Source organism: Dicentrarchus labrax, unplaced genomic scaffold (genome assembly GCF_905237075.1).
Source record: "Dicentrarchus labrax unplaced genomic scaffold, dlabrax2021, whole genome shotgun sequence".
NCBI lineage: Eukaryota > Metazoa > Chordata > Actinopteri > Moronidae > Dicentrarchus > Dicentrarchus labrax.
In genome coordinates, this window is record NW_026136714.1 from 26,384,413 (window position 1) to 26,528,591 (window position 144,179).

The 144,179-nt window shown below is 39.5% G+C and overlaps 6 protein-coding genes and 2 long non-coding RNA genes across 14 annotated transcripts; 4 read left to right on the top strand and 4 right to left on the bottom strand.

The window, feature by feature from the left end:
- Positions 1 to 676: 676 nt before the first annotated feature.
- Positions 677 to 17,009, bottom strand: LOC127375847 (uncharacterized). 2 transcript variants are annotated; one of them, XR_007887460.1, is made up of 4 exons: positions 16,923 to 17,009; positions 16,585 to 16,649; positions 9,244 to 9,357; positions 677 to 934 (listed from the first exon to the last, which is right to left on the bottom strand). It is a non-coding gene; the product is annotated as an uncharacterized LOC127375847 (long non-coding RNA). The 2 variants fall into 2 exon arrangements; XR_007887459.1 differs by lacking the exon at positions 677 to 934 and adding an exon at positions 7,896 to 9,017.
- Positions 1,998 to 18,016, top strand: LOC127375835 (ankyrin repeat domain-containing protein 31-like). The gene is made up of 12 exons (XM_051422161.1): positions 1,998 to 2,093; positions 5,094 to 5,371; positions 7,477 to 7,638; positions 7,780 to 7,922; positions 8,952 to 9,126; positions 10,550 to 10,719; positions 10,938 to 11,028; positions 12,747 to 12,843; positions 14,251 to 14,845; positions 15,513 to 15,653; positions 16,951 to 17,083; positions 17,365 to 18,016. Exons 1-12 carry the CDS (start codon positions 2,005 to 2,007, stop codon positions 17,517 to 17,519), a joined length of 2,229 nt encoding a protein of 742 aa, XP_051278121.1. The 5' UTR covers positions 1,998 to 2,004; the 3' UTR covers positions 17,520 to 18,016.
- A 162-nt stretch (positions 18,017 to 18,178) lies between these two features.
- On the top strand, positions 18,179 to 21,823 carry gcnt4a (glucosaminyl (N-acetyl) transferase 4a). The gene is made up of 3 exons (XM_051422172.1): positions 18,179 to 18,425; positions 18,686 to 18,756; positions 19,739 to 21,823. Exon 3 carries the CDS (start codon positions 19,740 to 19,742, stop codon positions 21,021 to 21,023), a length of 1,284 nt encoding a protein of 427 aa, XP_051278132.1. The 5' UTR covers positions 18,179 to 18,425; positions 18,686 to 18,756; position 19,739; the 3' UTR covers positions 21,024 to 21,823.
- Positions 21,824 to 43,293: 21,470 nt separating this feature from the next.
- Positions 43,294 to 51,102, top strand: LOC127375845 (C-X-C motif chemokine 9-like). Of its 3 annotated transcripts, none has more exons than XM_051422181.1 (4): positions 43,294 to 43,462; positions 50,171 to 50,300; positions 50,386 to 50,466; positions 50,574 to 51,102. In XM_051422181.1, the coding sequence occupies exons 1-4, from the start codon at positions 43,408 to 43,410 to the stop codon at positions 50,647 to 50,649; spliced, it is 342 nt and encodes a 113-aa protein (XP_051278141.1). In that variant the 5' UTR covers positions 43,294 to 43,407; the 3' UTR covers positions 50,650 to 51,102. The 3 variants fall into 3 exon arrangements, with proteins under 3 accessions (XP_051278141.1, XP_051278142.1, XP_051278140.1); XM_051422182.1 differs by lacking the exons at positions 50,171 to 50,300; positions 50,386 to 50,466; positions 50,574 to 51,102 and adding exons at positions 43,712 to 43,841; positions 43,927 to 44,007; positions 44,115 to 44,674 and having other exon boundaries at positions 43,295 to 43,462; XM_051422180.1 differs by lacking the exon at positions 43,294 to 43,462 and adding an exon at positions 49,430 to 49,598.
- On the bottom strand, positions 50,821 to 69,156 carry LOC127375846 (uncharacterized). The gene is made up of 2 exons (XR_007887458.1): positions 69,076 to 69,156; positions 50,821 to 50,960 (listed from the first exon to the last, which is right to left on the bottom strand). It is a non-coding gene; the product is annotated as an uncharacterized LOC127375846 (long non-coding RNA).
- LOC127375844 (C-X-C motif chemokine 9-like) lies at positions 67,525 to 75,907 on the top strand. Of its 3 annotated transcripts, none has more exons than XM_051422177.1 (4): positions 67,525 to 67,686; positions 75,221 to 75,350; positions 75,436 to 75,516; positions 75,624 to 75,907. In XM_051422177.1, exons 1-4 carry the CDS (start codon positions 67,632 to 67,634, stop codon positions 75,697 to 75,699), a joined length of 342 nt encoding a protein of 113 aa, XP_051278137.1. In that variant the 5' UTR covers positions 67,525 to 67,631; the 3' UTR covers positions 75,700 to 75,907. The 3 variants fall into 3 exon arrangements, with proteins under 3 accessions (XP_051278137.1, XP_051278138.1, XP_051278136.1); XM_051422178.1 differs by lacking the exons at positions 75,221 to 75,350; positions 75,436 to 75,516; positions 75,624 to 75,907 and adding exons at positions 68,258 to 68,387; positions 68,473 to 68,553; positions 68,661 to 69,053 and having other exon boundaries at positions 67,547 to 67,686; XM_051422176.1 differs by lacking the exon at positions 67,525 to 67,686 and adding an exon at positions 74,482 to 74,650.
- Positions 75,908 to 78,029: 2,122 nt separating this feature from the next.
- On the bottom strand, positions 78,030 to 90,207 carry ppm1f (protein phosphatase, Mg2+/Mn2+ dependent, 1F). Of its 2 annotated transcripts, none has more exons than XM_051422169.1 (8): positions 90,058 to 90,207; positions 88,351 to 88,563; positions 84,516 to 84,646; positions 83,941 to 84,143; positions 83,626 to 83,814; positions 83,289 to 83,432; positions 82,826 to 82,919; positions 78,030 to 80,621 (listed from the first exon to the last, which is right to left on the bottom strand). In XM_051422169.1, the coding sequence occupies exons 2-8, from the start codon at positions 88,518 to 88,520 to the stop codon at positions 80,230 to 80,232; spliced, it is 1,323 nt and encodes a 440-aa protein (XP_051278129.1). In that variant the 5' UTR covers positions 88,521 to 88,563; positions 90,058 to 90,207; the 3' UTR covers positions 78,030 to 80,229. The 2 variants fall into 2 exon arrangements, with proteins under 2 accessions (XP_051278129.1, XP_051278130.1); XM_051422170.1 differs by lacking the exon at positions 90,058 to 90,207 and adding an exon at positions 89,917 to 90,051.
- A 1,072-nt stretch (positions 90,208 to 91,279) lies between these two features.
- top3b (DNA topoisomerase III beta) lies at positions 91,280 to 112,542 on the bottom strand. The gene is made up of 18 exons (XM_051422160.1): positions 112,273 to 112,542; positions 104,690 to 104,821; positions 103,679 to 103,785; positions 103,483 to 103,557; positions 102,246 to 102,442; positions 101,976 to 102,132; positions 101,771 to 101,884; positions 101,021 to 101,111; positions 100,131 to 100,285; positions 99,856 to 99,961; positions 98,916 to 99,062; positions 97,721 to 97,894; positions 96,725 to 96,853; positions 95,747 to 95,896; positions 95,155 to 95,255; positions 93,375 to 93,576; positions 92,659 to 92,846; positions 91,280 to 91,683 (listed from the first exon to the last, which is right to left on the bottom strand). Exons 1-18 carry the CDS (start codon positions 112,340 to 112,342, stop codon positions 91,408 to 91,410), a joined length of 2,571 nt encoding a protein of 856 aa, XP_051278120.1. The 5' UTR covers positions 112,343 to 112,542; the 3' UTR covers positions 91,280 to 91,407.
- Between the last annotated feature and the right edge of the window lie 31,637 nt (positions 112,543 to 144,179).

Below are 144,179 nucleotides of genomic sequence, written 5' to 3' on the forward strand. Positions count from 1 at the left end.
ATTTTGTATTTTGTAATATTTTTATTTGTGATATTCTTTGTTCTGTTTTGCACTACTTTGCCCTATTGCTGCTGTGTCAACCTGAATTTCTCCTAAGGGGGATAAATAAAGGAATATCTTATCTTAATTATATTAAGTTATTATTGTTATGTTGTGCTTTTTGGAGAATTGAAGTATGTTTTCTCAAAAACAAAACCTTTCATTACTATTTATTATGATAATATCTGTTGGGCACTATTACAGTAAAATTACAGTAGAATATACTACATGTGTTTCAATTATTTGTTTTTTCTGATCATTGTCCCACACAAGATGCTGAACTCCCCAGAAGAACATGACGTGCTCATTGTCTCTGTCACTTCATGTCTGTCAGTTTTATGAGCCAACATATGTTTCAGTTTGTGCTGCCATCTAGTGAGTGGTATTGAAGTAGACCATTTGGTTCAAGCATTTTAAGTAGGACTCCGGTATGGCTGGAATCAAATAACCACTGAAAGTTCATCTCACCCTGATGCTGTAAGGAAAGCATGAGTTGTACTGGAGATAAACCCAGGCCCGGCCCTAACCAATTTGGCGCCCTAGGCAAGATTTTAGGTGGCGCCCCCCTTGCATCGCAGTAAATTCCACTGCCAGTTATACACATACATATACTCACGAAAGAAACTGAAGAGCTTTGTCTTTGACATTTTATTTTATTTTTAGAGAAACAAGTTGCTCAATCAAAACAGTTAACAAGAAAATAATAAATTAGAAATAAATAATACAAGAAATGTAAAATAAATAGCCTACACAAAGTATAAAATTTAACTACCTACAAAATAAAAACTGTAAACAAGTGATATATAAGGGGGATCACTTGATGCTGTTGAAGCAGTGATGACATTAGATGGCCCAGGATTTGCAGGAAGTGGATTTAGATATTTCAACAGCGCATCTGAAGAGAGAAGAGGAGTAAGAGACACAGTTGGGTGTTACAGTCTAATAATAAAAGAAATAATTCCAAGAATAAAATTAAATAATAAAAATGAACAACCTAAGAGATGCATTACTTTCACTGTACTGTACATGAATGATATACAGTGCAATTTATTCTGATATGCAAATTAGATTAGATTTAATCTTATTGTCATTACAGTGCAATGCTGATTAGCAGAATGTAAAGAAGCAGTAAATTGTAGTATAATATAACATATGGGAATGTATTAACATTAATGATGTGCACTTTAACATGGATGTAAAGTTTAACACTATAAACACACTTTAGACAATACTGAACTGTAACACAACAAACAACAAGGCTTCCAACTCTGATATATAAAGGTGTGTGACTGTTACAAGCAGAGCAAACGTTACCTAACAATAATAAATACAAATAAAAATGTAGACAAATGTTAACAGCTGCTGAATAGATGTAATCTTTACAAATGTCCCTGAGAAATAGAAGGTGGGAGTATTATATATATTATTGGCCCCTCCATAACATGGACTGACGTTAACTGTTAGGCTAAGGTTACTATCGTTCTGCAACAGATAAATCATTTCATCACATTATCTTCACTCTACCTCTGTCTTTGTCCCGTTTTTCCTCCTCTTCTTTTCTTTTTTTCCTTCCCTGGGCACCGGACAGTTTTGGTGGTTTTGCCATTGTTAATGGTTTCTGGGGTGACGTCAGAAAACTCCACCATCTCTCAGAGAGCAGGTAGAGTCTAATGAGTCAGAGGAGGGGGGGGGTGGGGGGCTTCATAAAGTCTTATTATTGTTTAATAGGCTTTGCTGTGCAGTTAAATTAATGTGGGTTTATTTTTTCATACTAAGAAATAATAGCGCCAACTAGCTTTAGTATAAAAATATTGAAAGTTGCACTTTTTTTTTTTTTCTTCCCCCATTGTGGCCCCCCAGATGGACGGCGCCCTTAGCATTGGCCTGTACTGCCTATGCCACAGGCCGGCACTAGATAAACCAGTTTATTCTCAGCAGCACCCCTGCGCCCTCAAAACCATCATCATGAGCTCACTGACATCAAGTGCCTGTCAAGCATTAGCGGATCATTCATATGTCAAATATCTGAGTAGGAATGGGACGTCTGAATTGAGGTAAGGGCTTGTAAAAAGCTGTCTGGATGAAAACAATCAATCAGAGCAGAGAAAGAGGGGGTCCCAAAGTGTCTGTATTTGACGCCCTGGGAATGAGACTCAGCAGTCACCTAACGTATCACTGTTGTTTTCATCCGGGCCCGGTAGATTCTTGTAAACACCATTATGAGCACTAGGAGGAGCCAGAGGAACCTGATCATTTCACACATTATCTGTCTCATGTGCTACTGTCAGGATTTAGGGAAAGTTTCAGCAAACATACAACACGTTTGTTTTAAATAAAAATGACACCTATTACTACTGCAGCTTTAAAATGACCATATCTACCATATCTTCTCAGAAGAGATGTCGGAGAGAATCAGAAGATGTGTGCACATGTTCGGTAAATCTCATATTTCAATATGAGGGAGCAAAATGATTCTCCCTGTTTAAGGTAGTTAATGTCCTCAAAGCACTACAGACTCAAGGGCATATGTTAACGGTACGTTTTTCTACGTTACTGTTGTTTTATGTACAGGAGAGATATGTTTTTCTACTGGTGTGTTGTTTAAACATTCACTGAATAACTCAGTCGATGTGTAAACTCAATTAGCTGTCAGTAAAGAGCTAGCTACTGACTTCGCGCCGCTCCTCGCGCTCCTCTTTCACTAGTGATTCAGATCATTTGGCTAAAAGCTAAAAGAGCTCTTTTGAGTCCCAAACATCTCTTCATTTAATACCACTCATGGTTTTTAGGTTTTTATAATTGCATTGTTCTGACCTATGATTGTATGTGTGCTCATATATCACAAGAACCCCCTGAAACACCGGCCATGTTGTGGCCAGCTAGCTAACTAACGAATGTTCTCTGAAGTTGAAGATTGATTGACAGGTGAATGGAGTAATGTTATTGGTTGAAATCGGTTAGTTGCTGCTTATGTAAGTTTACAGGAAGACAAAATGATGGATTGGATTTTGATGTAAAATACAAAGAAATTAAGTTTTTGTGAATGTTTTGGCATACATTGTTAAATAGGATTATAATATAACCAAGGATGCAATATTAAAGGGTTAAAATGACATGTTTCATTTCACCTGGACTTTAAATTATTCAATGTAATTATACTAAACCTTAATGAACAAACAGTGTTGAACATTACATTGGTTTTGAATTAGGTTCTGTATGTTGTCGCTATATACAAGCCCACAATGCTTGGCTCTTAATATTATTAATTAATAATAGCTAATTTCTTGCTTATTTATAAGTTAGGCTAATGTAAGACAGAAAATCATCCAGAAAGTCATAGAGCTGACTTATTCCTGAATAGCACATCATTATACCCACTCAGATAAGAGCTGTGAATTATCCTCTAAATCCTTCCCGATACTATTCGCCCAGTTTAAGGCTAGAGATAGTGCACATTGCTCAGACCTTTCAGTTTTTATGTTTTAGCAATTTATTAATTTCCTAGTGGGGGTAGTTTTAGTTGGCATTAGAGCGGGGGTCTCAAACTCAAATTGTCTTGGGGCCACTGCTGGTATTGTCATCTCATAGGAGGGCAACTTCAGTGTTCAGGTACTACAAAAAAGCGCAATATGAGTGGGAGTAAGGGCCGTAAAAGCTGGCTGGCAGTTTGAGAACCCTGCATTAGAGCATTGATCACTGATCCACTCAGTGAAAATACTTTTTCTGCCATGACTCATTGTTATTTGTAATTTTTGGGTTCAACACAAACAAGGCACTTTCTACTGCGAGTGCATTGGAGAGAAATGCATTTCCTTCATCCCTACAATGGTATAAAAAGATCATAAATTAAGTTAATTCACTTTAGCTGGAGACAATAATTAAACAGTAAATGAAAGCTTTTTTAATATCTCCACACCCAAACTCATGGGAAATCACAGTACAAACACAAAGCCCAGTTACTCAGAAATCTCCATGGCAGTGAGCAGCTCTAAAAGAGCTGTGCTAACCACGCCTAGTCTCAGTGAGACAGCACTCACAGCACAGACAGAGTCAGTGCTGCAAAACCCAAAAAGGGAACAGGGTTAGGGCGAGAAGGTTGGGATAAGTGTGATTTTGTCACAGGAAACTGCTCTTCCCTTTCTATGAACAGTCAACCACCATCTTTTACTATCCAAGTAGGTTTTGTGCCAGAGAAATCATGTGCAGGGTTGCCAAGGGTCTGCAAAGTACTTGAAAGTGCTTGGATATACTGAGCAATAAAGAGGTGCTTAAAAGTGCTAGGATTTAGCCTACCAGAATCTCTGAGTTTGAGTTGTGTGTTCTCTGTCATTCTCATATGATGATTTTTATACACCTGGAGTGTTGGGCCAAGCCTGATAAACTGTCTTACTGTCTGTTTCTCTCTGCATAGGCCACAAGCACACAGCGATTTGTTGATCACTGTGCTGTGTCATTGGCTGTTATGCTTTCTGTAGGTGATTTTTAGCAAAAATAGGGTTAGGTTTATGGTCGTCTCGGTAGCCTGCATTATTTAGAAGTGTGAAAACACAAAGGAGTAGCCAGGGCCGGGATAACTAGAGAATGGTAAGAAAATGGTGGTTTAACTAATTGGGCTGGGTTCTGTTGGTTCGTCTCTCGATTGTGTATTGTATTTAGTGTTTTTGGGTCTCTCTTCATTGGTGCTAGGCCCTCCCTTCCTATGGCTAAAACATTATAATACAAAAAGTCTTGTATCTGGGTCAATATTAAACTGGCCAAGTTGCAGTGAGTTTCTACTGCCATTCTACTACCATTCAAGTCTTTGCATTTCACTGTACTGGTTAGACTGGTATATGTAAACATCTGCATGAATTATTGGCTCTTAATTTTGGAATGAAATGTATCCTTATAAAAGCGGCAACCCTGCATATGAATCCTTTTTGTCAACAATGTCAGAAACAGAAAAGACTCGTATTGGAAGACTTTTTTTTTTTTTTATCGAGCAGCAAATACAGTATTTTTGATATTTTTTCATTTGAGCCTTCTGTCTCTGTATCTGTGTCTTTTTCTTCCAGAGACATCCTGGAGATGACTGACGACTATACTCGGGAACATGAGCGGAATGGAGATGAATCACTGTCCGATGATGACTCTGTAAGCTTGTTATGTGATCTTAATGCCTGCCGAAGCAGAGGGGCAGCTGAGGACATGGAAATAAGTGATTTAGATTCACAAGTTGGCAACAAAGAGTCGAAAAAGAAAAGGAAGATAAATGGACTCGAACCACCCGGGCCATATACATCCAGCTGTATCCGGTCTGCAGCAGGCCATGCTAATTCTACATCTCAATCAGGTTTTGATTTTAGAATCTCCTGAAACATCATGTTGCAGCAGAATATTGTTGTTTGTGCACTTTCCTGATTTTTGGCTTTTTCATGTTATGACAAGATGTTTTTATGGCATATTTTCTTGTTATTACTAGTTACCAAATCATTGTATTCACAAGAAGCGTTTCTTGTAATAACACCACATCACTTTACCTTACATTGTATTACTAAACTTTCTGGTTATTTCACAAAATCATCATTCAAACTTTTCTCATTAGAACATGATCAGTGTTTTAGCTATTTGTTACACCACTAGTTACTGGGGGGAAGTAATATTATTACTGTAATATTATTATTAATAATGCCTTACTGCCCAACACTGAACATGATAAACTGTTATGTTTTTATAAGATATATATTTGCTTTTAAAACAAGAAAAAGGTCCATTACTGCCTGATGAGACACTGCAGCCTGGAGCAACCATATAATATGATTGATAACTATATAACAAAAGAGGAGACTGCTGGGTTCTCATAGAACCCATTTTCATTCAGATATCTTGTCAGAGGTCAAGGGACCCCGTTGAAAACGGCTATGCAAGTTTTTCCATTGCCAAAATGTAGTCTAACTTTGGAGCGTTATTTAGCCCCCTTGCTAGCATGACAAGGTTGACACCAATGGATGTGTTAGGTCATCAGTTCATTCATAGTTTCATATGATACCAGTAGCTTCACTCTAGCTTTAAAATGGAGCCCACTACAGCCTCTAAAATACTGGAAGAGGGAAGGATAATGGGGTTGCACTAGTTGTGGCAAATCAGATTTCAGGTTTGGCCCCCCCACTGGACACGCCCCTGAAGATGGGCTAATGAGTCCCATAGAAAACATGCTTTGTTTAATTTGTGTTCAAATTGGCATGTTCTACCTGCCAACACTAAAGGGCTACAGACGATAACAAAGAGATGATTGGCTAACAATAGTTCCTTTTTTTAGGTTTGGGGAACTACAAAAAAAATCTACAGCCTCTGTTTTACTGTGTATGTTGTAAAGTAGTGCCTACTTAAGGTATGGAGTCCTGAGGTGGTACAGGCTTATGTGGATTGACACTATTGTTACACAGGAGGGCGCTGTTCATTGTGAGTACAATAAGTAGACACACCTCTTATGATAAGGTTTCTGCAGTAAATACAGTTGAACTGAAAACGAGTGTCCATCTAACAACTATGCAGGTATAGAAGATGAGAATATAGAACACTGACACAACAATGGTTCCCTTGTACCTGCATGTATGGGTCTGTACGCAGCGGTGGGGATTGCATGTATTAGTTTAACTACATTTTGCAGTAACTTGCTGGTAGTTCAACTACACTCATATTTGCATAGTGATTTAAGAAATTAAATTACTTTTTTGCCATTTTATGTGTAGTTAACTTCTGAAACTATTTCAACTTTTTTAAACTAGTATTTTGTTTTGGGCCATAGAATTTTACCATTGTTTTTCTACTGTAATCGAAGCCCATTTGATTAATCCCGTACCCTTTTTCTGTGAAGACGATGCATTCGTCAGGCACCCCCCACCACACACTTAACCTTTGTGCAGCACGTGCAAAAGGGTGGGTGTTGCTCAGTGTTCACACAGAATCATTATAAACCATCACTGGTTTATGGGTGTTTAACCAAGGATGGTTTATGTGTGACCTGTGAACAAGTGAGCTCGTTTTTGCGGTAAACTCAGTTGAGTGGCATTTTTCATTCTCACATATATTATATGTTATTATAATTTAGTATCATGTGTACATTGTCAATTTGATCGTTTTTCCATTTACACTGGAGGAAGTTGAACTTCTTCTGATCTAAAAGATAAAAGTTTAATTTGGTATCTAGTAATGACAAGGAAATACCTCATAGTAACTTGAAAAATATCTTGTTATAATGTGAAAAGAATCTTGTAAAAACAAGAACAATTTCTTCTTATGAGGAGAATCTGCACAAATATTTTTCTGTAATTTTGGCAACTGTATCACCGTAACTGAAAGTACTTTTCCCTCTGATTTGTGAGAGTGTTTGTTTGGGCATGTTTTATCTTTATTTACTTCTACTCCTACTACTAATTTTATTCATCTTCAAAACAGCAAATGCCTTGCAATGTGTGAAAATCCACACCAAGAGACAACTTAACAAGAGAAATGAAAAGGGAGAGACTCAGCTGCACAAAGCGTGCCAGAGAGAAGATCTGGCACAAGTCAAAGCACTCATTCAAGCTGGGATCAGTGTCAACATAGAGGACTACGCAGGTTGGTCACAGCTTAGTTTATTTGCACTTGATCGCTTGTATATTCTGAGATATTTTACCTCCATCTGTCACACCTGAAACAGTTATTAATTGTCAAACACAAAACCATCTTTTATGAGTAATTGTTGGCTTGAATTGTCAGGCTGGACAGCCCTCCATGAAGCTTCTGCTGTGGGTGATGAGGCAGTGGTTGAGGAGCTGTTGAGGGCTGGAGCTAATGTTAACGCTAGAAACTGTGATGGCGTCACACCCCTACATGATGCCGTTACCACTGGACACTATCAGGTGATGGAGAGACACTTTCTACATGTCCATAGAGAGTGTGATGTTTTCAGAGTTTGAAATGAAGACTAACAACAAATTTAATGATTTATTCAGACCATCAGGGAAAAGGTGAGAAATGTATTCAAATATATATACCGTCATTTATTCCCATGTATACTGCACAGCTCTTACAGCTCTTCTTTCACTTTCTTTCACTTTTTCTCACTGGATTACAGTGTTCCTCTACCTTATATTTAAATAGATTTTAGTTTGATCTTGTAAATATTAAAATTGTTTGTCCTTCCTTTTAAAAAGAAGGCCTTTTACTTGAAATATATATGATGTACTAAATAATAATAATGTATTATTCTGCTGTTGGTGATGAGACAGTGGTTTATAAATTGCCATATACAGATCAGAAACAGGTTTAATTTGCCTGTTATGATAACTACTTTGTTGGACAATATATTGTCCCAAAAATAACTGCGATTAACAATATTATTATCATTTTAAGACCATTTTATGCCACTGCTATAATGCCAATGCACCCTTTCAAAGAGTTATAATAGTTTAATAATAGTAATTTTCCTGTTCATTCATGAGGCTGGTTATTCTAGCACTGAAACAAACATGCATGTAAACACAAGGGGTATTAGCTAGGTCAGCATTCAATAATGTAATTATTGTAACAGGCCTCACTATACATACTTTGTTGACCTCACTTCCTTCCAGAGGAAAACCTGCTATTTTTTGGTTCCAGCTGAGAACCAGCTTTTCAGGTTCTGAACCAGATTATTTTTGGTTGAAATGTTCTAAACACTGGTGTGCGAACCAGACCGGAGCCCGTTCCATGTTAGTGGAAAAGGCATACTAGGGGATTTTGTAATAAACTGAATAAATCGTTCATCAGCTTTGTTGGATGCTGATGGAACAAGAGTGCCTCCAGTGAACACAGGAGCATTGACATTGTAATGTTTGGATTTCATTGTTATTTTTGTACAGTATCAAAATCTACAGGCTAACAAGAGGTGATATGTGTGTGCTGTGTAGGTAGTGAAGCTTCTTCTCCAGTATGGGTCAAATGCCAGTGACAGGAATGTCGGTGGCCTCAGCGCACTAGACATGGCAGAGGAGGACAATATCAAAGAGCTACTCTTAACTTTCCAAGCATCTTCTGTTATTCATCAGCACCTTTGTGAGGCACCTGCACAGTACAGACAGGCAGGTGAGCCACCTTCCACATTCCATACTGGACTTCAGAAATCAGTCTGTTTTCTTTCAGTACATGTGTTTTGTCATTAGGTTTTACTCTGATGAAATGCTTTGAGTATCATACACTCACCTCCTGTAGTTTTAGACGCTGGATCTGAAACTTGTTGCTTCTTCTTGAGCACAGCAGCTGCAGTTAGTTGGTTTCACTGCAGTTACCGTGGATTCCACAGCTGACCTGGTTTCACTGCAAAAACACAACAAGGTTTGCTTAAATTGGTTGCAAACAACAAATACTTACAGCCAACTGAGCTAGTGACTAAAGGAAGCTGTGTATTTAGCCATATTCTGGAACATGTGAGCGTTTTGAGAATACGGATGCACAGCAGAGAATGGACAATGCTCTAGTAGTTAGAGAAGTTAGAAAAGTTGCTTCGATCCCTGTTTTTCTAAATACATTGCAACCTTTCAAGCCTTAAAGAATTAGTTCAGATTTATTGAAGCAGGGTTGTATGAGGTACTTATCAATAGTCGGTGAATCACCATAAGTATAATATTTTACTGACTTACCTCTCTCCAAGGAACCAGACTCATTTGACATAAGTAGTAATTATACCTTGCAGTTGTTGGTACACTGTTGCCTCAATCTGTAGCAACTAATGTTTGTTGCTAAAACACCAAAGTCACACAATAACACAAACAAATTAACCAACTGAGGCAGCAGTGTACCAGCAACTACCGTGTGAGGGGAAATAATTGTTTTTGTCAATGGAGTATGGTGGATTCTCTTATGTGGCTAGAATACCTTTTGCTGAAGCTCCTGTTCACAATGCAGTGCATTGCTTAGCTTCCATGCGCTGATGGCGGTCTACTATGGAGAAGTACCTCATACAACCCTACTTCAAAAAACTATGATAAGTAGGTGAGTATTTGATACTGAAAACCTAGCTGAGCATTCGTCTAACCCTAGTGCAGACTACCCAACTTTTGCCTGTCCCAGATAAATGTTTCGGATTTGAAACAAAAAGACTTCGGCATAGAACCCACGCTGAGGCCTGTCATGTTGTTTACAAGATGTGTCCTGACCTCGACATGAGTTTTCCCAGATCCTACAACAATCAGATAAAAACAAAATGAACTTCAATGGAGACTAGTTTGAGACAGTATCCAATAAGAGGGCAACAGAAAACGGGAGGAGGCAGGCAGCACACAAAAAACATATATCAGCAACATATCATTTGTTTTCATTTAATATTGCAGTTAGTCACTCCAGTCACTCCCCCACATAAACAGTCTGGGATTAGATTAGTCAGTGTTGTGTGTTCACTGAACACATCGTGTTGGACCTATTGCTTTTATCTCAAGTTTGGGAAACCTAAAGACTTTGGATTTCTCAGAGTGGTGATTGCAACTGAGATCTGAGTGTGGCATTCTTTCAGGTGACACATCCTCAGAGGCTCGCTGCCACATGCAGCTCTCCTGCCAGAGCAGCTTCAGTCCCAGCCACAATGACACAGCAAATGCACAATCCAGAGAATCAGATGACAGAGACGGAGCCAGAGAGCCCGGTGACATTCAGCTGAGAAAGAAAGACACCACCGCTGATAGTGTGAGAGCTCTTTACACTTTGAATTCCTTCAGACTCAAGTGTGCATTAATGTCAGCTGAGACTGGATTAAATGTACATAGACAAAAAAGGTCTTTTAACCATTTATGGCACAGGTCCAGTCTGATGTCGTCCCTCTCTTTAGGAGACATGCAGCATCACTTATTAAAGCTTCACTGTTTTTACAGCTTTGAGGTGTCACTAATTATCTTTTCTTATAGCTGAGTCATTCGGTGGCCGTGGTTTTGGAGGATGTGAAGAGGAAACAAACCGAAATCTCAAATTGGCCTCTGGCAGGTGTTGGGGATACAGGTAGAGCAGCAGCAAACAGTCCAGCCTGTCGAGTCAAGGCAGTTTTATTTAATAGACAATTATCACAAATACCAAATTCATAATCTATACAGTATACAACACCCTCTATCATTAGACCCTCGCTTTGTATAAGGAAAAACTCCTTTAATGAGGGAAAACATGGAAGAAACCTTGGGAAGAGCAACAGTGGATCCCTTATCCATGACAGACAGACATCAACAGATCAGTGGTTTTCTATCATCGAGTAAACTGACAACCCCGACTAAGTGCCGTATTTTATGGATATTTCATATTATAGTCAATGTATAACAATAACAGTAGAGAAGAACTGTTAAACTGTACAGTGAACCCAAACAGTGAACACAATAACTGCAGGAAGTCTGTGTGAATTTGGATACATTTTTGGGGCTTTTATTGCCTTTATTATATAGTGACAGCTGAAGACAGACAGGAAAGGGGGGCAGAGAGAGGGGGGATGACATGCAGCAAAGGGCCGCAGGTCGGATTCGAACCCTGGGCTGCTGCAGCAAGGACTCAGTACATGAGATGGGTTTTACTGATATTTTTAGTAACTTTTATACAATTTTAAATTTCATACATACCTAATAGGCTTCTTGTTTTGTTTGGTTGTTTTACCTGCATACTTCAGGATGAGGCTATTAATCAGAGAGTGAAGGCTCAGTGACTATAGCTTGTGTTCAGGTTTAAGAATAACAATTTCATTTAGTTCTCTTCACAGAAATGAACAAAATGTTTTTGCGACATAGGTCATAACATTTTTTTATATACCTCTTAAAGGGGAACTTGGCAACTATTTCAACTTAATAAACCCGTTTAGAAATCATTTGGATGGTTAAATGGCCTGTTCCGGTGTTAATGGTGACTTTCCCCGCTCCCCCTAGCGTCCCCAGGCGGAAAACCAACCTTGCAACTTTGGGACTACCGTCCCGTTAAGTTGGACATAGGAAGTATCGTGAGAAGCGAGAACGAGCGAGAAACACGAACTGCTTTACGGCAATTCCACATAAACGCACGCACCCCCCTCAATACTGGTTAGCCACGCCGGCTATAAGAACAAGCGATGATGAATGAATTACCCACCTCGGTAGACATTGCTCCACACGAAAAAAGTTGCCTGTCAACAAATGCGCATCATGGGTAGAAAGGGGGAGGAGGGTGCCGCAAGTGAGTTTTTTTTACGACAGTGTTTTGAAATATACGTCCCAGAGCTGTAGGGGGAGCGCGTTGAGAAAACATGCAACGACAAAAGTGAAACCAGCGAAGAAATGGCTAGAGTTGCCAAGTTCCCCTTTAAAATCAAGAAGGCCTTGTGACCCCCCCATGAAATTTGGCGACCCCCAGGGTGGGAACCACTGCAATAGCTGCCCTGTCTGTGAAATAGACCAACACTGTAAAATTACAGTATGGACAATCAGGATGACAAAATTATAGATAGATTGTAAACAAGACTGGATCCAGGGGGACGTCAAGCAACTGACCTGAGCCACACAAACTCCTCTCTACCAATAATATTGCTGCCGCTTCACTGGCAGCTGCAGTAATATACCATTTACATTTTAATGTTTTTTAGTACACGCAGCAATTATACACCATAATACAATAGTAATGCAAAGGAGATTATATGCCACCTTGGTTTCAAATAACAACCAGACACATACTGAATGTGAATAATTTACTGGAGCTGTGCTGTTTTTCAGGAAGATTTCTCTCTGCTCTGACACATATCCAGAATGTGCTGATTGAGGTGCTCGGCAAACAGCAGTCGGAGAAGGATAATCTTGCCAAAAAATGCCGGTCAGTTCAGCAACTTCTCTCATCCTTGACTTAAGTGAAGCTTTGTGAGCCAGCAGCAAAGCTATTGTGTTACACAATGCTGTCATTTTCAGAACATGGCAACATCAAGTGAAAGCTAACTACTTACTCACACTGCATAGTATATGCATGCAGTAAGTTGAGTAAGTCTTTATTGACATATTTACATAAATAATAAAAACTAGTACACAGTTATAATACAGCCTGACAATACATTTCTAACATTAGATCCTCCTAAATGTTACACTATTATATATTATATTAAGACAAGAGTGAGTAGGGCAGACAGGATCAAAGAAATTACACTTGAAAATTCTTGACATTATAGATTAAATTTAGATTTTTTATTAGTGAGATTTTCTAACTCAATAAAGTGCAATTAATTTTTTGAGACATTACTTTTTGACGTCACTGATTTAGATTAATTTTCACGCACATTGCTGAGATTGATTTGATTTGAGGACATGGTGACTCTGCGAGACATCTGGGAGGTTCCAAACAAGCCCACAATTCAACTAATCTAAACCACTGATGTGGAGATGAAAATGAGGCAAAGCTAAAGGCAAATTAAACTTATTTCTTAAATCGACAGTTGTGAATGTCCTTTATATCTTCCTGATTGGCCATCTGTAGTTACCTTAGCTGTGCACAGCTTTAACATGCAGTGGATAATTACTGTAAATGTTTTTGATACAATCACACTCATAGATCATTTCAAAGATAATTTCCAGGAGCGGCCAAATGGTTGTGGAGAATGAAATAAAATAGCATTTTGTGGCAAGTGATGTAGGATAAGAGACAGGAAGCAGCTGTCAGCAATGTCATCCCTTTAATGAACAGGGGACAAGAACAAACACAGTATACCATAGGCTGTATTTTTATCAGTTCAGTAATCTGCGAATGTATTTCTATTTATTATTTTGCTATTAGGCCTTGTGTTAAACTGGGTTATTAAAAGTTGCTTCATAACCAGACCTCTGCAAATGGTGATAATGTAATAAGAGCTACGATTGATAGCCAAAATAAAAATTTAAACCAGGTTTAAATAGAAAAAAACAATAAAACCATAAAGTCTTCAGTTGTTTCACTGTTTTGTTGTTGCTTTAATTCTTTCTGCTGAAACAATAAAGGTCTGAACCCAACTGAACTGTGCCACTCCTCTCTCTTTCTCAGTCTGACCTGTCTCTTTTCACTGTCACCTGTTTAGTAGAAATGAAATTCAATGCAGTTTGTTTCTTGCTTTAAAAAAATATTGTGGTTTCTATTAATTGCTAAGGTCAGTCTTTCTTTATACAGTTCTTCTGAAAGAAACAACTAAAGGTTGCTATTATCATTGTGCCAGCACACTGCTTATAAATAAACCGCAGTATTGTTTGATTCTCTGCGCAGGAGTGTGTCCGACTTCCTTCGGCAACGTGTGTTGAGAGGTCAACTCGTCTCCATCGCTTCACATCAGAGGACTTTGGTGGAGATTCTCCAGAAGCAACTGCATTTGGTAGAAGTGTATGTAACCACAAAGGCCAAACTTTCCCCTCCAAACCATATGAGCAGTACCGTAGCCAGACAGCAGCAAGATCAGTTCTGCACTCAAGCTTCCACACCCACCTTTCCTAAAGCTAGTGACTCACACAGCTGTAATCAAGAGAGTCAAAGAAAGGAAGGCCATAGAACAGCAACACAGCCCCAACTGTTAAGATCAGTTCCTCCAAACAATGCCAGGAACCTTACAATGTCCAGACCTTCTGCTTCATTACTAACGCAGGGGAAGAAGATGCTGACACACACTGATGTGCTGAATAAGAAAGCCAGCAGCTGTCAGAGCAACACCCTGCAACCGCAAAATACTTCACAACACATCAACTTTCAGAAAAGAGGAAATAATGCCCTGATACAGACAAGAGCTGAAGACAACAGCAGACATCTCTCGAAGCTAATACAGAGTGGAGTCATGCAAACTGGAAGTACTCTACAGTTGTTGTTGAAGGTCAGGCAAAGCTCTTGTCATAAAAGCTATTTAATCCTTGTGCAGAAGCTTTTTATAGTTGTCACCACTGACACCACTTGTTTACCAGCAGATTATAACCCTTCCTAACTTGCTAAATTATTGTGCTCCAATAAGAGTTGAGCAGGCCTTGGTCAGCACCTCTGCCAACTTTTTCCTTTCCTGTATTTAGATATTCTATGTGCTAGGCTCATCGGTCTTGAAAAGACAACCAAATTATGAAGATGGTTAAATGATTAGTCACATTTATATAGTCACATCTTAAAGTTCTAGTGTGTAATATTTAGGATTAGAGGAAAAAACGACGGGCCTTAGGAAGTGTCAATTAAACCTAAAGTCTTGACAAGAAGGGTAATAATTTGCTCGGCTCATCCTTAACATAGATAGAGACAGCACTTCTTAGTTAAAGAAAATGTCTTCAAAGTCCATGAAAATGATTCCTCTACAGGCACATACATAATGTGTTTATGTATGTTAAACCTTTCCTCTGCACTTTGTTCCAAAAAGACAATGAATCATTGACGGCTGAAACTATTGTCATTCATTAACGCTGACAGACATACAGTATGTGCTACTGCAGTACTGGTGACATAGGCTATTTGCTGCCAGTACTGCTATGATTCAAAGGCTGTTTATCTTGCCCCTGCAGGGTCACTGGCACTTTGCTCATGTGCTTTGTGATAGCTCGATTAAAGACAGTAAAGGCAAGTTGCATGTGGCTCCAGAACGCTGGCTGGAGTCTATCCTTGGTAACAACATCCCTGTCAGCTCAGCATACGCTTGGAACAAGGTTAGACAGCAGGCTGCCTTAATCCCTTTCACAACACTCAAAACATAAGAATGGCTCCAGAAACAGAAAATACTCTATCTGTCGGCTTTTCATTGTAACTCACATAAACAGCCTAAGGCCATGTTCAGACAGACAATATCACTGCATGAAACAGAAGTCTCTTTTTCACTCCCATGAGACCTCTATAGTGGGGTTCTTGATGCAGAAAAAACTTAAACCTGTTCAGAAGGACAAAATGATTTCCAGTCTCATTCCAGTTTTGTCCCATATAAACCACTGTGCAGTATCTGATAAGCCTTCAAACTCATGGATGTATTACTCTGACTGGCATTGCTGGACTGTATTTCATTGTTTCACCATCCGTACCTGAAACAACCACATATCAACAGGTTTTTGAATATGCTCAAATGTTGCAACGCCAACCTTTTCAAGAAGTTGATTTAACAAATGAAAGAGTGAGGCTGTGTTCACACGGTCAAAGTCCACCACCGATGGAAAACTTTGGGAAAAAATCTTGGCAAAATGGCTCAAGCAGCTTCTCATGACTGAAGTCGGAAAAGGAGGGAAATTCCTCTGTAGGACCTAGAGTAGTCATAACAGTTATGTTCATCAGACTATTCACAGCTGCATGTAAACAGGAATATTAGACTATTCAGGTAACTAAAATGCTTTTTTACACCTAGTTTTAGTTAAAACTATATAACTATAACTATAATAACCTTGGACCACTCCCTTGGAAATTAGACTTTGAATTAAATGAGACACTGGTGGATAATAAACATTGTGTGTAACCCCCCCATCTCTACATATATACATAGATACATGTATATATATGAAAGGTGCTATATATTGAGCGCTGCTTGCAGCTTTAATTTCTGTTATCTTTTTAAGCCAATTTAGTTGACTGTGAAGAATTCCACAGATTCGTTACCTTTCTCAGCTGTTGATGTGGAACAAGGTTCACCTTTCTGCTGTTTCCTGCCTGCCAGTAAGGGTCTGTGGAGACGGGGCAAGACACAGCATTAGGCTGTAAATTATTGAGTGTTCACAGTAGGACTGTGCACCAGCACACACACTCCTCCTGCTCCATATCTTCCATCTCATTGAGAAAATTGTAAAAGTGTAGTGCTACAGAGGCCTGTTGTTTCAGAGTAATGCTGAAAGACATTTGATAGGCCCTCGGGTTTCACATATCCCACCATATCACTGACACTCATTAATAAGTCATTATTCATAAACAGACATGTCAGTGGTGTTAAAAGCTATTACCGATGGACTCTTTCCACTGTTTCCCCAGGTGACGTTCAGAGACAAACCTTTGTCTCATTACTTATTGAACATGGAGACTGAAGGAAACACTCCAGAGACATATCCTGAGGACGATGTTCAGCACTGGAAGGCCGGATCTTCTCGGGAGATGCTGACCACAGGTCTGTAGTTCCTGTCTGCTGACATGCCTAACCCCTGCCTCAGCGCAACATACATCCTGCCTTTGACATTTCCTTCAGAGCAACTCAAACAAATAAAGCGAAGCGGCAGCCAGCCACTGAAGCGTGGCTTTTTCTCTGTCAATAATTAATCACCTACCTCACATGTCTCTCACCTGGAGCCTCTCCGACCACTGTCGCAAACAGCCTCATTAAAATGAATCGTACGTTTATAAATAGAAAAGACATTGCATGTTTTTCAATTCCTTTTCTGTTTTTCGCAGAGGCATCCTGCTTGAGCCGTCTCATGAAAATCAAAATAATCCATTTGGTGGATGATGACGAACTGCTGCCAAACGCTAGGCTGAACATCTACTGGGAGAAGCTCTTGAAGAAAGAATATTCAGAGTCTGAAGACTGGGGGAGTGAATTATTATAATTATCTCTCCCCACATTTTGTCCATAACTGTTTGAGAGTTTAAAGGACCAGTGTGTAGGATTTAGTGGCGAAGTGGTGAAGTTGCAGATTGTAATCATTTAAATACAGCTCAGCCCTCCAGGTGTGTAGGAAGAAACTATCAAAAGCCCCTGTTTAGAGCCAGTGTTGTGTTTTTCCGTTCTGGGCTACTGTAGAAACATGGCGGTTCAACATGGTGGACCTGCTTGATAAACTGACCACTCATGATTGGGGGGTACAGGGGGGTACAATGTGACTTCCACTGAGTGAATATGGTTGAAAAGTATTATATGAGTTTGTTGTTATTTGTACTTCCGGTTTCATGTTGTAATTGTTTATGTCAGACAGCTTCAGCTCTATTTGGCCGTGTGGAAGTAGGATGTAGTTTCACACTATATCTGTAAAGTGTTTACTACAGGTTTATCTGCAGTATCTATAGTATTTGCAATGTTAACCGTTTCACTGTTAAACAATAAAGATAGCTGATTATGAAAGTGTTTGGTTTGGTGTGGTTGTTGGAGCTGCAGGTTGGAACTGTCACTTCTGGCCTCAGGCAGTATAAAGTCATGGCTGAGCTCCAGGCTGGCATACTGTAGATGGTGTGCACACAGATAAGACTGTACAGGGACACTGACGGGTGCTTGTGTGTGCTCGCTTGTGCTGAAGACAGTTAATCATTAGTGAAAGGGTGGTGAATGTATCGGGTGGTGGTGATGTGCTGGATGTGGGCAGGCGGTGAACTGCTGCCGGGGACTCCCCCCTCCACTCTCCCCTCCCCTCCTGCCACTCCTCTCAGTAGTCGCTCCAGTCCGCGATGGAGCCCCGGACATAGCAGAGGGGACTCAAGACGGCTCGGCTCTACCGAAGCGCGCTTTCTTTACGCATGTGGTAAGTTTCGTGCTCCCTCGCCTTCTTATGTGCTTTTCCACTTCACCCAGTTGACGGCTGTGTGTTTGTATTGGAGCGCAGATCTTTCAGGCGCTGGTGCGTAATGCAGAGACGCATAGTTTGATTCCAGAGCGTAGAACTGCTCCTCATATATAAAGCAGGATGTTTCCCAGTTTGCCTCATTCGTCTTTTTCCTTTTCCGTCCTCCCTCCTTGGTTCTTACCATTTCACTCACTGCACAAATGTCTCGTTATATCAAGGTCCTCACGTGGAACTGTGGGAGAAGTTTGCATGGCACGAGAGCGGCTCAAAGACAACTTTAGAGAGCAAGGTAATTTACAGCATGGACATCATTCATTCTGTTTTACTGGCTTCAGAAACACTATTATCAGAGCAAAAAAACTAACTATAAGCATTTGAAATGTTCAGCTGGTGCGTTCATGAGGTAAATATGTGAGGCAGAGTTAGAGTTTTTATATTTTTCCATACACTTTTCGTTTTTCAATTCAGTTTAGTTTCAGTTAAATTTTCAGAGTGGGCTTGCTCGTTTATGGTTATTAGTTAGTTATTAGTTTCAGTATCAGTGTGCTAAATATACCATGGCTTTCCGAGGAGCTCCCTTTTTTTGGTATGTCATCCTCCGATAGCCTTTATAATAATCAGTTAATGGCATACATCAATACTAACCTAAAATTTATGCAGATGCATGATGATAAAGATACAAAAAAACAAGAAAGAAATGGGAATATTGCATATTATCAATATTTTAGGTGTGTTTTCATATATCGTATTTTTATATGTAGTTTGCACCCTGTTCAGTATAAGTTTTAGTATTAGTGTTAGTATTTGTCAGAATAGCTATTATAATACAAACACATTGACTCACAGTCATGGAGACTTCGCAGTCTCAATAAACATAAGCACCAATGCTTGTTGTGTCGCCACATTGGACCAAAAACTAAAACTAAAAAATATTGTATATTTATATTTTATTTTAGTTAATTTTGTAAGTATAAAATATTGTTTCAGTTAGTCTTTGTTTTTTGTAATGTCTAATGTCAAATTTTTTTTTTTATTCCACTATAGTTTTAGCTTTTTGTTTAGTTTTAGTTAACTAAACTGTAAGGATGACTAGAACTGTATTAAAGTAATGCAATAATGATAATTCACATCATGCTGTCACTTAGGCTACTTAAAATTCTTTAGATATTGAACCCACTTCATTGCTCTTCTTTAACAACCACCTACAGTAGGTAACGACATAATAAACCTGAATGCTCATTTTCATGTATTTTTTATTCCTTTGTTTATAGAATGAAAATAAGATGTGCCCACTACATACATAGAGTGAGACACAGGTGCTTCCTGTTTTCTCTGTCTCTGCTGGTGGTCTGTCTGCTCAAGCTGGTCTACATTAAAGTGACAGTGAGGGACGGCATCTACATCGAGCCCTATGGAATCACTGCCAGCTTATCAGGGATCCACAACCGCAAGTATGACGTCAACTGCACCGCCATCTACGAGCTCGACCCAGTGGAGATAGGAAAATCTCTGGAGATAAAGCGGAAAGCCATTGTTGACGTGGACGATGATAGCACTGTGAGCTTGACGGCAGACTGTCAAACGTTTATCAAAACCAGGGGTTACAATGAGGTACCGGTGTCGGATGCAGAGCGGAGCTTTCCGCTGGCTTACTCCCTGGTGGTGCATAAGAATGCGCCCATGGTGGAGCGGATTCTCCACGCCATCTATGCGCCTCATAACATCTATTGCATTCACTATGATCAAAAGTCCTCTCCAGCGTTTATAAAGGCAATTAAAAACCTGGCTCAGTGTACTCCAAATGTGTTTATTGCCTCAAAATTGGAGTCTGTGGAATATGCACACATCAGCAGGCTTAATGCTGACTTAAACTGCCTCTCTGACCTGCTGATGTCGGAGGTCAAGTGGAAGTACGTCATCAACCTTTGTGGCCAGGACTTTCCTCTTAAGTCAAACTATGAACTGGTAATGGAGCTGGAACAGTTGAATGGCAGTAACATGCTGGAGTCCAGCCGACCCAGTGAACTCAAGAAACAGCGCTTTGGCTTCCAGCACGAGCTGAAAAACGTGCCTTATGAGTACCACCGTATTCCTGTCAAAACTACAGTGGCCAAAGATGTTCCTCCTCACGGCATCGAGATGTTCATTGGCAGCGCATATTTTGTCCTATCATGGGATTTTGTGAATCACATTAGTGGCAGCCAGGTGGCAAAAGACTTTCTGACATGGTCTGCTGACACATACTCACCAGACGAACACTTCTGGGCCACCCTTGTCAGGCTCCCTGGGGTTCCCGGACACATTCCCAGATCAGAAGCGGATGTGACGGATCTGAGGAGTAAGACACGACTGGTTAAATGGAATTATTTAGAGGGTAAGCTTTACCCAGCCTGCACGGGTACACACATGCGGAGTGTTTGCATCTACGGAGCCGCTGAACTTCGCTGGCTCCTCAACTATGGACACTGGTTTGCTAATAAATTTGACCCCAAAGTGGACCCGATCCTGATTAAGTGTTTGGAGGAGAAGCTTATGGAAAAACGTGTGCAAATATGATACTCAAGGAAAGAGGAAGTAATTCCAGGGTAGGTGCAAAATTACAGAAAGGCAGTGTAACCAAGTGCATCTACTCAGTCACTGAGATCCAGGCCGGTCTACTTTGGAGGTTAAGATTTCCCAAAAAAACACATGATAAAGTCATGGAATGTGCATCGCTATAATTAAGACTACCTGACAATATATGGAGATACACTATTTGCACCAACTGCAACATGAAAACACTGCATTTATAATACATCAGTGATTTGACATAGTGGAAAGTTCCTTTACTTTAGAAGGTACATTTCACTAATGTTTCTAAATAATGTTTGCAGGATGTTTACTTTTAGTGAATTATTTTTACAATGTAGTATTGCTAAGGGATTTAAATTCTCTATCGATCATTTTTTCATACATTCTAATCATTGTCAGTGTGTCACTGACCACACACAGCATTTAATAAGTGACAGAAGGAAATGAATAAAGTGCCTATGTCTACAGGAATAATGTTATTTTAGGAAATGTCATCCTAAAACCAAATGCCACTCAATATCACGTCCATGCTGATCTCGAGTTTGATTTCAGACTACTCTTATTGAGAGTAGATATGCCAAAGACTCTGTGTTCTGTAAATATAGATAGGAATTGAGTTGAAAAAGTGTAGCTTATTATGAAAGTTTGTGATCTTGATGATTTATTTATTCCTGAATAAAAGTATGGTGGGTTGTTTGGACTGTGGTCTCAGGCTGTCAGCAATGATCTGTTGTAGTCAGTCACATCTCTGAACAAGCTCTGGCTTATTAAAGAATAACAAATGACTTTTCATAGCTTCCCCATTTATTCAATATACACTGTGGAGTATTTGATCACTAGTGGAGCAATGTCTTAATAAGCACATACCTGTAATATTTGTGTAACAGCGTGCGCACAAAGACACACGATTGCCGCGAAGCATGGGTGTCATGTGAGAACAGTGTTGCAAATGAAGGCATCAGTATGTGTGGTAAAAGTGTGTATATCTGTTCTGAAGGATAGATAGATTTGATAGCTAGATTATTTGTCTTCAGGGAGGAAATTCTTTTCCACAATCAGTGCAAAGGTTCAGCAGAGAAAGGGGCGAGGCGTGCTAAACACTGATAACAGCGCACACTTTCAAACAGCCTGTACTCGGAGGCATTCATGGTGTAGCACCCGGCTGTAGTGATGGATGTGAGGAATGAAAAAAGAGCTAGAGAGAGATGGTCACACTGCCTGCTTTCTCACTTCAACACATTTGACAGATTGCTATTTGCAGTTGCAATTACAAAAACGCAGCCTGCAAGATGCTGCCATTCGACAACAAGCACTTTTATTAAAAGCACACTGAGGTCTTTAATGAGCTACTTTATGGCAATGTTGAATTTACCTCAATTTTTGCATTAATTTAAATAAATTTTTCAGATATTAAATTTACTGGACAGTCTTGCTTAGTTATGTCACACACAGGTGTTTCTTTTATTTTGTCAAGTCTATTTATATCAGTGAGGGTAGACAACTGAAACACCTAACTGTGTAACACAATACGGTTCAACATGCACAACAGACTACACCCTCCAAAATGACCAGTTGAATCAACACCTCTATAAAACCCCGGTCATTTATACTTTTATTATCTTGTATTAGACTGCATTAGTTTTAGCTCTGTGTACCTAATAAACCAGACATTGAGTGTATATCACCATTGTCATATCAATTTACAGTTACTGTTATAGAGTTTTATTAATTTAAAAACGGTTTACTAAATGTTTTATTAGGTAGGAAATGGGTTCAACATGTGCAGTTGACTCGTTTACCGTAAAGACAGTGAAGAATTTAACTGAGTATTCTGATTTAATGGGCAGGGTTGGGAGGGTTACTGAAAAAAACACAATCCCACACTATTACTTATTTCGGTATTTCAGTCGTGTCACCACATTGAAGTAATGTAACTTGATAACTTCCTGTTATTTGGATTACTTCCACACTAAATATACAAATAATGACAAGACAAAATAAGTAACAAAAAGATGGCTTTTACAAATTCTATAAAACAACTGAATAATATAATCTTTACCAAGGTTTTTAGCATCAACGTGTCATCTGCTTCGTGTATTTTTTTAAGAAAAACTTGAAATAGTAGGGTAAACACAGGTGTTACCACTCATACTAATTAAGGTTCAGTTTCAGTTCAATTCAGTTTTATTTGTATAGCGGCAATTCATAACAGAAGTTATCTCAGGACACTTTCAAATAGAGCAGGTCTAGACTGAACTCCTTATAACATTATTTACAGAGACCCAACAGTTCCACCATGAGCAAGACCTTGCGACGGGGGCAAGGAAGAACTGCCTGTTAAGAGGCAGAAACCTCGGACAGACCCCGGCTCTAGGTGGGTGGTCGTCTGCCTCGACCAGTTCTGTTCTGTTCCATTTAGTGTAGCAGAGCCGTTACAGCGAGCCAACATGCACAATAGCAGCACCCTGACTCTGTTTGACCTGAATGAAGCAGAACCTGCTCAAAATGGCTGCTGTGAAAAAAGTTATTTTCATACAGTAGCTTATAGACCATTACAGGTAAAAGATGCACTGTACTGTGATGTTGTTACCCTTTTCTGCTTTAAAGACAAAATAATGGTGAAAGGTTCCATGTTTTGTTCACTAGAGGCCATGATAATGAAAGTGCAACTGTAAGATTAGCTGTGGTTTCACTCGAGACCAGAGTGTTGTTGTGAGACTCGTGAAAGTGTTACAATGTTTATGTACTGCACCGTGTGCATGAAAGTAATGTATTTTAAAATCCTGCTGACAAACCCCATTTTTACTCAATGTAAATGTAATCTGATTACACCTTTTTGTATTTCCAAGCCTGTTAATGGGACTAGTTTGGGGCTCTGCTTAGCTATGTAGATATAAGTCATGATGTTCTGTTCATATACAGATTCTTTGGTTCCAACTGCATTTAGTCTTAAGTGCATCTAACTGTAGAAAGTGGTGTTTTATAATTCTCTCTCTGGCTGGCTCCACACTTGGCTCTAAATACTGATGACTTAACAGGACTTATATGAAGTATATTAAATAAGTGTGAGGAGGTGGGAGCTTGCGAGCCACCATAACTCAGGGTGTTTAAGCATCGACTCCTGTTCCTCGGTCTGTCAGAATATACCAGAGAGGAACAACGCTGGCCTTGAAAAGCTCCTGCATCTCATCTGGCCAGACTGCTGTATTAACAAACCTGTGGAGGTTCGAAGAAATTCAAGCACAAAATGTGGAGAAGAGGGAGGACAGAGTGGCCTTTTGTTGCTCAATATAATTACAGAGATGGAGAACATGATTCTAGGGGCAGCTTTAGACATCTTGTGTTCAAATTCTCAGAATGGCTCCCTTGAGATTGTCTCCCAAATTCCTGTTATACCAATTTTTTAATATCTTTTGCAGCCCTTTTAAACTGCTGCATTCAAGTCACATTGTGTTGATGATCCAGTGCTCACACAGCCTGAAACGGGATCAGGTCGTTGTTTATACAAAGGTAATAGAACACAAGGATGAGGTGCTGCAGTACAGCAACAGCAGCAGGTGCTTGTTGCATAGCAGAAGCTCATGTTTCTGTCTGTTTCTGTCTGCTTGACTGGCTGGAAAACACTGGAAGTCTTTAATCTGTAGTTATCTTTCAGAGGAAGACTTCACGGGACAGAATGGAAGAGGTGTCAAGTGGCTTTCTGTCAGCTGACTTTATTATGATGGAAATTTGTGTGCACCTTAAAAAATCTTTGGACCCAGTTCTTCTTCCTTATCCCTTCCTCTCAAAGTCTTTGGCTATCAGGAACAGACCAGAGCCTGAGCGAGTACATTTCCTATTTAGGAACAAAATATCAGCGGATCTCAAAAGAACTCAAGCCACTTCAGCCAGATCTTGGTGCTAGCCTCAGACTTTGTGGCAGATTTTGGGGTTATAGTGTTTTAGGGGTGCTACATCAACACAAGGCAAATGTCTCTTGAACCATTGGTTATAGAATAACAACATCTCATTTTCTAAGTGTTTTTCAAGCATTTTTAGCACCAGATTTATATGATGTTAAAATAACGTCTGTCCCAAGTTTTTCTTCCCATCTGGAGCTACACACTATAGTGACTGTGCATCTCCCGAGGCTGAATGCGATACCCATCACAATCTGATACATTACACATACATATGAAGCAATTACCATTGCAATACGATTCACCCCTATTGTGATTCAATGTGATTTTTTTCAACACAGTGTGCAAAAGGATATGATGCTAAATGCAATTCAATATGGTACAGATAATTTGATTTTATTTCTTCAGTGCTTCTTAAGCAGCTTGAGGAACAGTATAGAGGATCTAAATATAAAACTTTTGGTAAAATTTCTAAATAATAAAGCCATAGGACCTTTACTAAAAATTATATAGAAATACATTTTATTATCATGTTTTATTATTATTTTACTGGTGCAAAGATGTTAGAAACATAACATCTCGGTTTTATCTGAAATTGTTTCCATGCATGCTGTTTTAATCGGGACAATTGCATCTTGAACTTTTATGTCGGTGCACTGAAGCATATCAGTGAATCTTACAATCCCTTACCACCAGGAGGACCATCAGCACCAATTCTGGACTCCAGGTGAGGATGGATGAAATCAGAAGGTCTCTCTGCAGACAGTGTCATATGTGGCACCCTCCAGGTGGGTCCTGTGCCCACTGACCCTGACATCGGCTTTCACCATTCGCAAACACTGTGCCTCCACATGAGTAACCTTACTCCTGCGCATACCACTTGCTCGTGGTGAGGCTAGGTATGCACTCCTACAACCGAACAATGCTTCCCCCCCCACCAGCATTCCGCAAAGACCTGCCCTACTCTGCCTCTGATTGACCAGTGTTCACTGTTTAGGCATGAGATGTGAGATGGTTAGGGTGAGAAAAAAACGTCAGGGTCAGAGCCAATCAGAGTCAGAGTGGGGGCGGATCTTTGTAGACTACAATTGGGAGAACTCCATAGCAGTGTCTATAGTAAACAAATAGCTTAACACTGAGAAAACAGCACTGTCCTCAAAATGGATTAAAGATGTCAGAAGTATTTGGGTTGGGATAAGGGTTCTGCTTTTGATCATCTCTTTTGATCTAATTCAGGAGCCAGTACTGATTCCTACCCTATGTCCCCTTCTAGAAAGGGCATGCTTTGTGGCATTGTGATGCTTAAGCTTTGATTTCCTATGTAAGGCAGATCTTATGTTGACCTGACTGTACCTAGTTTAGGTGAGCCTGCTCTAAACCTGCAGCCAAAGTGGTCAGTAGGCTTCAGATAAAGAGCTGTCAGGTTATAGGAAAGAAAGTAGGTGATGTTGGAAACTCCCTCAAGCACTCCACATCTGTCCCTTTTTGCATGTGCTATTTAGAAAAATGAGAGTGATGGGAAGTTGTAAAACCAAAACTAACGGTCTGAAAGAGAAGTGCCCTGAGGTGCAAAGTTGGTGATAATTCCCTATGGGTTCCTCACTACAAGTTACCTTTTACATTACACATTCAGTCATTTGACCCATTGTTCATATTAGTGCCTGGGTACATAAACTTAACATTTATGTAACCAAGCTGAAATATTAGGCAAACCACTGACTGGCGATGTGCCTTGATGTGCTGTGATTGCACAACGTTTTGTTCAACTTTCAGATCGTGCAGTATTCCCTCCAGGCTCCAGCCTTGGGTGGGAACAGTACAACAATGTTGGTTGAATTATGCTGCTGCCAGCTTGCGTTGGCAACATAATTTGAAGCCAGCAGCTTTATGACCTATACTGCAGTCAGCCACCAGGGGGCGATCAGGATGTTTTAGCTTCACTATCAGGGAGCTGTTACGTGGTCCATCTTTATATTTGTCGATGAGTAAAACCAGTTGAGCTCAACAAAGGTGACTTGGCTAAAACAGCAGCGTAAAAAGGTTACAGACTATATGTTTAAATGTTTAAGTAATTAAAATACCTACACGCAGTTAGAAGTAGATCGAATCAATCATTCATTGTATTTTTAAGAGCTTTAAAATCAGACAGAGAGACCAATTCTCTCAGTTTCAAGTCTTTGAAAGCTGTTAAGGGAGCAGAAAACATAAGAGCTTTCTTTCCCAGCACTTGGAACAGACATCTGAAAAAGTTGTTGATACTGTCTTGCCAGAGATAGATGTTAGATGTGTTATTGACCAGTTGTATTGTTTTGTTTTCCATAACAACTTGGCAAACTTGATCTGCTGAGTAAGACAGTGTGATATGAACAAAAGCTCCAGTACTACTAATGGATCTTATGCCGAGACTGTTCATCTAACGCTTTTCAGCTCACTGGTAATGGATTTTCTAATGTTGCCACTTCTTGTCAGTAATGAGAGTGTCAGCACAAAAAGCCCTGCAGGTCTACCACAGAGCTACTTGATGGACCTTCTTAAGGCCTCATTATCACCTCAGTGTCCGTGGTAGTACAGGGCTCATGGATGGATTTCACGTTAGGAATCATTCGAGTGGACAAGGAGTGGCTGTGGTCACCAGAGGCCTCACTGTCGGTCCTCCTCTCATATTGGCCTGCTCCTCACAATAAACTCGATTCATGGCTGCTCTGCAGTGCAGAGGGGTTGTAGAGGACAGGTGAAATTTGAATACGAAACCTCTGCCCCCTCCTACGTGTCTGTCTATCTGCAGGTATACAATGAACAATAAGCATCATTCTTTCTTTCTGGTCTGGTATTTTGAACAGGGTCCAAGCTCAGCTGGTTTTTTCTGTTCCTCTGGCTCATTAAAACCTCTTTCCCAAAAGAGGTGCTGTGTCATTCTTGAAGTCTGTGAATTTATAATTCAAGTTCTAATTTAATTTGAGATTTGTTTTGTAGCTTTAAAAATGCAAGGCATCAGGAGCAACCATCCCAACTTGAAGTAATTATATTATGGCTCACTGTTCCCGAGATTGTTTCTTAGGCTAAGAGGAGTTCATTGGAGCAACGCCCAGTGGACTGGGCCAGTTGGCCGGCGGATTGGTTTCCACAGTTTGCTTCGGTCAGACAGGATATTGTATCTGTTTCTTGACTGTCTGTCCAATCTGCAGTGCCGGCCTGTGGCATAGGCAGTACAGGCAAATGCTAAGGGCGCCGTCCATCTAGGGGGCGCCACAATGGGGGAAGAAAAACAAAAAGAGGTGCAACTTTCAATATTTTTATACTAAAACTAGTTGGTGCTATTATTTCTTAGTATGAAAAAAATAAACCCTCATTAATTGAACTGCATAGCAAAGCCTGTTAAACAATAATAAGACTTTATGAAGCCCCCCACCCCCCCTCCTCCTCTGACTCATTAGACTCTACCTGCTCTCTGAGAGATGGTGGAGTTTTCTGACGTCACCCCAGAAACCATTAACAATGGCAAAACCACCAAAACTGTCCGGTGCCCAGGGAAGGAAAAAAAGAAAAGAAGAGGAGGAAAAACGCGACAAAGACAGAGGTAGAGTGAAGATAATGTGATGAAATGATTTGTCTGTTGCAGAACGTTATCCATGTTATGGAGGGGCCAATAATATATATAATACTCCCACCTTCTATTTCTCAGGGACATTTGTAAAGATTACATCTATTCAGCAGCTGTTTCTATTTGTCTACATTTTTATTTGTATTTATTATTGTTAGCTAACGTTTGCTCTGCCTGTAACAGTCACACACCTTTATATATCAGAGTTGGAAGCCTTGTTGTTTGTTGTGTTACAGTTCAGTATTGTCTAAAGTGTGTTTATAGTGTTAAACTTTACATCCATGTTAAAGTGCACATCATTAATGTTAATACATTCCCATATGTTATAATATAAATCTAATCTAATTTGCATATCAGAAAAAAATGCACTGTATATCATTCATGTACAGTACAGTGAAAGTAATGCATCTCTTAGGTTGTTCATTTTTATTATTTAATTTTATTCTTGTAATTATTTGTTTTATTATTAGACTGTAACAACCAACGGTGTCTCTTACTCCTCTTCTCTCTTCAGATGCGCTGTTGAAATATCTAAATCCACCTCCTGCAAATCCTGGGCCATCTAATGTCATCGCCACTTCAATAGCATCAAGTGATCCCCCTTATATATCACTTGTTTACAGTTTTTATTTTGTAGGTAGTTAAATTTTATACTATTTATTTTACATTTCTTGTATTATTTATTTCTAATTTATTATTTTCTTGTTAACTGTTTTGATTGAGCAACTTGTTTCTCTAAAAATAAAATAAAAGCTATTCAGTCTCTTTCGTGAGTATATGTATGTATATAACTGGCAGTGGAGTGGCGCCCCCCTTGCAATGCAGGCACCTAAAATCTTGCCCTAGGGCACCAAATTGGTTAGGGCCGGGCCTGCCAATCTTTCCTTTACTTTGTCAGTAGTGACGAGTCTTAACTGTCAAAAAGTTTCAAGAACTAAATAAACTTCTCAAACGGAAATCTGTATCTCCAGGCTTATTGTGTTTCAAACATACAGTATTATTTCCCCAAAAAGTGACTGAATAAACAACGTTTTTTGAAACACTACATTTATGTAACATGGTGGAGCAAAGAGCAAGGAGCAAGAAAGTGGTTGGGTGGATGGCAGACGTACAAAGTCACTCCACAAAGTTGACCATGGTTCTGACCGAGGTTTTCCCAACTGTTACTGGAGCACAAAAAGGGGCGGGACTTAGGACTTTTACTGAATTTTTACTTGTGTAAGGACATCAAATATAATTATACTAAACCTAGTTTTCCATTTTTCAAAAGTGATTGAATCGGTTATATTTGTGGCGTTTACATAGCAAAAGAAAATGTGCATGTTACAACTGTAATACATTACATTTAAGGCAACTCTCCCTTCTAGCTTTGCACTATTAGATCTCAGGGGTTCAGAGTTTGTAGAAAAGCAAGCAAATTTGTCACTGTCCTGCTTAAAGGAAGTTACACTTTGTCACGCAGTGTTTAGATAGAAGCAGAGTAGGCGAGAAGCTTTAGTTGGCGTTAGACCAGAGTGTGAGGCTGTAGCTATTTCATGGGGAAACTCCAAAAAGGATTTTTTTGCTGCACCACACAAGGATTGACAGAGGAAGTGTACTAAACCAGAGTGCTTCTCTCAACAGGAGAGGTGTTTTCTAGTTTCTAAAGACATATTGATATTTTTCTGCAGTGAAAACCACTGTGAATGCAAGTTCTATTACTGTAAGACATTAACAGGGAAATGTCTGCAAGTCAACTTACCCCCCTGAATGAGTGAGAAATGCATCCACTTGATATAATACACATTTTATTTTCTACTCGTGTCCATCGGTGGATCTAGAAGTGCCACCCCTGTTTGGTGTCAAATGCTGTCAAATTTAACACCTTCCTTTATCTTGATTCTAAAAATAAATATAATAATTAAATAATAATAAAAATGTATCTTTGTGATCTGTTATGGCCACATTAGACTCAGTGATAGGCTTAACTTCAATTAAAAAAGAAATGTATTTGAAAAAATCTATACATTTTTAGAAATAAAACAATTTATTGATTTCTAATGCCACCTTTAGATATGTCTGTTCAATGCAACGTATTATCCACAATAATGACATTTTATTATTCATAAAATTCATTTCTTTTCCAAGCAAATATTGATATATATTTTAATTTAAACCAGCATATATTTCTGCCACCCTCTTGCCACCCCATGAATATTTCTCTAGCTCCACCACTGCTCATGTCAACATTTAAATTAATTTAAATCTCTGATAGCCTCACCATGGTGATTAAAATATAACCCATGGAAGAACAAAGAAGGAACTATAGCATAAACCTCTGAACAGGGAACAAGCAATGAAAAGGATGAAAGTTCAAACTGTCCCTGCAGAGTAACCCAGGACCTCACTGCAGGATTAAGAATCCATGGATGGGGGATGGGAAGGTGGTAAATAATCAAACTTTTGAATGTATCGTCAGAGGTTAGAGGTGTTTATTTTAGATAAGGCATGCCTCATAAACATGGAGGAGGGGAGGAAATGGCTAAATGTCTCATTGGCTTTATGTAAAAATAAAAGGAAACTGTCTGGAAATCTGGTGTGTGGCAGTCTTGGAAGCTATGTTCTGTTCTTCACTTTGGCTGCATTTCCTACAACAAAATACTTTCAGCATTATGCAAAGGAGAACAAAAATGCATCAATCCCGCTTGTTACCAGTAATTTGCTTCTCCTTTTATAGCTCTTTCTGCCTGGAGCTGCCTTAAACTTCTCTCCTTCACTCTCAGTTGCCACACCACTCTCACCTCAGTGCAAATACCTGCTTGAGCACACAACCTGAGCAAGCAAATAATCATACTTTTTTGTAGGATACAAGGCAAGTGTGGGTTTCTGAGAACTGTTCAGTTTCAAAAATAAACACAGACATTTACATCTGCCTCACTCATTTGAATCCATTTGGATGATAGAGCCTGCTACAGAAACGCTTGTGTGCTGACACTGAGAGAAAAAGAACACAAAATTTGCAGTGGTCTAACTTTTCCTTTCATTCACTGCAAGCCACTCACTTGTTGCTCAATCGTCCTGATAGACCTCATGTTTTCATTAGCATGAAAAGCCAGCTTTATAACTGATGGCCAATGAAAAAGCTGTCCATGCAGCGCAGTTCTCTAAGCATAATGGAGGCCTTGTCTGTGCAGACAGCCACTGGTTCCAACCAACACCTCACTACATGAGGTAATTGCCTGGACAGAGAGCACTGTATGCGATATCTTTTCTCACACACTCCTCACTGGGTGCTGAGCAGTAAGAGACTGATAGGAAACAAATGATGCTTCTATAAGAAAGATAAGTTGATTCGTGATGAGTTTAGATAACTTTTATAAAAAATTATAAAACAAGCAAATGTTTAAACCAAGCATTAAGAAATAACAAATTATGCCAAGCCTAAAGGTCCAGTGTGTAACATTTAGGAGGCTCTATTGGCAGAAATGGAATATAATATTCATAGTTCTCATTAATGTATAATCACCATCCATGGAGGCTGCCATGTTGTACCGCCATTTTTCTTTTTGCATTTTTTGCGTGTTTTGCAGACACCGTAGTCTCTCCTTCTCGTTTGGAAGTGGAAGGTGAAGCGAGGGAGTTGCAATCTGTAAGTACACTGAAAAAAAGAAATCTTAAGAAAGTAAAAAAAAAGCCTTGTTTCTGTGAAATGAGTCTTGTTTTTTATATTTAAGAATATTTGCCCATGTTATATAGAAACAACCTAATTTCCAACCACAATTAAGGGAGAGCAGATGGAATCTATCCCCTCCTGATATATTGACGTGTTTTAGGGTGTTTAGAAAAAGCGTTGACTAAAGTCAGCTACATAAGGTAACTGCAATTGCTGCCACTGTACTGTGACACATATAGGCCATTAGTACAACAGGATGTGTGATTTGGTTATAGATCTTTTTTAAGGTATTAATTTGTCGCATAGCATTTAGTTTGAAATCTTTAAATAGAGTTTCTCTTAGCACTCCCAACTCTGAATGACTTCCAGCGTCCCTGCACTGAACTAGATTCTTCGTCGTCCCCCCTTCAGCCAAGACATCAGCGGAGTGGTTGTTGGCACTTGCCTTTTTCAGAGTTGGTGTAAAACCCATGGTCAACAAGGGATGGGATCTTGGGGTAGTGTTCTTGAGCCCTTTTCCAAATACATACTTGTTACAGCTTCTGCCTGTGTTCTCCCTCTCTCCCGTGTTTCCTATCATTCCCTGTCTGTCTGTGTGTGTCTGTGTGGTGGGAGTGACATCGCTTTTTTTGTGGTTTGGATTTTCCACAAGCTGCACATGTGAAGCCAATCCACTAATCAACCCTGCAGCATATCAACTCTGGTTCCTCGCCCACCTGTCGCCAGATTGTCACCGTCATCGGTATTACGTCTCTTGCTTCCTGGAATTTCTGTGTACACCATGTGAAGAGGATTGTTTTTGGAAACTTGTGGATTTACTAACTCTGCTTTCCTGTTTGCCTATCTTCCCACGGCTCCACTATCCCCGGCGCCTTTTGGATCTCATCCACTACAAGCATTACTCCAAACAGCTGGTCGGACAATAATAAATTCAAAACATCCAAACTGAGTCTGTGTCCGCAGAGTCCTTCTTTGTTGTTCATAACGATACCTGCAAGTCCTTATATATGCTTCCAGTGGGCACTCTTTCATGGTGTAAAGGTTGTAAGATCAATGGAGAGACATGCTAGAAGCTTGAGGCTTGAGCTGCAAATGTTCTTGACTTTAATCTCTCTTGCCTCATCAATTTGCTCAAAGACCAAGGCCATAGAGGCAACAGGGGAAATCTTCAGTACCTCATCAAGCTTATCAAGGTCCCAAGAGTTCTCACTGCAGCAATGATGGGCTTGAGCTTTGAATCCTGGTTCAGAAACTTCTGTCTGTCACACATCATGCTGGCCTTGCATGCCTTTACAGGTGCAGTTCAGCATTTCAAGTAGGGCTAGGTGATATATTGAATGTATTCAGAAATTGGAATATCAATAAATGTGCCAAATGGCAGATACTGTCTTATATGAGGTTCATTGTTCAGTGTTTCTTCTGTTTGCGACCGCCACGGATAAAAAAAAAAAATCGTAGTTGAGTCTGACTCTTAGCTGCTAAACAGCATTTCACAGTCTGGACAAGCTCTGTGAGGAGTACAAGATGACACCACAGTAACGTTACATGAACAGACTTTTTATTTTATTTTCTGTGAGGCTGGTTTTAAACATCTCTCTAACATTTGTCGGTATGGAATTCCCCACCACTTTCACTAAGAGAGCTAAATGACTAAAGGCCATCTTCCTGAACTCTTCTCCTCTAAATCCTCTAAAAGGAGGGGGTGCAAGATTATGAATCATTTTAAACATCAGGCATGCAACAGAATAGAATGAGTTTCAGTTTTGTGACGATGCATTTTCCAGCTAATCCAGGAAGGTTTTCCAATCATTTATTTAGATTAAGGAGCAGGGGAATTTTCTTAACACATAAATGAACACTTAACCTGACCAAATACACCAGATCGGCAGTGCACCAGAACTGGGTTAAGGTTTGGGGACACCAGTGACACCACAAAGTAAAAATTCACTAACTCCCATAAAGTTTGGCCCACAGGTGAAGAAACATCTTTCAAAGATGTAATGAAGGCAACGGAAATGGAAAATCCTGCTTACTTTAACACCTCCTCACACCTGGCCAATCACTGCATGGAGTGGGTGTGCTTGAATTGTCAGTTTGGGAAAGTTACAAAAACTGTCAGATAGAACTGTCACAATAGCTGCTGTGAACACGTGGATACAGTAAGGACACTCTTGTTGTGAAAACATTTCCCAACACCACTTAGGGACTTGTATAACTTCATGAGTCACAAACCATGGCAACAACAAGCATTTCTGGCAGCGTACCAAGATAACTCTGATGACATCATTTTTCAGACTTTAGAAAGCTTGAGTTACAGAAACACATACAATTGTTTTCACAGGCTGAGGCAACATCCTTATGATACATTAACTGAACTTTAAGTGTAAAATCAGTGGAGTTTCCTTTTAAAAACAGAGGTAATGTATACAGTATGTGATACATGTTGCTATAGCATATATATTCTCATGCATTTTATTTTATTATTTTTTGCAGCGATGTCCAGGCTCTATACCCTTGTCCAATGCAAGCTGGATCAAGTGACGAGACAGACCTGGCACATCCAAACATGTAGTAAGTGTGAACTGAGAATATCTGGGGGAGGTCCCCGTCAACAAAATCTTGGGCTCCCACCTCCGGAAGAATTTCTCACGCATCTTGGGGGAGGCTGAGGACATGGAATCTGAGTGGGCCACGTTCAAAGCCTCCATTGTGGAGGTGGCTGCTTGGAGTTGTGGTCGTCTGTGCCTGTCGTGGCAGCAACCTAAGAGACTGCTAGTGGACTCTGGAGTTCAAGCTGAAGAAGGGTTTGGTTATCCCAGGTGTCTCCTGAGGCAGGAGGCCAGAAGGGATTACAGCTTCTCATCAAATGTGGATGAGAGTCGCCCTGAAATGCTGCAGGCTTTGTCTCCATGTTTGTTGCTTATTGATCAGGGCCAGCAGCACCTGGCTGTTGTTGGCAGTGCATGGGGATTTTAATTTGTGATTTCATATTCAATTTAACTATTATAACTACTGATATAGTTAAAATGAATATTCAAATGTTTGATGTGGTGGTGGCAGTATTCGGATCTGTTACTTTAATGTACTACAAAGAGTTTTAACTGGTTATGAAACAATTTAATACTGATGCCTGTATGCAACCTACATAAACAAACAAGACCCTCACCGGCTATTTCTATATAGTCGTTCTTAATGCCTTCCACCAGGTCAGATTCAGTCAGATTCCCCCAAAAACGAAGCAGTAGAAACACTACTGCTTTTGACCACAGGGGTTGCCAGAATCAACAAAACAGTATCAACACAACACACCATTACAAGTCCTGCATTGAAAAGGTTTCACAAGTAAAAAAATAAGTGTTATGAGCAAAGTGTGGACGCAGTAATTCAGAGATAGAGTCTGGAACATGGATATGAAGTGCTTTAAAAGTAATAAGAAAAGGATCAACAGCAGAACATCAGACGACACAGAGATACATAATCTATAAAAACTCCACAGCAGCTGCAGCCAAAAACAAAGCCTAGCAGAGGAGAAAGTGCACAGATTTAACATACTGTGTAGTGCACACACACAACGCGCTGCTGCTGGGCAACACAGTGGTTCTTCTGTTTGTCTTATGCACAGTGACGACCTCCATAATCTGCTAGATTCAACTTCTCTGCTTGTTCACTCTCAAAGAATAATATAACCAGTCCACTCAGCCTCTCTGTCCCACTATAACCAGTCCACTACGCTGCTCGAAGTTTTTAAAAAACTTGGAGTTCTGCAGTTCTGCATCTGCAGTGACAAAGATAAGGGTCTAGGCAGCCTTCAGGGATTGTTCCCAGAAGGTTCCATGTAGGTTATTTAAAAAAACACTATTGTGACTCAGAAAGCTCAGAAAGCTGTGTGAGGATTTTTTCCATTGGCCTGGGTCAGTCCGCGTTAACACACCGTGCCAATCCAAACTGTGATGGCATGAGTTTCCACTACAGCCTCACAGCAAGGGATAAGTAGCAGGGTTGACCCATGACAGTCTCCTCCCTGTCTGACAATGTAGTCTGACCATGTATGTGGCTGTGCCAGTGACTAGACACAAAGTTTCCAGTCTTGTGAGTGCTGTGCTCAGTACTTTGATACTGTTCCTGTGTGTACTTTCACCATCATATCAGCCTTATTTTACTGTTTAATGATCGCTTTCCTATCGCAGTGTGAAGGTACCGCTGATGCACACCAAATATTTCTTGCCTTCCACGCCTCCAACACGTCATCAAGGTAAACAACGTTACCTAGCTGTGCGGTGCAATGGAAAAACACTTGCACCATGTCAGTGTGGCTCGACTGCTTGCAGCTGTTCACAGCATGACTTTGTGCAACTAACCCCCCCCACTCATTGTTAAAGTGTTAAGCTGTCTAGGTTGGATCCTGTGATGCCGACTGGCTGTTCAGTTTGATATTTATTTGAGGGTGAAGACAAGGCTGATGTGTCCTGTGATGTGTGCTTTCTGTGATATTCATGTCTATTATGAGTGCAAACATAGTTTGCTGTTAACTGTTTGTTAGTACGCCACAGGGTGGTTGTGGGTAACTGTGACATCACTATTTTGGTGTCAGCGCCATCTTTGGGACAACTTCCACTACTTCAGTTCTTCCCTCAGTCAATGACCGAGAGAGAGGGAAAAATGATTTAAAAAAAACAAAACAACAACAACCCTTTATTTTGATAAATTATATATTTAGAGATTAGATATGTAAGGTACATCTTTACTGCACAATTCCAGCAATTCCAGAGAATCTTAAGCACTGATGTCAGAAAGGCTCAACTTGGAATTGGTTTGTAACCCTGTGGATCAAAAACCTAGGTGAGACACGGGTAACTGCTAAATTAAATTGAACAGAAATTCATTATAACCTCCTTTATAGAAGGTTATAGTAGCCTAACTGTTCTGTCTCCTTTTACTGCTGGCTTACAGCAACTGCTTTAGAGTATGGGTGTTATGGTGTGCAGTATGACATTAGAGTTGACACCAAAAAGGTGTTGTTATGATTGCTAAAAACCAAGGAGGGTCAGAAGCAAAGTTCTCCTTCATTCTTCATGGCATATCAAGCGTTAGTTGTGGTGAACAAAGTGACATATTTGTGTCTCATCAGGAATGACTGATGGTGACAAAGTGCAAACTGTATGCTTAAGACAACATGCTGACACACAAATCTAATCATGTACAGATGATGTTGAAACAGTCCTTTTTAGAGCCTACTGTACTGGGCTCTTTGCTGCCCACTTGTGGTTCAGTTTTAGTAAAACAAAAATTAAAAAGCTTCAGGTGGCATATTATGATGCATTTAGAATATTGCTCAAGCTTCCAAGATGGACAAGTCATATGTTTGTGACTAAAAATGTTACTTAACTTTTAAAATAAAAAAAGAAGAGATGGTTGCATTCAGGAATATGTCATTCATTAAACTTATTGCAGGAATACAAACCCTACCTAAAGGTGGCAGCCAGGTGAATGCAATCAGCTATCAGTGTGACCATGGGTGAGTACCATCACCAGTGACTGTGACTCCACCCAGAGTGGAAACCTCAAAGTACAATCATTCAAGCCCATCAATAAGTCACAACTTTTATTGGTATTTTTATGTTTTTTATTCTCTCTTAGTTTTGTGTGCATATATATATATGTATATGTATATAAAATATGATATATAAAAAATGTAACATGAATTTGAACAAGCATTAAATGTAGAGACTACCAGTAAGTTTTAGAATTGATTTCAAGATCCTTAGGAAAGGTCCTTTGGGTTGTTCCACAATCCAGAATCAAGACTAAATGAGATATTTTGGAACACTCTACCTGAGGAAATTAGGCTAGCCAAATATGTTTCATCTTTTAAATCCCTTCTAAAATCACACTTTTAAAATCAGACTGCTATATATTTAGTTTTTTTCTGTGTTATGGTTTAAAATTCTTTAATAGTATCTCTGATTGTTGGTGGGGTTTTGGTTGTATCTGTTTACCTCATATATATATATAACACTTTTAGTCTTATTCTTTATTGCTGCTATTTTCTATGTGTATATATTGCCTTCTGAGTATCTTGTTCATGCTTTGTCTGTCAAAGAACCTTGTAAACTACGTTTAAAGGTGCTATATAAATAAAGCTATTATTCAAATTATTATTATTATTTGGGATAACTGTGGACCATTCATAAAACAGATCAAAGCCATAGTTAGCAAAAATATATTCAGGAATAAGATGAGGGATCAACTTCCGTCATTTGTTATTCAAGCCACGTGTAATACCTACCATAATAAAGTTCAGAATCATTTCCTTGATTTCTTGCAAATATATTATTGCACATAACCTATTTTAGGAAAAGTTATTTTTGGTGGCAGGATTCTGGAAGTTACAACTAGGTTAAAGGAAAGGGATCAAACTATTTTCCTCATGTGTGGCAGCATGATGAAGTGTTCTTAGATGATGATGCTGAATCCAATAACACTCCAGCACTTGTAAAGAACTTTCTGGATTTTCCAGGCAGCAGGAGGCTGGATACTCCTGTTTTGCTTTAAGTAGCTCAGATTTCAAAATCTGGAGCAGTCAACATGACGCCTTCTGACAAAACGCACCATGGCATGAGCAGCATGGCTGCTTACATCATAAAACTAGATACAGCGGTGCTGCTCAGTATTGCAGTGAAACATTCCCCTGCAGTCCAAAAAACATTTCCCCCATACCCAACCATTATAAAACAAACTTGTGACAGGACACCTCGAGCTGCAAGCACGGGCAATTATGACATCTTCCTATTATAAAGTTTTGATCCATGGTTTTAGTCTTCCCTGGAGCCATGTAGACCCATACAAAGAAGCCATTATGCAGACTCAAATGATTTCTGAGCCAAAGCTTCTTCAGAAGTGTCTCTGTTTATGGGAAAGAGAAAGTGGGAGGACAAAGTGAAAGGCATAGTGGAAAGTGAAACCATTTTGGTTTTTCTATTTTTAAAACTTCCCTTGAGCCGAGAGAAGCAATTTAAACATCTGTGATGTAATCACAATGTAGTCCATGGGCCAAGCAGGAACTGGCAAGCAGGACCAGCAGGAGAAACATAGTGTGCATATTCACTGACAACAGAGATGTAAACCCAGAAGCTAAAATCTCCAGGAGCCTGTCTGAAAGGGCCCTTGATGTACCGTCTCTCAAAGCCAAAAAGGCAGCCGCAGAATTCCAGCAGATGATATTTTTAGGGCGTTTGACCTGCTTTATTCATCACATAGTAGATACAATTGCCAGTAGCAGACATACTATTAGATATGCTGATGCTCTGGTAGAGCTGAAGATTAGCCTCATACATCCAATACCCAGTTTTCCCAGACAGTTGGTCCTTAGATTTATAAGTAAAAGTCTGTAAATACTCTTGTAAAATGATAACAAGAAAGATTCTGATTAATAAATTTACCTCAGGATCAGGGAGAAACCAGGAACAAGAGACCAGATCTCCCCAAATCCTCCACAAGTTTTTGGTTTGTTTCTGTTTGCAGGGTGATCCCCCCCCAAGTAAAGCCAAGAAAGGCGTACTAAAAGCTCCACAGCAAAGTCTCAGGGCCTTTGCTAAGAATAGAATAAGCAACACAACACACTCATACTGAAGCAGATCCCATTATGGCTTAATAAATACTGAACAAGGTCTCTCTCTCTGCCCCCTAATTACTTCCAGCAAAGCAGAAGTCAAGGATCATGAATTTTCTTCCAGATATTTTCTTTCAGTGGAAATCCTAAATCCCCACTTATGTGCCCACTGAACAACCTGATCCGGGGCCTTTTAAATTTCACAGAACACATGTCCAATGTTTTTCTCTCTCCTCTAGATGGCGTCATCATCTGCAAATAAAACTTCCCAAAACCTTACAGTTACACACTTTTTAAAAATATAAGAGTACCCCCACACTTCCTTATTGATAATAGCTTTTCTAATATCCTACATTCAATATTTTACATTTGTAGGGTCTAAAGCAGTTGTTCCCAATCTCTTTCCCTAAGGGACCCTTTTTCTATCACTGAGTAAACTGACAACTCCTGACTCAGAGATATAATTTATGGGTATTTCATATTGTATTTGATGCATAACAATAACAGTACAGAACAACTAATGAACTGTACATTTAAGCCAAAAGTGAATACAATAACTGTATGAAGTTTGTGTAAAATTAGCAATTTGGATGAATTCAGTGTTTTCTTCTCATTGTTGGCTCTCTATTAGCTCTTTGGTTGTTTCTAATGCAGGATAAGGCTGTTCATCAGAGAGGGACGGCTCTGTGAATATAACTTGTGTTCAGGTCTTTAAAGTTTATACCTTAAATAATAATCTAAACAATGAAACTATCTATTTAATTTTGTTCTCTTCACATAAATGAATGAAATGCTGAGATATAGGCCTACTGTTTATATACACTATTTATACCTCCTAAAATTAAGAAGACCTTGCGACCCTTCATGAAGCTTTGGCAGGTTAGGAACCACTGGTCTAAAGACAACATCATGCCACAGAGAAAAAGCTATGATGACTTCATATGATGGTCTGAAGACTTGAGGACTTGATGTCTGAGGGTCATCATATGAATGTTGACCTGAAAGTTCTCATAGCTTTATTCTCTGTTTCCTGGTGTTGTCTTCACTCAGTGATCATGTAAGTGGTTTAGGTATGATGGACAGTCAGACATTATCAGGTCACAGCATTCTCATCTACTTCACCTGTAATTTTATTATTGGGGGTCTGGTGTGAGGTAAACATTTTTCTATCAGCAGCAGTAGTGTAGTGGTTCCTGAATAAGTCGGTATACTCTTAACTTATGCCCCCAATCTTTGTGGCCCATCCAAAGGATAAACACCCTGCATACCCTAAACTGGGCCAGCAGTATTTGCATTGTATTTGCTGCTTGACTTTAGAGAGTAAGGAACATTATGAAATTAAAATAAACCACAGAAGAGGAGTAGGTTTTTGCAATCAGTACCCTACATAATTATGCATTTTGAGTCAAGTATTCCTTATTCTTTGCCTCCGCCATCCTAAGAAAAAACATTCAGCTCACAGAGCTCTGACCTGAATTTACCCTACTGAATGATGCAGAGAGGAATAGGAAGTGAATATACTCCATACACCTGCATATATCCTGCACTGTTCAGCCGCCACAGAGCTGCAGCATTAATAACCAATTTTCTATCTATCTATCTATCTATCTATCTATCTATCTATCTATCTATCTATCTATCTATCTATCTATCTATCTATCTATCTATCTATCTATCTATCTATCTATCAATCTATATACAGCTGCTTTTTATTCATTGTCTTTATTTTCACAATTTGTACGTTTTTACATATTGGGGGGAGAGTATTGCAGTTTTTGTGTCCAATTAAAATATACAGCTTGGAAGGCCCTTCCTTTTTTATGAAATTACATGGAAATTCAACCCCTCTCCTCACCAATAAGTCTCTCCTGATTGAAATTTGTGGTTGTGATGCCAAAAATTAAAGAAGTTGATAAAGTTCTTTCAGAGAACAAAAACTTTGAGTTACTGCGGTTTAGGAATATTGTCTCTATTTTTACGCTTTTATCTGTAATTTGTGACTGCAGAAAGATTTGTTTCTTTGGAATTAAAACTGAAATCCCTTCCTTTTTCATTTCCTGTTTTTGTTTCTATTTTTTTTCCCTTTTACTTCCTTCTTAGCTTGGTTTTGATGCCTCATCATTATCTGAAATATAATTCTATCAGTGTATGCATTTATCAAACAATATGATTTCTTCCTTGGATGCACAAGGTACCTATCTCATAAAGCGGTGTCATGTATACCACTCTGCAATATTCATTCGCTTTTTGCTTGAAGTAAATGGCTAAATACAGTTATGCTTATCTTTTAAGAAGTTGAACTTTTTTAGTCACGTGAGTGGTGTGACCCATTAATTAATGGAGGGAGATACATTTTTAAACAGCCATTCATGTAGGTGGGATTGTATGATCAGGTGAACAGGTCAGTGGGAGGCGCTTAGGTCAGAAAAGGCTAAGCCTTAAGTGTGGTAGGTCTCCTTGTCTTCCTTATCTTTGAGGCACACACTGAGGTTTGGAATAAGAGACATGCAGTGATTTTAAAGTGTCAGATCTTTGTACTTATCTTAGGAAAGCAGCAGCCCTCTCAACTCAAACATGTGGTAATTTAAAGTATCTTATTGTTGTTTCCTGTCCTCTGCATTCCTGTGCAGAGGAGGGCAGGAAGTGATCTTTCACATTGGAAGAACTATCACAACATGTCAAAGTGCCTGTTTTATGTTGTTTACGGTAGCTCAAACCTAAACCACGAGGAGCTTTACTTATGTAATGCTTCATAAGAGGGGAAAAATGCAAGAAATTGAAAGAAAAACGCTTTGTGAGAACTTCAGTGGATTAAGTTGCCATACAAAACAGCCAATTTTAAAAAGTCAGTTTAAGTTTATGCTGTTAAGTCAGATTTCCTATGAGAAGTATGGAGATATACATTTTATATCTGACTTCACATACGCCACTTTAAAATCACAAACCTCTATGCCCCCTCAAGATGATTTTAATCACTTTGGTTCATCTAGCCATCAGTTGGTTAATTTATCCAATATTTACTTGTGACCTAACGACATTCCCATCATCATCAGCTCTACTTTGTGTTTAGTGCTAAGCTCAGCATGCTAACATGCTAAACAAAGCTGTGCTCTAGTCTGTTTTTTTTGTGAATTAGTGAATCAATTTCGTTTTCAGGTGTGGTCACAGTCAGTAGACATAGAAGAGCAATGACACAAGTTAACATCTCTTCAATTAAGTGGAAGTGGTGTTGTCTGGGATCACAAGACTGTTTGGTTGTATAATGTATGAATTAGTATAATTTTTACTAAATTTATTCTCCTATGTACTGTATTCAGTATTATAAAGAAGCCATTCTGCAGAGTACATTGATTGTCTGGCCCAAAACTTCTGGAGAAGTGCTTCTGTTTCTGGGAAACAGCGTCATTGAAAAAAATAGGAAGGGTCAGAAAAGTAAAAGGCTAACTGAAAGTGAAACTATTGTGTCACATTGCACAGCAGCCCTGTGTCAGTGTGTGGGCTCAGAGTATAAAAGAGAGAGTGATCCCTTGTTGCTGTACACCATCAGGAGTCCAGCCTGAAGAAAGACACAGAGGAGAGTGAGCCAGAACCTGTCTACAGCCACAACCATGAATCCAGCTGCCATTGCCTTTCTCACCTGCCTGTTTGTCTTCAGTGCACAAGGTACTGTCAACAGTTTAGTGTTCTGTGATTATGTTGTTGTTGTTATCTTCAATCTCAATATGCTCACCTTTCCTCTCACTGTATGTTCATATGGACTGTTTTGCAATAAATGCTTCATCTGACATTGGTTTGAATTTTAAGAACAATATACCGTCTTGTTTTGGGTTGGGGATGGTTGCCTGCAATAACAATTCTGTTTAATTGGAATATAACTTTAAAGTTAATAAGGTTGTGTCTTTCTTCCCACAGGGCTACCAGCCAACAGATCTAATACGTGCAAGTGTTTAAATGGTTACCTCAAGCATATCACGCCACAGTCCATCAAGGCGGTACAGGCTGTACACCTCCCAAATATCTTCTGTCCACATACAGAGATTATGTGAGTATATGAGCTGGATTAAGTCACATTTACTGACATGTCATTGTCCAGCCTCTCTCTAACAAAGCTCTTTCTTCTCTCCCAGTATTACAACAACAGCAAATAAGGACAAATGTGTGGATCCAAAGTCTAAACTTGGAAAACTCATTCTGAATAACATGAACAAGTAAGATCAGCTGAACTGCACCAACTACAGACAACATAACACAGTGAATACTGTCACTGATTCAGATCTGCAGTGCTTTTTACTAATAGTGTCATATGTTGATTCAGGCAGAAGAAGAATGGAGCCGTGAGCACAACGACGGCTTCAAGCTCAACAAGACTCTACACAACATCCAGGCTGTAAGTCTCTGCACTGAAGAGGAAGTCAAATACTGCTGTTGTCATAGAAGGAGTTGTTCATCACCGTTGGACTCCGTCCATATCATCTACCGAGAGAGATCCCGCACGTCATCATCGGTGTCGTACATCCCTCCCTCTGCAAACCCAACATCCTGCTATATGCCTCTGGTGAAGAGGAAGCCTGCGACCACTTTACACTTGCCATTTTTGCACATTAGAAAGTGGGACTTTAAATTAAACTATATATATATTATTAATATATGTATGTCTATTTCATATGGAGTATGTAACAAAAGTAATTTCCCCCTGGGATTATTAAAGTATGTCTGATTCTGATTCTGATTACCTTTATCATGTAAATACAATAAGTGATCAAAATGTTGTCGATGGCCAGTCTTCTGTTTGTGTTCTCTTAACTTAAACTGTCTTCACGTGTACATATGGAGTAAATAATCTGTATATACTTTTTAATAAAACACCTGATGGGACTTTCTGTGCTCTGTGTTTTACATGTTAACATAACCCACACTGAACCTATGCTCACATTCAACCGTTAGTATATTCTAAACTGTACATGGCCAAAAGCATGTGCACATGCAATCATCCCACTGATGTTCTAGTAGTTAAAGATGTCACCATGGGCATTAATGTGCCCAGTAATCAGCCTATGTAGGAAGCTGGCTGTTGGGATTTGCTCTCATTCAGCCTCAAGAGCATCAGAGAGGTCCAACACTGATGTTGGGTGATGTTGGGTGACAAGGTCTAGCTCACAATCAGCATTTCCAGTTGATCCCGAAGGTGGGTTAAGGTCAGGGCTGTGCAGGTCAGACAAATTCTTCCACACCAATGTGGGGAAACCATTTCTGCACTAGTTCAAAATTAAAACTTGAGTTGTAGTGCTGCCTAGAAGACCATCCTCTATCACAACAATCAAACATTAAAGCTGCAGTCGGTCACTTTAATACAACTATTAAGGTTTTTTGACATATTTGCTGAAACTTTATCCTGACAGTAGTACATGAGACAGATAATCTGGGGGAACAGTATAGTATTTTGGAAATTAAAAGGTTTAGTATAATTATAATGAATAATCTAAGTGATGTATGAGAATGTGTGCATACCAAACATATGTTAAAACATTTTGGTTTGGGAGCTGAAAGAGCTGGTTCTTATTGCTGATTGAAGCCAAATGATGAATGATGAAAGAGCTGGAATTCCCATCACTAAAGTACAGGCCTTTGAGAACTTCTCACTGCCATGGTAATCTCTGAGTAACTGGGCTTTGTGCTTGATGTGTGCTGTGGTTTCCCACGAGTTTGTCCTTTCAGAAAAGGACAAAGGGTGGGCAGATATTACAAGAGTCAAAGCTTTCATTTAGTGTTTAATTCTAGTCTCCAGCTAAAGTTAAATAACGTGTATATCTTGTTATATCACCATGGGGACGGAGTAAATAAGGACTGCATGCCTCTGCATTCACAATAGAAAGAACCTTGTTTCTTTTTGTACAGTCATTGTTTGTAGTTGAAAGATGTTCATGTTCACAACCCTTTCACGATCTACGAAAAGCAGCTACGGTTGTGCTGTTGAGTTGATCAAAAGGATCTGAAACGCCCTTACAATCCCTGAAGTACAATTTCTTAAGCTTTTAAAGAGCAGGGAATCCTTTTGAATACAGCTGACGTTATAGCAGGAAAGTGACCCAAAAAAGTGGAGCAGGGATTTTCATATGACAGCAGCAAAATACTGACCGCACTGTTCCTGGCCACAAGCCTGGGCTGTGTGTGTGCCAGTTCCCACACTGTAGGCAGTTCCATTTGTAGCACTCTGGTGAGGTTGACAACTGGACTGCAGCTGTTCTTTGTCTCTCTTCTCTTCCTGTTTGCAGTAGCACATTCATCCTGACCTCCCTCTATCTCTGTCTCTCTCTTCCTCCGGATGTCCCAGGCTAACCAGCTCTAGATTATTATAATATGATTTGTGACAAAGTGTTGAGTCACTTATTTGAAACACAGACAAGATGAAAAGACAGTTAAAGTATCTTCAGCTTAAGTTTTGTAAGGCAGAGTAGACCATGAAAGGTAAACCATTCCAATAAATAAACATGATAAAAAAGATGAGAAATGTAAAAAAGTAAAAAATGGTGAGACTAAACTGAATGAAACATAAAATGAATTCCACACAACACCGGATGCATGTTTGTAGCTGCAACAGGGTAGGCCAAGGGTATAATGAAGCCATGTTGGTATACATACAAGTTACATAAAACTAAGTGTTGACCATAAGTTTATAGACTCACACTGTATATATAAAATGTTGTCGCCTTGCCTTGCACAATATGACAAATACATATTTCAGGGTTGCAAAACTTAACATTAAATTTCACAATTTACTTAGTTTTTGTCATATTTACTGAAAATGTCTCTATATCCTGACAGTAGTACACAAGACCGAGAATGTATGACAAAATCAGGTTCTGCTGGGTCCTCCTAGTGCTCCTAATGGCATTTGCAAGAATCCACTGGCCTGGATGAAAACCAACAATCAGAGCCGAGAAAAATATAAAGACTTAAGCTGGAGGCTTGAAGATAGTTGATTGTTGAGTCTCATGTCCAGGGTCCCAAAGCATCTGTATTGCACACCCTGGGAATGAGACTCAGCAATCAACTGTCTTTCTTGGCTCTGATTGGTTGCTTTCATTGGACCAGAGCCAGAGATTTTTTTCACAGATTATCTTTCTAATGTTCTATTGTCAGTTATAGTGAAAGTTTCAGCAACAAAAGAATATTTTCACAAAAATTACCTACTAACAGCTTTAATAGAATTATTTGATACTTTGAGAAATATTTGCTTTTGTATCTATCTAATATTCAAAGTCATTCACTGTCTCGATCTGTCTTGTCTCTATCCTGCATGATCCCCTGCCTGCTCTTTGGACTTCTGCCTCTGTGCCAAACCCCTTTTTGGGGAAGTTTGCCTGTTTCGATCTGGTTTTGACTTTCACTTGTTTTTGCCAATGAGTTCACATGATTATCTACATAACCTGTACTGCAAGGTGTCATTGCAGAGGGGTTAGGGTGCACATTGAGGGAGGGACTTTCCCTCAAACTATTAGTTTCACATCAAGTTTCTCAGGAAATCTTAAGGGCAATGCTAAAGAAATTAAAAAGGGAACACATGCTGGCACTGCATTACATAAGTAAAGTTAATTCAGAACATGCCTCCAGAAGTAAAACTGGACTATACTATAATAAGCAATACAATGCACCCTTACACACACACACACTGTATAACTGATGAAAGTCATCATTTATAACATGATCACTGCAAAGCCTTGGAAACTCAGTGGGCTCCAAGTTTAACCATTCCGCAATGGTTTGGTGCATCTTCTGTTCATGCTGTGTTTTTACACAGCACAAACAAAAGCGTAGTGCAAATTTACTATAAGACTACCTCACATGAGACTAGCTACACCAGCAGTCAGTTTTAAAGCATTTACACTGAGAACAGCATGTTTTCTGAACACCAGTATGGTGGCTGTTAGAGGCTGTGACATCATCCGGGCTGTTGCATCACAAATGGGACTCACACTCATCCACACACGTGTCTATGTTTACAACGTCCTGTTGAGCAAGTCATGTCTGATTTGGGGGATTTCCTTCAAATCACACACAAACACAGAAGAGGAAATATCAAGGGAAGACATTCAAAACTGAAACTGAAATAACTGCATTCATTAAGCCCATTCAGCACAAATTGGATTATTTTCCACTGACTTGGTTAAATGGAGAAATAATTCACCTTCACTTGGTTTGAAGCCAACTTCAGCAATATCTGATTACTATATCGAGCTGTATTTATGTTAATATATGATATAATACAGTTCTAGCTGTGTCACAATATGATCCCTGTATTTATGATCTTGGGCTGTTTTTCTTTATCTTAAAAGGATTGCAACCTTTGTGTCCTGATCTGAGGGTTGTGAGGTGATTAACAGGAGAGGGAGGCAGAAAAACATATTTCTGCTACACAGAGTTGTGCTGATCTTTTAATCCTTCCCTGTAATTTCTTTCCTGTAAAGGCTATTTTATTTGTCTGGAAATGATTAATGTGCCCACCAAATTTAGTACATCTAAGTTGAGATACTAAAGTTGAAATTTTATAGGGGGTGCTATCGAGCCATTTTGCCAAATCTTTGCCCAAGACCAATATCATGATCCCCTGCCTGCTCTTTGGACTTCCCCCTCCCCCCCAACCCCTTTTAGGGGGGGTTTTTTTTTTTTAAATAGGAATTCTTGCCACTCTTGATGTTTATACCAGATTACGTAAGTCTCAGTGCATCAAACATGTATTTAAAGGTTAACAGTCTAGGGGGCGCTATGGAGCCGACGTGCCATTCCTCAAACCCAACTGCAATATCTGCAAAATATAAATATTTACCAGTTCAAACATGAGTGCAAGTTTACCATGAGGTTTTGAAAATCCTGAAGGCCTCAAACGTGTTTCGAAAATTAAAATTCATGCACAAAATCCAAAATGGATGACTTCCTTTCTGGCAAACTCTCGTAAGAAAAATGTAAATAAGTTCCTAATAATAGATGTATTTCAATCCCATTTGATCCCACCAACATTTTGTGAATATCAAAGCAACTTTATCCCAACACTACGTTTGGGGTTGCCATAGAGACCAATTTTCACTAGTTCTGATGTCTGTGCCCATTTTCATGAATTTTCAAAAATCAGAAATGTGTTGCAAAATGGGAAAAATAATAATCTCTGCAAATACAATGAAATTGCATCCTCTGCCCTCATGTAGGCCAATACAATATAACACAGAAGCCATTCTGTAGAATAAATGATTCTTTGAGCCAAAGCTTTTGCAGGAGAAGTGTCTCTGTTTCTACAATTTCCCTGCAGCCCATAAAGCATTTCCCCCATAGACCACCATTATAAAACAGACTGTCTGTAAAGCAGTTGACACTTCAAACTGCAAACAAGGTCAATTATGACTCTACTATGACTATTTGATCCATGAAGGTTTTACATTTGGAAATCTTCCTTTGAGCCATGCATGCCAATATATACAATATCACAACTGACTGTCTTATCCAAAGCTTCTGCAGAAGAAGAACTTGTGTTTCCAAGAAACCGGCTTGTCGGAAGAAAAAGGAAGGGACGAATAGTGTGAAAGTTTACTGGAAAGTGAAACTATTGTGTCACATTGCACAGCAGCCCTGTGTCAGTGTGTGGTCTCAGAGTATAAAAGAGAGAGTGATCTCTTGTTGTTGTACACCATCAGGAGTCCAGCCTGAAGAAAGACACAGAGGAGAGTGAGCCAGAACCTGTCTACAGCCACAACCATGAATCCAGCTGCCATTGCCTTTCTCACCTGCCTGTTTGTCTTCAGTGCACAAGGTACTGTCAACAGTTTAGTGTTCTGTGATTATGTTGTTGTTGTTATCTTCAATCTCAATATGCTCACCTTTCCTCTCACTGTATGTTCATATGGACTGTTTTGCTGAGTTTGAATAAATAAAAATGAAGGTAAATAGTCCATGACATTGATTTAAACAGTGATAGAGACAAAAAGAAGAGACAGCTGGGGGACTGTTGATTTAAACAAATGAATATTCAATAGTCAATATTATTGACTTTAAAATGTATGATATTTGGCTAATAATATCATTAAAGTTTGTCTTTAGATCTGAGGAAATTACAGAAACCAAATAGCACACTATTGTAATACCAAGAAAATTATTACATATACTCCAGAATACCTTTTTTCAGTTATAAGCAAGAGGCTTTGTTACAAAATTACGTCTAACCTTTTATCTCTGTCCACTGAAGTTGAATTCAACCAGTGACAATAGTTCTGCCTCCAGAGCAGCCTGCCTCTCATAAAACACTGATACATGTTCATTCTGAAGTCCGCGCACTGATTTGAAAGATGACCAACAGTTAATAAGGTTGTGTCTTTCTTCCCACAGGGCTACCAGCCAACAGATCTAATAAGTGCAAGTGTTTAGACGGTTACATCGAACACATCAGGCCACAGTCCATCAAGGCAGTACGGGCTGTACACCTCCCAGATATCTTCTGTCTACATACAGAGATTATGTGAGTATATGAGCTGGATTAAGTCACATTTACTGACATGTCATTGTCCAGCTTCTCTCTAACAAAGCTCTTTCTTCTCTCCCAGTATTACAACAACAGCAAATAAGGACAAATGTGTGGATCCAAAGTCTAAACTTGGAAAACTCATTCTGAATAACATGAACAAGTAAGATCAGCTGAACTGCACCAACTACAGACAACATAACACAGTGAATACTGTCACTGATTCAGATCTGCAGTGCTTTTTACTAATAGTGTCATATGTTGATTCAGGCAGAAGAAGAATGGAGCCGTGAGCACAACGACGGCTTCAAGCTCAACAAGACTCTACACAACATCCAGGCTGTAAGTCTGTGCACTGAAGAGGAAGTCAAATACTGCTGTTGTCATAGAAGGAGTTGTTCATCACCGTTGGACTCCGTCCATATCATCTACCGAGAGAGATCCTGCACGTCATCATCGGTGTCGTACATCCCTCCCTCTGCAAACCCAACATCCTGCTATGTGCCTCTGGTGAAGAGGAAGCCTGCGACCACTTTACACTTGCCATTTTTGCACATTAGAAAGTGGGACTTTAAATTAAACTATATATATATTATTAATATATGTATGTCTATTTCATATGGAGTATGTAACAAAAGTAATTCTGATTCTGATTACCTTTATCATGTAAATACAATAAGTGATCAAAATGTTGTCAGTGGCCAGTCTTCTGTTTGTGTTCTCTTAACTTAAACTGTCTTCACGTGTACATATGGAGTAAATAATCTGTATATACTTTTTAATAAAACACCTGATGGGACTTTCTGTGCTCTGTGTTTTACATGTTAACATAACCCACACTGAACCTATGCTCACATTCAACAGTCAGTATAATGTAGTCTGCAGTCTATATGTATGACCAAAAGTATGTGGACACCCAAACATCCCACCCACATTCTAATAGTTAAGCCTGTCATTAAAAACACATTAATGTGCCCAGAAATCAGCCAAGATGATGGTACCTGGTTGCAGAGATTTGCTTCTATCCAGACACAAGAGCATCAGGGAGGTCAAACACTGATGCTGGCTGACTGACCTTCTGTATTTGTCGACCTGAGAATCAGACTCAACAATCAACAACAAATCTTTCTCAGCTCTGATGGGTTGTGTTTATTAAGGCCCGGTGGATTCTTGCAGATGCCATTAGCAGCAGCAGGAGGAGCCAGAGGAACCTAAGTTTCCCACAGATCATCTGTCTCATGTACTACTGTCAGGATATAGTGAGTTTCAGGAAATGTGTGAAAAAAGTTATTTTCATAAACATCCCCTACTGCAGTTTTAACTGGTACAGTCCACTTATGTCACAGGCTATCTCAGTAACTTCACTGACATGATGTGAAGATGAGCCATAGCCTTCATTTTAACATTCGTTAGTTCACCCTCTCTGTGTGTTTGATCAAACGGTCTGGATATCATATATTATCCTGCTGCTTTGAACTTGTTAATTTATTATAATATTGCAGCTCTATTTGCTCCTAAAGTCACATTACAAAGAAAATATTTGTTAATGTTTTTCCAGCAAGAAACACTACGACAGCCAGCTATAGTATAGTTTAAGGAAAAAACTTCCTTTTAAGAGGCAGAAACCTCGGACAGACCCCTCGACTCTAGGTGGGTGGTGGTCTGCCTCGACCAGTTGGGGTGAGAGAGAGAGACAGAGAGAGTGCAGTATTGTAACATGTCATCGTCACATAGGCCAGTGGAGGGGGAACTTCAAAGGGGCTCATGTTCACACTGGATCTTTTTCTCATTCTTATGTGCATTAGAACAATCGGCAGGGCCTTTGTCCATGGCAGCCACGTTTCCTCACAGCATTTTGCTAGTTTTGATTTCAGAGTGCCATTTTCTCGTTCGACCGCACCTCCACTGGCAGGGTGATATGCACAATGTCGTCTGAGGTCAATGGCAAGAAAATCACTGATTTGGGTTATTGCAGAATTGAAAAAGTGTGTGCCATTATCGCTGCTCAGTTTAGTTGGTATTCCCCATCTGGGAATGATTTCTGTTAACAGAGCTTTTGCTACCACTTGGCTGCTTTGGTGTCTTGCTGGGAATGCTTCAACCCATTTTGACCACATGTCCACCATCACCAAGCAGTACTTCTTCCCTTCTGCTGGCGAAAGTTCTATGAAATCCATCATCAAATGTTCGAATGGTCTATCTGGTGGTGGGTGTGGGTCCGTGTATGTTTTGGTCATTGGATTTTCCTTTCAGAAACGGGTATTAAAAAACTGAAAACGAGTGATTATTTGATTTTCGTTTTAAAATACAAAAATTAAAATTGAAATACAAGGTGTTTTTCTTTTCCATGGTCAAAAAGGGATGAGCGAAATTAAAAAAATTATTCGATTTTCATTTTCTATTTCATATGACAAAAAATAAAATCACTAGAAAACAGAAACGGAAAAAAGGCCTGTTTTTTCATATTCTGAGACCGGATGTTGTCATTTACAGGACGGTGCTGTGTAGAAGAAACAGTAGGCTAGTAGACTGCGGTCAATCCAGCCGTGAGTCCGATCTCCGTAGTCAAATCAGCCGCACTTAAATTTAGTGTACAAGTATTCTCAGCATTATGGTAAATGCGGAGAAACAACGTATTTACTTCCGGTTTTCAAAATAAAGGTATTTAGAGCCGTAAGCTATAATTAAAATATGTTACATTAAAGTGTTTCATGCGCCCCTGATGAATAAAAAAACACTTTATATCAAGTATCTTTACTGCACCAGTGTGGAGAAATGCCAAAATAAAAGTCTCATATGTATGCCTCCAGAGATTGCATATTTGACCATATTTGAGGTACTGTAAAAACATATTGCTCAGTGTTTCCTGGCTACTGATGGTATATTTGACTTTTACACATATGAGACTACAAACATACTTGATATCAAGCATTTTTACTGTACAAATTTGGAGAAATTCAACAATAAAAGTCCCATATTTGTACCTCCATGTGGCATATTTTCATATATTTGAGGTACTGTAAAAACACTTTGCTCAATAATTCCTGGCTATGGATGGTATATCTGACTTCTACACATCTAAGACTACAAGTATACTTAATATCAAGCATTTTTACTGTACCAATTTGGAGAAATTGAAGAATAAAAGTCCCATATTTATACTTCCAGATTCAATTCAATTCAATTTCAATTCAATTTTATTTGTATAGCGCCAATTCATAACAGAAGTTATCTCAGGACACTTTTCAAATAGAGCAGGTCTAGACCGAACTCTTTAACATTAATTACAGAGACCCAACAGTACCACCATGAGCAAGCACTTGGCGACAAGGGCAAGGAAAAACTGCCTGTTAAAAGGCAGAAACCTAGGACAGATCCTCCGGCTCTAGGTGGGTGGTCGTCTGTCTCGACCAGTTGGGGTGAGAGAGAGAGAGAGAGAGAGAGAGAGAGAGAGAGAGAGAGAGAGAGAGAGAGAGAGGCAGAGAGAGAGAGAGAGCGAGAGAGAGAGGCAGAGAGAGAGAGAGCGAGAGACAGACAGACAGACAGGTGCACAGCAACAACAGTATTGGCAATGGCAGTCAAGCAGGACCATGGCAGGAGGCTCCACCAGGATCCATGAGAACCTGCGAGACGAGAAAGCACAAGAACTCCGGGGAAGAAGTGGAGTTAGTAACATGCATTAATGGGACATGAATGAGTGCAGAAAGAGAGAGGCAGAGAGGAGCTCAGTGCACCATGGGAAATCCCCCAATAGTCTAGGCCTATAGCAGCATAACTAAGGGATGGTTCAGGACTCACCTGATCCAGCCCTAACTATAAGCTTTATCAAAGAGGAATGTCTTAAGCCTACTCTTGAATGTGGTGAGGGTGTCTGCCTCCCGAACCACAACTGGAAGCTGGTTCCACAGGAGAGGAGCTTGGTAACTGAAGGCTCTGGCTCCTGTTCTACTTTTAGAGACTATAGGAACCACAAGTAGCCCAGCATTCAGAGAACGTAGTGTTCTAGTGGGGTAATAGGGTACTATGAGCTCTTTAAGATATGAAGGGGCCTGACCATGAAGAGCTTTATAGGTGAGGAGGAGGATTTTAAATTCAATTCTACATTTTACAGGGAGCCAATGCAGAGAAGCTAGTACAGGAGAGATGTGATCTCTTTTTCTAGTTCCTGTCAGTACTAGTGCTGCAGCGTTCTGAATTAATTGGAGCGTTTTAATGGACTTATTGGGGCAACCTGATAATAAAGAGTTGCATGGATTAGTTTTTCTGCATCTGTCTGTGATAGGATGTGTCTAATTTTTCTAATATTACGTAAATGAAAGAAGGCGGTCCTAGATTCCATATTTTCTTATATTTTTGAGCTACTGTAAAAACATATTGCTCAATATTTCCAGGCTATGGGTGAAGCATTTTCATTATACTTCAATAATGATGCAGTAATCGTGACAAAATTTCACACAAATGTTAAATAACATCTTGATAAGATAAACACTAAACACTAACACAAAATCCTACACAATTCTAATTTGTTTACTTTTCACACAAAATGCAATGCCAGTCCACATTCTTCTTATTTTGCTGCTCTGCTGTGTCCATTTGTAGGTAAAAGGGAAAAATAATTAGTTTTAACTTCAAAACACCATTGTACCTACTGTCTCTTCCTCACATATTATTTTTTATATTATTCAGTGTGACAGCTGTTGCAGGTGGTTCCACATACAGTTTACATTTTTACAGTAGCTCAAATATAAGAAAATATGGAATCTGGAAGTATAAATATGGGACTTTTATTCTTCAATTTCTCCACATTGATACAGTAAAAATGCTTGATATTAAGTATACTTGTAGTCTTAGATGTGTAGAAGTCAAATATATCATCCATAGCCAGGAATTATTGAGCAAAGTGTTTTTTCAGTAGCTTAAATATATGAAAATACCACTTGGAGGTACAAATATGGACCTTTATTGTTGAATTTCTCCAAATTGGTACAGTAAAAATGCTTGATATTAAGTATGTTTGTAGTCTCATATGTGTAAAAGTCAAATATACCATCAGTAGCCAGGAAACACTGAGCAATATGTTTTTACAGTACCTCAAATATGGTCAAATATGCAATCTCTGGAGGCATAAATATGAGACTTTTATTTTGGCATTTCTCCACACTGGTGCAGTAAAGATACTTGATATAAAGTGTTTTTTTATTCATCAGGGGCACAACACTTTAATGTAACATATTTTAATTATAGCTTACTGTTCTAAATACCTTTATTTTGAAAACCGGAAGTAAATACGCTGTTTCTCCGCATTTACCATAATGCTGAGAATACTTGTACACTCTAAATTTAAGTGCGGCTGATTTGACCACGGAGATCGGACTCACGGCTGGATTGACCGCAGTCTACTAGCCTACTGTTTCTTCTACACAGCACCATCCTGTAAATGACAACATCCGGTCTCAGAATATGAAAAAACAGGCCTTTTTTCCGTTTCTGTTTTCTAGTGATTTTATTTTTTGTTATATGAAATACAAAATGAAAATCGAATAATTTTTTTAATTTCGCTCATCCCTTTCTGACCATGAAAAAGAAAAACGCCTTGTATTTCAATTTAAATTTTTGTATTTTAAAACGAAAAACATTTAATTTAGATTAGATTAGATAAATTAGATGGATGACATAAATACTTTATTCATCCCCACCATCTCTTTGGTCTTGGTGGTGTTGAGGCGCAGTTGGTTGGAGTCACACCATGTGACAAAGTCCTGGATGAGTTTCCTGTACTCCTCCTCCTGGTCACTCCTGATACAGCCCACGATAGCCGTGTCGTCTGCAAACCTTTGCACGTGACAGGACTCCGAGTTGTATTTGAAGTCCGACGTGCACAGGATGAACAGTACCGGAGAGTGCTCAGTCCCTTGCGGCGCTCCCGTGCTACTGACCACAGTGTCAGACCTGTAGTCCCTCAGTCGCCGTTTTTTTGTAATAAAAATGTAGTTTTACCCTTTCTTCTGCCATTTGATGTATAATTTATGTATTTTCCAAAAAAACATGCTGCCTGAAATGATGTATATATTGTGTTTGTTTTGTTTACATGTTGTTATAATTAGAAGATGTCTCATTACAGTTTTGATGTTTGATATACATACATGCCATGTGAGATGGGCAAAAGTTTGGAAATACATTAGCTGGCTAACCCTCGCCCCTTTGGAAATTGTGCAGAGCAGTGTGAAGGTACATGGGGCGAAAGAATAACAATAGCATAACTTTGAAGCACTAATGGTGGCCCAAAGGTTTGAGAGTTGTGCTTATGACCAGGAGGTTTGTAGTTTGATTTCTGGACTGGCAGGATAAGTTTGGGTAGTCAAAATAAATTATTGTGTTGATTTAAAACAGAACTGACAGAGGAATTAGAATGCTGATGTTCTGTTCTCTGACATCATAATGGACTCACTTGCATAACTGCAGCTGAACAGAATTCTGGCCTCATTCCTAAATCAACCTTTGGAGAGGTAAGACCACTTTACATCTGTGATAAAAACACTTTTTACTTTAGTTTTTATGCTTAGTAGAATTGTATTGTGCTGGAGAAGAAGCACATTAATTTCCCTGCATTGTGCTGTCAGTTAAATTACTTTTTTCATTAGCTTCATTACAAATACCATTACAGTCAAATGTGCATCTTTTGCTGTAATGAGATGCAAATACATATTTTGTCTTGCATAACACAATTGTAATCTGTAATCTTTATTTTACTTGTTTGCATGTGTGCAAAATGGACCGGAATTGTAGTTTTTCTTAGCAGTATATAAAATAATTCACATTGACTAAAAGGTTTGCAGTCTTGATATCATGCCCAGACCTATAAAAAAGTCTCTTTGAGCACTACCCTAAACCGTAGTGGAAACAGAAAATGTCAGATTTCCTCCCTTAATCTGCTACACCTACTAGATTAATGAGATCCACCTCATATGTGGTCATCTTAGTCTTAAAACTTTGATGATGCTAAATAGTGAAACTTGTGATTTTTCATCAAATGCTGTTGCCATAACGACGCAATATTCACCATGAACAGGAAATTGTTGTACATGGGCAAATCTGCCCAAAACTTCACCTTGATGAGATTCCCGGCCTGAGCAGGGGCGTGTGTAGACTTTTTTGACTGTGGTTTTTGACCTCGGCCCTCCCACGATCTGGAAGGAGCACAGACGAAAGGGTGAGAGACTTTTGTCTAGTGAGGACATCAACCCTTTCATGATCTTGGAGGAGCACGAGCAAAGGGGTGAGAGACCTTTGACACGAGGCATTTTTTCATTTTGTTTTAAATAAGCAAATGTATCCATGTTAGTTACATGATTCACATAAACTTTTAAAAACTAAAATAATAATAAAATGTATGGAAAAACTTAATTTCTTGCCAAAAAACTAAATTTCTTGCCAAAAGTTAGACAGAATCAATACCACTCTCATATCTGTGCAATAAGCACAGGTTTACATTTTTCAGTGGTGGAATGTAACTGCATAAAGTTACTCAGTACCTATACTTAAGTGCAATTTTCAGGTATTTATATTTTGTGTTTTTTTATACTTCAACTCCATTTTAATTTGCAGGCAAATATTTTACATTTTCCTCCACTACATTAAGCTACCCAGCACTATATGAAGTAGTTAAAATTGCCACAACATTAATGTTTACACACGGATGAAATAATACTCCGATTATGCCATAGGCCGATATATTATTCTGAAATGGGTCTTCCTGCATGATGAGTACTTCTTGTAGACTATTTTTTAGTATATTTTGATGCTTATACTTGTATGTACTCCTGAAGTTAAAATTGTACTGGTGTCCATATCGGACCATATAACCGATAAGAAAGGGTCAGGTATGGAAGACTGATTCACCAATGACGGGTAAGATCCCCCTGTTAAACCTTGGGACAACCTAAGACAGGTACAGCCACGAGTACTTGACCCCAACGCCACTGTGAGCAGGCACAGTGACACTGTCTCATGACCGGTGTTTTTGTACAATGTGCAGGAATACAGGACATAGTTTGACAGGAGATGTACAGATGGATAAAAACATAAAAAAAACAACTGGCAAGTAGGGAAGACTGGTTTGCCTATGACGGGTAAGATCCCCTACAGAACCTGGGGACAACCTAAGGCAGGCACAGCCACAAGTACTTGGCCTATTTTTCCATGTTGGGCAACATGATGTATCATTTTTGCTGAAGAACATGAGACTTGATTCATCAAATAGTAGAAATTCTCCTTAAAACTGTACTGGTGTTGATGTGTTCCATATCGGACCATATAACACATAAGAAAGGGTCAAGTATGGAAGACTGATTCACCAATGACGGGTAAGATCCCCCTGTTAAACCTTGGGACAACCTAAGACAGGTACAGCCACGAGTACTTGACCCCAAAGCCACTGTGAGCAGGCACAGTGACACTGTCCCGTGACCGGTGTTTTTGTACAATGTGCAGGATACCAGGACATGGTTTGACAGGAGATGTATAGATGGAGAAAAACATAAAAAAAAAACTGGCAAGTAGGGAAGACTGGTTCGCCTATGACGGGTAAGATCCCCTACAGAACCTGGGGACAACCTAAGGCAGGCACAGCCACAAGTACTTGGCCTATTTTTCCATGTTGGGCAACATGATGTGTCATTTTTGCTGAAGAACATGAGACTTGATTCATCAAATAGTAGAAATTCTCCTTAAAACTGTACTGGTGTTGATGTGTTCCATATCGGACCATATAACACATAAGAAAGGGTCAAGTATGGAAGACTGATTCACCAATGACGGGTAAGATCCCCCTGTTAAACCTTGGGACAACCTAAGACAGGTACAGCCACGAGTACTTGACCCCAAAGCCACTGTGAGCAGGCACAGTGACACTGTCCCGTGACCGGTGTTTTTGTACAATGTGCAGGATACCAGGACATGGTTTGACAGGAGATGTATAGATGGAGAAAAACATAAAAAAAAAAACTGGCAAGTAGGGAAGACTGGTTCGCCTATGACGGGTAAGATCCCCTACAGAACCTGGGGACAACCTAAGGCAGGCACAGCCACAAGTACTTGGCCTATTTTTCCATGTTGGGCAACATGATGTGTCATTTTTGCTGAAGAACATGAGACTTGATTCATCAAATAGTAGAAATTCTCCTTAAAACTGTACTGGTGTTGATGTGTTCCATATCGGACCATATAACACATAAGAAAGGGTCAAGTATGGAAGACTGATTCACCAATGACGGGTAAGATCCCCCTGTTAAACCTTGGGACAACCTAAGACAGGTACAGCCACGAGTACTTGACCCCAAAGCCACTGTGAGCAGGCACAGTGACACTGTCCCGTGACCGGTGTTTTTGTACAATGTGCAGGATACCAGGACATGGTTTGACAGGAGATGTATAGATGGAGAAAAACAAACAAAAAAAAAACTGGCAAGTAGGGAAGACTGGTTCGCCTATGACGGGTAAGATCCCCTACAGAACCTGGGGACAACCTAAGGCAGGCACAGCCACAAGTACTTGGCCTATTTTTCCATGTTGGGCAACATGATGTGTCATTTTTGCTGAAGAACATGAGACTTGATTCATCAAATAGTAGAAATTCTCCTTAAAACTGTACTGGTGTTGATGTGTTCCATATCGGACCATATAACACATAAGAAAGGGTCAAGTATGGAAGACTGATTCACCAATGACGGGTAAGATCCCCCTGTTAAACCTTGGGACAACCTAAGACAGGTACAGCCACGAGTACTTGACCCCAAAGCCACTGTGAGCAGGCACAGTGACACTGTGCCGTGACTGGTGTTTTTGTACAATGTGCAGGATACCAGGACATGGTTTGACAGGAGATGTATAGATGGAGAAAAACATAAAAAAAAAAAAACTGGCAAGTAGGGAAGACTGGTTCGCCTATGACGGGTAAGATCCCCTACAGAACCTGGGGACAACCTAAGGCAGGCACAGCCACAAGTACTTGGCCTAGTAGAAATTCTCCTTAAAACTGTACTGGTGTTGACGTGTTCCATATCGGACCATATAGCACACAAGAAAGGGAACACAGGACATGGTTTGACAGGAGTTGTACAGATGGAGAAAAACATTAAAGAAAAATGCTTATTGATATCTGTGACTGGGAGGGACACCCTATCACTGATCTCTAACACACTTTCTTCAGGGTCTAATGCACACAAAAATATTGACAATAACTGGAGGTGAGATTGAAGAGTGCAAATAATAGTTACAAGAAAGTATGCTACTTATTCTTAGTATAACTAAATCTTATGTTATCTGTCATATGCAAGGCCTACATGCAAGAAAAGTTTTGCTGAAGATCTAAAGACTGTGTTGCAAATGCATGTACATCTACTTACTGCAGTGGCAGAAGATGAGTGGGTGCACTGTTATAATGTAACACTCCATTTGATATCATAACATGCAGTCACAAGTCAAAAGTACTGTTGAATAAATGTCTTCATCCACTGCAGGCACAGAAAACTAAGGTTAGGTCATTGTAAGTGTTTAAAGGCACTGACTGTTGTTAAGCAGCATGTTAGGGAGAGGTTAAGGTTAGGGATAAAAGAAGCCCATGCTGACTGTTGGTAGGAGATGAACTGCAACTACAATCACTATGGTGTCAAAGTCAGAAACTTTGTACAGCCAGCTACCAAGGGTTGTGATGACAACATCACACTATATGTTGATTGTTAGGGGAAAAAAAGGTTGTTTTAGGCATTTGAATGAATTACTTCGGTGATTCAGGTGAGGCCAGTCTTTGCTAACACTGTGGCCCCAGACTCACTGCATCCTGACTGCATAGTAGATTCATTTGTTTAACTGTGTAAAGCCAAATGTATCATATTTGATACATGAGTTGTTGAGACCTCTACATCATCGGTGTAATATTATATTTAATGGATTGATGTAATGTAAAATTAATTAATATTTCATAACTTAATTTATAGTAAAACCATGTTGAAAATGTGTGTATCAAATTTGATACAGCAGGTATTAAAGATAACTTATTTATGTTATGTTTGAGGAAAATTTTAAAAGGAAACTCAAAATTTCAGCATCTTGATCGTTCAAGTTTTCTCTCCACTGCCCGACTATGAGGTCAGGGACCGACAAACTCAGAAGGGGACCAAACCTTTCTGTAAAAACCTGATAATGAATCGTCCTATCCCTCCCTCCTGTCAGTACGTTTAAATCTGTCCTGTGAAACATCACAATCCTCTGCATCACTTTGTGAGTAACACTTGGAGGATCTAACTGTTGCTGCCCCTGTAAAGAGAAATCCTCACTGTTAGTCCACTGTCCTGCTATCAAGACACTGATAGTTTGACAATGTAGACATAACCTCTGACACAAAGATGGGCAAAGCTTCCCATGAACCTCCAAGGTCCGTGTATGTTTTGGTCATTGGATTTTCCTTTCAGAAACGGGTATTAAAAAACAGAAAACGAGTGGTTATTTGATTTTCGTTTTAAAATACAAAAATTTAAATTGAAATACAAGGCGTTTTTCTTTTTCATGGTCAAAAAGGGATGAGCGAAACTAAAAAAATTATTCGTTTTTCATTTTCTATTTCATATAACAAAAAATAAAATCACTAGAAAACAGAAACGGAAAAAAGGCCTGTTTTTTCATATTCTGAGACCGGATGTTGTCATTTACAGGACGGTGCTGTGTAGAAGAAACAGTAGGCTAGTAGACTGCGGTCAATCCAGCCGTGAGTCCGATCTCCGTGGTCAAAACAGCCGCACTTAAATTTCGAGTGTACAAGTATTCTCAGCAACCCCATCCAATCCCTTTTGACACATGGTCCAATCCATGTGTCAATTTTGCAAAGTGAGGAAAGAAATGTTTGGGCAGGCAGGGTTTGTTATTGGGTCCCCGCCACACTGTTTCTTTCTGTGTCTGGCATAGGCGAGTGAATGTGTAGCCTTGCCCATTGAAGTTGAAAGCAAACCAGAATTGACTTTTTGGATGAACTGGAACGCTGAAGAAAGCATTAGAAAGATCCACCACTGAAAAGAATTTTGCATTAGGTGGAACCTGAGACAAGATGGTATAAGGATTTGGAGCATTTGGTGCTCTGGGTTGGACTGCTGTGTTTACTGCTTGCAGATCCTGAACAAAACACCATTCCGTTGGTTGATCCTTATCTCTGATTTTCTTGACAGGAAACAAAGGTGTGCACACTGGAGAATCATCACAGGGAATAATTACTCCTGCTGCTTTAAGAGACTCAAAGACTGGTGTTATACCATCGATGGCTTCTTGTTTAAGTGGATATTGAGTCTTGCAAGGTCTAAAGTCTGGGATGTGGTGAATAAAAGAGTGTGAAAAATTTGGCTCCAGATCGGATAGTCTGTGAACTTTGACAGCTTCTGGGGTTGAGATCAGACAAAGGCCTAATTTGCACATCAAGTCCCTGCCCATCAGGTTAATGGGACAGACTTTTGAGAGCAAGAATGCATGTTTGAAGCTTATATCTGGCCCATCCGCACATTTGAGTGGGACAGTAATGTTCTCTCTAACTGTTTGACCTGATGAACCAACAGAGTACACATAATCTCCACTCATTTTTGGTTTTGTAGTGAGTTCTAAAGCTTTTATCACAGAATGTGTGGCTCCTGAGTCAACTAAGAATGCAACATTTTGTTCTGCAATGGTCAATGTATGTTGTGGAAACCTCTTGAAATGATCAGATGTGTACTGAACATATGTTAGAGCAATTGTATATCTGTTGTCTGAATTCTCTATAGATTGTGTATTAATCTGCTCAGTATGTGTGTGTGAGTGTGGTGCAGTACCTTCTCTCGATCTCACAAGTTGGTTTGGCTTGTCAGCAGGAGTCCATCCCTCTCCGACAACCCTTTCCCATTTTCAGTCCGACTTGTCCACCGGGGGTCGATGAGGTATTTTTGTGACACTCAGCGTTTCCAATGTCCATGTTGACCACACAGGAAACAAACATCCTTTGCAATTTTATCTTTCCAGTGCCTGTGTCGGTTATCTTTTCCTCTATGTGTATGATCTGGTTGTCCATGTTCTCGGATTGTGTTATACATGGTTATTGCTGCCATGTGAAGCTCTTTCTGTGTTGTTTCTTCTTTTTCTTTGAGATGGGCATGTATGGCGTGTCTGCGAAGTTCGGACAGGTGTGCATCATCCCATCCAATGCAGGAACTTTTAACAGCTGAGGCAATGTCTGGTTTTAGTCATTTTAAGAAACAGTTACAAAGAGGAATTTCCCACACATCTGGAATATTGTTTAATCCATCAGGTGGTTGAAGGCCACTGTAGGTGTTGAATACCTCTGTCAGGCAAGTGAGATATTCATCAGGGTTTTCATCATCCTTCTGCTTGCAGGCAGTGATTTTCTCCATGTTAACTTTTACAGGAAAAGCTTGAGTGAATGCATCACAGAGAAGGCGGACAACATCTCTATAATGGGCATTAGACTCATGTTCCCAGGTGATGTGCTTACAATGAATGTCAGCATGTGGGAATTTCCCAGCTATTTTTTGCCAATCTGTGGGTTTCATCTTGGTGATCAGGAGTCTTTTTAGTTCATTTATGGTGGGTTTGAATTCTTGGCAAAATGTGGAGAATTGCTCAGCAAACATTTTACCTGATGTTGTGGGGTTGGGCAGATGTTGTGAGGCTGCTGTGATGTCAGCAGAAGTCCATGGGCGGAAAACCAACGTTGCACCTTCTGGTCCAGATACTTTAACCATGGGCATGTTGAAGGCTGCATCTTGATTTGGATAACGCAGTCTATGTGCTATTGGAGAAGGGGGGTTGGTTGTAGGGTTCTGTGGTGGAACGGACACATCAGGGGCACAATGAGCTGCTCCTGAACTTGTTTTTTGTTGTAGCATGGCGGAGTCTGCTTCCCTTCTTTTGCTGGGTGTCACTGTGTTGTATGGTGGTGGAGCTGAAGGATGAATAGGTGGGTTGCCGTCAAGGTCTGGATCCAGCTTCAAAACCGCCAACTGTGGAAACAAAGAAGAAGTCTGCGAGTCTGGTGTTCTTTGTGTGTGTGAAATTTGCTTTTCATTGGTTTCAACTTTTTCACATGGAAAAGGGAGTTGTTTCAGCATTGTTTTCCTATCTCGTGTCTCTGCTTCCCCTTTCCACATCTGAAAACATTCTCTTTGACCTTCCATATTTTCTAATTTTCTTACAGAAACCTTATTTTTCCTTCTTATTTTTTGTTCTTTTCCCTTCAGTTTTTCTTCTAATATCGATATGTTTTTTAAACTGAGGGATCCCCCTATTGGGAATCCAAACTCAGCTGTCCAGACATTTAAATATTTTAAACTTTTATCCCCATATTTCCTTCTCATAACATCCACAATCGCCCCCTCCGGAGGTCCAACCTCGGCAGAGCTTTTACTCCCCATTCCAAATGGAGCTCGTGCACAACTATTACAGTAAAGACGTATCTGTAAAGGGTCACTTCGTTTAAGGATACAAGTGATAAAGACCTGGTTACTTCGTTTAAGGAACAAGCAACAAAGACCTGTTTAAGGCAACAAAGACCTGATCACTTTGTCTGTGCTACAAGTGAAAAAAAAAGCAAATCACTTTGTTTATGGTTACAAGTGATTTAAAAACCTGATTGCTTTTAAGGAACAAGCAACAAAGACCTGGTTACTTCGTTTAAGGCTATAAGTAACAAAAAGCAGATCGATTGTGGATATGTGAGAAACGGAAATATTTAGCCAATTTTAAACCCAAAATTTAAAGAAAAGAAATTGAAATGTCAATATTTCAGTGCTCACCAGATGAATTTAGTTGAATTGCGTTTGTGTAAATCCCAGCGGCGACGATCCGGGCGTTTGCGGTCAGTCCTCCCTTCTCAGAAGAGGATTTTGAGGTTGGAGGCTGAAACGTTTTTCCTCCAGGGTGGCCTGTCACTGTCCGCGTCCCGTCCCAGATGATCGCTCGAGGGATCCCACTTCTGACATCAAATTGTTGTGGCAATTTCTCTGCTGCTGGTGAAGAATGAAATAGAGAACTTCTGCCGGCCGACAAGTTTATTTTCTTTGCAAAGAAAAGGTCAATCAACATGCGAGTGGTCAAAGATGAAGAAAGACCCCGAACATGGGGATATCTACACATTTATACCTGAGGACCACCTCTTTCACACCCCTTTGTCTGCTGTAGGGGTCTGGCCCTCCAGGAAGTGCTTTCCCACCCCTCTGCCCACTGCAGACATCAGGGCCGACCCCCTGCTGGTGTGTTTTACATATGAGGTGTCCTGCAGGATCTTGCATTGAGGTTCAAAGCCAAGTCCAGACATCACAATCTACAAAACACAAAAGGACCTGGCATCTTGTGTTAGGAAGGGGGAGGTTGGGCATCTGCAGTGGCTGAAACAAAGAAACTGAATCTACCAGAAAAAGTGAAGTTAGTAACATGCATTAATAGGGCATGAATGTGTGCAGAAAGAGAGAAAGAGGAAGAGAGGAGCTCATTGCATCATGGGAAATTCCCTGATAGTCTAGGCCTATAGCAGAATAACTATGATCTGGATCTTTAAGATATGAAGGGGCCTGACCATAAAGAGCTTTGCAGGTGAGGAAGAGGATTTTAAATTTTATTCTGAATTTTACAGGGAGCCAGTGCAAAGAAGCTAGAACAGGAGAGATGTGATCTCTTTTCATAGTTCCTGTCAGTACTCGTGCTGCAGCATTCTGAATTAATTGGAGCGTCTTAATGGACTTATTGGGCAACCTGATAATAAGGAATTGCAGCAATCCAGCCTAGGCCTGTTGAGCAAGTCATGTCTGATTTGGGGGATTTCCTTTAAATCACACACAAACACAGAAGAGGAAATATCAAGGGAAGACATTCAAAACTGAAACTGAAATAACTGCATTCATTAAGCCCATTCAGCACAAATTGGATTATTTTCCACTGATTTGGTTAAACTGAGAAATAATTCACCTTCACTTGGTTTGAAGCCAACTTCAGCAATATCTGATTACTATATCGAGCTGTATTTATGTTAATATATGATATAATACAGTTCTAGCTGTGTCACAATATGATCCCTGTATTTATGATCTTGGGCTGTTTTTCTTTATCTTAAAAGGATTGCAACCTTTGTGTCCTGATCTGGAGAGGGAGGCAGAAAAACATATTTCTGCTACACAGAGTTGTGCTGATCTTTTAATCCTTCCCTGTAATTTATTTCCTGTAAAGGCTATTTTATTTGTCTGGAAATGATTAATGTGCCCACCAAATTTAGTACATCTACCGCGAGAGATACTAAGTTGAAATTGTATAGGGGGTGCTATCGAGCCATTTTGCCAAATCTTTGCCCAATGGGGAAGTTTGCCTGTTTCGATCTGGTTTTGACTTTCACTTGTTTTAGCCAATGAGTTCACATGATTATCTACATAACCTATACAATAGGAATTCTTGCCACTCTTGATGTTTATACCAGATTACGTGAGTCTCAGTGCGTCAAACGTGTATTTAAAGGTTAACAGTCTAGGGGGCGCTATGGAGCCGAAGTGCCATTCCTCAAACCCAACTGCAAAATCTGCAAAATATAAATATTCACCAGTTCAAACATGAGTGCAAGTTTCCCATGAGGTTTTGAAAATCCTGAAGGCCTCCAACGTGTTTCGAAAATTTAAATTCAATTTTCAAAAATCAGAAATGTGTTGCAAAATGTGAAAAATAATAATCTCTGCAAATACAATGAAATTGCATCCTCTGCCCTCATGTAGGCCAATACAATATAACACAGAAGCCATTCTGTAGAATAAATGATTCTTTGAGCCAAAGCTTTTGCAGGAGAAGTGTCTCTGTTTCTACAATTTCCCTGCAGCCCATAAAGCATTTCCCCCATAGACCACCATTATAAAACAGACTGTCTGTAAAGCAGTTGACACTTCAAACTGCAAACAAGGTCAATTATGACTCTACTATGAATATTTGATCCATGAAGGTTTTACATTTGGAAAACTTCCTTTGAGCCATGCATGCCAATATATACAATATCACAACTGACTGTCTTATCCAAAGCTTCTGCAGAAGAAGAACTTGTGTTTCCAAGAAACCGGCTTGTCGGAAGAAAAAGGAAGGGACGAATAGTGTGAAAGTTTACTGGAAAGTGAAACTATTGTGTCACATTGCACAGCAGCCCTGTGTCAGTGTGTGGGCTCAGAGTATAAAAGAGAGAGTGATCCCTTGTTGCTGTACACCATCAGGAGTCCAGCCTGAAGAAAGACACAGAGGAGAGTGAGCCAGAACCTCTCTACAGCCACAACCATGAATCCAGCTGCCATTGCCTTTCTCACCTGCCTGTTTGTCTTCAGTGCACAAGGTACTGTCAACAGTTTAGTGTTCTGTGATTATGTTGTTGTTGTTATCTTCAATCTCAATATGCTCACCTTTCCTCTCACTGTATGTTCATATGGACTGTTTTGCTGAGTTTGAATAAATAAAAATGAAGGTAAATAGTCCATGACATTGATTTAAACAGTGATAGAGACAAAAAGAAGAGACAGCTGGGGGACTGTTGATTTAAACAAATGAACATTCAATAGTCAATATTGTTGACTTTAAAATGTATGATATTTGGCTAATAAAATCATTAAAGTTTGTCTTTAGATCTGAGGAAATTACAGAAACCAAATAGCACACTATTGTAATACCAAGAAAATTATTACATATACTCCAGAATACCTTTTTTCAGTTATAAGCAAGAGGCTTTGTTACAAAATTACGTCTAACTTTTATCTCTGTCCACTGAAGTTGAATTCAACCAGTGATAATAGTTCTGCCTCCAGACCAGCCTGCCTCTCATAAAACACTGATACATGTTCATTCTGAAGTCTGCGCACTGATTTGAAAGATGACCAACAGATAATAAGGTTGTGTCTTTCTTCCCACAGGGCTACCAGCCAACAGATCTAATAAGTGCAAGTGTTTAGACGGTTACATCGAACACATCAGGCCACAGTCCATCAAGGCAGTACGGGCTGTACACCTCCCAAATATCTTCTGTCTACATACAGAGATTATGTGAGTATATGAGCTGGATTAAGTCACATTTACTGACATGTCATTGTCCAGCTTCTCTCTAACAAAGCTCTTTCTTCTCTCCCAGTATTACAACAACAGCAAATAAGGACAAATGTGTGGATCCAAAGTCTAAAATCGGAAAACTCATTCTGAATAACATGAACAAGTAAGATCAGCTGAACTGCACCAACTACAGACAAAATAACACAGTGAATACTGTCACTGATTCAGATCTGCAGTGCTTTTTACTAATAGTGTCATATGTTGATTCAGGCAGAAGAAGAATGGAGCCATGAGCACAACGACGGCTTCAAGCTCAACAAGACTCTACACAACATCCAGGCTGTAAGTCTCTGCACTGAAGAGGAAGTCAAATACTGCTGTTGTCATAGAAGGAGTTGTTCATCACCGTTGGACTCCGTCCATATCATCTACCGAGAGAGATCCCGCACGTCATCATCGGTGTCGTACATCCCTCCCTCTGCAAACCCAACATCCTGCTATGTGCCTCTGGTGAAGAGGAAGCCGGCGACCACTTTACACTTGCCATTTTTGCACATTAGAAAGTGGGACTTTAAATTAAACTATATATATATTATTAATATATGTATGTCTATTTCATATGGAGTATGTAACAAAAGTAATTTCCCCCTGGGATTATTAAAGTATGTGTTCTGATTCTGATTACCTTTATCATGTAAATACAATAAGTGATCAAAATGTTGTCAGTGGCCAGTCTTCTGTTTGCGTTCTCTTAACTTAAACTGTCTACACGTGTACATATGGAGTAAATAATCTGTATATACTTTTTAATAAAACACCTGATGGGACTTTCTGTGCTCTGTGTTTTACATGTTAACATAACCCACACTGAACCTATGCTCACATTCAACAGTCAGTATAATGTAGTCTGCAGTCTATATGTATGACCAAAAGTATGTGGACACCCAAACATCCCACCCACATTCTAATAGTTAAGCCTGTCATTAAAAACACATTAATGTGCCCAGAAATCAGCCAAGATGATGGTACCTGGTTGCAGAGATTTGCTTCTATCCAGACACAAGAGCATCAGGGAGGTCAAACACTGATGCTGGCTGACTGACCTTCTGTATTTGTCGACCTGAGAATCAGACTCAACAATCAACAACAAATCTTTCTCAGCTCTGATGGGTTGTGTTTATTAAGGCCCGGTGGATTCTTGCAGATGCCATTAGCAGCAGCAGGAGGAGCCAGAGGAACCAAAGTTTCTCACAGATCATCTGTCTCATGTACTACTGTCAGGATATAGTGAGTTTCAGGAAATGTGTCAAAAAAGTTATTTTCATAGACGTCCCCTACTGCAGTTTTAACTGGTACAGTCCACTTATGTCACAGGCTATCTCAGTAACTTCACTGACATGATGTGAAGATGAGCCATAGCCTTCATTTTAACATTCGTTAGTTCACCCTCTCTGTGTGTTTGACCAAACGGTCTGGATGTCATATATTATCCTGCTGCTTTGAACTTGTTAATTTATTATCATATTGCAGCTCTATTTGCTCCTAGAGTCACATTACAAAGAAAATATTTGTTAATGTTTTTCCAGCAAGAAACACTACGACAGCCAGCTATAGTATAGTTTAAGGAAAAACTTCCTTTTAAGAGGCAGAAACCTCGGACAGACCCCTCGGCTCTAGGTGGGTGGTAGTCTGCCTCGACCAGTTGGGGTGAGAGAGAGAGACAGAGAGAGACAGAACAGAGGTAACAACAGAAGGACAGAGACAAACGTGCACAGCAACAACAGTAGCAACGACTACACTAATAGTAGTGACTGATGATGATGAACATGAAGAAGATGATGACGACAACAACGACAACGATGGGGGACAATGAGCAGTGATTATAGTAATAATAGTAACTGTACTACTAACAATAGTGATAATAATAATATAACACTAATATCAGTGATATTAGCAATGGGAGGCAAGCAGGACCATGGCAGGAGGCTCCACCAGGATCCATGAGAACCTGCGAGATGAGAAAACACAAGAACTCCGGAGAAAAAGTGAAGTTAGTAACATGCATTAATAGGGAATGATTGTGTGCAAAAAGAGAGAAAGAGCAAGAGAGGAGCTCAGTGCATCAGGGGAAATTCCCCCGATAGTCTAGGCCTATAGCAGCATAACTAAGGGATGGTTCAGGACTCACCTGAGTCAGACCTAACTATAAGCTTTATCAAAGAGGAATGTCTTAAGCCTACTCTTAAATGTGGAGAGGGTGTCTGCCTCCCGAACCACAAATGGAAGCTGGTTCCACAGGAGAGGAGCTTGGTAACTGAAGGCTCTGGCTCCTGTTCTACTATTAGAGACTATAGGAACCACAAGTAGCCCTGCATTCAGAGAACACAGTGTTCTAGAGGGGTAATAGGGTACTATGAGCTCTTTAAGATATGAAGGGGCCTGACCATAAAGAGCTTTATAGGTGAGGAGGAGGATTTTAAATTCTATTCTGAATTTTACAGGGAGCCAGTGCAGAGAAGCTGGAACAGGAGAGATGTGATCTCTTTTCATAGTTCCTGTCAGTACTCGTGCTGCAGCATTCTGAATTAATTGGAGCGTCTTAATGGACTTATTGGGGCAACCTGATAATAAGGAATTGCAGTAATCCAGCCTAGAAGTAACAAATGCATGGATTACTTTTTTTGCATCCGCCTGTGATAGGATGTGTCCAATTTTTGTAATATTACGTAGATTAAAAAAGGCAGTCCTAGAGGTTTGCTTTATGTGGGAATTAAAGGAGAAGTCCTGATCAAAGATAACTCCAAGATTCCTGACAGTGGTGCTAGAGGCCAAGGTAATCTAGAGTAACTATATCTTAGTATTTATATCTACAAGAATTTAGTTTTTTTCTGAGTTTAGCATCAGAAAATTGCAGCTCATCCAGGTTTGTATGTCCTTAAGACATATTTGTAACTTAGATAACTGATTAATTTCATCGGGCTTGATCGACAGGTATAACTGGGTATCATCTGCATAAAAGTGAAAGTTAATGGAATGATTCCTAATAATATTGCCTAAGGGAAGCATATATAAAGTGAATAGAATTGGTCCAAATACAGAACCTTATTGAACTCCATGACTAACTTTAGTATTTATGGAGGATTCATCGTTAACGTGTGCAAACTGAGAACGATCTGATAAGTATGACTTACACCAGCTTAGTGTGGTTCCTTTGATGCCAATTTGATGCTGAAGTCTCTGTAAAAGAATATTATGGTCAATGGTGTCAAATGCAGCACTAAGATCTAATAATACAAGTACAGACACAAGTCCATTGTCGGAAGCAATCAGAAGGTCATTATTAACTTTATCCAGAGCTTTCTCTGTGCTGTGATGAACTCTAAATCCTGACTGAAAATCCTCAAATAAGCTATTGCTATGTAGAAAGTCACACAACTGTTTGGCGACTACTTTCTCCAGAATCTTAAAGAGGAAGGGTAGGTTAGAAATCGGTCTATAGTTGGCTAAAACCCTTGGGTCAAGAGTGGGCTTTTTAGGAAGGGGTTTAATTACAGCTACTTTAAAGGACTGTGGTTTACTCAGTTTGCATAATGCACTTGCGCAGGTTTCAGCTCATGCACTCTGCACATTGTTGACTTACTCAACTGTGAGAAGTCTGAGAGCATCCGTGCAACAGGAAGCTTCGTATGGACATGTAATATGGTGTAACACCATGAATGTGCCTGTTAAACCAGCAAGTGAGCAAGTGCTGTGATGTCCGGACATTGAGGCATTTGATTGTGCTCCTCTGTACAGTGGTATCAGCTCTTGTCTCTATCCTGCATGATCCCCTGCCTGCTCTTTGGACTTCTGCCTCTGTGCCAAACCCCTTTTTGGGGAAGTTTGCCTGTTTCGATCTGGTTTTGACTTTCACTTGTTTTTGCCAATGAGTTCACATGATTATCTACATAACCTGTACTGCAAGGTGTCATTGCAGAGGGGTTAGGGTGCACATTGAGGGAGGGACTTTCCCTCAAACTATTAGTTTCACATCAAGTTTCTCAGGAAATCTTAAGGGCAATGCTAAAGAAATTAAAAAGGGAACACATGCTGGCACTGCATTACATAAGTAAAGTTAATTCAGAACATGCCTCCAGAAGTAAAACTGGACTATACTATAATAAGCAATACAATGCACCCTTACACACACACACACTGTATAACTGATGAAAGTCATCATTTATAACATGATCACTGCAAAGCCTTGGAAACTCAGTGGGCTCCAAGTTTAACCATTCCGCAATGGTTTGGTGCATCTTGTGTTCATGCTGTGTTTTTACACAGCATGAACAAAAGCGTAGTGCAAATTTACTATAAGACTACCTCACATGAGACTAGCTACACCAGCAGTCAGTTTTAAAGCATTTACACTGAGAACAGCATGTTTTCTGAACACCAGTATGGTGGCTGTTAGAGGCTGTGACATCATCCGGGCTGTTGCATCACAAATGGGACTCACACTCATCCACACACGTGTCTATGTTTACAACGTCCTGTTGAGCAAGTCATGTCTGATTTGGGGGATTTCCTTCAAATCACACACAAACACAGAAGAGGAAATATCAAGGGAAGACATTCAAAACTGAAACTGAAATAACTGCATTCATTAAGCCCATTCAGCACAAATTGGATTATTTTCCACTGACTTGGTTAAACAGAGAAATAATTCACCTTCACTTGGTTTGAAGCCAACTTCAGCAATATCTGATTACTATATCAAGCTGTATTTATGTTAATATATGATATAATACAGTTCTAGCTGTGTCACAATATGATCCCTGTATTTATGATCTTGGGCTGTTTTTCTTTGTCTTAAAAGGATTGCAACCTTTGTGTCCTGATCTGAGGGTTGTGAGGTGATTAACAGGAGAGGGAGGCAGAAAAACATATTTCTGCTACACAGAGTTGTGCTAATCTTTTAATCCTTCCCTGTAATTTCTTTCCTGTAAAGGCTATTTTATTTGTCTGGAAATGATTAATGTGCCCACCAAATTTAGTACATCTACAGCTTGAGATACTAAATTGAAATTTTATAGGGGGTGCTATCGAGCCATTTTGCCAAATCTTTGCCCAAGACCAATATCAGATAGGAATTCTTGCCACTCTTGATGTTTATACCAGATTACGTGAGTCTCAGTGCGTCAAACGTGTATTTAAAGGTTAACAGTCTAGGGGGCGCTATGGAGCCGACGTGCCATTCCTCAAACCCAACTGCAATATCTGCAAAATATAAATATTCACCAGTTCAAACATGAGTGCAAGTTTCCCAATAGGTTTTGAAAATCCTGAAGGCCTCAAACATGTTTAGAAAATTAAAATTCATGCACAAAATCCAAAATGGATGACTTCCTTTCTGGCAAACTCTCGTAAGAAAAATGTAAATAAGTTCCTAATAATAGACGTATTTCAATCCCATTCGATCCCACCAACATTTTGTGAATATCAAAGCAACTTTATCCCAACACTGGCGTGTGTTTGGGGTTGCCATAGAGACCAATTTTCACTAGTTCTGATGTCTGTGCCCATTTTCATGAATTTTCAAAAATCAGAAATGTGTTGCAAAATGGGAAAAATAATAATCTCTGCAAATACAATGAAATTGCATCCTCTGCCCTCATGTAGGCCAATACAATATAACACAGAAGCCATTCTGTAGAATAAATGATTCTTTGAGCCAAAGCTTTTGTAGGAGAAGTGTCTCTGTTTCTACAATTTCCCTGCAGCCCATAAAGCATTTCCCCCATAGACCACCATTATAAAACAGACTGTCTGTAAAGCAGTTGACACTTCAAACTGCAAACAAGGTCAATTATGACTCTACTATGAATATTTGATCCATGAAGGTTTTACATTTGGAAAACTTCCTTTGAGCCATGCATGCCAATATATACAATATCACAACTGACTGTCTTATCCAAAGCTTCTGCAGAAGAAGAACTTGTGTTTCCAAGAAACCGGCTTGTCAGAAGAAAAAGGAAGGGACGAATAGTGTGAAAGTTTACTGGAAAGTGAAACTATTGTGTCACATTGCACAGCAGCCCTGTGTCAGTGTGTGGGCTCAGAGTATAAAAGAGAGAATGATCTCTTGTTGCTGTACACCATCAGGAGTCCAGCCTGAAGAAAGACACAGAGGAGAGTGAGCCAGAACCTGTCTACAGCCACAACCATGAATCCAGCTGCCATTGCCTTTCTCACCTGCCTGTTTGTCTTCAGTGCACAAGGTACTGTCAACAGTTTAGTGTTCTGTGATTATGTTGTCCTTCATCTTCAATCTCAATATGCTCACCTTTCCTCTCACTGTATGTTCATATGGACTGTTTTGCTGAGTTTGAATAAATAAAAATGAAGGTAAATAGTCCATGACATTGATTTAAACAGTGATAGAGACAAAAAGAAGAGACAGCTGGGGGACTGTTGATTTAAACAAATGAATATTCTATAGTCAATATTGTTGACTTTAAAATGTATGATATTTGGCTAATAATATCATTAAAGTTTGTCTTTAGATCTGAGGAAATTACAGAAACCAAATAGCACACTATTGTAATACCAAGAAAATTATTACATATACTCCAGAATACCTTTTTTCAGTTATAAGCAAGAGGCTTTGTTACAAAATTACGTCTAACCTTTTATCTCTGTCCACTGAAGTTGAATTCAACCAGTGACAATAGTTCTGCCTCCAGAGCAGCCTGCCTCTCATAAAACACTGATACATGTTCATTCTGAAGTCTGCGCACTGATTTGAAAGATGACCAACAGATAATAAGGTTGTGTCTTTCTTCCCACAGGGCTACCAGCCAACAGATCTAATAAGTGCAAGTGTTTAGACGGTTACATCGAGCACATCAGGCCACAGTCCATCAAGGCAGTACGGGCTGTACACCTCCCAAATATCTTCTGTCCACATACAGAGATTATGTGAGTATATGAGCTGGATTAAGTCACATTTACTGACATGTCATTGTCCAGCCTCTCTCTAACAAAGCTCTTTCTTCTCTCCCAGTATTACAACAACAGCAAATAAGGACAAATGTGTGGATCCAAAGTCTAAACTTGGAAAACTCATTCTGAATAACATGAACAAGTAAGATCAGCTGGACTGCACCAACTACAGACAAAATAACACAGTGAATACTGTCACTGATTCAGATCTGCAGTGCTTTTTACTAATAGTGTCATATGTTGATTCAGGCAGAAGAAGAATGGAGCCGTGAGCACAACGACGGCTTCAAGCTCAACAAGACTCTACACAACATCCAGGCTGTAAGTCTCTGCACTGAAGAGGAAGTCAAATACTGCTGTTGTCATAGAAGGAGTTGTTCATCACCGTTACCTTTATCATGTAAATACAATAAGTGATCAAAATGTTGTCAGTGGCCAGTCTTCTGTTTGCGTTCTCTTAACTTAAACTGTCTTCACGTGTACATATGGAGTAAATAATCTGTATATACTTTTTAATAAAACACCTGATGGGACTTTCTGTGCTCTGTGTTTTACATGTTAACATAACCCACACTGAACCTATGCTCACATTCAACAGTCAGTATAATGTAGTCTGCAGTCTATATGTATGACCAAAAGTATGTGGACACCCAAACATCCCACCCACATTCTAATAGTTGAGCCTGTCATTAAAAACACATTAATGTGCCCAGAAATCAGCCAAGATGATGGTACCTGGTTGCAGAGATTTGCTTCTATCCAGACACAAGAGCTTTAGGGAGGAGTATCTGCAGAGGGAGCGGGTCCTCTTCCACAAATGCCGCCACATTGAACCGTCATGTTTGCACAGTAGCCCAGAATGTAAAAACCAAACACTGGTTCTCAATAGCAACCACTGTAGTTTCTCCTACACACTTGCAAGGCAAGCGGTATTCAGTTGGTTGTAATATGTATCTTCACCATTAGATGCTACTGAACCCTACACACTCCCATTAACAGGCTGGCTTATTGTGTTCTTTGCATTACAGATAAAGAAACTGTCAGAGGAATAAGAATAGGAATAAAAGGATGCTTTGCTGCATTTTCATTGTCACTAGTTAACATCTAATTCACTGTGCTGCTCAAAGGTTATTGAGGTAGGAAGTTGCCTTGCATGTTTCTCAGTGCATTAGTTGACATTGTGAATCAATCAACACACCTTCAATGTCATTATTGCAACTTCGACCATTCGGTTTGTTTTTACTGGCTCCCTTGGGTGACATATGCTTTAGTGATGATTGGATCTTCAAGCCCTCGTGCCACTCGAGGTATTGCACAGAAAATTTATATGAAAAAAACATATACCGTCATTATATAACAGGCATCTGTATAACTGTTTACAGGACACCACAATCTGCAAACAAGGTCAATTATGACTCTTTCTATTATGAGTGTTTAATCCATGGAGGATGTGTATTTGTAAAGCAATTTGATCTGTGACACCATCACAATGTAAAGTCTATGGGCCGAGAAGGAACTCTCAGGCAAGACCAGGCAAGTGAGCTGCATAACCAGGATGTAAAACCGGAAGCTAGAAAACATTTTTGGCATATGCACCAGGTTAGCAATGCTTATTGGATTCAATAGGTGCCATCTTGGCGTCTGGTATAGTTCTATATATGTATGTATTATGTGTATGTTTTATATAAATATATGGATTATGAGAACTGCAAATATTCTATTTCCTCACTTGAGAGCTTATCACCTGTGTGCTCTAGCAGCCTACACCTCCTTTTTCATAAATCTCTCTTATCTTGTGATCATCTGATCTCATATTCAGTGAATAAGTAAAGTACACAATTTTATTGTGTATTTCTTTTTTTCTTATCTGCCTATCTGGAGCTGCTGTAAGAAGTAGATTTTTCAGTGTAGGATCAATAAAGTCTATCTTATCTTGTCATTAGTATCTGACTAGACTAGAACTCATTGTACTGCTGCATAGAAGATCATTTTATATCACAACAAGAATTATATGTTAACTGGTAATGTGCCCTGGCTTTCTTATTAACTTCATTTAAATAACTACATGATGTGGAAGACAAACCATTGCATTTACGTGGTGTCTGTTCTTGGGTCTTTATTATTCCTTATTAATATAAAACAAATAATAATAAAATATATCCAACATAGTTTCTTCATTAAAGCCCTTACAAGGAACTTTTATTTTTGTGTTGATTCTGGAGGCCCATGTGCACAAAAGCAGTATTATTTCTACCCCATTTAATCCGACTGTGAAGGCATTAAGAATAACTACAAAGAAACAGCTGTTCTTCTCACTGATTCTTGTTTGTTTATTCAGGTCATGTAGAGCCATCTGTATTGAATGTTTCTTAACCAGTTAAAACATCATTGTAGTACATTTAACTTTAATCTCTGCTTTATAATCTTGTTTTGTTATGTTGAAACATATTTTTTAAAGTGTATGCAAGTTTTTTGTTCTTTAGACTTAATAGCTCAATAACCGTAGCTTTGCAAACAAAAATGAACTTCCTTTTATGGATTTAGATCTATTCACATGCTTCAAACTATTAGGGCACACCCTCATAATTTTCCATTCACACTGATTTAAATTCAGCCATTGATACTAAATATGACATAAAAAAGCAGACTATAGTATCTTGTCAGCGAAACAGAATATTATTTATTACATGCCAAAATCAGTACAGCTGATATTAATGTTCTCAATAGGACATGATGAATAACTCTTAATTAAAGGTATTCCAAAAATTAAACACAGGAGTCAGAAATACTGTCGGAGTTTGTGATTCAGCAAATCAATTCTCTCTTACCTGAGCATGCCAAGATCACGTAGGTAGTTTTGGCACACTAGCACTCATTCAAAACAGAAATACTGACTATACCTCTGTCTGGTCGTTTTGTTCTTAGTAGGTACTGTAGTCAAATATTCAAAACATCTTTTCACTACAGAATGTCACAGTTACAGCTCGGAGCCAACTGGAAGATTTACTAACTTAATCCAAGTCATTTCCTGCAAGATCCCCAGCATCAAATACTTTCAATAGTCACAGTGCTTGGTATTACAGATCGACTGATATCAGTTCCTGAAGGCTGATATGCATTTTCTAGACTGCAGTTGGCAACAGTTTCTATAATAATACAATATAACACTGCAGCACACCACAGAATTAGAGATTCCCAAGGCATTTCATTGAGTAGTGACTGGTAAAGGCACAGTTACAGTTGCTCCGGCAAAATCCCTCAAATGAAGCCCCATTACTGATGTCAGAGTGAATCCAATCCCACTGCAGAACCTGACTTAGTGAGGTTTTTTTTTGCATGTTTGCAATGTTCACTTTAAGACATTTAATACTGATGATGCATAGAGAACATATGAATGAGATATGATGTATGAAAACTAAGCTCCACAAAAAATACTGACACAGAGCATAAAGACCAAAAAAAGTAACAGACTTGTGATAACTACACAGAGGTCAAGAGGAGGCTAGCTTTTCTTTCCGGCACAGAGACCATGGAACCAAAGGAAAGCTGTAAAGGTTTATCTTACACTTATCTTAGCCAATGAAGCTATTTGTGAAATGTAATCACTTCTGAATACTTTTTTAATTAAAATACAACTGATTTTTTAGCTATATTAAAACCATTAGTGGTTTGAATTGACCTTTTGCTAAAACCCTTCCACAAACAGAGACTTCCCAATCATAGCTTAGCAACCTTCCAAACCAAAAAACATAAGAGCATAAGTGAGAAGATGAGTGTGAGTGTGACTGATTAAACCCTATGTTTATCTGCTAGCTAACAGGCCTGCTACTGAAAGTAGTAACCTCACAGTAGATTCAACAGTAACAGTTAGCACATTATTAGTTGATTACATTATTTAGCAAGTTGTGTTAAAAAAAGCCCCGCTGTGCCAGTCCATGGTATGGAGTGGTGTAGGTAGCAGATCTGCTTGGGGTCCTGCGTTCACAGATGATGTAACACATGAACACATTATGATTGGCTATAATGCCTGATTCGTACATCCTGTCCAATCAGTACTGAGCATGTGCAAGTCTCAGCAGAGATGCCAAGGAAAAGATATGGCTCACTTATTAGCTACTTCCATCAATGGCTCTGGAAAAATGACACTTTAATTCAGCATGCTATTAAGACTTTTTTAAAACAATTTTTATCTTCCTCTGGATGCAGTTGGAAGAGGTATGTGGTTTGAATAAATATGGTGACTTGCATGTACATAATATCTGTAAGCATTTATGTGTGAGACATACATAGAGCATATAGTATAGTGACAAGCACAGTCTTCAGATAACTTAGCCAATGTTAGCAGAGGTTCTGTAAATGTATTAATGTTCCCTCAGCTAATACTGAGAAGACAATTTACATAACATTAAATAAAGCATTGTAACACATTGTTCTTTGGAAGTAACTAATCTAGCCATCTCATTTCCTCCTAATTTCTGTTGAGAGTTGGACATGCGCGGTACAGATCGGGAAGGATGTACTGTGGTACGAACACACGACACCCGTACACATTCCAATGACATCTGTAAATGCAGGACTGCGAGCAGATCTGGAACAGAATTTAGGCTAACCTTAAGTTGCTCTGTCCTGATATTTATTGGATCTGGGGAAGTTTACACTCCAGTAACTCCAGCTCATCAGTCCTCATCTTCAAACTTCTCTTGAAACGTTAAAAGTGTAATACACTGTTAGAAAATACAATAGACTAATTAGCTCTGCACTGTAATACAAGAACAGTGATGGATACTCATGGTGAGGTGGTGAAAACAGGCTGAGTTATGCAGTAGCTTGGCACAGTGGTGTCAGATCTCCACCTTCACTGCTGAGGTGCATCTTGTGAAGTGGAGTCCCCAGTAGCTTGTGCAGTTCCTGTAGTGGAGTCTTGAGCCAGCAGCTGCTCAGGTGGACGCAGGAACACCACAATAACTGTGATGTTATCACTAGAACCGGCTGCCTTAGCGTGACCTACCAACTGTTGAGCGACTCTCAGTCCAACAACCTGCTCTGACTGTTCCAGCAGAGCCTCTCCCCCGCCCTCGGGGTCACCAGGTGGCTGGAGTGCATCCAGGACTAGATGTGGAACCTCTGAAGGTTTGACTGCATCAAAGAAGCCATCGCACGCAAGAAGCACGTAGTCTTCGTCCCCCACCAGCTGGGTTATCGAGCAGTCGGCATCTCCAGACACGTAAGGCTTCTGGTCAAAGTCACCTGGAGGAGTGATGAGGAATGTGTGGTTAGCAGCTGCAGCAGTACCTTCTCAAGTCCAGGCCTGTTTTAGAGCATTAAATAGGGTTTCCATTATCTGGTATTTACCAGGAAAATCACTGTCTGGTGCAAAGAGATGCCATCGCTGTGATGACAGCGCTCCACTGGAGGTTTGAAGTTGTATATGGAGAGTTTACCATTAGAGGGCTGTTTTCACATTCATCTGCATGAACTCTACATATGTTGAACGTGTAGGTATTAGCAGAATTTTGTGACATCACCTTGTACAGTGTGATGTAGAAAGCTAAAGCCACCAGTGCATATCCACTGAGAATGTAGGCGACATCGTGTCCAGCAGTTAGCATTTTGAAATTAAAAACATTTCCATAATTAATATTAATCAAAGTTCATTGGACTTTTTTGTGGAAAAACAATATCACACACACACTAGAAGAGTGGCAGCGGCTGTGGCTCAGAGGCAGAGCGGGTCGTTCCTTAATTGGAAGGTTGTTTGTTCGATCCCCGGCTCCTGGTGCCACATGTCGAAGTATCCTTGAGCAAGATAATTGCTCCTGATGCCGTGCATCGGTGTGTAAATGTGTATGAATGTTAGTTTCTGTTCGATGGACTTTGCCATCACTGAGTGAATGTGTGTGAAAGGGTGAATGTGGCACGTAGTGTAAAAGTGCTTTGAGTGGTCGGAAGACTAGAAAGGCGCTGTACAAGTACAGGTCCATTTACCATTTACCACTCAGTTGAGTGCAGATCTCTGTCAGCTAAAATATGGTGAAGCAACTACCACAAATACCAGATGCAACCAGTGCACATATGCAGAGTTTTGAATATAGTGTGGTTGTTTTTGTACAGTATGATGCATAGAATAGTATGATGGTATTGTAACCGAGTCTTCCAGTCAAAATGGCAGCAAAGATTACAACAACAGGGATTTATTTATTTAATATTGTGTCTAACTTTGGTGGATCATAAGATATCAGGTATGGAATGCTCTTTTCTATGGATGTCAGTTTTTGAGCCACAACAAGGGCCAAAATGTGGCCTGCAACAGACCAGGTAAATAGTGTTTTTAGCCTAGCACTTGCGACCCCTGCTGGCCAGTTAAGAGGAGTGAAGACTCAGTAGTCAGTATAAAACAGAACAGTCAATAAAATAGGATTTAAAAGGTTTTTCAACAATTGTGAAACATGCAACCACAAGAGCATACAGTCATAAATGTACACTAACAGATAAGGCTGATTGGTAGTTGGTATTGATTGCCTAACGCTGTATTCACTGTTCAGGGATCCCACTCTTTTAAAGAAAGCATTTTCCAGGCCTTTTTCAGCCACTTTTCCAGGAGTTTTTCTTGACAATACAGGACAACACTTTCTCAAAATTCGCAATTCCGCTGCAACCTTAGCAGAGCATAAATAACAGTTTGAATCAAGCAGAATTAAGTATTAAGTTTTTTTTGCATTCACAATTAATAAATATCAAACCCAACAACAGTAAATTAGATCATTAATAGGCTGTATGCATGTACTGTACATACGATCGTTGACTCCATTTCCAAAATAGACTTGACGTTAAACGTTTGCTGGAAGTGGTGTGAACACCTCTGGACCGACTTCTGGGATCAGAAATGAAAAAGGAGCATTTTTCCTTTCCGCTTTGCGCCTGGTAACCATGCTTTCAAGTATCATAACATGCAGTTTACCATACCAACAGTCGAGTTTCAAACTAAATTAACACCCAGGTTTACTTAATCGGGGAACCCTGCCTTTATTCATTCATTCATTCATTAATCATCACTGTGTTTGTTATTTCATTCATTTATTAAATGCATTCATTACTTAGTAGTTTAATAAACCCTGCATTTTCTAAAGACCTTTGCTTCATGTGTTTTTGTTTTGCAGTCACTGTACACAAGTCAAGAACTCCAGCAACCGTTAGGCTGAGACTAATTTAACTGGCTTTCAAGTTTCCCTTTTCGAAGGGTGGTGGCAAGTTAAATTCAGTTATTTGATATAATTACTGATTCCTTCTGATAGTCAGACGTAAGTGTAAATCTTTCTCTTAATGCATTTACTGCAATAGTTGAATGCCTTTTAAGCCCTTCTTGCTACAGCCTCAAAGAAAGGCACAATTGAGTTTATTCCAATGCTAACGGCAGTGAAAAGAGGGATTCCACACAAATGTGATTGACCTACCTATAGCTCTGGATACAGCATAGGTTCCGTTGACACGCCAGCAACCCATGAAGGTGATACAGCCACCAAGATCCTCAATTCTCTGTTTCTCATCCTGGACAGTGGAGGACAAAAGAGAACATCTTTACCATGTGATCACCTTTCCCACCATTCATTTTATCTGAACATGTGCAGTAACTTTGTTAACATGTATGTGCCTTTACCTGGTACCTTGTCACACAGAGCACTAAACTTCATGGTAATCTTCCCCTAAGATGTGTGTGCACTATTTGACCCTAGGGTGGTGCCATACAGTTCATGGGTCACTAAATCAAAAACGAATTTGATGTGATGGTCGCATTAGAGGTGTGTTGTATATACATGGAACAATTGTTGCTATGGTGGTGCAGGGTGAGTAAAATAATTCCTTTCTGGTGACATAGAGAGCTGTGTGTATGTGTTTGCGTAAGTGTGATATCCCTACCTCTCTGTCTGGTTTATGGGGGTCCATGAGTGTTACAGCCTGTCCCTTTCTGACCAGTAATGCCTGAGAGTCTCCAAGCCAGGCCACAGTCATCTCTTGACCCTGGATCAACACCGTCACGCCTGTAGTGCCGCTCCGCAGACGCTGACAACATACACACGTTATCTATCAACCTGGGTTTCAGCACTGCACTCCCAGAACCCAAAACTCCAGTGGTAGGACCTCTGAATGGCAACACATAGCAGCTGGCCAATCAGCTTTGTCGGTTGGACTTAATGCAAACATGAAATGGAGTCAAAGTGTAAATGTTGAAGCAGAATACTAAAATAATCAGTACCTCTCTCTTGGCTTTGCCTCTGAACATGTCATCTGTATGTTTGAAGGCAGTTTTAAAGGCTGTGGATGCGTCACTCTGCAGGGCCTCCTGTTTACTCAGAGCAACATGGAGGTGAGTGGCGGCATAGGTGGCAGCGTCCACCCCTCCATGGCCATCGAACACAGCGTAGTAAGCACGCTCCACTCCATCCTGGACCATGGTATAGAGAGAGACAGAAAGAAGTCAAATAAGTGTTTATTGACATTTTTTTGAATCTTGAAGGTGTTGTTTTGATATCTGGTTTCAGTGTTAGGTGTTGCAGGGAAAGTCTTGTACCTGGATCCCAAAGAGCTGGTTGAACTCAGCCAGGGCCACGTGCTTATCCTCCATCTTCCTCCTAGTGTTCTTGATGGCGTGAACAGAGCAGCGGAGGAAACGAGAGGGAGCCGGTGGGAGCTTTGGGAAGTTTTGATGCCATGCAAGCGCCACATTTATCAGCTTGTTAAGGAAGAGACGTTGCACTGCCAGTGCCTCAAGTACTATTAGTAAGATAAAATAAACAGGAAATCAATCACACTGTCTTTTGGTTCTTACTACTTTTTCCTATTGGTATATACATTGCAATACATGACAGACTCCACTCTCATGGTTTGGCATTTGTTTTCAGTGGCAAAGCTCTGATAAAGCCACTGAACACTACCTGTGCAGCACCAAACAGCAGACAGACACAGTTAGAGACTAGCTGGTGAACACAGAGGACCCACCCAAGTGGCAGTGGAGATTTAGTGCTACCAACAACAGACCTCCATTCATGACAGCAGACTAAATACAGACCCCTCAGTATAACACAATACAATTTAACAGCATCACAAGCTACAGCCTCCAAAATGAGCATGAGGTTAAATACTTACAGACAACTTTCTGTTCCTCTTTGTGGTCAGCCTCAGCTTCCTGCAGGCAGTGGAAAGGTGAAAGGTCATTCTGCAGTAGCTGGGACAGTGCTGCTTGGCACAGGACAGCACTGAGGCCTGCAGGAGCATTCCTGAACCAACAAAGACAAGCAGAAATACATGTTGTGTATTTTGTCAAAGGGGTTAAATATAATGTGACCATGGTCATTGGTTATTTAAAGAGTGCTGCTGGTATATGCACATCCATCTGTGAGATCATCAGTCACTCCTTTTCCTTTACAGAATTACATTTCTGTTGCAGACAAGACTGGGTTTAGGAAACAGGAAGTCAGGAGAACAATGCTGTTTCTACAGACAGGATATGAAGTTGTCCTGACAGGGCATACTTCTTAAAAAAAAAAAAAAAAAACATGAGCAGAGAAGAGAGAACACATGGCAATGATTTTATTTTAATTTTTATTTGTTATTTTCCAATTCTAACTTAAGCTAAGTTTAAAAGGTTCACTACTAGCTGTTCTAAGGCTCTCCATTACAGCAGAACAACTAAGAAGGGACATCTTTTCAGAACTTTCAAGAAGTTCTGACCAGACTCCATAGGTCATATAGAGGCATCAGTATTAAATTGAGACTGTTTTATAACCAGTTAAATACTTAACTTAAAGGCTGCCAAAGTACAAAGTGATGCATATTTTGTTCGCCTTATTATGAGCAGGGTTTAGCACTTTATTTCCCACTGCTGAGAGGGGCAAAAGAGACAAAAAAACAAAAACTTAAAACAGCTTAAATTTAATCTCTGCAAACAGGACACAAGCAAAACAACTGAGTTAACATCTTCTCATTCATTGCTTGTGCAAGATCTGCCATTATAAAACAGGAAGCTGAATTCCTGTCTTCTACTTCCACTAACAACCTCATCCTGTCCAATTAAGTCATGAGGAATGTTTATGGAACTGACACATTTGTCATTTACTTCTCTGAATGACAAAAACTTTAATAGATAAATAAAGCACATAATGTTACATATTCCATATTCTATTCTGAAAAGGTCCGCAGTATAACTAATAACAAATAATACAACGTTTTCACAGCAGCCAGTTTGTAGGGTAAACAAGGTCCATCTATGATGAACTCATTTAAGAATAGGGAAATGCATGTCAGAAGAGCTTGATGTTCATTTTGTCCAACCAACAATTTGACAAAACTAAATTATTACACATTAAATTATCTAAAACAGTTACGACAGAGAGCACACTTTTGGCATTTTGCTTAAAATTTTTAGTATTTAGTTTAAATTATATTATTTACAGTATCTGTATAGTTGATTGTTTTTTGAATTATGGATCAAATTACTAATAGCATCTGCACTAATCTGGAATTAATCAGGTGGGGCCTGCAGGCTAGTTGAGGCAGCTTGAGTTCGCTGCCACATTCACATTGTACCCTCTTCTGACTGTAACATATATCCAACACACACTTTTTGTACTTAAAGCTGCATTCAGTAACTTTTATACCACTAAAATTTTCACTGTGTCCTGACAGTAGTACATGAGACAGATGATCTGTGAAAAAAATAGGTTCCCCTGGCTCTTCCACTGGGCCTGGCCTCCGTTGTTATGTTTCAGGTTAAGTCTTTTACAGCTATTGTTTGGTACTTTTCTGCTGTCACTTTTATACAGTGTGTCAGCATCTATTATTGTGTCCACTGCTGCAGTGTGAGTGTCAAACAGTAAAGCTAACCATGCATATTGGGTGAGCAGGGCAAGAGCAGAGCAAGAGCAGAGCTGTCAGGAATGTGAGGAATGCAGCCACACATGCAAAAGATGGGCAGATACTCCTGCATTAACTACACTGACACTACACACCTTAGTGCTAGTGAGAATTCTATGATGGGAAAACAAACAAACAAAAACCTTTTTAATTGTGCAGCTATTCTTCCATTTAGATATGTTTATCACATGTGGACATGTGTGTACATTTTGCAGTGATTTAAACATTGGACTGTAATGTGCTGCGGTAAGATACACACAAGACACACTGTGGAGTAAATTAATAAACCCACCACGGTTTTCTCTACATTCAAAAGCCCTTTTCAGACATGGAATACTTGTGAGGAACTGGTAGGCTTTTGTACAATACTGACTTTATCTGTTAAAGTGCTGGCATTTTGTCATTCTGGCAGAGATGTATGTCATGTAAATGTCCGTTGCTACTTTATTCAGACATGACAGGAGGATGGTTTCAGAAAGAGTTACAATGTTAACACAATATTAGTAATTTAGTCCACAGAGGGAGCAGTGTCACTTCTAGAGAACAGTGCTCAGTTGGAAAATCATGTATATGTGAAAATATGAAGAAAAAAGAGTGTTGTCAATTGTTCTCTCACAAGCTGCAACACGGACAGTTTTTGCTATTAAAGAATTATTGACCACCCCAATTTTTCCCAAACACATTTTCTCACCAATTTCATAATTTCTTAGAGAATTATTTTATTTTGCCTAACAGTGCACAAGCAGAAAATGACAACACGATAGGTTGGGACTCTTGTGTGTGTTTTGCAGAATATTTATAAATCCATCAATGCAGTTGTCATAGATAAAAAATCCATGGAGTTAAGCATCCTATGGAGAGGGAGACCGCTAGTCAGTGTACGTACATGCACTTAAGTGCAGGTAATCGGAAAACGTATTTACATGCGCCATAGTAACCTGGCTACTGTAAATCTGCATGTAAATGCAGTAATCAGAATTCTTCCTTACCCCAAACTACATTTTGGAAGCCAGTCAGACAGAGCAGAGCCCCTCCTCACAGTGCAAAAGTGTGTGAATTTAGTTACAGTAAAAATATTCAGCAGGAGAAACAGACTTATCCCAACCTCTGCAGCCTTCTTTGCGTTGCTTTCAGTTTTAGTCAGACTTTGGATAGAATGATCTTTTTTTTTTTAGTATTATTGTGGGCTTCCAAGCTTTTATTGAACAATTTTTTTTTTTTTATGAAGGGGGGGGGGGGTGGACATGCAGCAAATTGGCTCTTGGTTGCAATCGAATCTGGGCCATTGATAAGATAAGATAAGATAAGAAAACCTTTATTTGTCCCGCGATGGGGAAATTGCAGTTTGCAACAACATACAGAAAGGGCAGAATAAGAGATAACAAGAGCTAAGAGTAGCTTCTAAAAATAAATAATGAAATAAAGTAGCATTGCACAGACTGATGTCAAACTGGTGTTTTGAAGTTTTTACACCTTGTGGTGTAATACTATTGCACATATTAAGAGTGTTCGTTGTGGAGCCTAACAGCAGCAGGAAGGAAAGACCTTCTATATCTTTCCTTCACACATCGAGGGTGAAGCAGTCTGTCACTGAAGCTGCTCCTCAGTTCTGTCAGATCACCGTGCAGGGGGTGGGACTCATTGTCCAGCATGGATGACACTTTAGCCAGGACTCTCCCGTCACCCACCTCCCTCACTGAGTCCAAAGGGCAGCCCAGGACAGAGCTGGACTACCTGATGATCTTATCCAGCTTCTTCCTCTCCCTCTCATTGCAGTAAGAACTCAGCATTAGTACATGGGGGACACGCTCTACTACTTCTCGCACCGAAAAGAAATATCTGAGGACAGTGTAATTACCTCAGTTACCAGTTAAAAACATGGTTACCCCTAAAAATGGCAGAGAAATTGTCATTCCCCAAGAGAAATGTACTCAGAGAAACTGGGTTTCCCTGAGTGCAACTACTGTGATTTTGGGAACCAGGTTTTTCATTTACTTTCGTCTATTCTCAAGGCCTACCAAAGTAAAATGTACAATGCATTCTGTGTACTTGTCCCTCTTGGTCGTACCTGGCAGCCAGCAGCCTCAGGCCCAGCTCCAGGCTCTCTCCATGCAGCTCCTCCTGCGAGACTTTGCGGCTGAGAGGGTTGACAGGCAGTGGACTGTCTTCCTCCAGAGCAGCTGGGAACTCATCCACAAACCTCCCCAGGAAGCACCTCGCCTCCTCCTCCTCCTCCATCCTGCTGACTCTGGCTGTAGTAAGCTCTCAGGTGAACAGCGAACTGTGATGGAGAATTAATGCAGTACACATCAAAGATTTGAATTCCCACCTGATAACAACTCACACACTCATAAATAAATATTATTCCATTACTATAATAATATTGTTATAACCTGTCACTGAGACACTACACTTACTCATGTCATGACTTTGACTAACGTTCTCAAAACTTTATCTTTGACTTACTACATAGAAATTATGAGACTGACCTTTGGAAATTTATAAGAGTAAATCAAAAATATATATACTCATAATTTTCAGACTAGGACCAAATATTGCTTAGTATCTCACAAGACATTCCAGTATTGTTTTTTCCTTCTCATTTATACCACATCATAATCATTTCATGTTTGTCTTGGGAAATGGCAAGCAGCAAGCAGCCATCATCATCTAACCTAGAAGAGGCTGCCTCCTCTTATTAACCCATGGCTGGCCAGATTTAGTATGTTAAGGAACAGCACCGCAGATATTTTCCCGTTTAAGGTGGAAACGAAATCTGCTGTAGAAACGGTCAGGACATGTGGCTACACATGACAAATTCTACTTTTTTTATTTCCCATATGCATCATGCCTTAATAGACCTTTTCCACAGCAGCCATTTTGACATGAAACAGTAGTGTAGACACAGGTGCTACCAGTGATACTAACTGAGGCTCTGTTCCATTTAGTGTAGCAGAGCCTTTACAGTGACAACTCAAACACTTTGTGCTTAACTCTGCTAGTACTTTTAATAGTATAACGAAAATTCCAATGTGGACATTATTGTGCTAAAAATATAGTAGCTTTAAGTTACACTCATACACTTGTGAACACTGTGCTGGGTGGCAGGTTTGAGTTAAGTCTTACTGCTTTCAACACATTTCTTGGAAAAAAACAATGAATACAACTTACTAAACAAACAGTGCTAGCCGTTACAGTAACTGTTAACAACGCAACGTTAGCTAAATTCAAAAGCGAATATGTAGCTACAGTAAGAACAAAGATTAGCGACGTATTATTTCCACATCAGAGGGAAAGGCGTGTGCCACAGCTATTGAGGCTGTAAGGATAGAACTAACGTTACCAACCAAATGTTCACAACATGGCTACTCAACTTTTCAGTTTTGCGTTTTTTTATTGTGGTTTCCCAAACATGTAAAACTCGCATGGCTTAACGTGTTGTGACAGTGTGTGCTCAAAGTTATCTTCCGTGGTATTGACCGCAGCCTCCTCACGGTTGCAACATTTATGTTACACTGTCATGTAACGTAAGTTAACGTTATATGCGCTCGGCAAGACGAATTAATACATTAGGGTCATTGCTGGCTACATTAGTTAAAAAATATATAAGCGGAAGGCTGTTTCTTCATCTTACCTGAGGCTAGCTAAGTTGAACAGTCTCTAGGCGTAGTAACGTTACGCCTACACACACTACAGACCGACAGCTGAGGGAAACACGCCCTTTAGCGAGACAAAGAGTAAAATAGAGTCATTGATAAAGCACACAAACACAAACCTGCGCTGGTTGAACTGATGGTAAAAACGACTGATGGTAATAATTCAATCACAGTGTACTATCCGTAACGTTAATAAATCTGCGGTTTGCTCAACACACTATTGGACCACCCTCCTCTACGTCATCACACTTCCCTCCTTCTTCCGCTGCAGATTTAAAGGGCCAGACCAACTTTTAATGAAATGACGGAAATGGTAAAGTATTATTATATTCTACTACAAAGAGTTATAACGCCATGAATAGCTTACAAGAAAAAGAACAAACTGGAAAGGTGTTCTGTGATAGGGCCGCAACCTAGTCCAACTATTGATTAATCTGCTGATCGTTTCCTTGATACAAGTATGTATATATGTGTGAATGAAATGTCAGGAAGTTGTTTTATAATTATAATATCATTTCCTAAAGATCGAGATAGGTCAAGCCTGGCTTTTTTTACTCACCAAATTTATTACCCAAAATATTCCTTTTAAAGACATGCATCACATCCTCACATTTGAGAAGCTGGAATTAGCTTGACTTAAATTATAAATCAGTTGTCAAAGTTGTGGATTGGCTACTTGAGTAATGGACTCATTGTTCCAGCTTTACTTCTGACAAAGAATTACAAATTATATAGAAAAATGTCAATTTGAAAATGGAAGTGAAAATGAAAGCATAAACTCAACATCAGTATTTGTCCTGGAAATGGAAAATGAAACGTATTGCTAACATGCTAAACGCCAACTTACTAAACGTTTGCATGATAAATGATGCATGTATCTTTGTACAAATGGGACAGACTGTCATGCTATAGCATAATAAGTTTATGTTAGAATAAATAACTGCACATGTGTCAGCATGATGAGAAGTGTGCCCGCTAGAATTTAAATGCTGGTCCTTGTGTAGGATTTAGTGACATACAGTGGTGTAGTTGCAGATGACAACCCCCTCGCCTCACCCTCCACTTCCAAGCATGTAGGAGAAACTATGGTGATCCGCAAAACAGTTTAAAAACGCCCAAAACCCTATCTACAGCCAGTGTTTGGTTTGTCCGTTCTTGGTTACTGTAGAAACACGGTGGTTCAACATGACGGACTCTATGGAAGACCTCCCGCTCCATCTGTAGATACAAACAGCTCATTCTAAGGTTACGAAAACACAATCATTCTTATTTTCAGGTGATTATATAGTAACGAAAACTTTTTTGATGTTTGATGGGGAACAAACAGGCTTACAGCAGACATTTTTTAAAAATACATATTTTACTGCAGTGTCATTAAACACACATGTAAAAACAGAAGTCCCTTTACCTACAGTATACATGTTTATACTATGTGTCAAGCAACTAACAGGGTGCACTACACACAGACACTATACAAAGTAAGCTGCCAAGGCAGCCATTTTGTCTTTAGGTTTTTTAGGATTGCCACGGCGTCCCCTCCCTCGTCCCCGTCCTCCTCGTCTAGCACCCCCACCCCTGCCGTGCCTCATGGTTGCATGTTTGAGCTCCACCAGATCCTGGAAGATTGAATCACAGAAAACACAGCCGGTGTGTTGGGTTTCGCCAGCAGGAAGTGGAGTGCGAGTCTTGTTGAAGTCCACCGCAACGAGAGAGGCGTCGCAGGCATCGCAGCTCTCCTGAGCAACCTAAGGGAAGAGAGAGGAACCTTACAGGCAGTGTAAAGAATCAAGAGAAACTGTAAGAGATGAAGTGATAAAACTTCAGGAAAAAAAAAAACAAGACATCATAGATACAAGGGTGGGAGACTAATGAGCTGAGATGAAATCACTCCACGGTTTTAAAAGTACCTTTGAAAGCTGAAGCTGCCATGAAATAATTTTGTACAGTCATTCTTTTTGGACGAACACACATTTATGGTCCCCACAGAATAAATCCTACTGACTTTGGTGATCCCCTGACATTTCCTGCAGTCCCACCATGAGGTTGACGTCTTTGGCCGACGTTTTGGTGGCTTGCTATGAGATATCCAAATCACTGTACATACGGACACTTACACATGGACACCTTACACATTGATACTGTTCACATGGTCACTTTACACGTTTTGCACATTTGAAAGTGTGACTTTAAACTGTACATTTTATTTTAAAACCTTTACAAAATGAATATATTGTATGTCTATTATATCTGGAGTATATGTAACGAAAGTAATTTCCCCCTGGGATTAACAAAGTATTTCTCATTCTGATTCTGATATTAATCTGAAAACTAACAGCACACTGCAAATGCACATTTCCCTGTTAAACCGACATTTGATAAAAACTACAGTGAGTGGTTGTAATTTGTATTTAAGAAATTAAACTATATGTTTGTGAGACGTTTCGATAGATGTGGTTTGGTCGGAAGGGCACTATGTCTAGAGATGGAACAATCCTATAGCATTTTTGTGGGCGCACGGTTAGCTCAGTTGGTAGAGCTGGTGACCCATATACAGAGTTGCTGCAGCGGCCCGGGTTCGAATCATATGTGTGGAATGAATGCCTGCAGATATTTGGATTTTTAAACGCTACATGTCTTTGCTGTTATGGTCATATAAAAGTATTACATAAATATAAAATATTATATTTGTGCCTAGGACAAGATGTAGGACTATTTCTTACCTGAACTCTGTGTGCATGTTCAAAGAAGTGCACCACCACGTTGCATTTGTTACAGGCCATCCTCCACTTCGGTCCAGAGGTGGGATCCAGCACCAAAACACCACTTTCACACTCCACACACTGTCCAATACCAAAAGAGTTGAGAGAGTGCTGACAGGACGGATGGGTACATTCATTGCATCCCATACCTTGGAAAAGCAGACATGAAAAGAAGGAGTTAGACGGCTATAAAGACTAAGGCTAAGGGCCAGATTTATAAAGAAAATGTGCAATTGTGTGGTTTGGTTTGTGGCCACAATCTGCATCTATTGAGTGTCTGATTTACTAAGACAGCAGCTAATTACGCAGCTCCTGGACTGAACCTGGTACTGACCTCCACTAATCCTGAGTGAAGGAGATGAAATGATATAATAACACAAATTAAAATGCACACTATAATGGTAGAGATAGAGTCAGAGTGGAGTTTAATTGTTTTCCCCTCCATTGTGGGCGGGACTTAAATGTGCTTGGTTTCTATAAAAGGCCCTTAAAAAGGTTTTTGAAAAAGGCCATCATTTTCCACGATAATTCATCATCTAACAAACTTGTACAAAGATGACTGACTCGTGTTAGGGCTGGTTTCACATTTGCTGTCAGAGCCACAAAGCTCCAGGTAATTAGCCACAATCCAACAACTACAAGAATTACCATAAGTTAAAGTTCAGGTTTAGCCCTACCTTTCTTCATGTCCCTGAAAGGCGGATTGCTGAAGCAGTAGGGGCACAGGGGGTAGCTCTTGCCCCGGGCCCCAGATGTCCACAACACAAGCTCAAACTCATCCAGTGGACAGCGGAGCTCTTTGTACAGCTTGATGGCTCCATTCTGGGGAAGACTGTAGGTCTCATCACAGTGGGAACAGTGGAGCCGGCTGGGCTTGGCCTGCAAATATATGTAAAGATCAAATTAAGTGCATCCTATAGATTGAACAGTTGAAACAACATCAAGTCTTCACTGACGATTGCTGACAATACAATCTTGTACCCATGTATGGCTTATTTCACTAAGGGAACTTAACGAACCAAAACCTGGAGCCCTCCATAACCTGAACTTTCAATACCCTGTAAAGCAATACCAGCTGTGGCCAGTTTCTCATTTGGGCATAGAAGGGGAGGGGGTGAAATGAGGGAGCTGCAATCTTAAAATAAAACGCTAGATGCCACTAAGTCCTACATACCTACAGCAGTTTCTTTACCATTCTATATCATCTCATAAACAACAAATGAAGGCCTGACACCTGCGCTCTTCTTATCAACCCTTTGCATGCATTTGCAGGCACCTAGACCTGGTAGTTTTTCCTAATAAATTAATTAATCAACTTACAACGATTAATTGAGTCAATTATCTGGCATTTTGAGATAATCAGCAAAAGCATTATGGGTTATTTTGTGTAGACAGGCCAAAAAATTTAATTTATTCTGCAAATGAAAAATCTAATCTATAACACCATGAAGGGTAGTAAAAGTGAATGGGTCCATCTACTTTCCGAAGCCACTGTATGTATGAAGAAAATGTAGTGTTACTAAAGCACATTCTCTGTAATGATGCCAAACCAACCACACGTACATCCCCAGCGCACATGGAGCAATCCAAACATGTGAGTTCCTCACCTTAAGTAGTACTCCCACCATACACATGTATTCAGATACAAGGACCACAAGCTTTACAGCCTCATGATTCATTCATGAATTTAAGAGCGGCTCTGACATCTGATAGAAATGGTAATGAATGGAGCATGTCTACTTTAGCATTTTCAACTTTGAAGGCCAGACATGACGTGGTCCAGAAAGGAAAATAAATGGTACCTTGATCATTTAAAAGTTAAAACGTATGAGCAATAACAGTGTGTAACAACACTTACACAAAGTGTCTGGGGGTGGACAAAAGAAGCACGTGATTGTGATAATGTCTAAGAAAGATGTTAATAACATTGATGATTGATTTCCTGGTTGCTGGATTCTAAAGTTTACTTTTCAACCAGTATATGCCAGAACGTCAAGATATTTCCTATCCCTTTACCCCATCAAACAACATTTTCAGCTACTCAACAATAAAAACCAGTGCAACGTAAAGGAGCAAAAGGCAGTGCAACACATGGCAGCTCTTTTGTTTTAGTTTTTTAGCCTTTATTAATAAGACAGCTGAAGATAGACTGCTAAGGGAAGAGAGAGGAGATGACACGCAGCAAGGGGCCACAGGTCGGACCCATTGCAGCTGCAGCATGGACTCAGCCTTGGTACATGGGGTGCCAGCTCTACAAGCTGAGCTACAAGTGAGCCTCAATACATGGCAGCTCTGTAGGCTAGCAAGAGGCAACAACCTAATATCTAACACTTCCCACACTTGCAAAAGGTGTCTTCTATTTGGGTACATACATTGTTAACCTTTGACACTGCCCCTTTTCAAAATAACAAACATGCTTTCTTCATATATCACAGTAGTTTTGACTGTTCTGCTGACCTGTATGTACTTCATGAAGCGATGGCACTTGCCACAACGGGACAGGGGCTTCCCAGTGGCAGCAATAGGTGAAAAGGAGACCTCCATCAACTCATCCATGCCTGTAAAACACAACAGACAGCTACAGTATCTGTGGATGGAGTTGCATAGAAATAAATCAAACTAACATAATATAAATAATATTTCCATTAAAACCTTAACTCTTTGTTGTATCTTCTTTTGCATTCACTTCCACCTTTCAAACGTTGCTACTGAATTATCACACATCACTGTTATTGACTTGATCCAAATGTTTTTACCATTTTTGCTCATTTTCACCAGAACAGCTCACACAAAATGATGATGTTAATCATGAATAGCCAAACTATCAACCCCGGTGTCCATTGTGCACAAGTTTACAATAATTACCTCTTTACACATACATAATCAACGTGTAGTTGCCTTGTCTCATCTTGTAGCTGTGTAACTTAGATTTCAGTTGTAATTGAATCTGTTATCACTTTAAAAAACCCATCGTCACTGCTCCCCTTTTTGCAGACAACCCCTTAAAGGTGCTTGTGACACTGTGCTCCTGAGGCTGCAGTGAACTTACTGGTGATGGAATCCACAAAGTAGTGAAACTTCCTCTTGAAGATATCCAGTGTGTGCTGCAGGACCTGCTGATAGTTGGCCTTACCCAGCGCGATGAGGTTCAGCTGCTTCTCCACAGCACTGCGTATGGTGGGCAGCACTAGTTCTGCATCTGCAACACACACACACACACACACACACACACACACACACGATTTTGATTAACTGGACTGTTGTGTCTGGACTCATGCCCTTAAGTGTTGACTATATGGGCCGACCTGCATCAAGGCCATGTATGTTTATTTGTATAGCACATTTCTAGGCACAACAATTCAGAGCACATCATAAAAGTAACCCCTAAGACCAACCAATTAAAAAGATAAACAAAAAAACAGGAGAGTAAAAAAAACGTTTTTCATTGCTCCAAAAACACTTTAGTGTCACTTTAGTTCAGTTTTTTATTTTCCAATCTTTGATTCATTCAATGTACTTACACAGCACATGTATGGGTTTATAGTCCCCTGGTAATATGGCTATGTACATTTGTATGTCATCGGCATAATTATGGTAACCTATTTTATTGTTGTCCATAATCTAAAGTAGTGGGAGCAGGGAGATGAACAGAACAGAACAGAAGAGACCCCAGAATGGAGCGGTGGGGAACTCCGCATGTCATTTTTGTCTGCTCAGATTTGAAATTACCTATAGATACAAAGTAGAGTTTAGTACTGTGCCAGAAAGTCCCACCCAGTTTTCCAGTGGGTCTAGTAATATTTTGTGGTCAACAGTGTGAAATGCAGCACTGAGATTCAATAATATCAAGACTGAAAACTGTACATTTTTAAGTGGATGTCATTGAAGACCTTAAAAAGCGGTCTCATATTGACTGGATGACATCGAAACAATTGATCTAGTGTCCAAAGATGATTCAGTAATGTTCTACAAACCTCAATGTACAACTACAAATCCCTAAGAGAATGTACAATATAAGACCAATCACCTGTCTTGTAGTAGCCATGTACCAGGACAATGCCCAGGTTGGTTGGCTTCAACTTGCGCCCATTCTCTACTGTCACATAGTTCCTCTGGCAGATGTTGTTGATGTGGACAGGGATGCTGGCATCAGTACCTGAAGGGCGGAGGACAGAAGCCAACATGTGAAAAACTATTATTACTATCTCTCAACAGATGAATGAATGCTTACTAAAGACCACAATGAAGAAATATGTATTGACTCAATAAGCTCATAAAAAGACCTAATCAGCCGAGATTGTAACCAAGAAAGGACTTAGTGACTGGCATCAAATAGTTACTTTAGTGGATGTTGAGTCCAAATAGGACCAAAGCAAAACATATGAAGTTATCCTGACCATATTTTAAGTCATAAGTTTGTTGATTTTGATGCAAGTGTCTGAATCCATGCCCTCCTTCAGATAACATGTACAGAATGGAAGTATAAAAACAGGAAATCAATGGACCTGATGGTAAGATTGTTGCCTCCAAGGTACAGAATGATTACAGAACCTCTTCCCTTCAAGCCTTAAAGGAGTCCTTAAATCAGCAACATCTGATTTATTTGGCTACTTGGGGGCAATGTAATATATTCTCTTTCCTTTTTGCTCTGTTTGTGGTCTCCACCAACTCTTGAAAAATAATCATCTGTCTCTTTAGCTGCTAAATGCTCCACTATGTTCACCAGCTCTAATTGTGTCCATTTTCTGTTTGGTGCTGAGCAGGTATTGCACAGTAGTTTGTAAGAGCTTTTTCACTAAAAACAGGAGCTGCTGCTGGAAACGAGGTTGATGAAAGGGGTGAGACTGAACCAAAGAACTGAAAGTTGTGGGTCACTATATACTACCTGCCTAGCACCAGGGGTGTGACTCAGGTACACGCACGCACGCACGCACGCACGCACATTGTGCTTCCTCTCTTACAAACACTTTCAGTTAGAATATATAAACAGCAATCATGTCCAAAAGGCAGTGGTGAGGTATACCAACGCCATGCTTCTCCATGAGGGTGATGAGTTCGGCCTCAGTCAGGTAGTCTGGGGGGCTAGTCTGCTTTTCCACCAGCTTGATCTCATCTACCGTGAAAGTGTCTCCGCGCTCACAAACTGGCATGGCCTCTTCCAGAGGGATGCCCTGCCACGGCATCACTGTTGTGTAACCTGTGAACAGAATATACACTTAGCAAGGACTGGGCTGCACCGGCTAAATTAAAGATCCCCTCCAGACATCTATTATTACATATATACAATAGTCAATGTATATATCAGTTGCAAACAAACATCTATAGCAATCTAAATCAATCAACTATGTAAATAAAGTCACTGTAGCATGACAAAGCTGTTCTAGGGGGACAAATGACACACTGAACTTAACTGAAAATCCTTGGTATTTAGATTTAGATTACTTTCTTTAAATAAATATGCATACATGAAGAAATATGTCATGATCGGATTTTGCAAACCAAGCTGACGTTAGGTCAATTAGCAAAACTCTATTGGCATAATGTTTTGTAATTTGAGGTATGTTGTGTCATTTCGTCGTTTTGAAATGTCTCAATTTAATCTTTTGCAGTTCATCATTACTACGCAGCATTTTATCAAATGTTGGGTTGGGGCTGTGTTTTTCACTTCACTTCAAGTCTTATATTAGCTGTGCCCCTGGTACGTGGACCCAGGAAGTAGGGTATGTGACGCAGATTTGCAGCAAAGAGAGAGAGAGAAAGAGAGAGCGAGCATGCAAATATGGACAGAAATTTTGAAGTGACATAAAAACTTTCATTGGTTTGTCAGTGAAGTGTATGAACTACAGTGCAGACTGGAGCCTCTGTAACAGTGATCCACATTATATACCTGAAGTTCATCTCCTCCATGAAATGCGGTGTGTATTCTCACTGCGCTGCTTGTTTGTATATTTCTAATGTACTGGTCCTGGGAAGCATCTATTACCCGTGTCCAGGCACTGTCTCTACCTCTTTATCTCCTTTCAGTACACGCATTGGTTCCACGTTGCTCTCTGTGTAGTTGCTGTGGCTGCTTTATTAGTTTCATTTAACTCAGAACTTGAGCTCTCTAGTAGCAAACTACTGATAAATTACTGCTGCCTATTTGGAGTTACAAATATAATAAAAGGCGCAGATTGGTATTCAAGAAGTGAGCTGAACATGTTGCCTGCTGGCTTTACCTGCTGATATCAGGGTTTTGCCGCTACATGAGAAGGCCTCTGTACCGATGATGAAGTCTATGGTGGTCTGGAGGTACTTGCAGTCCTGACTCACAGTGGCAATGAAATTGCGCGTGATGTACTCGTACAGCCGCCAGCCATCACTTCCTGTGGAATAGCAGAAGAGGAAGAACCTGGGTTAGAGGAAGGTCAGATTATTTAAAGATGCTCCTAACTGCCACACTCGAACGCAATAATCATTTAAATATGCCACACATTTTTAGACCATCTCTCCTGGAAGGTGGTCTTCTAGTGTCAACAAATGAGTAAATATATTAATATACACCCCAAGCACAGAACACTGATTTATTATAATTAGATTGTGGGTAATGCATTTCATGAAGGCAGCTGGCCACAGCTTAAGGGAAGGCAATGACTGCAGTTATTATATGATGACTGACTCCTCGTTGGTGTGTCAGAGTATAGGAAGTTAATATATAAAGCAACCAATTATTCTGTTTTATATTCAACCTCACTGTCAACCGTTTCTGTAGTAGAGTGGTTCCAACAGAAACTGTAGATTACCCTGAGCAATGGGGACACTGTTTCTAGTAAGATATTGCTGACATTGCTGCTGAACATTGTAAAAAAAAAAAAAAAACAGGTAGAGGTAGAAATCTCAACACCTGGACGAATAAAAGGAAAAAACTATATGCATGGAGAGATACCCAGAGGTGAAATGGAATTGGAAGTGTTGAATCAAAGACTTTAATCAGTTAGATTAAGGAGTGTGCTCTGTTGATCAGTGCAAAAACATGCTCAGTCATTCATTCTTTTTAAACAACAGTACATCATATACAATAAAATGGCTACTTTGACAGCTGATGCTTGCCCTTACTTTTGATCTCAGAGGTGATATTCACTTTCAATTATACATTATCTATTTAGTCGAATGACTCACCCAATTCTGCTTCGGAGGCAGCACGCATGGGAGTGATAGGTGGATGGTCTCCAGCATCGTTTCCTTTCCTAGGTCGGTTTAATCCAGTTGAAAGCAGAGTCTTCACCTAATGGAGGTGAAGGTATTTTTAGAAGCAGACATTTATGTGTATCCACATTTGAGCGGCCAGCCTGCAAGCATGAACACAGTGTATGTGTTTATGCATACATTGCTGGCCTTGAGTGTATCAGGGGATTAATCATTTCATGTATCCTCTGCCCCACAGTGGCACTCACCTCTTCTGCCCACATGGGATTGTTGCTCTGCTGCTTCAGCGCCCCCTTCAGGTCAAAGTTCTCGGGGTAGTGGGTCGTCTCAGTACGTGGATAGCTGATGTAGCCCTGTGTGTACAGGCGCTCTGCAATCTGCATGGTATGCTGGGGACCCATGCCTGAGAAATCAAAAAGAATCAGGATGTTTTTTTTCTCTTCTTCTTACACACAAACTCACAAAACTGGGAGCTGCAGCTCTTATTTCTTTCAACTTTATTCAAAAGTGGATTTTCCTTTGACCACAGTATGGAATATATGGCATTTCCTGACCAATTTGTCCTACATCTTCAGTAAAATACTAAACTACTACTAACTTGTCCACAGGGGCCACCAGAATCAGTGCAAAAAGAAAGTTCCCCATAACTACAAGTATTATCAACAAAACATATTTAAAGTATCAAAAGTAACAGTATTCATAGTGCAGTAAAATGTTTCCCTGTCAGTGTTTTACTATAATGTCTGATGTTTTCAATTAATATTACTGCTGCAATAATGTATATGCTGCATTTTACTGCTGTAGATGTTTAAAGTTAAGCTGATTTGAACTACTTCACTACTATTTTCACTATTTTGTTACATTTCTTAGACCAATTGATGATGAAAATCATCAATAGCTGAGGCCTAATCCACACACACACACACACACACACACACACACACACACACACACACACACACACACACACACACACACACACACACACACACACACACACACACACACACACACACACACACACACACACACACACACACACACACACACACACACACACACACACACACACACACACACACACACCTCATTTATTCCACTGCCTACAGGAAAAATAATAGTGTTGATGTGAACATACCCAAGGCTGAGCTGGCCACTCTCAACATCTCCACTGTGTTCAAGGCCTGTGGCCTCTGCTTGGCCTTCTCTTTCTTACTCACTGACTCCACCTGCATTAAGAGAGGTCAGCTAAGGTGAGCTCCAGTTCTGATTCACTGCGACTCCAATCCATCAGGTAGTGGAAAACGACTTACGTAGCTCAAATGCAAGAATTCCATTGTTATTTCTTTGCCAGTTTAAATTTGTTTAATCCTTTAATCCTTTAGGATCATAGTCTGCATTACAGGATTTTGAGTCTAATAATGTTAATACTTGACACAAAGATATAGCGTATAACTGTTATTCATTTATCGTCATCATCATTATCCTTTTTGATTAGGTTCCTTAAACTGTTATTTAACAGTGTAAAATGAACGTCAGAGCTCTCTGGTGGGGAAGACATTTTCTAAATTACCTCAAAATAATCTTTAGAATTTCTGTACTACAATTTCACAGAAAATGCTGTGAAATGCTTCCTAGTGAAAATGTACTGCTACTGCATTCTGGTTACATATTGGTTACACTTCCTGCAGCAGTCTTGTCATCACTGCTTGGTTGGCAGTAGGTTAAAAACTGGTTTGGTTGTTTTTAACATTTTTAAAAACCCCAAACGCTGACAACATTCTTTTAAAAATGTAAAATCAGTCAGGCTATATTTGCCATATTTTCAACCTAGTGTAAAAACGTACTGCAGACACATTGTGTTATTAAATAAAACTATAATAAATACCTTGGCATCCCTCGATGTCTTTGCCAGGTTGACGAACATCTGACCCACCTCCCTGTCAAAGACCCTCACCCTGTTCCAGTCCAGTGTCAGTGGGCTGTCCTTTCCTTTGAATACCTGATCAAAACACCAAAAAATCCATTTCAATGTAGCATGGAAGGAAGAGATCATTCATATCATGTCAGGGGGAGTGAAACTTGGGATTTACCTTCGCCTGGAGTATCCAGTAAGTCTCAGGTTTGAAAGACTGGATCTTGTCATGGCGTTCCACGCAGAAGCCTAGTGTTGGGGTCTGGCATGGTCCAAATGAGATCAAGGAGGAGTCTAGATTGCCATATTTGCCCTGGAAATACTTGGTCTGGAACCTGAAAATATTTGACCAGAAAAAGACTGCATTCATTATTATCTCAGGTCAGTTGTAATAAAGGTTGTGGAGCAGGGAATCAGCCATGTGTCATGGCTGTAGAAGGCAGTGTACCGGGTGAAGGCACAGCCGATGCGCAGATCCAGTTCCTGACGTGCATCTACTGACAGGGCTTCATTGCGGTTGGGCTCTCCCAGGCAGTTCATGGCGTTCCAGATGTCAGTGTCAGTAATGGAGCTGAACTTGGCACGGTAAACGCTCTGCTCTCTGACACTCCCCTTGTTCATCACTGGCTGGATGGCATCCAGCACCTGGGGAAAAAGAGAGGTAGTGACTAAGTGCTAGAAAGATCCAAATAAAAACAACTATGTTGGCAGGCGCAGTAACCGTATTCCATATGATCTAAGACCTTAGTTGTCGTAAGGGTAACCTCACATTTGATTTCAGAAGAAGGAAAAACATGGGTGCACTGGCATCTGTGGGCTGGGGAGGTATAAGTCTTTAGAACCTCACAACTGACCACACCCAACATTACGTCTGGCTGTGGTCAGGTGTGCTTTGTTATATTTGTGATGCCAAATTTTGAACCTGGGTGCAATTACTTTTCAAAGCTGCACTGATCAACTGATCCACACTGATCCAGCAGCAGCAGGCAGCTGTTTGCAGTGAAAGAGCTCTGATAAGACCACAAACTAAGGACATTTACTCACATACTGCATTTAAGTTTAATGTTTAGGTACTTGTACTTTACTTCAGTATTTCCAATTTATGCTCCTTTATACTTACTTCTACTCTACTAAATTTCAGGAGGAAATATTATACTTCTTACTGCACTACATGTATCTGACAGCTGGAGTTAGTGATAACTTTGATTTTACATGCAAAATACATGATCAGCTTATAAAATCATTTTTTAAAACTATATTCTACTGGGAGCTCAATCACCTCCTGATGAGCTGTTTTTCAACAGACACTATGGGTCACCTTCCATGGTATTGGTATACCAAAAGGTATTTGGATACATAAGTCAGGTGTAAATGCAAGAAGAACGCACTGGGACTGGAATGCAATCATATCAGCCAGACCACATTTTAGAGGTGGTCCCGATTGGACTGGTGTAAATGCAATCTGTGCAGTGTGCCCACAAATTTTAAGAAAATATCCACTGAACAAACTGAAAGGTCACGCCTCCTCTCCCTCCTTAACAAAAGAACATTTGCATATTGAGATGAGATCATAATTGGATCTCAATCTGCACAATCGAGATAACAAGAACACATTTTAATACCAAGACTCATGAATTTGGTGTCTTTTTCCACAGAACCTATCCAACTGTAAATGTCTGAATTACCTCAAAGCAGATGTTTTCGCCCTCTTTATCGCAGTCCAACCATAAAACCACGTAGTCACAGCCTCTGGCCTCAACCTGATATAGCACCAAAAACACCAGAGATACAAGGCATGACACACTGACCTCAAGCTCATTGTACAGAATGCAGTAAGTGTTGATGTCAAACGCAATTACAGTGTCAACCTCTAAAATCTACCTGGAGGAACTTGACCATGTTGAGTTTGGGGTTGGCCTCCTTCTTTTCTGTGGGAGCTTTGCTGAATAGTTCTGCAGGGTCCACCTTATCCCAGTTGTTGTACTTCCCTTTAAAAGAAGGACCAATCTATCTTAAATAGATTTAGTAAGAAATTACGAGAAATACGAATCAAGAGTTTGGACATCGAAGAGGTTGAAACCCAAATCAGTCCAAATCTAAGTGAACAAGCTGTTTTATTACATAAAATAATACACAGTGGGACATCAAATTTAGAACATGTTTAGGAAGTCGCATTTATAGATGCACTGATCCAAGATTTTCTTACCATCCTTTTCCTTCAAATTAAGATAACTGAACTCAGGGTTCTGCTGAGTACAGAAAAATGTCACTGCGTAAACTAAGTGGGATCGTTCTTATCTGAGTTAACATGAAATGGTAACTTTTCAACTATTGGTGAAGACACTTATACATCAGCAGTCTTCATTGGCTTTTGCATGTTTCAATTGCATTATTTTAGATAGTTTGCGTCAATAATGTTTTGTCCAAACTTCCTGGTTCCTGCGCACTTGTAAGATACACAGATACACAGAAAGCTCCACGCTGCTTCACAGGCGATTGACAAGACAATAATAAGACAGAATGTAGTATTGTAGAATTGTAGATAAAAATGACAATTAAATACAGGTATAACGGTAGTATTTAAAAACGTTATGATAAAAACTAAATACAATAAATTAAGAAGAGTGAGTGGCCACATTTACGCTGCATTAGACATACTACACTGACTAATGGAAAAACTGTAACCCTTATACACAGCATTTCAATTATTTCTTCATTGTATGACAGACATGATTTGAGGTGTTGTTTATGAAATTATATGGGTGTTTCTTTTAGTATTCAAATGAGACAAAAAAAACATTACATTACTATAACATTGGAAGCACTGCAAGGAAATGCATTGTTTAAAGCTTAGACAAAGGGTGAGCCAGACCTAATATGGAAAATACCCACCGATGAAATCCAGACTCATCACATGTCCACAAACAGAAGTCATCCTGAAGCGAACAGGTTGGCCCTGGAAGCTGCCGCTGTATTCGTGCACTGAGCATGCTCCGTTGAGCCCCTTGCGACTTGTGCAATTTCCTAAAGGCCAAAGTGAACAGATGAGGTAGTCAGTTAAAAAGGTGCAGAACTGTATAGACCTCTGAAAATGAAACATTCCAATGTTTCTATCAAAGCTTAAATGTGAATGAAATATGGGAGAAGAAGCAAAGTAAAGATCTTTGTGAGGCCAGCTAAGATCTCATATTTTACCACTCAATAATGTTGAAGCTGGACGATATGTCAGTTCAGAAGAAGTGCTAGCTCAATGATATAGAAAATGAACATTATTTGTATTGTTCTTTTTACTGGAAACCATACAATACCAAAACTGATCTGCACAAAGAGTGAGTTGGCAGTTCACAAAGGAAACATTAAAGTAAGTCAACAAGTGGGAGAAAACCTGGCTGGGAGATCATGATGAATGCCTTTATCAGGAAAAGGTTTGCCTTGTAGCATTTCTTTTCTTTCTTCTGCTATTTAATTTACAACTTGTTCGCACACAGATGGTAGATTAGTGGACTGAGGTCAGAAAAGTGACGTCAATGTGGAAGTTTATGGCTTTAAACCTGCATTATTTCTCTAATGGCCAACAGGGGGCAATTCTACTGTCTCCAAAAAGAAGCCCAATAGTATTGAGTCTAATAGAGAATGAGCCGACTTCTCACTTTATTTACTAGCTCAGTAAACTGTTTTACTGATGAGTTTATAGTCTCAGTCTCTAGTTTCAGTCTTCTTCCATACAGCATGATATTTAGTACATGATGGTCCCATCTAGAGTAAAATAGACCATAAAGCAGGGTATGCTTTAGGGCGGGGCTACCTTTTGAATGACAGATCATTCTCAGTGAGTCTGTCCAGCTAAACACAGCAAACTCAGATCAAACTGGTTAGGCGAGACTCTATGGATGTGCCGATCTGTGTTGGTTGCACCGAGGGCACAGAGGCACAGCTGATGACAACCCCATCCCAGTGAGTCCGTCCAGCTGTATTAAATTGATTCAACTGTCAAACTAGGCAGTGCTGATCAGATATAAGATTCTGTTACTGCGTTGACTATTTCTCAACTACAATCTTGCTGCACGTCACCCACCAGCTCCACGCTCTCGTGCAAATGTGGTCACTTCGGGCCCCATAAAACCAAAATGCCAAACTTTAGGCTTCAAAACATTTGTCCATAAACCAGTAGGTGACGTCATAGTGGGTTTATACTTGTGTGCACATAATTGAAAGTATGTAGAAGTACATATATTGTCATGGTTTTGTATGTTATGTAAAGATGTCTTGTTATATTTTTGATGTTTTACAGTGGTGTCTTGTAATCCCATGCAGGATGGAACAAATGCTTGGCATGAAACAGAAATAACAATTTACTAACTATAGAATAATGCCAGCCTTATTGTCTGTTATGCTTTCCTCAAGGCAATCATCCATCTCACTGAAATTGTCTTTTGCGTGAATGCAAGCTTTTTATACTTTAATCAATTTTATAAGATGTATTGATTAATCCTGCAGTACATTTTTAAAATAAGTTTAAACGTGTTTTTTTTTTTTTTTTTTTAAATCAAACGTGGAGTTTAACAGGAGGTGTGGGGGGTGGCGAGTGATGCAGGGACACACAACCTCTGATGACTGTGGACCTTCTCCATTAAGTGAGGGGGTTGTGAGGGTGGGCCCTAATTTACCCAGACTCAATGCTACAGGCTGACGTCCTCTCTGTATAAAATTATTCACTCAAGGCTTAATGCTAATGAAGGAAAATAGGACAATGGGAACCAGAGTGATTAATATGTCACCAGAGGATGGTAGCAATCCCACAAAAACAGGTGTATAAATAGAGGCAGGTCCAGATACTGGTCAGAGATCAACTCCAAGCCAAAGAACACACTGAAGACCAAGAAAAACACAGCAGCCATCAACATCTCCTACACAGAAACAGAAGACACCAATCTCCCGTCATAAACTTCAGCCATGGAACAGCTCCAGGTAAGAAACCTGCCGTTACGCTGATGGTAATGATGACTGAAGGGTGTTATTGACGGCTACCAAATGGTTACACTCTGCCTCTAGCTCTAGTTATGGTTTTAAAAGATCAGTTCACATATTCTTCCAAGTCAACACTCACCCATGTGCACATTGAAATAATAGTTACTGGTAGTTGTAATCCTTCTTTCTGTGCATACTGGCAGTGAAATCCCTTCCTAACACAAGAAGAGATGGGGTAAGAAATCCACACTCTGTGTCTGTGCAAAACTGCACTGTCAATCAAAGCAAGTGGATATCTTTAAAAGTTACAACTTTGCAGTGAACCTAACTGGTTGATTAGAATGTCATTATTCTTGTCATACTGGACAAAATGTTTTTTTTTGCGGATCATGACTCTGTACCAACTTACTAATAGTAATCCATCCCATTGCTTCACAGATAAGTCTAATATCATGTGTACTTTAAAGTATTATCTTGGCTGCATGGATCTTTGAACAAGACAATAATTTGTGTGCACAAGATATAAAAACATATTACTTCAGGTGCTCCATACTTTACACCATCTATCAAGCATTGCATTGGTGTCATCGTACTGTTGAGCAGCATTACCTGATCTATTTTATACAATACCAGGTTCTGTTACAGACACCTCAACAATGCTGTTTCTGGTATTTACTTCAAGGAATATGAACATGTTCTCTCCAAAACTCTTATTCACTATACAATTTCAATTTGAAATGGTCAGTCAAAGGTACGATTAAAATCAGGAACTATCTGATCAGACAGCTATGTGAGAGGACAGTCAAACACTAGACATCCCCAGGTAACTGACGCAGAGAAATCCGTCCACACAATCCAGTTATTCTCTGTGTCCAGCTCCTGCGCGTCTTTCTGCTGTGCATGCTGGCCATCCACCAGTGCCTGGCCATGCCGCTGGGCAGCCAGTGTGTGGACGAATCCTTCTGCTCATACAGCCTACAGGACTACTACAGCCAGCTGGTCAACCTACCCAGCCGCATCAACGAGCGCAGCATTGCAACCTGGAGCTATGTGTGAGTATGCATGCAATATATCACTTGTCCTTAAGCTACAACACAGATTTCATCCTCTACTGAAGAGATTGATGCAGAAGGGTTAGTCCAAAACCTAAACTAAATTATAATTCATTTGAAAGCCTTGTTTTTAGTCTTTGTCACCCAACCTGGAAAACACTGCAGCCAGTTCTATTTGTTATAGTGTACCGCGCTCCTGGACCGTACTCTGATTTTATATCTGAGTTCTCAGAGTTTTTATCAAGTTTAGTCCTTAAATCAGATAAAGTAATTATTGTAGGTGATTTTAATATTCATTCATGGATGTTGACAATGACAGCCTTAGTAACGCATTTATCTCATTAATAGACTCAATTGGCTTCTGTCAGAGTGTAAATAAACCAACTCATTGTTTTAATCACACTCTTGAGCTTGTTCTATCAAATGGCATTGATATTGAACATTTAATAGTCTTCCCACATAAACCTTTCCTATCTGACCATTATTTGATAACTTTTGAATTTCTATTACTAGATTTAGATTACTAGTTGTTGTAGTTGCTGTGCACCTCTCTCTCTCTCTCTCGCTCTCTCTCTAACTGGTCAAGGCAGATGGCCACCCACTTAGAGCCGAGGGGTCTGTCCTAGGTTTCTGCATCTTAAAAGGCAGTTTTTCATGCCGCCGTCACCAAGGTCTTGCTCATGGTGGTACTGTTGGGTCTCTGTAAATAATGTTTTAAAGAGTTCGGTCTAGAACTGCTCTATTTGAAAAGTGTCCTGAGATAACTTCTGTTATGAATTGGCGCTATACAAATAAAATTTAATTGAATTGAATAGTCGATGATTTGATTAGTTGATAGGCAATGCTGGTTCCAGCTTCTCAACATATGTTAATTTCAGATTTACAGCATTTCAAATTTAGGATTTTTGATTTTATACTGTTGGTCGCACCAAACTAGAAATTTAAAGACGTCACCTTCATAACTGGGAAATTCCAATTAATCTAATTTTAGAAATTTGTTGGCTATTTATTTCAAAATTCAATTAGAATTCTTAAATGTAAAGATTTGGCCTCCTTTTCTATTTTATTCATTCATACATTTGGATGGATTTTGGATTGTTGGCTAAACAAAACAAGACATCAGGACATGTGAAATTACGTTCTGGGAAATGGTAAAGGACAATTTTCACTAATAATAATTAATAATGAAAATAATCATTAGTGGCTGCCCTACGTAAGATTCAACTTTGGACAGTATAGATAAACAGTATTTTGCAGTAGCAATAGCTAACTAAAAGGAGCAAAAGAAAAATGAACATGACTGAGGACAAAGCAATGATCATTTTCATGAACTATTAATCTGCCAATTATTTTCTCAAATAATCAATTCATTGTTTGGCCTGTAAAATGCTAGCCTGCAACTACAGTTGATGTCTTCAAATGTCTTGTTTTGTTCGACCCAAAGACATTCAATTTACTACAGCAAAATTGTTAGTTTAACATGACTTCAATGATAAATCAATCTCTGTTGACTGATTGATCAATGAATCCACTAATTGTTTCAACTCTTGTATAAACTGTTATGGTCATAAGTCATTAGTTAAGCAAACTATAATTAAACACTAGTAAAATGAGGATTTTGACATTTGGGATGTTCCCAACAGTAAATGTTTGGTATTTTTGCTTGCAATATTACTTAAAGGGACATTGTGTAGTGTTTTAAGTATTTTATTAGCTAAAATCAATATCTTCATTCATAAATGTGTCCTCATTGGTGTAAAATTACCTCTGCCAATAAGTAAGCGAAGAATTTCTTCTCTGTATATACATTGGACGGGCCAGTCCATGGAGGCTTCCATGTTGTTCCGCCATTTTGAAAAACTATAATTGCCGAGAGGGACATAAAGCACTAGCCTACCTGTCTAGCTAATCCACAACGCGTTTTCGTTCAGAGCCAGCGTCATGTGACTGAAACCAGCTATAACGGAGAAGGAGATCAGTGAGAGGCGCTTGTCACTGCCCCGGCACATTTGAAAGTCTGCACTGCACTTTAGTTCATAATGGAGGATCATACTTATGCCGAGCCACAGGAGAAGGAATCCTTGTCGCCAAAAAAGCGAAAAAGGGAATTAAAAAGGCAACGTGAGCGGCAAATTCAAAAAACGAGGGTAAACATCGGGGTAGCTTTTCCCAGTTGGAAAGAGCTAATGAAGGAGAAAGACTTGCAAAGGGACGCTGAGATTAAGGCTGCTCAATTAATCGAAATGTGAACATGATTACGATTTTTGGGCCAAACGATCTCAAAACTAATAAAATCGGGGGGAAATGATTTTCTTTTCATTTTCTGTTGTGCAACGTTGTATAGAAAAAAAGCTGTGTCCCAATTCAGGGATGCAGCCCCTGAATTGGGACACAGCCAGTCTGCATATTTCCGTCCCTCCCCGACAGCATGCACTGCACATGAGTCAGTCACGTTGTTTTCGTTGGAACAGGTAACGCGTAACAGTAACAGGTAATTCACATGTTGTGGAGGTGCACTAAAATTTGAGAACACAAATTGTTTTTCTATGGCTTATCTTTTGTGTGTTATTTTATTTAATTTAACTTTTTGTAGAGATTGCAAGAGTGCACTATGACTGTCAGTGTAAAAAGGAGACTTACAAATGTTTATGGGGAAAGGAAAGTGTAACTGAGGACTTCCTTGCAAAGTGTTTTTGACAAATGTCCAATAAATGCAGCATGTTTCTGAAGTTCAAAAAAATTATCGCTGAATAATCGTGATTTCAATTTTGACCCAAATAATCGTGATTATGATTTTTTCCATAATCGAGCAGCCCTAGCTGAAGCTAGCTAGCTTAATTGACAAATTGATTACTGACTAATCATTTCAGCACTAGACTTTTATATGAATGTACATAAATCTGCCATATTGTCATATAGATTGATATCTCAGAATTGTAATACTGTTTTAACTATGTCCAGCCCTAATACCTACACAAGACGTGTTAAGTGCAATTGTTTATATGGCCTTTTTTGTGGGGAATGTCATGAATGACACATGACTCATTCTCGAGCATACCAATAATATTCACATATGGACTGTGATGTTTGATGAGTTTGAGATCTGAAGAAATCCCTCTGTATGACTGAGCACCTATGAGCATCTACTGACTGATGGTGCAGAATTCATTCAATACACCAGTGTAGTCAATGTGTCCATTAGATGAAGAAAACATATTAAAAAAATATTAAGAATAAAAGATATAAGAAAGACATTTCTTTTGTCAAGGACAGTCCTACAGTGACTGTATAGGACTGCTTGCCTACCACACTAACTCACATTAAGAAACGCCTGTCTCTGATCTCTCACCAGTGAGAACATCGACTTGAACCGAGTGCCTCAGGTCATCCACGAGGCCAGCTGCCACACAAGCCATTCCTGCAGGGGACTCGACTCTACTTTTGGTCTAGAGACCATCCCCGTGTCCCTGAGGGTGCCTGTCCTCAAGAAAAACCCCAACTGCTTCCTCACGGCCAGCTACTCTCTGGAGTTTGAGCTCATCACTGTAGCCTGTATATGTGCAATCTCCAGACACAACTGAACAGGACTGACTGAGGATGTTGGTGAACATCAAGAATATGTATTTGTACAGTGAGGTAAAGATGGTGGTTTCTGAAAAACAGTCCATTTCACTCATTCTTATTGTTTTCCAGTAGATATTTAAAATGTCACCATTCAATGCATGTCTGTTAACAATATAGCATAGTAATTAAAGACATTTTACATTAACTGGTATCATTATTGTGCCCATATGGAGTATTTGGTATTTGGCTGTCACACCCTTTTTCCTGAATTACTCAGGATCCAGTCTGTTGAGTCTTTTTCTCGTCAACAGAGAAGTAGTTAGTGAAGCATTGCCTCTAATGCAGTTGTTCTCAGCCCTTTATGTGTCAGGGACCACCAAATTGTTGGACTGTTTCACATCAGGTGAACAGTGTATGGACGTGTATTTGATAAGATGTAGCTCCAGGGATCCCAGTACGATAAGGTTGATAAAATACTGTAGATTGCTAGATTAACGGTGGAGAACATTCTCTCACTTAAATAAGACTCAAATTAAATTATTATTATTATATTTTTTTCAGGGACCCCTGGAGGTCCACGGACCTAAAGAATAAATCGCCAGATTTTTCAATGGAGTTTGGTGTACGTTCACACACAGGGAAGAAAGCAACACACCAGGGTCAGCGTTAATGGTCCCACAGAGTTATCACTCAAACAGCTCTCGGCTTGTAACTTCACAACTTCACTGAACAATACAAAGTAACGTTACTGTAACGTTACTGTAACGTTACTAATAAAGGCACTGTATGCTAACGCACAGTGGAGTGCTAACGTTGCTACTAGCCCGGGGTTGTCCTTTCCTGTTAAAGTCTCACTTCAACCACATTACCAAGCTATAAATTCGTACGCACCTTTAGAGAGGATTTTGGCAATCGACTGAGCCAAGGACGGTTTCTCTGCCACCATCAAAACAGTTCTCATTGTGAATGAAGTGCTAACAGCTCCTCTATCAAACCGCAGGCAGCACACTGACTGAACGCGCCTCAGACCGGAGCTATCCGCGCTAGCATTAACAGCTCCTCTTTAAAGAGCTATGTTCATTTTACATACAACTTCTTGTTAATAGGCTGTGTTATCAAGCACGAGAGCGGACATGACAGTTTACACAGTGTTCACTTCCGGTGTCATATCGGCGAGTAAAAACCTATGACGTATTTCCGGTGTCTACCAAGGTGGCAAAAGTGCCACTACAGTGTCAGTGTGGGGATTCATCCATTTATTTATTTATGGAAGGCCATTTAGGAAATGATTATATACATAATATGAAACATGAATATCTGAAATGAAAGCACACTGCTACAGCACAGTAACAGCCTGGATATTGGCCCGCATTCACCAGGATGTTAATGAGCTCTTCATTAGTTGATAGATTCTGTGCAGGCTCACTCAGTCCCACACTTCTTGTAGTAACATCCTTATGGAATAATATTAGGCCGGTATCCAAAACACAAGATGGCGCAGTGTCTTGATCAAGTGACATTTAATTCCATATATTCATTCAATAATGTCCTAAAGGGCATGCCATACTACTTCTATTTATATATTATTATTATATATACATATGTATACATATACATATCTGACTCACAAAAAATCCCCTTCACCATGTAGGCTGATGGTATGGGGCTTTTATTGCCTTATTGCCTAATAGTGACAGCTGAAGATAACAGGAAAGGGGGGGGGCAGAGAGAGAGGAGATGACATGCAGCTAAGGGCCACAGGTCAGAGTCAAGCCCATGTCCGCTGTACATGAGGCCCCAGCTCTACAAGCTGAGCTATCTGGGCACCCTGGTGTATTTTTTTAAGTGGGTAGGCTCAAGTGGTTACGCATTTATGTCGTAATTAGCATTGATTTACAGTTTTTTTACATTTCCGTGTTTAAGTTTTTTATTTAAAAGATAAATAGCCAATAGTTCAATACGCAGTGCCAGAGTCCCCAAAAGTAGCCGATTTACAACAAGAAACAATGCACATTCAAAAACACAGTCACGGTATAAAGTACCAACAAAATAAATACATAAAATAAATGAGCCGATGTGGACAAAATATTGTACTGACAAAATTGTGCAAAACTTGGCACATAGTCAATCATGGTTTAGGATAATGGGTTGGCAGTCAGGTTTCAGGGGTGGCCTGTGCCATCCTGGACAAACCCCTGACTATGTAATGTATTTAAATAAATACTACACAACGAATGCCTTGTCTACCTCCATTTACATGCTTTGCAGTGAACAGAATATTAGACACCCTTCTGAACAAAGTCAAATGCTGAGTGGATGAATGACCTTCCATTAGGCTGTGTGTTTAATGGATGGGGAGATGAATGGATGGATGGCTGTAGATGGATGAATGAGTGCAGTCATTGTAGTTAATGCCTGAGTGGAATGGACAGGAAGTTTTTGGACAGAAATGTTATTAATTCATTTACCTTTTTCTCCATCCATTCATAAATGCATGCGTACATAGCATTTCTTTATTCTTCATCCTTTCCTCCTTTCTTCATCCCCACATTCCTTCCTTTCCCCACATTAATTTATTTGTTTATATTAAAACATTTTTGGCATAATGTCAAATATAACTTTATTGTCCCCAAGAAAAAGACATTTCAGCCAGGTGAAACACAGAGCCTGCACAGACCTAATAAAATGCATAAAACATAGAATAAATATATGTCAAACATGTGCTCTGTACATGTCATCCTCTTCCATTTACATGAAATACATAGACTCAACCTAAGTATGTAACAGTTAAATGGCATGAGAGAGAAAACTATGTTTCCCTGTATTAGACCTGGTCTTTGGAAATCCGAATCTCTGTCCTTAAAAGCGCAAACTCTAAATGGAGGATGGAGAGATCACATCACACACCTTGCATACATCTCCTAAACCAAATTCTGTGGCAGGTCCTCAGCAGTGACAAAATAGTCAAGACTGACTGACTTTGTAAATAGTCACATGCCCATATATTGAAACAGCTATTGCTTGCTTTAATTATTCCTCTTGTCCCTACTGAGCATTTGATATCCTTTATTAACAAGGGTTGTAAGTCATGGGGGACAAATCCACAACCCAGAAAATGTATAACAAAGTTTATCTGAAGCTAATTTAAAGCACAATGAGTAGATATACTCAAGTGAGTATATCTACGAGTTTTTAGTATGAAATTCCCTCTTTGTGCTTCCACAGTGGTTTCTAGCTGAGCTGCAGCGGAGGGATGGAAACACAAAGAGAGAAATTGGCTCTAAAAATACAACAAGTAACTTACCTGAACTCCACTGAAGACTTGTATTAGTTAAAGATAACTGAAATATTTATTTAAAATATTTTTACACACAATAAGGAGTGTGGATTTTGCCAATCCAACAGTTTGATATGTGTTTTACTTGGTGCCAAAACTGTGCAAGAATGTCAGTGCTGGAGAGTAAAATGGTTCCTGTCTGACATACAGCGCCTGGGTGAGGGTTCTTAATTTTGGCCACTAGATGGCAGTAGATGACATGAAATAATAAACTGACAGTCCATCCATTCAGCATCTCAACAGCAGAGAACAAACCATCTCAGCAGACCTCTCATTTGCTGCTATTAATTATAAAGGTTTTTGAACAATCAGACAGAAGATCACCTGGATGGAAAAGGGCTTGCATGATCTTGAATGGTGGCGCCATGTTGTCATTGACCATTTACAGTCACTGAAATCACAACTGTGTGCACATTCGTTCATCTACTCCATACTCTTTTCTGGTCAGGAGTAGGTCACTGAGGGCGAAAGGATGAGTCGGAAAAGATGGAGAGAGCTGTGTGTGAGGCTGAGGGGGGTGGGGAGGCTTGTCTTTTGGGATGGTGATGGGATGTTGACCCCCAGGCAGATGGTTTGAGGAGAAAGCTGTGTGTGTGGCTTCATCCACCCCCTCCTCCACACTTCAAAGCGGGTAATCAATTAAATGCATCCTAACCCCCACACCCCACACACACACCCTGCCGTCCATTGAGTCAGCAGATCCCCCTGAGCAGATGCAGACCTATATGGTTATGACTCTATGGGGATGTTTTGCATAACCTATAGGGAGGGGGGACTTGAGTTGTGGTTTGGGGGTGGAATGTATAGATTGGCCTCAGGGTCTCAATATAGAGTGCACAATATGAATTTATTTGCATGGCTGTGTATACTGAATTACTCTGTGGCACTGAATTTGCCCTTATCTAAGTTACTTTTGGTACACCTTCTATTCTGTCTCAGCACATATGTACTTAATGTAGCAAAGTATTGCAAATTCTTAGTAATATTTTAAACAATCCCAACTGATTTCAGACAGAGGCTGAAATGACAATGCTTTAACCAACTTTAATACCATAAAACTTAAATTAATATTTTCAAGCGCTGAACTTAACCTGCTTGTATTTGAAACAGGCCTCTATCTGGGACAGGCCTTTAATTCCTTTTGCACAAAACTCTTGTTCAGCAACAATGGGAAATATTATCAGATTGTTTATTTAAAACAGTCTGAATGAAATTTAGGCTATCGAATAACATAAGAATTATGAATCATTAATTTGACCATTTGATCATTTCATGTTCATGGTTTCCGTAAAAAATCAAAAAAGGGATGCTAAGTTCTTGGACAAGCAATGCAAAAGTTACATTTACACTTTATTGTTTGTATCTTGCAACTGTAACCAGAGAGAATGGTTATGAGGATGAGGACTAACTGAGGAGTTTTAAAATTGTAATGCTATCTCATAAACTGAGTTTGTGGATGTAAACTTTCACAAATCCAATATAGAGCAGGAAGCATCCTGTTTTCAAAATCATTTATTTACTATACAGTAACATTTATTATTATTTACATCACATTTCTTTTGTTATTTATGTAAAAAAAAAAAAAAAAAAGCAATTTTATTTGACTGTCCAAATTCATATGTTTGATTGTGCAAATGAATGCTCTACATTGCCCTCAACATTTCCCACAATAGAAGGAAAAAGTAAAAGTGTTTATGGCTTGTACACTACTTCCTTCAGCAATGCAACAATGCAATACATTACATTTTATACAGTTGGGCACACAATTAAAATGATTGATAAGAGAATCAATTTCTAAAGAAATTGTGGTGTGAATGCTGGATGTTAAAAAGGCTGACACTAAACTGAATTTCTGGATTTAAAATTATATCAATATAATTTGGAATATTTTATTGTTTGTTAAAAGCTGAAGCTAAACTGCCTTACCGGCTTGAATTTATATGAAAAAGGAAGCAGAAGAGAATGAATGTATGAAAAGTTGAAAAAGTGGCAAAGGCATGAAGAACTCAAAATATAGTGTAAGTTGGGAGCTAAACTGCATCGCTAGCTTTAATTTCTATAAAGAAGCCGCTTTAGGAGTATGAAGAGTTGGAAAACTGGGAATGGGTCTAACTATGAATGGGACTGAAACGGTTTGAATGGAGTTTCTGGCTGAAGTATGAAGGAGAATGTAAGACTTGAAAAATGCAAACAAAATAAAGAAATATTGTAAGAGACAAGAGTCTGCTTAATGCGTTAATATAGATTTTCTGTTTGTGATCTAAAAAATCAAAAGAATTAGAGCAAGTTAGAAAATGTTAAGTAAAAAGGAAAAAAATGGTATGAAGAGTAAACACTGTGGGAATGAGGATATTTAGGTTTACAGCTCCTCTTCATTCTGTTATGCCCCCCACTCTGACTGATTAATGTAAAAATCTGAAAAAGTCTGAAAATGTCGAACTACAATTGTGTAAAAGTGGCCTATGAATGATGTGGAATGGAAAAAGTGGAATTAATGTGAAAAAATGTTGTGAACATTTTAAAGTTTGAATGGAGTTGTAAATGTATGATTGAGTGGGAAAAGGTTGCAGATGAGTGGGTTTTAAGGGTTTTCTAATTGACCTTACTAATCTTCAAAGAAAGTTTAATATTTTGAAAAGTTTAATGGGATTTGAAAGTTGAATAACACCATAAATGTATGACAGATGTGGAACAAGTTTGAATGAACTTTCTAACTGAAAATATGTAGGCGAGAATTTTCCATCCATTCCATCCATTTGAGCTGAATATTTTGATGTTTGAATGAAGTCTACGTTGAAAAAAGGGGTACCCCAGTAGCTCACCTGGTTAAACACATGCCCCACTTACCACCCTTCACTGTTGCTGTATAATAAAGGTAAAAAAATGCCCAAAAAGCGGCATGAAGATGTTTGTGTGTAGAGGAACATATGTTGCATTGCATTATTTTGGACAAAGCACCGGTGCCTAGTTGTGGTTGCTGAGCTATGCCTGGACAAAACAAAAACCAAAAAAAAAAACATGCCTTTGGTAACACCCAAGATGACTTTAGGAACAAATCTTTATTCATACGGATCATCTCACCATGTGAGTGACCATCTCACTGGAATGACTTCAGAATCCCTAATGGTTTTGGATTACTGATCAATTCCACTGGGTATATCATACGAGAGGTAGACCACACTCACTGGAGCACATTTTCAAGCAAAGGCCATCACTGACCCCATATATAGACCTAATGCATGCAAACACATACATGCAGAAAATGCTTAGATTCAGACATGTGTAAGGTAGGTGTAATGGTAATTGATGCATGTTTTGGTGTGTGTGTGTGTGTGTGTGTGTGTGTGTGTGTGTGTGTGTGTGTGTGTGTGTGTGTCAGTCATCTGCTGTTTCTGAATGTGTATGAGTCATCAACCGACCACCCACCTACCTTCCGTATGTGGGTGTGTGTTTGTGTGTGCATGTGTGTGTGTGTGTGTGTGTGTGTGTGTGTGTGTGTGTGTGTGTGTGTGTGTGTTGCCTGCCAATGAGTCTCTGTGGAATCCAACCAATTGCAATTGACCACTATATGTTAATATCCAGCTGCTAGCAGGGAGAACCCCCTGCACATTTGGCAGACTTCAAGCTTTCAAATGGCGGAAACAGTCCGCTGGGGGACAGAGGGGAAGAAAGGGTGAGCAAAAGGTTGGAGGTGAGGAGAGAAACAATGGTGACAGATTCAAATGAGATGACATCACACTTAAAGGGGAGAGACATCCAATACTTCAAGCTGCTGCTGTTTTATACCGTATGGATGCATTTCCCATTGGATAGTGCCTAGAAAGCCCTGAAGGAAGAGGGGTTCGCCTGTGATATTCTATATTTTTCTTATTGTCAGCAAAACCCATGTGCACATCCAAACAAAAAATTCATGTATAAATGAAAATATTGTGTGTGTCAAAGGAAATAATCAGGAAAACTACGCATGGTGTTATTCTCAATAATATATTTATACATAAACGTAGTTTTTATACATTATAAAATGAATAATTTAACAACTTAACACAAATTTACCTTTTTTAAGCCCTAAATATTTCACCACTCCTGATGCGTAAACCAAACCAACCAACCAATCAGCTGCAGAGGAGGGCAGGTCTTCGCAAAACATGGGTGGGAAAAAGATCTACACATGCATTTAACATAGGCCTAGCATAACTTGAAAACATTATTTATTGTCTCATTTCTGAATCTCGCATTAGCCTATGTCGTATGTATATACTGAATGTACGTTAGTATGTTTAGATAAATGTCACTATGTTTTGGGTGCAGTCTCTTCTATAAACCACCAACCTACAAACCATATTTGGAAGATGAACTACCTTCAAGTTCCTTCATGTTCGTCTTTCATGTTTGTGCCGCGGCTACAGCTATAGCTCCAGTTCTGAAAGCTACTGAATTGTTCAGTAACAATTATTCAGTATAGTTAATTCAGTCTGAAGATTTTGTCGTTTTCATTTAATTTGTTCATATGTGTACTGGACACCTTGTGTCCAGCTCTTTTAGCAAATTGCTGACCCCTTAAAAAAGTGAAACTATGTCACTGTAAAACCGGATATGGTAATTTAACCCCAAAAAAATTATTACACCATGAGTTAAATTTATGATTGCATTACAGTGTTTTCGTGAGTTACAGCTTCAGCAATAATCAACAGACTTGGGACTGAGAGCCACATACAGAGTAGACTAAAACCTTTTTGGTTTTGGTCTTTTCATGGGATTTGTTGACAGAAATGAAAGAATATAACATCAGCTTATCCTTTAAATTAATTTGGACCAGGTTATACTAGAAAAGAAATGGTTGAAACGATATCAGAAATCAAATGTGTTTGTAGTTGTTTCGAACGGCCAAATTCAAAGGCGGAGTAAAAAGGCACATTTCCGACAGTCTCTCTTGGAAGACATTAATAGTGTCCAACTTGGTTGCTCACACAAAAAGTGTCAGAAATAGTTTCGCAACAAATAAAAAGAGAGCTGGAGAGAGATGTTTAAACCCTGGCTTCTTTCTCACCTCTGCACAGCTGACCAATCGCTGTGTGACGTGCGTGCAAATGTTGGATTGTCAGTTTATGTGTTACTGCAAGACTAGAGAACCCAAGTGCAAGATAGAAAGTAGGAGGCAAGGAGACTAGAGTTAGATAATAGATTAAAATGTGAACATGTGGTAAAGTGTGCGAATAATGTTTATTCCAGTCTTTCCAGTATGTCTCTAAAAATGGATGATAATCTTTACAAGGCATTAGGTTATCTACCCTTTATAAGCGTCTACTGTAGTAACTGCAGCAACATCAGCAAAATGTATTTTTTCCTACACTTGTACCCACACCTACAGCTCAATATCTCAGCATTTGGCCAAGGAATCTTTGTCAGGCATTGGTACTGACAGTACAATGGGCGTTTTGTGCTATGGAAGACAAGAAACCACGCTTCATTTCTGCACCTCTCTGTCTACTTCTGATCTGGTTCCTTTTGGATCTTTCATGACATTCAGGCTCTTAACACCCAACAAAAGCTGCTTGTTCCAGACGGTCTTCACTGCTAACTGAAGGAGCTGCTCAGAGCGGCTGAACCTTGTACTGAGTGTACATCAGCCTGCACCACTCCTCTCTCCCTATACCATCCGAATGGCTGTGGCAGGCGGCGTTGCTATGGCGACACGCTCCCATTTTCCTCCCTGATGCCGGATCCAACCGGAATGGTGCTCAGATAGCGAGCTCAGATCCGGAGCTGCAGGAGGATAGGGTATTATGGTATGGATCCCAGGCTGACGGAGGCGAGGGGAGGGGGTTTAGTGACGGTGCAGTGCAGTCAGGCAGGCATTGATTTCTATACAACATTTGTATACACATGGGTTTAGGAGACTCATTACAGCAGCATGCAAGGTAAAATATGCATTAGAGAAATCAATTTGAGGGCATTAAGTTTGAAGTGAAGGAAAACTTATTGCCCTTATGTTTATTTTTTTGTAGTTTTGGCCATTATTCCTTTCAGTAAAAACAGTGTGCTTCAAGTTAATTGGTGAGATCTGGAAACATTGTGACACCACAAAAGAAGTCAGATGCATCACGAAAAACTCTTAAATAAAACAAGACGGAACCATAAAATCATCACCCAAACTGTCAACACGCACAGTTTTCCTGTGTGATGATGGATTGTTACCAACCTTTCGGGTGCGCTTACTTCCAGTATATCTCCAAATATAGTGGTTTGGATTATCTAAGACACTGATTATGGGGGTGCTCGGGAGGTCAGGCACGGGTAATTGTGAGCACCCATGAGAAAATCATACTCTGGCTGACCATATGAGGAGAATAGAAATGGCTTCAAACAAAGGCAAATAAAGGATCATACCATTACCTGAATTGGACGAAAAAGAGTAAATTGCATCAAAACAGGAAGAAAGTGCGAGTAAAGTCCGCCTTGTGCTTAAAAAGGATATTTTAGCTTTTATTCACGTCTAGAAACTGCTAAAAAAAAAGCGAGTGCAAGCAAGGAGCACATGCCGGGCGAAACAATGGTTTTGCAGCTGCTGGGTGAGTCTGACAGTGGGGAAAAAATACAACATTACACAGGTGTTCAGGGGTGCGTACTAGACCTACCAGGAGGAACAGCATGCTTGAAAGAAGTAAGGGTGCTAATGTGGACTAAAATCAGAGGTGCCAGTACTCAGTACTCAGCAGATTATGTCAAAGCAACAAGTTTTACTTTACTGTGAGCTAGGCCTGTTTCCATTCTTATGTGTAAAGCTGCTCTGATCAACAGTTTTACATAAACAATGGTTGTAAATGAAATATGAAAGGAGTGGCTTGTATTGATGAACCCACAGAGAATTATTCCCCTCAGCTCCTTCAAACTTTTTTAGCATCTTTCAGCTTACTGTTACAGTTCAAATTTGGTCAGTCTCACTTTTCAACCTCATTTCCAGCAGCAACAGACACAGTTAGAGATGAGCTGGTGAAGTGGAGCATTTAGCAGATAAAGAGACAGATATCTTTCTGAGGAATTGGTGGAGACCAAAACAGAGATAAAAGGGGAGTCAATATTGGACTTATGTTTATCAGGTGGACACAGTGATAGATGTTGTGTTTGTTCTCCTGGCCCCAAGTGGCCCAAAAAAATCAATTAAAGCATCTGGTGTCATCCAACAGTCCTCTAAAGGTTTTCATCACTCAGTGGACTCACCATGTGAACTTGCTGTCTAATTGGCTCTACTGGGAACAATCAATTTAACAACATAACTCCTCTGCAAAGGAAGTTTACCAACACAACCTGTCCATTAACAACAAACTGGATGTGTATTTCTTTTAAAGCAAGTGACATATTTTATGGAAATTATGTAAAAAATTGTGATTTGGATGAATTTGGAGTTTTCCTGATATTTGTAGTAACTTTTTATACAATTCTCTGTCAGTGTCATGTATTTTGGAACAAACATGCACTCTTAATAGGTTTCTTTTTTTGACAGATTCTGTGTTTTCTTATTATTTTATAATGCAGGATGAAGCTGTTTAGCAGACAGACGGTTTTGTGAATATGAGTTTGGATCCTAAATAATAATCTAAACTTTAAGTAAGTAACGTCTGCAGTAAAGCAAGTCATTTAATTTAGTTTTCTTCACAGAAATGAATAGAAAGCTGAAAAATAGGCCTTTTAAGTTTCTTACACCCCTTGAAATCAAGAAGGCCTCCTGACCCCCCATGAAGCTGAGGGTGATTGGGAAGCACTCTTTCATAGCAAAGCAAGTATTTCGTTTTGTTTGTTCTTAAGTCTTGCTTTTTTTGCGCTGATTAATTTCTGTAGTATCTATTTCAACTGGTTGGTGTCGGTTTGGTTAAACATTTGGGGATGGCGTAGTAAACAGATGATTCGCCTTGTTTTCCTCATTGTGCTCTGACTGAAGATGGAAGCAGAGGACTGGCTGTCAGCACCGTTGTGTGGATGGAGAAAAGAGGTAGTGTGAATGAGACAGGCAACCACAGAGTTACAGTGAGTGCAGCTTGTATCAAGTTAAGCCCAGTCAAACGGCTAAAGGTTCCTATCTCTGTCTTCCTGCTTTTCTTTTTGCTGCATACCTACATCTAATCTCAGGGCGCCCACCCTAAGGCCAGACATGCTGCTGGCCCTTGCTTACGTGAGGATCAAAATGAATCAGTCACAAAATAATGTTTAGAGAAAATACAGAAAGGATATCTACACTGAACACTACACTTTTGTTTTTGCCCCCATTCATCACTAGCTGAACTCAAAGATCTAAGACTTTCTCTATGTACACAAAAGGCCTATTTCTCTCAAATATTGTTCACAAATCTGTCAAAATCTGTGTCAGTGAGCACTTCTCCTTTGCCGAGATAATCCATCCACCTCACAGGTGTGGCATATCAAGATGCTGATCAGACAGCATGGGTATTGCACAGGTGTGCCTTAGGCTGGCCACGATAATTCTGTTTTCCAATAATAAATTCATACATTTATTTAAAATTTGAATCTCAAAATGTATTGAAACAAATTCTTTCAAACGTGTAATTTTGGTATTACATTGATTAATATGTCTGCTTATTGTATTCTACATCAAAATGTATTTTGTTTGATTAACTTAATAATAAATCCTTGATTCTGAAGTAAAAAAAAACAAAGGGTTACATTTTTAAGAGTTAATAGTCGATTCAGTGTGCAGTTGTTATAAGTTGTTAATGAATGGATTTTGGTTCAGTTCTCTGCAGCTGAAAGAAAGTTGCTGTGTGTCAGCAGTAACCTTCACTGGTGCTGTGCCATCATGTGACTGTATGCTAATATAAAGAACCTTCTTCATCCATGTCTGCCTTTATTTATAGTATCAGGAAAACACTATTTTGCCTGGTATCAACAGCTACTTGGGCAGGGACAAAAAACACTCAACACTAAAATGAATTAACATCTTTAACAATTTCACAACATGTGCAACATTTTCTCTCTCTTTGTTCAAACGGTCAAAAGTTTATTACAGTACAGCTGAAAACATGGCTGCCACAAATACTGATAAAAGCAAATTAACTGAAATGTTCATTCTTTTTTACTATTAATAAGCCTCAAGGACCATCTTCAGAAGCACACGCGAGCATAAACAAAGCTTAAAAGTATCCTGAGGAAGTAAGTGAAGACTGCACTCAAAAAAGCAATGACATCATCAGGGTTATGGTGGTATGTATGTAAATGCACCTTTAACAGCACACAGCTTGTTCTAAACTGCCACATACTGTTGGTACATGTTTTTAAGCCACTAGGTGCAGAGAAATGTTTTTTTCCTTAAATAATTGGATGGATTAACTCATGCTGACTTTCTCTTCTGCAGTGGGGGTTTGGATGATTCCAAATTAAAGACAATAATTTGCTCTTCAGTATAAACTGTTTAACCTCTTTCTCAGATCAGACTTGTCTTCTGATTTGGCTGATTAAGTCTTGTGCAAATTCATCTTCTTGACTATTATCTCTGATTCTAAGGATTCTAAATTTCTCTGTGATTCAGATTTCATCTTCTGGTTTAATGTGTTTGTTTTGCATCCACAACACATTTCTCCATCAGTCTCTCTCACCACTGGGACTTTCAGGGATTGCACTGTTGTATTTTTCTCTATTACTGCAGTATTTATCCAAAAAGTAGACATAGAAGATTTGTTTGAAGAAGCTGAAAATATATGTTGGCAAAGTGTACTACTTACTAAAGTACTGTTCAATAAGGAGAGCTCAACTGGAAGAGTATAAGGATGTTTACTGAGGTTAACAGAAATTAGAACATAGGCCCATGAAGATAGGAATGGAAATTTATGGAGTAGATTTCAGAGAGGAAAGAGCAGGGAATCCCAACAAAAAGAAAAGTGAGAGGGAAAAGCTTGTTGTTACAGAATATTTGCCAAAACCATATTTCAATAAGTTCTATGCCTACCCAAAATGCAATACATTGAGCAATGAATCATAGCTTCATGGCACCTTGTCATGAATCAGCTACCATCATTCATCGTGTCTAACGTTATTATGCTTTAATATATAGAAGCATGAAAAACGAAAGCTCTCAGGAATTATTTTTCCCATTGGCTAAAGTCTGGCCACCCCACCTGCCACAGCATCATATTTCGTTCATTTTTTGGATTGCACCTATCTTGTTGCCCCCCCCTTCTATTTGGAGCAAATAAAGTCTGACTGCATCATAAACAGTAATGCAAAAATCTGTTGTTGGTGAAAGTAAGAATGGAAACAGAGGAACCACACTCCAAACAGCAAGAATTCAGGTGCAAGCTACAAAATGATGATAGGTAAATAAAAATGGTGCTGTTTTTCTTTTATTGCCCGCACATCCCAAAGACTACCAGGGGCTTATTTTATTTTGGTCATAAACGAACATCATACTCTAACCTCTGTGCAGCGCCTGCTATCTCCTGGCCATGTGTCAGTATTTGCACACTGTACACCACCTGTCCTTATATGGTGTTTAGGGGGCATTACCTATGCTAATAACAAACAGCCACGCCTCCAATTTAAGATCAAATGGGTTCATCATTGAGCACACCTGAGAAACATCTGGAGTTGACTTCTCTTATATTTTCTCTTAAAAGAAACGTTTCGGCACGCAGCTCAATTTTTCAAAGAGACATCCAGCAGCAAAGGCTTGGATATGTGGCACACTGTATTTGATACTCATCAGAGTATTGATGAAGTTTTGGGATGGTGACAGGAGGTGTGCGTGTGTGTGCGTGTGCGTGCGTGGTGGGATTGCACCTAATCACCCATCACCCCCCCTCAGCCCACCTCCCCTTTATTGCCGTGTTCCAGCAGTTCCTCTCTTCCTTTCTCATCCCCTGCATTCCTCCTCCTCCCAACCTGGAATTCCAGGGTTGTTTGAACAGAGCTCTCCCTCTATTGCCACAGACAACCTCTGACCTTTCGGCCCAGAGTGAGTGAGGTATGCGTGCGTGATGGCTGAACGCTGGAATTCTGAGCTGTAAACTCGACTCTGCTGACAAACCGACCCTTGCTTACATCAATGGGCTTGCACAAAAATCATGGTCACCTAGACATTATTTATCTGAAAATATTACGATATGAGTTGACTGTACATAATTTAACTGGATATGACTGCTTCTACTACGTCTGCTCTGTGCAGCGGTGCAATGAAAAGATATTTCATCAAATGAAGAAATTTAAGAGTGATTTTAAGGTACTTGTACTTTACTTAAGAACACACTTTTTCATGTTACTGATCACTTATCCTACATTACATTTCAGGGGGAAATGGTTTACTTTTACTCGATCCTTAAGTCATCTCCTCCTTCTACCTCATTAAAACTTCCAGAATCTCTGAACATACAAATGTTGTTCATTTCTAAAGTTTTCCTGCTGGACACAAGCTGTCTCCTCCTTCACTGTAAAGTCCATTCTCAGTGGATGTGCACTGGTGGATCACACTGTACAAGTTGCATACTGGACCAGGACTGACTTGAACTCAAAATACTGAAATTAATGCTGTACTTACATTATAAGTAAACTTTTAACTTGCAGTTGAATAGTTTTGAACTGGGGCACTGCTTCTTTTACTGCAGTAAAGAATATCAGTGCTTCTTCTCTCACTGGCTAGCTGTGGTACAGATGTGGAAAATAACAGAAAAAGTCATTGTTAATGTATTATATTGGGCTTTTTCCATTTTGTGCACCCTATTACTTTTACTCCATACATTTACCTGTTGTTACTTTACAGATAAATATTTTGCATTCAAAACACATCATAAGACTCCAGCTCCAGCCGCAACTTTAAAATGCTGCAGTTTTCATATCAGTGTGTCAAAAAATGATCACTAACTAAACCATCTGAAAGGGAATTACTTTTTTTTACTTTTCATACTGACTGCTAATATTAAAATTAAAATGAATATTTAAATTGTGACTGCAGGACTTTTGAACAGAGAAGAACAGACAGGAGGATCTGTGACAAACTTTTTCTTATATCTAATCCAGTAAAACATTTTCTTGTATTCCCAGCAGTGTTCATTGGTGTGTTTTTAAGATAAAAATGAATCATTTCAGCTGTGTACAAGTATTAGAAATATCTTTAAGTTCATATTGAAATCAGATAGAAGTAACTGTTTTTACTCAAAGCAAGGACCTTGTTGTTTTTTTTATCCATTTATTAATAAATAGAAACTAAGCTTTTTTTGGACATTTATTGGAGACTCCAGAGTGTGTGATCAGGTGTCATAATGATTCTTGTCATCAAATCTGATCAAACATAAGAGTTTAGGCCAATGGTCACTTGGTTGTAATAGTTCTCATTTGTAATGGCATATAGAAGATAATGTAGCACATTTTTAAATAAATCAAATCTCCACATTCCTGTGACAGCTAAATAATGAGCACAAATAGAGGAATAGGCCTACTGTATGTATTCATTACCAGTCTTTCTCCCTTTTTTGTTCATGTTCATTGTATAGTTTTAACCACAGCCATTTATGGAACGGTTCGTTTCATTTGCACTTTCTTATTCATTTGTTTGACGCAGACTGCACTGACAATGATTAGCCCAATGATCAACTTTTCACAAATGTACTCATCTTGTTCTTATAAATATGAACAACACAATCAGCATTTCTGTCATCAAAAAAGACACCATTTGAATGTTATTTCCTCCTGGTTGGCCTGTAATAAATTGTGTTAGGCATACAGGCCCTAGAAAGGATTACTGGAATAAAACAATTATTATTTCACTGAGCAAAGAAATAACAGAAACATCTTTATTACACAGTGTCAACCATTTAGAGTAAATCTCATTAAGGCATAAAAATAGTTGTCACAAGAGAATCAGAAGAGAAACAGCCTTATTGTCTTTGATTTATTCACACACAGTTTAAAAGCAGCAGGCCTAATATTATAAAATTATCTAGGCTGAATCATTTGAGCCAAGCTCTTGGCGTTTTGAAATTCGTTAAGAATAATTCAGTCGGACATATTGACACTGAAATCCCCCGCTGTGGAAGCTGTATAGGAATTATTTTTTGACCTTTTATACTTTTATTCACGGCGTTAATCCTGTCAAGTCCATTAGTTTGGCCTGTCTCGGGCTAAATGAAGCTCTAGTTGATCTAAACTGGTTTGGTCAGTGCTCTGCTCCTTCCAACATGTGTGGTCCAGCAGCTTCCCGGTTTAACCCTTTTACTGGCGGCTCGTACCGCGGCGGCGCCGAAAGGAAGCAGGGCCGATATTTGTGTGTCACTCGCAGACAGAAACGGGTTGAATCTGTTCGAATCCGGCTGCTCAACTTTAAAATGCGTGGACTTTACTTCAGGCGGCGAGACACGGCAGCCTACGTAAAGCTATTTGATACAGACGTTGCTATAGCCTATCACTCCGCCGGGAAATATAGTCCCTCGGCGTTACAGACATAGGCCATTTTGGTGTGTTGCTATGGTTACGATCGCTATACGTCAGTAATTGAGCTAGAATGTAGTCTACACGACGCGGACTGATATGTGTTTGTAGTCAGGTCTTCATAGGTTAATGTTGCATTCAAGTGACGCGAAATTAACCGCGGAAACTTTGAAATGAACACCTGCAATTAAAGAAGAGTGGATGTCTTTTACCACATGGTGGAAGTTATCTGGGGCTTTAGTGAGCTGATGGGTGTTTGTACACTGATAAGATAAACCGTGATAATAGCCTAGAGCACATTTTAGGGCATGTTTCAGAGCAAAAGAATTGAGCTGAATAATTGTGTCAAAATATAGGCTAGTATTTTATCATCATAAGGCTTTATTATTGTTGCTGTTAAGTCTTACCATTCTCTACACTGTTCCCTTTTTTAGATAACTTGTTAGAAAATAGAAATGACCGTGATGATCTGATATGGACACATTTTAAACTCAGTGATAGGCTGAAGTTCAATTAAAAAACATGTTTTTAGAAACATTTCTGAAGACTTGGAAATAAAACAATTTATTGGTTTCTAATGCCACCTTTAGCGATTTCTATTCAATGTTTTACTAACGTGCCACAATAATGGATGTCTTTGAGTTCAAATATCTTCATCTGCGGGCTTTTCCAACCAAATATTGATTTATGTGATTGTGTGTGATTCAGTCAGCATATTTCTGTCACACCTTAAAGTCTCCATGCCACCCACTAGACACCTATTTTACATTCACAGTTGAAACATGGAAACTTTTTTTATTTATACTACTGACCACTACTGATCAGTGGTGGAATGTAACTAAGTATGTAGGAAATTTAAATACAATCATTCAAATTGTCCTTTATTTGCGTATATTTCTATATACTCCACTACATCTCAGAGGAAAATATTGTCCTTTTTACTCTACATTTGTCTGCACAGCTCCAGTGAAACCACTTATCTCCAGTTGTGTTTATTTTAAACTGAAGTGAATAAAGTGTTCCTTTATGGGTTGAGGAAATTCTCCTACTTCTTCAGCTAAAATAAACTAAAAACCCTCTTGGATTAGCAGGAAAATGCAATCACATCACAATGCAATCACAAAGCTGAAAACAGGCAGTTTTTCTGACTTTTTAGAGATACACTTTTCTCACAGGACAAACACGCTACAAACTATGATACAAATGATCTTATAGAATATGATGCATTGCTACCCAACAGTATAAAGTAGATGAAACGATTACTCCATATTACTCCTAAAACAACAGATAAAAAAGCACTGACATTTACTATAAAATGGGTATTTTTACTTTTCTTAAAGTAAATTCTGCTGATAATACTCACTTCTTTTACTTCAGTAAGGTTTTGAATGCAGGACTTTTACTTATAATGGAGTATTTCCACAGTGTGGTGTTAGTACTTTTATGGGCTAAAGGAGTGTTTCTACTACTGCATGACCCATTAAAGTGGTGTTGATAAATCTATTTACCAGGAGGCTGTGGGCTGGAGATGGAAACTGAGCTGAAAGGTATCGTCTCCAATCTCCATGATTTCCTGTCTTTCCGATTTCATGTGAACGCAGCATGGGGCTCCACCATTAGGCCCCGCCCTCCGGAATGCCAGAAGGCCAGACCCCGCCCCTCTGCAGGAATAACATTCAGAAACACAGGCTGGGAGGGGAGCACACAGCGAGGCAGGAGCAAACAGCCTGCATGGACTGTGGCAGCAGACCATGCAGGCGAGCTCGTCCTTAAATGTTCATGTCTGAGGTATAGCTCTAATATGGCCCTGTCACACATTGCATGCAGTATTTGACACACAGGTTTAATGTGTTTGAAATAGTTTAACGTGGTAAATAAAAGGTCAATAAACTATACATTACAGTGGGGGATCAATAGGTGATCAACAACCCAATAAAACATGATGTCTTAAAATAAATATAAATGTTATACAGCTTTGTGTTGAATAATGATGAATACGTTTCCTTGATTCCTTGATTGAATAAATTACTTTTTAAAGTTTTTTAATCAAATCAAATCAAGTTTATTTGTATAGCCCTAAGGTACCCAAAGTGCTTTACAACAAAGCTTTAATGTAGAATGACTGCATCAAAGAACAACATTTGCTCTCTTGTATTATTTCACTTATTGCTGATACATTTGCACTATTATATAGGCTACTGTATGTTCTGTATGTTTTAAATGGACTGCCGTGTTATATGGACTGTATGTACCTTAACTGTACTTTTGTGAGACATATTTCCACTGAGGTAGACAATAAAGTCAATCTAATCCAATAATGCACACAAATACACCGTTCATCATGCTCTTATAGACATCACAAATCAGGGTGGGGATTATAATATACACACATCCTCTAAAATATGCTTGAAATGTCTCCCTGGTATATTGAAATAAAAATATAAATGAATAAAGTAGATGTAATCATAATCATAATCATAATTATCCATTGATGGGACACTTTGTTTATTTATATTTGTAATTATTGTAACACCATGCCAATATAATAACACTTCAGTGTAGTTCAGTAACCTTAATGTCAATATGTCTCTTTGCACTGGAACTGTAATTGTGGAGTAAATAAGAGTTTTGCTAAAAGGTGTCTGTAAATTCTGACTCAATAGCCGGTCACAAATTCATATAAGCCAGAGCCAGAATGCTATATACTATATGCTATATGCCCACACTGAGTTTCAGACATTCATGTCAACAAGAAAATTTACAGATCACTAGCAAAACATGGAAACATTCTCCACTGGCCTCCACGATGAACAACACCTCCTTGATAGACGCAGTACTTAATAGTGCAGACACTCTGTCCAATCTGACCTCTGGTCAGAGTAACTACAACTGCTAGTACCACTGCTAGAAAGTACAGGCTTTTGATGAAAAAACTTTTTGTTTTGCTGTACATTTCAGACTGAGATTTTACATTAACAAACATGGTAAATATATTGGATATTTCACAAAAGTTAAATTAGTGAAAAAGGTTATTTCTAATTTCCAAGCCCATCAATCATCTCACAACCCTCTTGTGAGCCTTCGGAGGGGCCTGAGCCAGGAACTACTGGGCTAAACTCCAACTTACAACACCTAAGCTACTTACGCAGTGTTAATAAATGAATTAAGTCATATGAGTTACAATGACTCTGTAAGTAGCCTACAGTGTAACTCTTTTCCATCTTTATTGAACAACTGTAGTTTACAAATTCAGTGAGGGAACATAGCTTGCTTTCAAAACAATAAATTCAAGACAGATATATGTCTACAATGTAACTTGTAATGGAGTATTTTTACTTTGTTGTATTGATTAATTTACTTTCACTGTTATTTTATTGTCATTTACAATGCAAAGTTGTAGAATGAAATTCAGATATAGTTCCCTTTATGCTATGATTTTATTTTTTTAATAATGAGTCATTAAAATAAAAAAGTATTCATTTGTATGATAAGTTGTTGAGGAAGAAGTTAACAGTCTTGAAGCTGTCTTTAAGTCTGGTGGTACAGCAGAAGCTTCTGTATCTCTTCCCAGATGGCAGCAGGGTGAAGTTAAGAAAAAAGGATCTGACTATTTCTCGTGTTCCCCAGTTACACATGTGTGTTTTACTGGCAAGAAGAGTCAATATTCTCACAATGTGGAGGACAGATATGTGCTTACACACTGAAGAATCATAGAGTGTGAGCTCAGTTTGACTCAGCCAGCGAGGGGCGGGGCTTGAAAGGAAGTGATGACTTTACTCCAGGAAGGCACGGGACTGATTCAGAGTGTGGTGGTTTGAGTGACAAAGAGAAGCTGAACTGGCCTTAGGTCAGTGCTGGCTGACAGTAAACCGTGCGCATCCTCTTTACCCAGTTAGGATCATAAATTGAGGTTGAGAATGATGTGCAAAATCTGGTTTTATGTGTGTATTGTGGGAGTTAATGGTTCAAAATCTGTAAAAACCAGTTCGTATTGGAACTTAAGCATATTTCACTACATAATACTCAGACCAGTTCTGTTTAAAATCTGATCATGCTTTTGTTTTAATTTTATGCAAGCCCTTAACTCCTGCAGTGTACTTTACCGCATTTTAAATCATGTCCATTGTGTTGGTTCTTCATCAAATTCACCAACCGGACAAATGGCACCATTTACACATGAGAGAGCTGCACATAAATTCAGCTAAGAGCGTCTTATGATACTTGCTGGTCATTAGCGGTCATCATCTGCTCAAGCTGGTTAAAGATCCCCTCCAGACATGTATTAAGACAATACAAAGAAAACAAGAAATAATCTGCTTGGAACAATAATGTGTGTCTAATGTGTTTTTTCCAGAAAAAGTATAATTTCCACATTAATATCCTTAAAAGGCATCTATTTCTAATTCCAGATATCTGAATATGCAAATGTTGTTCCTTTCTAAAGTTTTCCTGCTGGACACAAGATGTCTCCTACTTCACTGTAAAGTCCATTCTCAGTGGATGTGCACTGGTGGCTTCAAGTTTCTACATCACACTGCACAAGTTGATACTGGACCTCTTTAGGTTTGGGTAATGATGGTCAGGGCTAGACTTTAAAATCCTCTGACTTCCAGATAAAGTAGACAAGATGGGTACATGATTCCTATACTGGGTCCAGAAACAGGGGGGGGGGGCTGGATGTCGGGTACACATCCTTCTGCTGTGTGCTCACCATGTCCCTCTTTTTTGCTTCCTGTCTTGTATAAAACGTCAGATGCACCACCTCCCCCCCCTCCCCCCCACACCTCCTCTATAGACCTGGCGCCATGCTGCCCAGAGTAACTCGAGTGGCCAAACGCCCACTCGAGTCGCCAAGCGCCCACTCCCCCCATCCTGACATCTGGCTTCTCTGTGCCGGCTGACCCCTGGAGGTCACAGGTCAGATGGGGTAGGAGGGGCAGGGAGGGTGGGGGGAGGTGATAGCTAGCAGTTTCCTTTTCAGTGCCACTGAGAGAGGTTTATTAAAGGGGGAAGACGGGTAGCAGAATGGGTAGAAACCTCTATATGAAACTGATATTGCTGATATTCTTTGACACAAGATGATACTCTTCTCTTCTTCATGACCGTACCAACTGTGAACATGTGTTTACAAGGACTACATTTAATAAAATACTGCCCTCACTACAACTACTGCAACTAGTGCTGTTACTACTTATACTGTTACTATTTCTACTGCTACCTCTATTACTACTGTTACTGCTATTGTTACTGTTTCTACTGCAACTGATACTTCTACTGATACTACAACTGCTACTATTACAAGTATTACTGCAGCTACTGCCATCTCTACTGCAACTGGAACTGCTGCTATTAGCCTACTCTTGCTTCTTGGATGGCTAATTTGCTACAGCATCTGCTCTAATATTTTACTAGCCTCCTACAGCTTTACAACATGCTACAATAATACTTATTAATACAGATATATGGAGTTCTTTATGGAGAGGACAAAACATTAGGACAGTCACTGTAATTAGAATTTAAGTATGCCATGAAACCTTCAGTTCACAAACACGTTTACAAAACACAAATTCTCTTGTTAGTTGCTGCTTTAATACAACAATATAAGTTTTACAGAGAAGTTGTGGAAATAAGACAGAGGCGGATGTCCTGGGACCCCCCTGTTCCGGGATCAGCCTCTAATGTTTACTCATGCTGGAATGGCCCCTGACTATTTCACCACTGTAGTGAAGTGTTACCACAGTGCAGCAGATCATTTACTGAGAAAAATGCATGAGTTTGTTTTTTGTAATGTAGTCAGTGTTGTGTCTGCAGATAGATGTGAGCAGATACTAGACATTAGAAACATGTTTCTGACACTGTCAGCTCAACAGTTCCATCACTCATCAAACTGATGAATGAAACAGTCTGAGATAAATGGGGTTGTATTCAGGCATTGTGAGAAGCTGATTCCTTAATCCAAAAGCAAACAGAAGAATGTCTCCACGGCAGAAAAGTCAAACAAGGGTTGACTCTTTTTTTTAAATGAATTAAATGAAAGAGTGGCAATATAGGAGAGCCCAGGAGTTCTGTTCAATCTGAATAATCCTAACAGGGTAGTAACATTACCACTGAATGTAATCCACCGATCATGTTTCCCTCAAAACAAATTAGACATACATTAATTAGCTACATCTCACTTCAACGTGAGCAGGTCTGATCACAGAGGACACCTGAGAGCACCTGTGTGTCTGAGTGTGTCTGCAGGGTATTTAAGTGAAGTCCATTTTATGCTACTTCTACTTCACTATATTACATTTGCTGCTGTTACCAGTCTCATTACAGTTTGGTGACTTCAGGTAATACTTAACATAACTCCCCCAAACGTTAAACAGACTCACTGAACGCCTGTGTGGTTGTGCAGGCCCTTTAAAACAAAAACTGCACAGCAACAATGACACATGTATTCAATGTTTGTTCATTCTTGTGAGGGTGGGAAAAACATCACAGACCTCTGATACTCCATTTGCACCACACTTACATTCAAATGAGATCTGCATATGATGATAGATATAATACATATAATATACAATAAAATGCATGCTGTAAATAGGCTCTAAGACACTCCACTCTCACAGACTTATACAACTCGTTCAGGGTTACCAGCCCTTAGCAAGGAAACTCTTGTAATATGCAAATGTGACTTGGGCAAAGAATATTTTTATTGCAGGTTTTCAAGACTGTTTTCTTCAGTTGTGGTTATGGTGTTACTGATCAGCCAATATATTTAATAACATGCTAAAGTGCCTTATGTAGTCTATACCTTGGTGTGTACATATTCTACATTGTTTTTGTATTACACCATTCTCTAATTTTTTTCCTGTGAAGATATGAAGAACTTGGCTGATGGTTCCTTATCAGGGGCGGATGAAAGAATGCCTTGCCATCCCAGTCTGGTGTCAAATGCTGTCAAATTGAATACATTAATTTAGAAATATTGAAAAAATGATGTGTTAAAAACAGAAATGAATTGAAATATCTGTTATGGCCACATTTGAGGCTTAAGTTCAATGAAAAAAGACATGTATTTGGAAAAATATCTGAAGATTTGGGAATAAAACAATTTAATGATTTCTAATGCCACCTTTAGATATTTCTATTCATGTGCCATAATAATATAATGTTTTTTACTTCTAATATCTTCATTTGGGGTCTTTTCCAAGCAAATATTGATACTCTGATTGATTAAATGAGCACATATTTCTTCATGCTAAAACTCAGGCCACCCCATGAATAGATCCGCCCCTGTTCCTTATCATCTGGTAGGTAGTGTGAATGTAGTACATTTGCTCAAGTACTTTTGAGAGAATTAGTAAAAAAGTTGTTTTTTTAAGGAACAAATACTACTCATGTACCTTGTTTATATATATATATATATATATATATATATATATATATATATATTTATGTTATAATAAGGCCATTATCTATCTATACATTAGCTATAGTAGTCTGTAGACTGTAGAAGACAGTTAACCTAACATAATGCCAACTGCAACATTACTGTCATAATTGCAGTAGTAATCACACCTTAAAAAATATTACAATGAAAAGTAACTTCTACTTTAATTCATTTATTAACCACGTACTTTTTTTAGAATCTTCACTTGAATACAGATGTATAATACTCTACCCACCTCTGTCTTTTGAACACCATTACTTTCTAGTTACTTTTCAGATGAACATTCAAAACATACGATGAGTGATTCAATAACACAACAATAATGTGGTTAAAATGAGCTCCACCTCAACCAGCAACAACAATAAATGCTACTTACTTATTAATACGTTGTTAATAATGATCTAGTGATAGAATATATAACGTATATATAATATAATAATTTTTAACATAATGAGAATGTACAATTTCCCTATAGTTTTTCTTAAGTAACACTTTGAATGCGGGACTTTTACTTGTGGAGTATTTTTACATTGCTGTATTTATACTTTATACTAAGGTAAAGCATCTTAAGACTTCTTCCACCACTGTTCATTGTAAAAAAATATTTTTCTTTTTTATATATATTTCTCTCTATATATAGTACTGTGTGGTTTATGGGCCATACTGTCCCACCCAGTGTCATGTGTCACGCCAGGCTATGACAGTACAGAACGAAATGTACATTTTAATCTGAATTAAAGAGCTCCTTCTGGTTGTCCTACAGCTGATCTTCCTTGCAGGTGTCTATAACACACAATCTTTTCCGTGTTCAGGTTGTAATAGAACCCCAAGCTGCAGCTGATGAAAGCAAACCTTGCTTGTTTTCCTGCCAGAGCTTCAGTCACATGACCTGCACCAGGGGGGCGGGGCCAGGACACACACCAACTGTCTGTCTGAATTCTTTCTGCTATGATTGGCTCAGAGTCACAATGTGCCTGATAGTCAAAGTTTTTTTCTTCCTTTAAGGCCACAAAACCCTCAGTATGCTCAGCAGGACAGTGGTTACTCTGAATGGAGGGAAACATTGCTTTAAGGCTACACAGGCACAAGTTTTTTTTTCATCTGACACATATTTATTTAGTACATTTAGTATATTAGTACTACTTTACTACCATATTGTCAGTGCTCATTTATGTGCTGCTCAGTTAGTCTCAGTTATTTTATTGTTTTTATTTATTTTGCTTTTATTGTCTTGTAAAACACATTGTAACAACTGTTTTGAAAAGTGCTGCATAAATGAAAAATTATTATTATTATTATTATTACATACTCGGGATGGAACATCTTTCTTAATCCAAATGCTACTAAGACATTTTGTCTTTTCCTATTTGGTTTCTTTTTCTGGGCTTGTTTTGCTATAGAGATGCACCATCTACAACAAGCTGGATGCGCATTTGTGGATTAGAGGGGGTTCTATTGGGCACTACACTAAAATCAGGGAGTGTATCTTTAACGCTAGATTCTAGTTTTTGTTATTTTTTTAATATAAAAATAAATACTCTGGTTCAGATGCCTTTCATTTGAACAAGCGTTACCTCATAATTATTATTATTATGAGATCTTACTGATAGTCCATGGTGTTTCTGTGGTTTTCCGCCTAATTTCTCGCTCCACAATAATGTTGTTAGCAAACCACAGAATAACCTACAGCACACTTTCCTTTGATTTAGTCAGTTGTGGTTAGGTGCATTTGTTACTGTGAAGAAACAAACAAGTACAGGATTTTTAGACTTAATGGATCAGTCTGTAACTCTGATTAGACCAAGACTGACATACCCCTTTATAGACAAACATATCTTTGTGATTGGCTGGTGTTTTTTGGAAAATATTTGCTACAGATCTTCTTTCCTCGAACACCATCATGGTTATTTCAAGCATGTGCTCTATCGTCCAGGAGCTGTAGGAACTTATCTCAACAGCTAGACTTGCAGAGGCCTGTCTGCTTCATATGAACGGTCACCTCACTGAAGGGGGGTGAGGCAAAAACCCTCTGCTATAAGGGCTGAGTGTGAAGATCATATTCTGTATAGCCAATAAGTCTTGGTTGCTTTACATAAATGTCTCTTTAAAAACTGATGAACACAGAGCACTTCATTGTGCAGTTAGATGTGTAAAGGGAGAGCAGTTAAAATACTGATACCCATGTTGACTTCTGCTCTGTGCAATCTGTTGCACAAGTTTTAGTAAAAATTAACCGACTGCAGCCTGCACCGACAAACAAGTTTGGACCCTGGCCATGCATGACACAGCCTGCACTCGCAGCAAAATGCACTACTTCCACACTGAGCTTACGTAAGTTACCTTGTATGTCTTGCTGAGACCATATTTAAATATGATGTGAAGCTGCAATGTTAAGTATTGCAAAAGCAAAAAATACTTTTTTTATTTTTATTTCATGAGCCGTCATTAAAACCATCACACCACCATTTTTTTTTTTCACTTATTTCCATTGCGGACCAAGAGCATCCATTAACCTTAAAATTCAAGTGATTCTCTCATGTTTCTGTTTGGAACAAACAACAAAGTGACAATTAGCAGTGCCACATCTTAATTATTTTTCTTTTCTTGACACAGTATGTGACCCTGCTATCTGATATTGATTATGCAAGGGCTGCAGGCTAAAATTCCCTCTTAACTCTTTGTCTGCCTTTTTGCCTGCATCCAGAGCTGCTTGATGAGGTTCAACCTTTTTAACCTGAAGAGGTAGAAAATTCAAACCTTTCCCACACTGTGTAGAAATTTCACATACACTGTATTCTGTTGTCATGCCACAATACTGCACAGAAGCAGCTAGATGAAGTGACACATTCAAACCAAAAACACGTTTTAATGGTTGCACCATTCCAGCTAATGGAAATATTCTACATGTCTGTTTATCATTTCACATTCCTCGAAAATACAGGTTGACATTTATGATTTTTTTAAACTTTGGGATATATTCTGTATAAGAATCTAAAATTAAATGCTGTGGGCGTGAACATTGCTTGGCTATATTACACATTCATATTTCTAAGGTAGTTCCCAGCCAAATGAGGATTTTTACTGATAAAAGATATAATGTATTCAGTAGAACTGATTTAGTTAAATGTTTAATAAATACTATTTTACACCATCAACAAATGGAATCTTCTCATGCCTGTAAAGCTGCCTAAATGCATCTCCCAATAGGGGTGTTTATAAAAATACTAAGAACCTGCAGCTTTGATTTGATAAATAGAAAATACATGTTGTATGTGTTATTTAAAACGCACTTTCCTGCACAACAGTAGAAACATACCATCAAGAGTTGTGTCATGTTTTCCAGTGGTAAAAACATGTTGTCAATTAGTTTCTGTATATTTTTCAGATGCCTCCTGTTTTAAAATGTTCTTTTCTGCATCGTCTGCATGCTCTGCCTCCCGACAGAAACCTACCAACAGTTCACTGTAACAACAACAGGTCCGAAGTGTCCGACTCAGACCTTTAGTGTGGGCAGCAAGTCAACCTGATCAGTCAGCCGTCACGGCTAAATATGGGCATGAGGCTTCCTGCGGCCCCACATACTTCGCTCGGCACCGCTACCTTGCGCACAAGCGCGCACGTGCGGGCAGCACTACACACGAACAGAGGCGCGCGTGAACGCGCATTCCTTACATAGCATCTAAAGCACGTCATGGCAGACAGGTTTCTTCTCAAAAACTCGTGGGCAAAGTAAAGAAAGTGAAGGAGAGAGCTGGCTGTAATGGGAGGGGGAGAGAGAGAGAGAGAGAGCAGCCAGTGTGTGTGTGTGTGTGTGTGTGTTCTCACTGTGCTGTAGCCTAAACAATAAATAGTCACAGAGGTGTTCATTATTAATCAATAATGAAAATAGTTCGTTCCCCCTAGTTCGATTCTGTTAATATTTTTACAGCCTGTGTGGGTTAGGGTTAAGCTACTTGACAATAAAATATACTGGGGGGGCGCAAGAGAGGTGGGGTGGAGGCCTCCTCAACTCAAATCCAGCAGGCTTTGTTGACATGAATGAGGAAAAAGCCAGTGTTTCATATGCATCTCAGTGGGCTCCACTGGAAACGAATTAGTCCAAATAGTGCATGTTTTACCTTTTACTAGAGCCACACTCTATGGGCTTCAATTGGAAGAATTGTTGAGTTTATTGAGTTTTATTATTGAACTATTCTTAGAACCTGAGAAATCCTCTTTGGACACATTCTCTCTAACCGACAGCAAACGCGCAGCATCATCCGTCGGTCCCCGTACCGGAGGGGGAGAGGAAGAGAGGGGTGGTTGGTCTAGAGGCGGGTCTTTTCCGCCGGACAATGCAATTATTTCAGCTCCATTGGTCAGGAATGCCAGATTTCACAGGCCGCTGCCCTCCTCCAAGCGTCGACCGCTGCACCTCCAGTGAGTCCCGTCGCCTTTAACCTTTTCCCACCCCGGCCGTCCTTTACCCGCACTACAACGCCCCAACAACGCCACTGCGACCTATGGGCCACCTTCTTCCCTCAGTGGGACTTCCTCTACCGCATCCATTTGCACCAGGAGCTGCTTTTGAATAAGCAGCGCGCCAACATGTTGAGACTGAAGGTTGCTGGAGTCAGACCATTTTGTTTCCTGCTTTTTGGAAATCTGTAAAAAAAAACAAAAAAAAAACAGTGTGTCCCGTGCTAGACGTAAGGCTTACACTTCGACTACAAGAAGGATCTGCATCCACACGTAGGCCTACTGTTTGAAATCAGGGTGGTCTTCAGTGTGGACGGGGTAGGCTAGTCCATCATCAGCTGCCATTTTCTGTTTTACTGAAAGGACTCCTGCAGGTGATAAAGTTGTTGATTGTTGATTGTTTTTTTTTTCGTTCATTTGAAGCACAATAACACGATGTAGCACCTCAAAGGCGGGTAATGAGAAATTTGTGAATGGAAGAGAGAATTTGTGTTCATTGTTAAAATTAAACTATACCATGACGTCCCCTTGGTATGTGGCCAATCCCGAAGGTGATGAGATGAAATTTCAACCAATGAGGGCAGAGACGAGCGCAGAAACGGGCCAATGACAGGCTGGCATGCAAATAAGGAATTTGTCTCGCAAGAGCTGAATGTCAACTAGTCAAAGATGGAGTCCGGAGCTGGGAGGCCGTGAGGTTGCCAACAGACGAAATACCGTTTTTCTAACCGAGGAGCCGCTACGCCTCGCGAACCGTTACTGCGGTTGAAACGGACGTATGTGTGGGAGAAAGACGGTAAGGGCCAGGACGTTTTTTCCTCCTGTTAAAGTGGGCAACTTGGCTCCGCGGTGCTTCTTCTCTGTGTTGGGCTGCACGGACCGGCCCTGCCTCTGCCAGGTACCGTGCACCAGAACCGCTGCCTGCGCGAGGGAAGCGCTGCTGCCGTGGGGCGGAGATGTAGTTGAAGCTCGCGGACAGACGTGGATGTCGGTGGGTCTGATTGGCCGCGGAGAGGTTCCGCGAGCTCTCGTTCCTTAAAACTGTATAGCGGCTATTGTGTGTGTGTGTGTGTGTGTGTGTGTGTGTGTGTGTGTGTGTGTGTGTGTGTGTGTGTGTGTGTGTGTGTGAGAGAGAGACAGAAGTGGAGGCAGAACGAGTGCGCGTACACGTGAGGGCACGCGTGATAAAGGGAGTGATAGACAGGCGTGTGCCCATGAAAGTGATTATTGCTGGCCGCAAACTGAGATATCAAAACTAAGTAGGCTACTATCATAAGAGCTAATCCGCAGGCTTCAAAGTGGGGTCCAGGGACACCCATGGGTCCGCCAGGGCTGCCCGTGGGTCCCAGCAAGACGACTAATAAGTCATTAATAAGCCTTTATTGTAATATAATAATAACCTAGCTATTAAGCCTATTAGTTTTAGACCTACAGTCGCAGGTTTATTTTTTCACTAGGCTGCTTTGCGGGAAATCCTCAACACAGGAGACAATTTTGTAAAAAAAAACAAACAAAAAAATTGCCATAAATTATTTTGAAATGAGTTTGTAGATTATTGAGCTGTGGTTTTATTTTGCATTAAGAAACATGTAAAGCTAAATCACAGTGAGCTAATAGTGGCCATACACCAGGCTTAGCTGTAGTGTGTGAAATGTGTCTGCATAAAGCCTCCTTTTTTTCAAACTGTACAATTTCACACGGCTTCACAGCGAGTAGAGGGGAGCTATATGGCGTTTTCTCCTCAAACCCACACGTCCTTATGTCTCAAAGTGTTGCGGTTGAAGCTGCTCTCCTTACCGTAGGAATGTGTGCTTGGTATGGCTGCAGCGTTTTCAAAACAGCCCCATATTTTACACCGAGCTTTAACAGGAACATGTGGAGGCCTTTCGACGTTCAAACAAATGTGTAAACCCTCGTTTATTCTGTCAGGGAGGAATACGTGGGGCTATTTCTTTAAGTCTAATTATGCATAATTTAATTTGAAACTAGCAAAGTAAAAGGGGAAAGTTGTGTTAGCTAGCTGGTGGTCCTGTTCGGTTTGCTGGAGTTTGAAACGCCATGGCGGTTTGTGTTTTTGACCCGTGTGCATGTGTGTGTTTTATCCGAGTTTTGGTGTGATAATTAGCACTTTGGCTAATTGTAAACTTCTTTAGACACGGTAAATAACAAAGCCCACCCTGGGCCCCCACCCCTCGGTTTCCTAAACGAGGCAGGGGGGTTTCAAATTGCCACTTTGGCTAAAGGGACAGGAATAGTAGGTATTAAATGAAGGTTTCTGGTATTGTATGGCGGAATGTGCTCTTTGCCCTATATATGTTCTCTCCACCCTCGTTTCCTCCAGGCCAAGTGCTGTTCACTGCCTGTTTTGAGTAAGGCGCAGCCTATAGGAACAGCTTGGTTTTGATTTGAGTAAATATGTTTCCCCCCCATGTTCTTACAGCCTAATGCTGACCGGAACAAAGTACAGGAAAGAGTAGTCACCTTACCACCATCTGAAACCACCATCAACAAACATTTTAGTTTCATTTTTACAAGTTAATGTCTGCATAGTTTAACAGTTCCTATCGAATTTGCATAGATAATAGGCTTTTCTATTTATGCATTTTACGCCATATAGGCCACATTGTATTGTAAACCTAATAAGCCTCTTCGCTTGTTTCACGGCTGCTGGTTGCATATGGCTTCCAACATGTTAGTAGTTGTTTGGTGCTAGGCTCACATATATGTATAGGCCCTGTACTGTCTACATAGTTTAGTAACGTTGGAGCTGACGTCTTGCATGCTGGGTTTTGAATAGAAACTGAATGGATTGAGGAGCAGCTTTGTTGGCCAAAGCCCTTTTTCTGTTGTACTACTGTGAAATCAGATGAGCAGTGCAATATTAAAAGGGCATTGGCTGACAACCCCCCCACACACACATGCACACACACACACCGCGCCTCCCCTCCCTCCTCCGCCTCCCACTTCCTCTACTTACAAATCTTATTTGAACGTGACAAGAAAATATAGAATTGGCTCCTTGTTAGCCATAAATGGACTGGATGCCTAGATAGCCACAGTGTGTAAAGCATACGGCTGTGTCATAGCTTTCATTTCTGTCCACACACAGTTTGGCGTCGTGGTATTTCTCTAGTGTGGTGTATGTGTGTGGTATGGCTGCCGTAAAAGAGCTGTTCACATTCTGTGTGTGTGTGTGTGTGCGTGTGTCCCAGCGTGCAGAGGTCAGCTGCTTTGACGATGTTGCACTACTGTACCATCCGCTAAAGCAGTGCAATAGTATTGTCATAGCATTCGGCCTTCGCCCTATACTACAGCAGCAGTGCAGCAGGAGGACGGATGCTGCTAAACGGAGAAAAATAGAGGGGGAAATAGAAGCCATGGAGGAGCCTCTGTAGGTTCTTATTGGAAGGCAGCCCCACCTCTTCCCCCATATTCACACACACACTTCCAGCACCAGTCATATGACACATGCAGGCCATAGGTTTAGATTGGAGCCATTTTTACCACTGCTGGTCTTTGCTGGCTCTTTGTAAATTCACAGGGAAAATCCCATAATCCAATTTAAATTGTCAGTTAGCATCTAAACTTATGTTAGGAAGAGAGTGACAAGTGTAAGCAATGACTGTTGATACAAGACACGTAAAGTCTGTGAAGTCTTTGGCTGAGTGTTGCTTTATATTTTGACGAGGAATTTGTATTAAATGAGGCATTGACACCTATTGGGAGGCTGTTCTGCATTTCAATGATCCACATAGACCCAGTTTAATATAAGTTTAATTTTGAAGACAATTTAAAAGAAGCCCATTTGAGTTTTTAGTTGTTTTGTTCGGATTTATCATATATTTCAATAACTGTCTGCAGTTAAAATCCAACAATCTTAAAATGTATTAAATATAATTTTGACAGGTCAAAAATGTATTTGGATTAATGAAGTTAATGTTACTTGTATAAAGTTGCATTTTTCAGTCTCATTTTAAATGTGTTTTAGGGAAAAATTAGTATTGATCATGCTGTAACAAACCAATACTGATTTACCTTAATGTTGTACTTGCTTTATTTTTGCCAGTATGGACGTAAAATAGGTCTTAAATCGCATTCATAATGATCTTAAAAAGTATTAAATTGAACCTGTTGAAACAT

Excerpts from the sequence above, each read along its gene's own strand:
- LOC127375844 (XM_051422177.1), top strand. The coding sequence starts at position 67,632 with ATGAATCCAGCTGCCATTGCCTTTCTCACCTGCCTGTTTGTCTTCAGT. Across the intron at positions 67,687-75,220 it reads GTTTGTCTTCAGTGCACAAG|GGCTACCAGCCAACAGATCT; the intron begins GTACTGTCAACA and ends TTCTTCCCACAG. Across the intron at positions 75,351-75,435 it reads TGTCCACATACAGAGATTAT|TATTACAACAACAGCAAATA; the intron begins GTGAGTATATGA and ends CTTCTCTCCCAG.
- LOC127375835 (XM_051422161.1), top strand. The coding sequence starts at position 2,005 with ATGAGCTCACTGACATCAAGTGCCTGTCAAGCATTAGCGGATCATTCA. Across the intron at positions 2,094-5,093 it reads AATGGGACGTCTGAATTGAG|AGACATCCTGGAGATGACTG; the intron begins GTAAGGGCTTGT and ends TTTTTCTTCCAG. Across the intron at positions 15,654-16,950 it reads CAGCATACGCTTGGAACAAG|GTGACGTTCAGAGACAAACC; the intron begins GTTAGACAGCAG and ends CTGTTTCCCCAG.
- top3b (XM_051422160.1), bottom strand. The coding sequence starts at position 112,342 with ATGAGAACTGTTTTGATGGTGGCAGAGAAACCGTCCTTGGCTCAGTCG. Across the intron at positions 99,063-99,855 it reads TGCCTCCGAAGCAGAATTGG|GAAGTGATGGCTGGCGGCTG; the intron begins GTGAGTCATTCG and ends GCTATTCCACAG. Across the intron at positions 96,854-97,720 it reads CATGGAGAAGCATGGCGTTG|GTACTGATGCCAGCATCCCT; the intron begins GTATACCTCACC and ends TCCGCCCTTCAG.
- gcnt4a (XM_051422172.1), top strand. The coding sequence starts at position 19,740 with ATGAAAATAAGATGTGCCCACTACATACATAGAGTGAGACACAGGTGC.
- LOC127375845 (XM_051422181.1), top strand. The coding sequence starts at position 43,408 with ATGAATCCAGCTGCCATTGCCTTTCTCACCTGCCTGTTTGTCTTCAGT. Across the intron at positions 50,301-50,385 it reads TGTCTACATACAGAGATTAT|TATTACAACAACAGCAAATA; the intron begins GTGAGTATATGA and ends CTTCTCTCCCAG. Across the intron at positions 50,467-50,573 it reads ATTCTGAATAACATGAACAA|GCAGAAGAAGAATGGAGCCG; the intron begins GTAAGATCAGCT and ends ATGTTGATTCAG.
- ppm1f (XM_051422169.1), bottom strand. The coding sequence starts at position 88,520 with ATGGAGGAGGAGGAGGAGGCGAGGTGCTTCCTGGGGAGGTTTGTGGAT. Across the intron at positions 83,815-83,940 it reads ACCAGCTCTTTGGGATCCAG|GATGGAGTGGAGCGTGCTTA; the intron begins GTACAAGACTTT and ends ACCATGGTCCAG. Across the intron at positions 83,433-83,625 it reads GAGGCAAAGCCAAGAGAGAG|CGTCTGCGGAGCGGCACTAC; the intron begins GTACTGATTATT and ends GTATGTTGTCAG.